Genomic DNA, 123,104 nt, shown 5'->3' on the forward strand with positions numbered 1-123,104 from the left:
GCTAAATGAAGTCACTTTGGAATGAGCTCCATGTCTGCACTACCTCACCTGCTCAAAACCACTGAAACTTGCTTCTGCCAGTGTCCAACCAAGTACAGGGACAAACGATAAGGATAAAGCAGCATGGTTCTGGCTGCAGGGCTGACATGCAACGAAGCATGGCAGGGGCATGTGCTCAGCTCCTTCCGTTTAGGTCCACAAAGGCTCCAGCCCAAAGCTAAAGCTGTGCTCCGTACACAGGGCAGTATTTGACTTAAAAGCATGGTGTTTCCCAGACTTGCATGGAGATAGCTCGACATCTAGTTGGGGTTGGCTCTTGCAGAACCCTTGGAGCATCCTTTCAGCCTTCATCTTCTCTGGGTGATGGGCAGATGTGAAAGGGCACCAAACTGCAGCTCAAACACGACCGTGGTACGGTGGGCTTGGTGCACAACATGCTCACTCATGGAAATGTCACGCACACTGCCAGGGATGGGCAAGAGGAGCACTGAGGGGGGCCTGGTTTGTGCCTCCAATTTACAGCAATGCACAACGGTGTATTTTAACTCTGGGTTGGACAGCCAGGCCGTTGCCGTATCCCCCCATGTTTGCTCTTATTGTAGCGGAGGTACAGTGATCTAAGCTGCCACGCCATTTTTAAACACTTCTCAAATATGTTTTGGCCTGACCGTGGCGGGTGTGGGACCCAAGACAAACACACAGTCACGCACAGACACACACTCGCACACTCAGACACCCTTTGCAGCCTCATGGGTTTTGCTGGCTTATGAACAAGGGAGCAAGGAGGGAATGCAACTTCACACCAGAGCCCGGCGGAGCACAAAATCCCACCCAGCGCCAAGGACTCGTGATTTACGCTTTTGTTACTGCAACAACAGGCAGAGGCAGGGGGAAAATAATAAAATAAAAAAATAAAAGGATCTTTGCTGGATTTTCCATCCCCTGCTGAGAAGTGGATGCCTGATGCCAAATGGCAGCCAGGAATCACAGCAACACCCACGGGTAAGCACCCGTGCCGCTGCCAGCTCCTGCAAGGTTATCACAAGCCTTCCAGCATTCACTTGCCTTTCTGAAAGCCCCAGCTCCTGGAGTCGCAGGATGAAGCTGGAATCTCAGCTTTTGAATTTAATAGCGGTTTTATCCCTCGCTGTTGAGGAGAAAGGATTTGCAAGTGGGGCAGGTTCAACACCTACAAAGAAAGTAAAGCAGTATATCTACCACTAAATGTTAAACTTATTTATTTATTTATTTATTTATTGAGAAAGGGTTTTAAACATTTGAGAAAGCAGAATGTGTTAGCAGTTGACGGAGGTACCATTACAAAGAGCTAAGTCTCAGCTGAGAGGATGCTGCGGGAGGAAAATAGACTTCTAGGTGGACTGGATTTTCCTTGCTTTTTCCCATCAGAAAGACCAGCAAAGGGAGAACATCTGGGTTCAGTAGCTGAGGCAAAGTGTTTTTTCTGTCAAGAGTAAACATTAGAATTCAAAATATGAAGACTGAGACTCCTTAGAAAAAGAATTAAGCTCAGTGAGTAACTCTGCCTCTGTCCTGGGGTTAGACCCTGTGGACAGTCCCGATTTATCAGTGTTTTGGAAGAAAGAGGTGGGGGATCTGCACATAAAGGAGCGTCTTCCATTTCGCAGTGCTTGCTCTAAGAAGCTTGGCTTTGGGAGCCAAGCAGCCAAAAGGACAGACTGACATCCCCACAGCCCCGGCCCCCTGGGCATGCCCTGCTCTGCCTCTCCTGTTCTGGCTGCAGCTGACTTGGATCTGGAGCAGTTTCAGTTTCTGTCCTATACGGTGCTAAAATCAATTTCAGTGCAAAGCGACTAATTAAGAGCAATAATTATGCAGATGACTTCAGAGCAGGGCCGTCCCCTGCCTTGCTGCAATTTTTCAACATTTAAAGTCGAAAAAGCTTGTATGATCCTTGCACCCATGTACAGCTTGAAAGTACAAAACGGGATGCTTTAAAAGACCGTGGTGATAAATTGCTCCCATAAATGATGAGAAATGTTTAAATCAATAAAACGTTTGTTTAGATGTCCATATGGAGGAAAGATACAGTCTGTTGCTCTTCGTATTGGATTGATCCCACTGTGTTAAATTACAGCTGGCTACAGCCCTGCGTCGTTTACTGCACAGCTTGACAAGCATGTAAAATATTCACACTGAGCACAAAAATTTTGAGTGTCTGATCTCTGCATTGTCCTTGTCACTTCCTCCCAGCCAGGGCCAAATTAAAGGCTGCTTAATACTGGGGGAAGCTTGCCACAGGTCTCCCACAAGCCTTTAGCCACATTACCCGATATCCTCTCGGATGGCCCGGGGGAGCGAGCAGCTGGGGAGCAGATGTAGGCGGTCTTCCGCACGTGACCGCGCGCCTGCCTATAGCGCTAGCCGCTTTGGGGATTTATCAGCTGCTGTGGGCTGGTGGTCATAAATACATAAATACAGCAGGAACGTGGGCAGGGTCTTAAAGGAGTCGCTGCTGTTGGAAGGCGCCCGCTCTGTGCTCCTGGGAGGGTGGTAGCAGTGGTGGTGGGTGGCACGGGGAGCAGCAAGGGCACCCAAGTGGGAGAAGGGAGCCCTGGGTGATGCTCCCAGCCTTCTGCTGCTTTTTCTAGGTGACCCGTGCCTTTCCTCACAATGCAGAGCAGCGTGGGATATAACCAGGGATCCCATGGAGAGGTCAGGGAAGAGGCTGAGCCTGTTAATGGGGTTCCTGTGTTGTCGGTGCTGCAAAGTCTCGGGCTGCTCAGTCCCAGTGGGTTCACTTCAGTGGGTTCACTTCAGGTAACTGTTACTCGGGAACTTGGGCCAAGTTTCATCACACCCCTCTAAACACACCTTTTGGACACGTCAAAATAGCCCTGTTTGCTTAGGGATGCTGCCAGGTGCCCTTATGCTTCCTGCAGACACGCATCCTCTACAGCTCTTGCTTTTCCCTAGGGAAAAGGAGCCCTGAGCCCCGCAAAGCCTGGGCATTGCTGCATCAGGGAGAGAAGCAGCAAAAAGAACAAAACTGATGTCCTTATGAGGGCCAGTAGAGGCCACTGCTGTATGCTTTAAAAATAACTCCAGGCCTGAGGTCCCTGGCGTGGTCTTCAATTGCAAGCACTCTCCTTGTTCCCGCGCGTGTTTTCCTCTCTCCTCTGTGATATGTCTTGGCTGCAGCTTCCCCAGGCGTGTTGCAGGCAGTGTTGGGTCAGAGCAGCCCTTTCTGCTCTCTGCAGAGGCTGATGTCAGTGGCTGCATGCCTCCTTTCCTCGCCGCCAAGCTCCAAACCCACCAGCTGCCACCAGGCAAACTGTCAGCAACTGGTGCTAGCCAAGGCAGAACCCCCCAGGGGGCTAGGGCTGGCCCAGGTGTCTTTAAGGCATTGTAGTATAAAGAGTTTTTTATAAAAGAGCAAGCAAAATGTAAGCCAGACTCTCTCAGACATGAGAACATGAGAAACGTGGCACCTTTCACAGGGGCACGGTCTGCTCCCCTGGCCCTAGCGCTTTGCCTTCGTCCCCTCTGCAGCCCTGTGGTACCTGTGCTGGAGGTGGTTTGGGCTGACCCTTGTCAAAGCCTTTAACCTTTGGTGAGAGTAAAGATTATGCATGTGTGTGTGTGTGTATATATATAAATATATAAACATGGACTGCACGTTGACATCTATAAAAATATTGCTGCAGGTCTGTTTGTACGTACCTGGCGATGAAGCAAGATGTGAAGTGCCTTTGATGTTTTAAATGGCTTGGATCTGTGAAAGTGAAGCTGAACTCCGCTTTGACTTTAATGAAACAAACAGAGAGGTGACTATGAATGCCAATTGCTACTTTTAAAAAAGGTACCAGTGTGGAAAAATAAGCAGGGCACCAGCAGTAATGTCAACAGTTCTTTTAAAAATAACTTAATTTCTTTAAATAACTTTAAACGTATTTCAGAATAGCTTAAAATGTTATTTTAAGAGACAGAGGGCCTTTTTCATTAGATGATGAAAGAGGGCGTTAATTTTTCAGAAATCTGGCATTTTGTCAACATCTGCCTTTGAAATTTATGAGGACAAACTTGCTCCCTGTGCCTGTGTTTTCTCATCTCATGCTCCCAGTACCAGGGGGAGCAGAGTGCTCTCGCCGCGTGCTCTGACGGAGATGTGCCTCAGTCCGCCTCAGCGATGCAGAACTGTGGCTGAGCGTATTGAGCTGATGTTACACCTCTTTTTGCTCTCCGGGTAGAAATCCAGACACCAGAGGGTGTGTATTTGTGTGGGAGACGGCTTCCACCGGGCTGCTGGGACGCAGACTCTGACTTGAGGCATTACCTCATGGAGAAGATGTTAGGTGTGGGTGCAGCCTGCAGTGCTCGGCTTCACCATCAGCCTTGTGCCCCAATAAAGGCCGGAACCTAAATGAACCCTAAATGAGCCTAAAGTAAAGGTTTACTATTTTCTGCCTCAGTTTACCCACCTGGTCAGTGATTCTGGCTTCTTTGATTAGTATTAGAATAATACTTCCGATGACGAGCGTGGCACTGCTCGTTTCCCACCTGTATCCATACATAATCACATTCCCAGCTCCGCAGCTGAAAGCAGGACTCCACAACCCGCTGCCAAAGCTCAGAAAACGTCGGGCTCCTCATGACGGGAGGAGCGGAAGAGAGCAGCAGCTGCAAGGCCTGCTCCGAAAACGCGAGGAACCAGTGCGTTAGGAGGCAGCACGTCCCCCGGGGGCTAATAATGCTTCCCGCTTCCCTATTTTTTAATTCGGTTTGCTTGTTTCAAGCGTTCAGCAGTTACTTGATGCTGAGTTACGGGGGAAGTTGCTCAGGGAAGGCACGTGGTGTGCACGTGCGGGGAGGTAATGGCTTTACCACGAGCGGCCCGGTGGGGCTCGGAGCCAAGCGAGAGCCTCGTGGTGGCTGCAAGGAGGCTGAAGGGCTGCTCCTCACATACAGAGGGCTGCATGGCTTTCAGGGGAAAATGGTTCATGCAGGAGAGCCAGACACAGCTCTGTGAGGTGTTAGATCACAGAAATCTCTGAGGGGGAAAAAAAAAGAAAAAAGATGGCTATCTCTGATAAAACACTACAGATAGGTTCCAGGGAAACAGCTATACCAGCAGAAGTAGCGTGAGGGTGTTGGGAAGCCTGATACATGATCTAATAGATGTTAACTCCTGTGATTCTACAAAGCCATAGTAACGGGACACATCATGTGCATCTTCCCTGCCAAGTACAACCAGCTCCCTGCTTCGCTCAGCCTTTCAGCACACTCTTGAGGCTGCCATATTACACAAGCCATACACCCAGCAAAGCGTTAAAGCCTACCAACACCCTTTATAGGCGAGGGAAGGTGATTAGTCTATGTCTTCAATCTCACTCTTTGAATAATTATCAAAGAGGCATATTACACAAACATCTAAACACTCCATGGCCTGCTAAGTTTCTGTCTCTTGCCCTCTCAGTTAGACTCGTGATAAATTATGTCCCGCAGCAATATCAGAGTGCATAGAGGGGGCTGCCACGACTCATCGGAAGGTAATGGGACATGGTAAAAATTGTTGCAATTCAGACTGTAGATATCAGTTGAGGTCTAGCTATTAAGAAGTGTTTGCACTTCCACCAGCAGAAGTCTGCACAATTAAATTCTGCATATGAATAAACAGTTCAATATCTAAACAATCATCCGCAGAAGCAATTATCAGATGGTGTATATAGGCACAGCAATTGAGCAGGCAAGTTCTGCTTGTGGCTTCTTAGTTACAAACCTGTTTTTAAAATACAGATTATTTCAAAATAGCCTTCCATATGCCCAACAAGAAGTCTTGATTGTTTTGCATGTTCTTTACATGCACAGCTGTAACCTCTTGGCCTGAAACTTTTGTCTTTAACCAGGGGTTTCAGCACCAACTACAGTGTCTGCTTTATTCTTCTGGCTGCCACAAAACCTGAGAGAATAACTCAGTTCCTCTTTTCATTTTAAAGACAGTTGAAAAAGGAATCTCTTGTGATTACAGGAGCAACCTGATGTGACCATGTGTTGGCACAGGGAGATGAGCGTCCTGGTTTCACTTTCAGAATCAGATAGTTGGTGTGGCAGGAGTGTCTGTGGTTTTAACAATTATGCAGATGTAAAGGAATTACAAATAGTTTTATTGATATTTGGATCTGTGTGCAAATCAGCCAAACAATAGAGGAAGAGACCTGTTTGTCTACGTACATTAAGGCTTTCAACAGCTCTTCGTAAGCCAATCAAATAAACAGTGTTCCCAATTTGTAAAAAGTGTAATTTCACTATCTTCAATGAGAAACGGTGATGTTAATGCCACACCGAGATACCTAATGCTTTTCAGGACAAAGTTGGCTATACGCACCTCTACTCCCATCGTGGCAGAACAGACAGTTTCAAGGATGTTCACTTGATTCTCTCCCCGTGTAACACTAAACCCTCAGATGTGGTTTGGGGTTGAATACATACGTGCATCAGTGCTCTTGGTGTGTGACAAACATGAGAAAATGAGTGCCAACATTTGGAAATAGACTATAAAGGAGAGAGAGAAAGGCTCAAAATCAAAGCAAAGGACTTTGAAGGGTAGAGTTATGCAAGAGAAACATCCTAAGTGCTATGTCTTTCTGTGCAGCATCAACTGTTTTATGTATTTGAGACTTTTACGATACTAGGCATTTAATCTCCTGTTCTGCCAAGCGATCTTCCTCCATGAGGAGGCTCTCAACTTTCTGATCTCTTGCTGTAAGCACATGAGTTACTTTCTGCTACCCCAGGCAGACAGTGGGGGAATGGAGAAGTTAATAAAAAAGGGAAACATGCCTTTTGGTGAAGGTTTCAGATGGCAGGGTCATTTATTCAGCCACAAACGAATTCCCAGGGCTGGTAGCTTACCCAGGAGAGCTGCTGCCATGGCCCCTGCCCACCTTGCTCCCAAAGGCAGGTACGTCCTCTGGCACCATGAGAAAAGCAAAGGGAGGAGGGAAATGGGGAGATAGCAAAGGGTGGGAAGCATCGGAAGGGAGGGAAATGTGGTGTAGGACTTGTTTGTGCTAGGTTGAGGCCCTTGGCTAGGTGCTTATGGTTAGGCATTGATATGAATATTCTGGTCTGGGCACCATTTCTCCAAATTGGGAAGGCACAAGGCTACAAAGAAGGAGGAAATGGTAATATACAGAATCAGTTTCACTAATAGTGAAGCTCAAATAAGTTTAATGCCTTGTATTGGCCAAAAAGAAAAAAAATAAATCATCACCACCACCAAGAAAAACACATAATAATAATAATTGTGAAGACAAAGACCTCATTAGTTGGAGAAGTCTGCAGACTGTAATGACATCCAGGACACCTGTCAATGCAGGGACAGAGGAGGCTGTTTGATCCTAATCTATTTCTTGCCAGCGTGGCTCAGTTCTGTCTCTGTTTGATCTAGCAGAGGTTTAGATGGCCGGCGCTGTGGCCCGCTCTGCAGCCTGCAAGGCTGGAGTTAAGTCTTCAGAAATACCCAGCTGACCTTGGAATGAGCTTTGCTTGGATTTGCTTACAGGTGGCGATCAAAAATACCGTGTGACGGCTGCTTAGTGTGAAATAGATCCCTTCCACACAAAAGCACATCAGTGTGTGGTGCAAAACACAACTTGCCCAGCCTGGGATGCCAGAGATGCCGTATCCCATTCTTGACACCGCCAGTGTGATGGGCTCCTTAGCCCAGGCTGCTGAGAAATGGTTGAGAAGAGGTCTAGCGTTACAGGAGCACGGGGAGCCGCTGAGGAGCCAGCACGCCGGCCCTGCAATGTGTCTGCCCCGCAGCAAGCCCCACGCTTGCTGCAGCCTGCAGCCAGCCAAGCCCAGGCTGCCCCAGCAGCCAGAGCTACAGCAACTGAACAAGGAGGGGAAAGGAGAAATGGTGCTCTCGTGGTGGCTGTCCCAGGCTGGAACCTGGTTTCTCCTTAACAAGTTCCTTTGGCAATGGGGACAAACTCCCAGACAAAGCCATAGCCTATTCACATATGTTCAGCGTTAATTCTTCAGAGGAAGGGCAGAGGGAATGTTGTGGCATTATGCTGAGTTGCTGCATGCAAGCACAGCCCTCAGTGAATGCCCAAGTCCCCACTGTCCCTCCTGTCATTAGGATTTGTCACAAAGCATCTTTAATTTTCTAGGATCCACGTGACATTCATTTACATTGCATGGTGAAGCAGCTTTCTTTTCCTCTCCTGATAACCGAAGTTATTTTAACCCGCTGTCACAAGAGATCTGCACTTGATGACAGGCCAACTGTTCGTGCTGCTGAACAGAGTGATGTTCCATGGCCTTTTGTACTTCCCTGTGATTTGGAAGCGTGTTAAGCTGAGGAAAAGCACGGTGGATTTTTGCTGACCCCTGTGCACATCAGCATTTCTGGTACAGAAGTGCTGGGACCATCTGGCGGGTGTATGTCATCTTGCAGAGCTGGGCTGACTGGCGACGGGTGCAGAGCTTGTGTGTGAGAAAATGGGGCTTGGCGACGCGGGGAGAGGAACTTGCTGGCTTTCTAGCACTGGAAATTGCAGTAAAGGGAGTCTACTTTGTTCTCGATGTACGAAGCCAACTACCACAAACTGCTACAGGTACGTGTTGTAACACACTGGTGTTGGCAAAACAGCTGGTGGGTGGATGATGATGGAGACTCACCAAGCAGTTTTTTAAGCAGCTCATGTTCAGCCTGTGGGTTTTGTTAATGTGCCTGAAGTCGTCGATCAGAGCCGTGGGTTCCCTGGCTGCGTTTGAGTCTCTGATGAAACACATGCTCTCTGCCTTCTCTTTTGTTGCTTCTTTTTCATTATGCAGTGGCAAGTTCATGAATATCAACAGGAAAAGTTTGGGAAAAAGCTTAATGCAAGGATAGGAAGGGGAGATGGTGTTAACACGTTTGGATAAGCTGGAAATTTTTGCCACCACCAATGGGGTATTGGTTCCCAATGCCTGAAGGACTCTCCTCTCGCTCCATCTTTGACTTGGGAAGCCTTACCCAGCCCACATAGATCCAGAAAGAAAACCTGGGCACTGTGGCTCAGAGATGGAGCACTCATGTCCTAGACAGAGAAAAATATACCATTGCATACCATGTTATAGATACAATTTTGGCCTGCTGCACCCTTCATAATAATTGCAAGGTTCAAGCAACTATCTCCAAATGCCCTAGCCATTGATGGTTTCTCTTAGTGGCCCCCACAAAAAACAAATAGACCCATCAGCTTTGGCATCGGTTCAAGAAAAGCCAGGGATGCCATATGCGTTCACATCCTGGCCACACGTGGTGATGGTAATGAATAATTGGTTGCAAATGCATGTGTTGCTTTCTTGATTAGTTGCTTTACTGTGGGATCTGCTGTATTGATTAACTTTAATCTACTTTGTATGTTATTCAGATCTGAAATTGAGTAGAGTGCAGGGGATGAGGAAACTGCTCTAATTTTTAGGGAGTATACTGCATTTGATTAATTTTATAGCCTGCATTGACTAAAAGCTTTTATGCTGGTCTGCTATCAATTTAACTCTCTGTGTTTGTCATTTTTTACTCCTGGGGTCCCACATAATTCAGTTTTGTAAATTGATTTGATTGATGGTTTCTGATACTTCAATAAAGCCTTTTGGCATAGACTTGTCTATCCCTTGCTTTGCACGTAACTGGACAACAACCACTGCTAAAGACAGAAATAGAATAGTATTAAATTAAAACATATACTGAAAAGAACAAGATGGCCAGGGCAGATGCCTGTTAACGGTGTCCTTTGAAAAAGCACGAAGCGTAAAGCTGAAGTGCAAAAGAGCCTGTGTGTGGAGAGAAGAAAAAAATCCCCTGGGAGACAGAGGTAACAGTTTGCAGCCTGCAGGTCTCTTTTCCTCCCTCCTTTTCTGCTCCATCTCGCACCTATCCCACGGGGCTGCATGGAGGGCGAGCCTCAGGCATGGCTTGAGCCTCTGCTGGGACATGTTAACTCTCTCAGATCTCCAAAGATCTGGCAGTGAGGCAGTAAGAGGCTGTACAAGTTATTGTTGGTACAGTTGCTGTTATTTCTGAGCACAGAGAGGAGGAGGGCAAAGGGGAGGAATTGTCACCTCTCTGCAACACTGCCGCACACACCTTGTCCCTGCGTGATGGCAAAGCAGATTGTGAAGCTCTTCTTGCCCAGCAGTTGCTTTTATTTCTCATTTTTGTGTTAACAGGTTGGGACTTGCATGTACAGACCAAGCAAGGCAGCATGTAGAGGTATAACACAGAGCTCACGAGATGATTTCTTTGGTCTTGAGAATACTTAAAACAAATACAATGTAAAACAAAATTATCTGTTCCAGCCACAGATGCATGTGGGTGTACTTTTTTGGCCAGAAGAGAAAGGTAATGCTTATATCAGGGCTTTCAATAATACACCTAAGGGGGAGTTTTAAGGGCTTGGTGTTAGCACAGCTTATCAGCACACAGAGGGGCCCCGTGGGCCTGCTAGGGGTGCCCCCCAAGTGAGCGACTAACGAAAAGGACATCTGCGTGACCGGCTGATAAGCACTGCCTTCCAGCACTGAGAAATAGTCAGAGAGGGCAGTGACGAGCAGCTGGAGACCGCAGCGGGTGACAGCGAGGTGCAGACCGCCACCTTCTCCTCCCACAAAGCCCCCCAGCCTTCCCACAGAGGGGCAGAAGAACCACGGGGAACTTCCTCTGATTTCATGAATTACGCGTGGTGGGTCAAGAGTGCTTGCATTATGGCTTGGGTGTTTTTAATCACTGTCACCCATTCCAGGCTATCTCCTGTTCTAAGGGCGAACTCCAATGTCTGACGACTGTGACTTACTCAGGACTTTTGCATGTTGACTGCGATACATCCTTCCCAAGAAAGGGGAAGCTTCAGCTGAAGGCTGCTCTCAATCACAGGCAATAATTTTGCAGAAAAGATTACTCAGCTCACAGGACTTTACAGATGATATTGGTAGAGGGTGAAGAAGTAAAATGATATTCAAATCTCTTCAGGTGTGGCTGCTGTTATCTCAACTACCACTGCCTCATTTTACAGGCACCGGCTTCAAAGAGAAACACAAAGAAAGCCCGGCACACGATTGTCAGCCACATTCATGCTATGTGTCTCAGTTTTGTAGCTGCTTAAACATGATGAAAACAAATCTTTAATAGTTGCTGCTTCCATCATTACATTGAACTCTGTTTTCTATTCAGTTGCAAGGACAGCTAATTTCCAGCAAATGGGAACAATGCGCTCATATTGCTAATTCATGCCACTACACACAAATGTTCAGATTATGTTGTGCAGATCCAAATTCCATTCTCATTCGCGAGTGCAACTAGTACTTAAATCTAGTTCCCGAGCAAGAATTAAGGAGCCCTGAAGCAACGTTTGTGACAAATTAGACCCTGAAAGAAGCAATGAAAGAACATCTGATTATTTTTTTACATATATATTTTATTTTTGATTTTTATTTACTGGACTTATGGCGTGGGGGAACCAGTGTCAAAGACAATTTGAAAGGCAAATGATTTGTCAGAAGGCTAGCATCCGCAAAGCTGCCACACAAATTTCCCTTCGTCTACTGTCTCTCTTTTTTGGTTTGTGGTTATACGTGGGTGCAGGCAGGATATTTTGAGATAAAGGATTTGGGGGTGGAAACAATTGAAAGACATAAGTAGAGCACAGACTACATCCTGGTGAAGGCAGAGGCACAGAGATGTGCTGATGAGAACATGGCCAGGCACCTGAAGTGGCTGGCAGTGGAGATTTTCCTTGCTCTGGTCCTGGGCAGAGGCCTTATGAACCCTTCTGTAGGGTAGGGGAGCCTGGGCTGCGACGGGGCCTGAGCCTCTGCCTGGCACCTCGGGGAGCTCTGTACTCGCCCCATGTCCCTTCCCGCCTTTGTAATTCCCCTCATAAGTCATGGCCAACGCCTGGCGCTCTGGAGAAGCTCAGTCTCACAGAAATATTTGTAATTACACCCTCTCCGCCCCCTTTTTGACTCCTGGAGCGAAAGGGTCAGAACTCCTGTGAAGGACGGGGCCCACCGGTCGGTCCCGCCGCCTTGCTGAGCGGTCTGAGCTCAGGCGGCCTCCCGCTAGGCATCGGTGCAGGAGCTGTGCTACCCCACCTCGCTGAGCAGAGGGCAAGGAGAACTGTGCTTGGAAGCACCCTGACTCGGCAATCTGCCCGTAACTTCAGCCACCACACAAAATCCCCCCAAATTCCCCCATTTGCCAGCGGGGAGTCATCGCCCTGAAACTCCTGCCTGTCAGAAGTAAATTTAAAACTATTTCCCTTCACAGATGCCTTGATATTTCTGTTTTCTAAGCTCATTTCCTTGCCTCATGGAATATTACGACTCTGGTAAACACTTCTGGACAGCCTTGCTTGCAGATTACCATTGTATCCTCCTGTGCAAAGCCTTTCTGAACTATTTGAGGCCCTTTGCCTGTCTTCTGATCGCCACGACATGGCTAGGGCCTTTGGCAGGACTGGGGCCATGCCAGCCCCAGGGAGGCAGCCACAGACAGAGGTTGGCTTGCCAGGCGGGGGCCGCCAAGCAGAGAAGAAACGTTCCCTTGATGGACGGCCAGGAGGGTAAAGCTCCAGATCTCAGAGCGTGTGTTATGGAAAATTTTAGGCACCTGTTATCTGTCACCACGCTACCTCCTCCTGATTGCCTCATGTTATGAGGTAGGTTGGGCTGGGCTGGGCTGGGTTAGTCATTGTTTGGTTGGAGACTCGGAGGGGACAGAGTTTCTGCAGGAAGTGGCTTTTCACTAGATGGTGCTCTTTCCTGAGCCATCCTGAGCCGTCCCCTCTTCTGGAGTCTGGGAACTTCCGAGTGTTCCTCTCATACGCCCTTCTTACAGGGATGGGAGGAAGGCAAATGAGACTGTATTTCCAGTATCCCTGCTCTCAGGTGCCTCACCCTGCTGGAGCCATGCATGAAAAATTATTGCTTTACATCCTGGTTTAAAAGGGCGTATGGTGTCGGTATGTTCCAGCCTCCAAATGATCAAGTTGCACAAGGGTTGAAAACATTTTTATTATTTCAGTTGATTTAAACAGGATCAGCACTGCATGCCTTGGAAGACGATGCCACGCTCATGCAGAACATTTTCAGCAGGAAATCTCCACTGTACACAGGTCAGTGTTATTATTTTTATTCTACAGAGAGAGCACACTAGGTACAGAAATTACCCACAGCCTTTGTGCATCGCTCTGGCCAGCAGCAAAGTCTCTGTGGGAAGTATACCAAGCGTTTTTGGGGTCGGTTGCAGTGAGGTGAGGCTGCCCAGCTTTAGTGCGACAGGAGTCACACAAGTAACTCAGCGTGGCCACAGTCTTTGTGGCCGCGATCGCCTGGCCACCACCAGGGCTAGCGGGATGCATCCGTGTGCAGTAGGTTAAGCTGAGGGGAAACGCTGGGCCGCCACATGAACGCATTTCCAAAGAGCCTCCATCATAAACGCTAACTGAAGGCAGGTCGCCGCCACAACAGACCGTGCATCTTCTCTCCAGAGGCCTCCTCAAACCTAGCCACACGCGGACCACAGGCCACACGAATACGTCTGCTAATGGTGGGTTGCCATTTCCACCATCTTCCGGGGCAAGGCATGGGAACAGCGAGGGAGATCTTCCTTGATCAAACTCCACACCTCATGCAACAGAGCAGCGGGCCCTGCGGAAAGGCGCTGTGGAGGAGGATGGGGCTGCGGGCTGTCCCTGTGGGGCACGAGTGGAGCTGCTCGATTTTGTGCTAGGAACTGATGTGTGGTGTTTGCGTACAGCAGACCGCATTCACGGCTGGACAGCTTGTGCTGGAAGAGGCCTTTCCATTGCAGGAGGTGGGCACGCCAGCAACGTGCCACCATGCAAAACAAGCCATTAAAGCTCACGTCCAGCGCGTGGGAAGGAAGTATCCCCTCTAAATAAAAACGAACCCGCAGCACATTAAAAAAATATAACAAAAAAGTTCCCTGCGTCCTTTCAGCACTCAGAAACACCCAAACCGCAACAAGGCAAACGAACGGGGCCAGCCAGCCAGGTGGCCCGGGGGGGTGACACTCCCCGACAGACCCACTTTATCCCGGGGCCGGTGGCTGAAACTCAGCCGAGACCGAGCCCCCGTCCGGGCACGGCTGCACCCCCCCCGCCCGCTGCCCCCTGCCCGGGGGGGCCCGGCCCGTCGCAGCCCGGCTCGGCCCGGCGGGGCGGCGCATGCGGGCTGGCGGCTCGGGGGCGGGCACGGCGGCGGCTCTCGGCTCGCAGCCCGCAGCCCCCGGCCCTCCTTCCTGCCCGCCTCCCCGGGCGGAGAGCACCCGGCCCGGCCGCTTTCCTACCCCCCTCCTTTCCCATCTCCTTTCCCCCCCCCCCTCCCTTTCCCTTCTCCCCGTCCCCTTCCCTCTCCCTTCCCTCCCGGCCCCGCTGCTGCCAGGGGCGAAGCCGCCCGCCGCGGTGAGTGTCTGTGCCCCGGAGGAGTTTGGCGGAGGATGGGGGGGGGGGGGGGGGGGGTTAGGGGGAAAGGGGGGGGTCTTTGGAGGGGGGTGGAGGAGTGGGGGCGCTGCGGGACCCCCCCTGCCCCTCCGCGGTCCCTCGGCCGCTTCCCCGCCCTTCCTCCTCCTCCTCTTCCTCGGGGCTTTTCTCCGCGCAACTTCGTGCGGAGCCGCTCAGCCTCTCCCTCGCGTGTCCTTTTTCTCGTGTTTTTTTTTTCCCGATTCTCACTTTTTTCCTTTACTTTCCGCTTCTTTCCTGGCGCGGCGCGCCTCGCCTGCTCCCGCCCCTATTGTCTGCGGGCTGCCCGGGGTGTGGGGGGGGGCGACCCCCGGCCGTGTGCCCGGGCTGCTGCGGGGGGGCGAGCACACGAACACACCCGTACACACACACACACACACATAGGCACGTAAATGCACACGTATGTACACAAACACACGCATATGTACACGCGAACACACCCCCCGGCTGGCCCCCAGCCTCCCTCCTCTTCCTCGCTACTCAAACCATTGATGTGCTGGGGGGGGGGGAGAGAAAAACAGAATCTCGGGCTTCGCCGATGCAACTTCGTGTCTTAGTTTGTTTGGTTTTTAGCTGAGAAAGTAAGCCGGGCTTTCAGTCGGTCTCCTCTGCTCTTGTTTTTTCCCACCTCTGGGGCTCAGTGGGTTGTCGGGCAGGGGGTCGCGGCTGGGGGGCTGTTGTGCAGGGTCGCTCTGCTGCTGGAAAACGTGCTCGAGGGGAGCCGCGCTTCTGCTAGAGCCAACGCGACGGCTCCTGGGCGAGGACTGTGAAAGCGTGCTCGTTTCTTAACCTGCAAATTGTCCGAGCTGGTTAATCCGCCGGCCGTGGCTGCGTTATCCCCACGAGTCATGGAAAGGAGCTGGGATTAGTGGAGCCGAGTTTTGCTGACCTCTGTAATGGGTTCTGCCCCGTGTCCTTCGCAGGGCTGCGCGTTAGCTGGAGCTCGGGGGGGAAAAAGCTCTTTTAAAAGTTTTTAAGGGTGTTCTGTGCTGATCGTGGACGACCAGACGGGGTCTTGATAAAGGGATTATGAATGCTGTGCTCGTGCAGGACAGTTGGTAGCTGTGGTGTTCCCTGCAAGCCGCGTCAGCCATAAAACTGTAGGTGCTCATGGAGATATGCGGTGCAGTAGAAATATGTAAAGCATGTAGCTTCAGCGCGGAGTTTAGACAGTTGCTCTGAGATCTGTGAGTGCCTCGTGTGCTGGCAGTTTCAGCTCACGTAATCGCAGTGGTTTTAAAAGGCCAAACTACATTATTTCCCTCGGTGGTGACTCTCTTCAGCTGAAAATCCGTCCGTTGCCTGGCGTGCTTTTGGTGCTGTGCACACCCTTGCCGAGTTGTAGGGGAACTGCGGAGGTGAACCAAGTTCCGCACAGTCCCGCGAAGGTAAGGCAGGAGTGATTCAGTTAGCGCCGTGTTAGAGGAGGTGTATTTTATTCAGAGATATCCTAACAGTGGGTGTAGATTGACATTAATCTCACAACATCTGTGTCTGTGGGCAGAAGCTGTCTGTCGTAGAGGAGCACTCCTTCATGCAGAAGGCTCTTGCTATACCACTGTGGTTCCAGGCTGTCACCTTTCGTGGTTGGATATCTTGCTTGGACCCTATTTTTTTTTCTTTAATTTTTTTTTTTGATTTCCAGGCCTCGTAGCAGGGTATGGGTGCGTTAAGCAAGGCGAGGATAGCCCGGGCATGTGTTGTCCCTTGGCGTGAGTTCAAACGTGTACCTATCTCCTGCGTTTATGGCGTGAGCCCAGCGCGTCTCCCGTCTGTCCTCTCGGCGCTGCCCGGCGCTGGGCAGACAGGCTGGCCTGGGGCTGTTGCTGGAAGGGCACGGATGTGGAGTTGGGCAAGGCAGACGGGTTCTGCAGGCAGCCTGAATTACAAGCCTCCCCGCAGGTAGCGCGGCATCGTGTCGGCCCCGTGCTCCAGCCCGTGTCTGGCAACCAGGTCCGGGGGGCCAAGGGATGGTCAGCACGCTCCAAAAGGTGAGGACATGGCAATGCGTGGAGGAACGGGGGATAGCCGTGGCCAGATAGCCAGGCAGGAGCTTGGTGTTCCTGATTTACAGCCCCACAGCAGCGGAGGAGGAAAAACGCAGTTGAAAAGTCCCAGCTTTTCATACAAATAGAGCCCTGCCAGGTAAATGGAGGGTTTTAAACATGGGCTGTGTGGGGAAGCTGTGAGACGCAGGCTCATGCAGAACTTGCTGCTAATCTCTCAGCAGGATACGCTCCTGACTAAGCCGTGTTCTGGTCCAGGGTACGCTCCTGTACTGAGAGGGGGATTAAGTGCTGTTAAAGGAATCTGGTTATTCTATCCAAAGCATGAGGTAGGGCAGCGGTCTATAAATTATACCAGAGGAGAAAAACGCTGGTAGGCTTACAGGCAGTGTTACAAGGGCGGGGGGGCTTTCGTAGAGCCTTCTGCTGGCATAAGAAGTTATAACAGATAGCTGCTTCACACAAAAACGGTCAGTGGAAGTTGTTGTGCATGTGGTACCTAGTTCTTTTCCGCCCCGTATCCAGGACACGAACAGATCAGTTTTCTCTGCCCGGTGTTTGGTGATGTTCCACTTGCCTATAAAACAGTCCTTGAAACAGCCTGGAAGCCTTCCTACTTAGTGCTCTAGCTCGTTATCTGCAATCTACGCGAGTGCTATTAAATATTATTTCTGTAGGGGTTCCCCACACAGGCAACAGGTAGCCTGCAGTCAATTGAACCACGTAGCTGATAAGTACGGAGAATCTTTGGGTTTGGTTTTGCCAGCGGTGGGAGGCAGCGTGCAGAAGTTAACAACTCGGGTGAGAGGCTGGGTGGTGCAGGAGGCTGCAAGGGTGCCATTTGCTCTCCCTGAGCGATCGTGGCCCCGTGTTTTACCAGGTTGATGGGCAGTGGTTTGGCAGTACTGGCCTGCTTTCCAGGCAGAGGGGAAGATCGGCAGCATCCTGTCTGCCGGCACACAAAAGGCCGAATGGCCGCGCAGCTCAGGTGGGAAGCACCTCGCAGCCTGCAGCTTGGGATTGCCGGGTGCCAAGTGCTCATTTGTTGCTTGCTTGCAATGATCACCCATGGGATAAAGGTAATAAGGGACTTTGTGGAGCAGCTGGTAGCTCTGGATGCAAATACAGTTTGGCTGTGGCTCACCACGGGGGATACAGCCTGCCTGGGAGCCAGGCATGCACCACCTGCACGGTCATTTCCAGAAGGCACCACGCTTCCCTAAACCAGAACTTTTTGTTAGGGTGTTAGACACCATCAGATTTTTACGAAAAAACTTAGTTGCCTTTCACCTTTTCTTTTTTTTTTTTTTTTTTCCCCCCTTGAAAACTGCTGACAACAACTAGATGTGGGGAGGGAATCAGCCGCTCCTAGTACTTACCGAATACTCAGACACTTGAATCGTGGTGCCGCAGCCTGGCATCGCAGTTCTTCGCTGCTTTTCAAAACAAAGCCACGGATACGGCACACCGTCCTCTTGCCTTTTTATTTATTTATTTATTTTAAACCTGCCTTTCTCCCTTGCAAATGACTTTTATGTAGATCTGGCAGGTAAAGCACATCACTTGGAGTTAGCTGGTTAGTTACTTTGGTTAGCGATAAGAAAATATGATGGCAGCTCTCCAGGGAAAGCAGCTAGGCTGGGAACTTGTTGCTGCATTCAAGCTGTACGGATCTTTGTGAAAAACATCTATCTTTATATATTTATGGCCCATTCCCTTTGCCACGCCAGCAGGGTGACTTCTCGGTTGCTGTCTACGTGACAAATACGCCGTGACGCCACGAAGCCAGTAAACAGCTTCGTTCCTTTCCAGAGCTTGTGGGGAAGCAGGCAATAGGTAAAGCTTTGTCAGGGTTACCCTAACCTCGGACTGCAATTTCGTGAGCTCTTTTGTGTGCCGTAGCTGTAAGCAGCCTGTTCCTGCTCCCCAGCCGGGCCACGCAGGTATTTGCGGGTCTATTAAACGAACCAGACTGCGACGCTGATTCCAGTCGAGAATAACTTGGTATTACTGTTATTTCTGTACGGTTCTTACTTCGGATCAGTTCCCTGGTGGAGAAAAGCTCAGTCAAATGCTTCCTTCTGCCTGCAGCGCGTCGCCCTGTGCCTGCCGGGGCAGCGGCAGGAGATGCGCCCTTGCTCCGGTGCTTCCTTCAGGGAAGTTCTCCTGGAGCTGCACCCTTGGAAGCGCTTTTCCGATTGCAAAGAAGGCATTTGACTGCAGTGCCCATCCCTGTTTTACAGCATGTGAAGATGACTAAGGAGATAGATGTTTCTGAGATAAGCCAGTGAGTTAGAAGTTAAATTGTTTCCTTTTAAAGTTCCCGAAGACTGCCATTACTTCTGGGCAGGCTGAGGAGAGATGCCCCCTGCAAAAGTGAACCCTGACATTTTTATCATCTTTTTTCCCTTTATAACCATTTTAGGTACACTTACAAGTTGCTGAGGAAGAGGGTGTAATCACAAATATTTTTAAGTAGTCAACGGTCTTTAAAAAGTTTGCAGAGTGATAACTTGCAGAAAATAAACTTTAATTCTGTTGTAGCTGTACTTGATCCCATGTTATGATGTGGTCATGCAGTCTAACAAGATTTTCATATCTATATATATATATGTAAAAAAAAAACATGAAAATTGGATGCGGAAGAGTTTCTTGGGTGGTTTTCACAACAGAAAAAACTAAAATTCTTTCTGGAGTAACAATGGAGTTCTTGCAGTCCAAGCATGGAGCTGTTTTGGGAGCCTCTCAAATGTTGTGCATGGGCTTGGAGTAAGTCTAAGTAAAAAATACCCCTCAAACTACTGTCTGCACCTCCTACAGATGTAGTGTTGAGGGCTTGAAACAAAATATATTCTAAGCATGTTGTGTGAGGGTATGGTATGGCACCTCCTGCCTCTTCTGTCTTCATAAAGACACAGAATTCACCTTTTTTCCTGTGGTTCCATAACCTGCCCTGTTCATAATAAATTCTTTTCCCATCTAGGCGCTCTTGTCTTTCAGAAGTGGTGTGTTTTTTGTTTTTTTTTTTTTAATCAGCAAATGTGACAAATAAACTGTCACAGTTTTCTTGCATGGTTAATCCTTGCATCAGTTTTCCAGTAGATTCCCTGGGGCTGGTGGGATGGTGATGGCTTGCTCCTGTCCGTGAGGTGGATCCTGTGTAGTTGCACTTCTGAGATGCTGTTTAAAATGTATGAGCACGGGTACTTGCAACTGATCCCCTACATCTTAATTTCAAGCGGTTGTGAGACTTTCTTATAGTCTGTATGAAGTGTTAGCCTTTGCTAGAGCAGCTGCAAAAAAATCTATCTTTTTTTAACTTCGTTCCGGTGTCTGCTCCACCTTTCACAAATGCTACTAGCTTTTAGTCTTTTTGTTGAACTGCTTTTAATTTTCCCATTTGCAAAAAACGTGATGAGAGATTTCCCCAAATTGTTGTTTAAAGTGAAAAGGGAAAGGTAAAGGGAAGGATTTAAGGATTTCCTTCTGTAGCAGTGACTTCAGGTGTGTTTCTTTCTCCTCTGAGTGGGAGGGAAAATAAAATAGGTGATGAATTACTTCATTTAAATAAAGATAATGAACGTTGGTGAGACTTACTCTTGTTGTGTGATTTACAGTGACCGTCTTGGAGCAGGGCAGAAGGGTATGTGGCACTGGATGGCGATGTTCAGAACTTGGTGGTGAGAGGCTACCTGACGTGTGGTGTTTCAGTCCCACATGTGGCTCCGTGCTTTTTATCACCCATGACTAATGCAGATTGGAGCAGTAAGTTATGTTAAAACCTGTGACGGGGCTTTGTAGCTTCATCTAAATTGTATCTGAGGTTTCTGGCAAAGTTACTTTGGAAAGTAAATCTCTTTCCCAACGTGTCTCTGCCCCCAGTGGTGTAACTGCCAGGTAAGCCCGAGCGCTGCAGTTAACACAACCATTACAAACAAGTATTTTGGCACGGAACAGCTGTTTTAAACGCGGCTGCCTCCAGACTCGAACCTACTGACTCACCCTTTCTGTTTTCCATGGGCGAAGGCGCCTGGCCTGCGTGACGCGCGGACGCTGCTTCCCGCAGGTATTGCGGCCGGCGGGCGGAGGGGCTGCGAGCATCCTGCAGGGCTGAGCTCCCTCCTCGCATGCAGACGCAGCAGGGCTGGGTACCAGGACGGGTGGCACGCTCGGCTTCCTGGCACGTGCGTCTCGGCGCCTGGACGAGCCTTGGAGGCAATAGTAAGGAAGGGGAAAAATAGGGAATGCCGAGGTCTGGGCTTACTGCAGTGAATGGGGAGGTCTTGTATGGAGACTGCTTGTTTTATAGACTGGTTTTCCTCCCAAGTTTCCTCTGGGATGCTGGAGCCTTCGGTCCCATAATAGCGTTTGGACAATGAATGCTTGGGTGGAGGAAGCAGGTGTTAAAGAACGGGGGAAGTGACTTTTTTGGGGGGAGGGAAGGGGTGACGGGATATCAAGATGTGGTGGGTATACAAGGCAATTTCTCTTGATGCCTGAGTGCATACAGTGCTGAACCCACGGGTAGGATCACAGCAGAACCGGGGCTTGCCCCTTTCTCGGTTAGCATCACTCGGTGAGTCAGCTGAGGAGCGAGGCTTATGCCGCCGCGTACCTAAGGTCTTACGTGATGGGTTCTGTTGGGTTTGTTCCGTGCTCTCGTAAATCTTGCGGTGTAGCAACAAGGCTGCCTCGCTGATGGCACTGGACGTCTTAAACTCTGCACTTTGAGCTTGAGGAGCGCTGTGTTTTAAACAAACCGGGGATGGATGAGTTTGTGTGACCTAGATTAAAACAGTTCCTGCAGCCTGATCTGAAGCTCTTTAAGTCAGTGCAGATATTGATCCTGGAGATGAAAGTGAAATATGCCGGTTCACATGCTACGTAGCAGATGTTTTTGCATCCGTAGCTGAAAGACTTCCCACACTGGGAGTAACGACAGCGCTTTGCATGTCTCCGTGGGGTTTGCAGCCTGGGCAGGAGCTTCCCTTGACAAGGGAGTCAGATTTTCCATCGCTGAGTGGTTTGCGGCCGCTCCACCCATTTTATGATGAGTGATCACCGTCTGTGAGCGCGGCGTTACACGAGGTGGTGAGCAAACCTTTCGTTGCATTAAATGTAAATGTTTACACTTTCTCTTCTCCTAGCAGCTGCAAAGAGGGTAGCTTGTCTTAGCCGAGGGCTGGCTAGAGAAATGAAGGCTCAAACCCCCTTTCCCTCTACTGCTGCGAAGGGAAGGCTTGTTTAACAAGCATTCATTTCACAAGGTCCAGGTGACTCTTCGTGCTTTTGTGTGATGCAAGGCGAAATGTTGCCGCAAACGTTGGGTAGCTGCGGGTTTTCCTGTATTAAGCAGCGCAGTCACCACCAGGAACGTAAATCGTGCCTCGTCTGCAGGTCTGCTGGGGGTGTTCGCTGGGGGTTTCGGTGCAAGAACTGACCTGTGCCCAGCCACTTGTGCAACGTGGGCTGAGCTCAGAGCCGCTTCTCTGCACTGGCCACGGCCGCTAATGAATTTCTGAATGAGTCTTCTGCTTGTCGTCGCCTGAAGGAGGGTGCGTGCAGCACGGGGGGTGAGGGTTCGAGCGCTTTTAAGGAGGTTACCAGTGCCTGTTTGTGTCTCGAGTGGGCGTCTCGCTCGTCGCCTCCAGAAAATGCTGGGGGGAACGGGGTGATGGGAGCGCGTGGCTCACAGTTAAGGCAGAGCCTCGGTGCCAGTTGTACTGAGCCCTGTTTTAAGCTAGAAAAAGAACCAGCTCATTGCTTAAAGAGCTTGCAAGCTACGACTGTGGGTAATAAATATGTTTGCATGGACGTTAAGAGGATTAATTGTTTGCAGAGTGCATCGGATGTAGGAAAATCCAAGTAGGGCTGGGGAGGTAACCAGTTGCCTGTCACGTACGTGTCGTTAATTTGTTTCTCCCTCCTCCATTCGGATTACAAGCGACGTCTGCCCATCTGTGAAATTCATGTGTCTGAGTCCCACGTCTTCCTGGATTCTGGGTATTTTACTCTCTTTACTCTTACGGCTTCCTCACGGGCAGTAGCTTGAGGGTGGTAAATGGTCGTCCCTTCAGGTGCAGTGTCTGCTGAAGAGGTGTGCTGCAAAACGCGGTGTGCTTCCTTCTGCAGCTGGAATTAGCTCTGTTTAAACTACGGGGGGAAAAGAGTGCTTAAGACCTCCCTGGTTTTGGCTTTATCAGATTAACTAGGATTTTGGCAGGACTTTGTGCTGCTTTTTCTTAGCCAGTCGACTTGCATGTGAGTGTTCAGTAACTTTCTTGCTTTATAATCTCAAAGTTCAGAAGTCATCAGGCTGCCTGAGAATAATCAGAGATCCTGTCCCAGCAGCAGCGAGCGTACAAAATGCTGATGCTTCAGAACGCTGACGGCAAGCCCTGAAATGAAAACTCAGAGCTACCTGAGGAGCACGGAGGAGTTGTGGCAAAGAAAGGGCTTGAAAATGCGTATATCTCCCTGAAACTGCAAAACGTGTGCTTTCCCAGCCTTCCCTTGCTTAGGTGCTTGCGTGACCCATTCCCTCTGTTGTGTCAGTCAGTGCTTTGAGATGCCATTGAGATAAATGGCAATCACCCAGTTATTGTACACTGCATTATACAAAACGAGTGAGTGTTTGAAGTGTCTGAAAATGATAAAGGGTATTCAGGGAGTGTAAATTTAGAAAGTCTTTTATGCTCTGCTTGGAAGATATATATTTTTTTTTCCTCCCTCTAGAAATTAATTTGTGATCTTTGCCAACTTTTACTAAAAATCCTGTCTCATTGCTGCTTCTGATATTAATAAAAAAATACCAATACTGTTTGCATAAATACCTGTGTGTATTTATGCCTGGGGCTTATGATATTCCAGTGCCGGGAGAAAACTCGGGCCATTTGGAGGAAGCGTGCTTTAACTCTTGTTAAGTTTTGTCTTCAGGAATGCTGCATCACTTGATGTTTGCTTTGAGGGAGCTAAACTGTTTTCTTTTTAAGGATTTTTTTTTTTTGGCTGTCTTAGCTAATGCTGGATCAGAGCCACTGGATAACTTGAGAACGAAGGACGGGGTTTGCTTCAGTGCTTGATGGAAGTCGGAATGAAGAGCAGGGAGCTGTTGCACCGTGGTAGTGATGCTCAGCAGAGCAACGTTTTGCTCTCTCTCATAATGCTTTCCTGTGACCAGGGATGCTGCTACACAGGTGTCTAGCAGCAACAGGGATTTTGGGAATATGCCTGAGCTGGAAAATGCACGGATGTGTGCCTTCAAGCCAGGGGGAGTTGCGGAGTGGCAGTGGCGTGGACCACACTGGGAATTAATTGTCACCTCTGCTTCAGCGTTAGCAAGCCGTTCCTCATTCAGGAGCAGATTTCTGGATGTGTTCTGGGTGCTGTGAAGCACGAGTGGCTGTTTTTGCTAACTTCTCCTTGAAGCAAGGCTGCAATTCGCTGCTGGGTGCAGGAGGCTCACGCCCGGTGCGTACCGTGTTGGGTCCTGGGTGTAGTTGCCTTGCGCGGTGGTTGGTGCCCGTGCCTGCCAAGGAGCCCGGGCAGGATCAGGCCAGATGCTGATTTTGTTTTCCCCCTTTAAACTTTCTGTGTCAACTCTCCGATCTCTGTTATCCAGAGAATAAAACTGATATGGCCAGCCCGGAGAAATTCTGATGCATCCAGCAGCCAAGAAATCAAATAAGTCCCGGTCTATTCTTAATTTCTCGTGTTTCCTGTGGTTTCATTGTTTGTGTTACCAGCCCTAATATTTACATACTTTTGAATGAGCTTTTCTTTTTTTGGAAGATACTGCTTTGTTCATATGCCTTGCAGAACAGGTTCTTCCATATTTTTTTTTTTTCTAATAACCAAACAACTTCGTTTCTCAAAGGAGTAGGAGGGGAAAAAAAAAAGGGAAGATTACAGGAAACACCGAAGGGAGATATCTAAGAATAGAATTGTTTTTTGCTGATGATATGCTAAGACTCATTCTAAACTTGCATCTACCCTTGCAAATGTCCTTGGGCTCTTTGAGAGCTTTGTAAAACTTCTTGCATATCAAATTACCTGTTCGGGGGTGCTTTCTGTGAACAGCACATGCATTTACAGTTGGCATTTTAAATGCAAAGGTGCTTCTATGAAAATGATTGTAGAACAAAGTTGTCCTTCCCAATAAAACCCTGAAGTGTGAGTCAGCGGGCTCTGCGGTGTTAATATTTAAAAGCAGTGCTGGTGGGTATTGTCCTGCTGTATGGCTCTGGAAGCTCGGATGTAGTGTTTTTCAGTGAGGCAGGGGAGATCTCACAGTTACGCTCCCTGCCTTTCTTCGGGGTGCAGGGGAGTGACAACCTCTGGCTGTGTTTTCCTTGGGTACTTGGTTTCCCTTAATAATCCTTTAGGAAATTTTATTTTATTTATTTATTTTGAAATGCATTTATTTTTTTAAATATTGTAATCCCCAAAGAAGTTGTGATCAGCCTTTATTTGCAGGTCTCGTTCTTCTCTGTTGACTATTGCGCTACTCTTCCAGCGCATGCCTTCTTAAAAGAAATAAGGCAGAACTTGAGGGCTTCTTTCCCCTTAGATTTCCCCGCCGTGGAGTGAAACCTCTTTGCGCATTGATGAATAGTGGCTGGGAAGCCTGTCTAGTTCTGCAATGGGATCCATAAATAGCATTAGTGTCTGGTTTGCTTCGGCGAGGGGAGCGTGCCGTGGTGGCAGGAGGGCAGCCCCGCGCCCTGCAGGAGAGGATCCCTGTCTGGGCAGCGTTCGCCAGCACGACGCTTTAAAAGAAACATGATACAGAGCGTGCAGCTTGAAAATTGAAGCGCAGAACCCCTTAAAAGCCTGTGCAAATACTGATTTAATAAAAGTGGGCTCTGACTTTTTTTTTTTTGTCCCCTCCTCTGCTGTGGGCTCAGAAAGGACGCAGTGGATAATAAAGCTGTTGTGAAAAAATGCTTTTCCCCCGTCGCCCTTTCTCTCCCGATCTCTTGCTGTTGGGGCCACCTCGGGACAGGCTGAGAACGTCGTCAAAACGTGCTCTGTGCATAAAGCTGCAGTGTTTTCGGGTGGACCGGGCAGCGCGTGGCGGAGCTGTTCCAGCTGCCAGACTGGATCTGGCAGCCGATTCGCAAACCTGCTGGGTCTCAGGATTGAGGTTTGGATGAATGCCACCGAAGTGCACCCTCCCAGCAGTCCCTAAGGTGGTTTTTTTTTTTTTTTTTTTTTTTTTTTTAGCCAAGAGTGTGCCAGGTTTGGTCTCAGGAACGTTTGGTTTGCAGCACACTTACTGGAGGAGAAACTGGGCAAGAAATCAGTTTGTTCTGGAAGCCAGAAGGAGAAGGTGACACGAGCCACGTTCAGGCTGCTCTGCAAAGCGCCTGGTGGCTCGCCGGGCAAAATGACACAAGGCAAAGTTGACGAATGGGAATAAAAACGGCTTTTGGCTTCCCCCCTCGGCGAAGGCTGGGGTGAAACGCTCCCCTGCTGCTCCGCGTTTTCCTTTTTCAACTGCTCGTGGCATGGTTATTGCTAGATGTTGAGAAATGTAAATAACACCAAGGTAGTGAACCCGGCATTCCCGGCTCCTTGGCAGCATCCTTGACTGGAAACATCTGCCTGCGAGCCCTCCGCGGCGCGCCTCGCTCGCGCAGCTGCACGCCTGGAGCCTGGGTCTGTGCAGAGCCCTACGTGCTGTCGAGTCCTAGCAGCTCGCCTTCGCCTTTGCCTGTGTAAACCAGACAAAATGGAGGAAAACCTAGAGGTTAAAGCATGCAATTAATGTGTTGTTTTGTTTTTTTTTTTTCCCCCTTCTTTGTCAGGATTTTAGTGCAAGTCAATAAAAGAGAGGCGGTGGTGTGGAGCCAGCCTGAAGCGAGGTGGGAACGCGGACGGAGCGAGGGACCCGCCCTGGGGACCCCCGAGAGCAGATCTGCTGCTCCGGGCAGGATCTGGCCCTGCTCCCAGCCCCTGCTTCCCCGCTCGGGTTTCACGCTCAAATCACAACCCCTCACGTGGCCCCGATGCGGCAAATGTGGAAATGCTGCCTGGCTCTCCTAGTCCTATTATCTGAACGGGCTTCGCTTGAAAGGACGCCTTCATTTGCAGGCTTGTAGCCCGGTGGTAACTGAGCTGCTCGTGCATGAAACCGTGTCCTGAGCAGGGCTGGGGGAGAGAAGGAAATTACATGAAACCGTAGCAGCGAGCACAGAAAGGAGAGTAGGAAACCACCCTGTCAGTGCTCTTGGTCCTTTTTCTCGAGTTTGAGTGGGAGATGTCGGTAGCTTTTTACTAAGTGGGCATTAAAAAAAAAAAAGTCCAAGAAATGATGCAAATAATGCAGGAAACACGTAACGAATGTTTTGTGATTAGGAGAGATAGTAACCTGGTGCTCAGAGCCTCGGGTCCGCTGCAGGATGTCAGTGCTGCTGGTGCCGAAACGGGTGAGTTTTGTGTACCGGTAGCGTTGGCAACTTTGACTCTAATGCAGACTTTGTGCTGTGCTCGCTGCAGGCTTCCTGTAAACTGTAGGCAGCGCTTTCAAAGCTCGTTAAGATTTTAAAAAAGATCAAAAATCTTTCTGTTGCATCGCTTCTGTCTAAAGCAGGACTGCATGGCTAGATTTCCTTGGGCTTGGGGCGTAGTAGTTAAAACAACTGGATGTGATGCGTTTATGAAAATGTTTTTGCATGTTTTTTAAAACTTTAGTGTTTTTTTTTGTTTTCTGTCAATATGTGAAATACTGTTCCTCTAAGGGAGACCTTAACTGTGCTAGCCAGAGAATAAGTCTACATGCAATATATCCAGTTCTGAAAAAAAAAAAAAAAAAAAGTGGGTTATTCATAACATAAATTACATGCCCAGAATTAACTAGGATTAAAATTACAGTGAAGACAGGCTAATAAGGGCTGTACTCTGCCTAGGAATTTGACTTAAAGCCTGCGTTGGAGCCTGTAGTTGAATTAGAGCTGCCAGTTCAGCAGAAGTGTAAAATGCCTCCCTGTATCAATTGGAGTAAGCTAATCCAGAGTTTGAAGTGAATTAGTTTTTCTTCTTTTCATTGGACAGATTTACAAAGAATTATTCTGATTTTTGTTTTCCCCTCTGAGTCATTTCAAAGCTAACGCAGTCATTGCATAACGCAGGGGGGTTGCTGCTGCTGCCTCTCTAGTGTCTCTTCAGGATTTCCAGCACTGTAAATAATCGCTCAAGGCAAAGGTACGCTAATATCATTTGATGAACAGGAAGTCTACAAATAGCCGTGGTGTTGTGCCATAATTACATTTGCAGTGATGCAGGTGCTTGGTCTTAGCCTAGTCAGGAAAACCAGTGCTTCAGATAGCCAGATCTGTACGAACAGGCCAGTGAGGAGGTGGGTGGGTGTTCGAAGGAAAGTACGGGAGCAGAACTGAACACAAGGGTTTAAGAAGAAGAAAAAAAAAAAAAAAAGGCACCCCAAATTACCCTGCCAAAAACCAAAACAACAACAAAAAGGCTTCAGGAGGCGTGTTGCTGGTGGCACTGTTCCTGGCTTGGCTTTGCGATAGCAAAACCAAACCATCCGGACACCCATTTCTTCTGAAACAGCAGGATGCCTCCCTTGAGATTTTTTGGGGCTAATTCTGGTGGTGTTGGTTTGACGTGCTGCTGGTTCTGCTCAGGTGAGTCTCCTGCTGCTGTCCCCAGGCTGGGTGGTATTTGTCGAGGTGGTATTTTCAGCTCGTGCTTCTCCCCCCAGACTTGCCCTTCGATTGCGTGCTGCAGAAGCCCTTCTGCCAGTGGTCCCGGAGGAGCACAGGAGCGGTGTGTTCGTCCTCAAGAGGCTGGTTAGGTGACACCCACCTCTCCTCCAGACAGACAGAGTGTGAAAGCACTTCATTAATTCTTAACTGGAGCACTTAGTGAAAGGGCTGGAGGGAAGGAAATACCGCCACTTAAGTAACGCCGTCAGAAATGTGGGATACTGGCTCGTCCTGCCTGCTCTGGACACAGCAGGGGGACACCCTGGCTTTTGTAGCTTTGTGGCCTTGTGTCACTGGCCCGTGAGTTTATTTGGGATCAGACTGATGTCGGAGAGGGGATGATAGGCATATAGGGGATGATAAGCAAATGGGACTGTTTCTCTAGGTGATGTTCCTTGCTGAAGTTGTCTTGGAGTGGTTATTTTGAGAGGAAATCTTGGCTCGCGTTCGTTGAGCTGAGCTGTCGAGAGCAGCCTGTGATGTGGAAGAAAAAGGAATGGAAGAAAGGAAGCAAGTTGGGAAAGGCCGTGTGGACGAGATAAGTGGAGCACCACTTGCCTTAGCTCTTCCAAGTCCCCAGCTTTCCCTCTCTATAGAAATGGTCAGTACTGCGAGGGGGCTTGGAGGCTTGGAAAAAATCAGTTTGTGTGCAGGGAGCTCACGGACAGAGAGTTGCAGAGCCGTGTGTAACCTTACCGTGGAAGTTCATCACTGGGAGATGAACTGATGTCTTCAGCTGCCTTGGCCCCAGAGCTCTGGGGACGTAACAGAATGGTTGAGAAAGGGAGAAGTCTAAGTTCTCCAGGTGTCTGTTCCATCCCGCGGGGCGCTGTGTGCTTACCTCTGCAATTACGAATGGCTCTCCCCGAGAGGCACCGTGATCGCTTCACTGCCGCCCTCCTGTTACAAATACAGCTTCTTCTGTGCTGTTGTTCAAAGGCTCCTCTGGAAGCCTGATTTAATCGTGGAGCTGAGTGAATAATTCAAAAACTTTTTATCAAGCACTTGTTTAAATTCTTAAATGAGCTCACCATAACCTTTTTATGCACCCCTCCTGCATGTGTCATACAAGTATTAGAATAATTGAGTTTTACTAGCGCAAATGTTTCTGTGAAGCGAATTTTTAGAGCTTGATGTATGACTGTTTATGGAAAGGGGGAATGTTAAAATCTCGCACACCAGTGTCTTTGCCAGAAACTCTCGCTCGCTTACTTAGGAGAAGGGGAGGGGGCGCGGGACCCTCGGCTTCGTCCGAGCAATCCCAGCTAAGCCCATTTGTCAGGCTGACTGGTATGCAGCTTAAAAACCGAGCACGTGTTTAAGGGAACTTCAGCTGTATCTATTTTCCAGGCCTTTCTACAAACAGTAGCAGTACTTTTTAAAATATTTGCTTTTTTCTGATAAGTACTATTTCTGACTTTTTTTTTTTTTCCTCGTCTCCCCTCCTTACATGAGAGGAAGCAGCATGTTCAAGATGCATCTGCTTAGCATCACGGGGTAGCTTAGCGCTGGGATGCCGAGCAGAGAAAGTCCCCAGTCGTGTTTCGGGTCAGGTCCGCTCCTGGCATGCAGACCCCGATCAGATTTGGGGGGAGCCTTGCTGAGGGCCCTTCGGGTACGTTTAGTGGGGCTGCTCACCTGTGCTGGTGTTTGGTGCCGGTACAGCTCCCTGCTGCTAATCCACTGCCCAGCAGTGACTGCCTTTGCAGCACCTTTATTTGCCTTTTCAGCCAGGATGTCTGGTGAATCAGCTTCATTCATCTTTCGCTTCTGAAGCGAAGTGGAAGACTTAGGAATTGAAAGCCAGCTCGAGGAGGGGCTGAGGATTAGGTAAGCAGCCAGGAGATGCTGTATTCTCTGTGGAGAATAGTTGGTAATTGGTTACAGGAGTTTAGCAGAGGCTGTTTATTCTGTGTGCACACAAACCTTCTGTGCATGCCTTGGCGGCCCTCTCACCCTCCTGGCAGCAGCGAGCGTGTGCTACAGCTCCTCTCGGCAGGCGAGAGGGACAGTCCTTACTTTCAGAGCATCAGAAGTTTGGGAAGCCGCAGCTGAATCTGCTGGGTTTGCTTTCTGATTTTGGGGTTTCTTTGACTTGTCTCTGAGCTTTGCTTACAGACTCCTTTAGCAGACTGAACGCGCGTCGGGAAATGCAGGTGGTCGTGCTGAGCACGGCTGCTGCTAAGCGTCCGTGTTCACAACATATCAAGAGCGTTGGAATTGCAGGCTTGTGTGGTGGAGCAGATCCTTGGAGCGACAAAGAAGCTGCTGTTGAAATCTTCTGCTTCCTTCAGCCACAGCTATTCCAAGTATAACTGTTAACGGTACAGAGGCTAGAAATTAGACAGCTGTGCATCCATATCCAGGCCTGTAAAGGAGGAAAAAACCCATAGCTTGGTCTCTAGAACTAAGAGCATTTGTTTGGGTTCTCCAGAAAAACCCCAAAGCACATGACAACAACCAATCTTGGATTTGCAGAAGACCAGCAGGTCACACATCAGAGCCCAGCAAAGCTGTTCGGCTTTGGGTTTCCTGAAACTGTCACATGCGTGAAGTCATATTTTAACTGAGGGCAGATTAGCTGCGTCCAGATAAGTGACAGCGTGCACTGGTCTTATTGTGACTTTTTTTTCCTGTTGTGACCAGGGAGCCATCTAGTCTGTGCCTTTTCATTTCCTTGTAACGCGATGAGTATCAGTGGTTCATCAGCTCCAAATTGCCTGTGAGTTGGACTCCTTGGACTTGAAAACTAGTGGAAAGGTTTGGGTGCACTTTCTTCTCTTGTTTTTAATTAAATATTGGTGCAACAAGGGTTGTTTTGTGACAGGAAAGGCCCAACAATCTTACAAAACGTGCAGAACGAGCAGGCTGTGTCTTGTCATCCTATTACGACATTCCCACCATAGGCAACACCCTTTGTGTTTTGATAAACTCACCCTTATTAATGGTGTTAAACTGCAAATTAAGTAATAAGAACAACTGCTTTTGTGCATTGTATGTTTATAACAGCGTATTAGCTCCTCGGACGTTGTGATGCAGAGAGCGCCTGCAGATGGGTAAGCGGTGTTACTCCCACTTGCTGTGGGGGGGGATCTGAGATTTGGCAGCTTTTTGTGAAATCCCCGCTAAATCTGAGCGTTTGGCAACTAGCTCGCGACTGAAGTTGGTGATTGCAGCAGGCGATATCTGTGCCTCGGCCCGGCACGAAGAGGGTGAGCCCCAGCTGAGGTTTGACGAGCGGCCTGCCGGTGGCTGGGCTGGAAGCCGCTGTTGTCGCCTGGCTCCTTGGTCCTTGCTCTGTCACGGAGAAATTACCTGAGCGCGGAGCAGGCTCCAGGGGCTGTATGCTTTGTGCTGAAGTCATGCAGGAGGTTAGTAATAGCTGCAAGGAGAAAACGGATCGAGACGGGCTCTGGGTTTTGTTGTGTCTCTGTTTTTTCGCTTGCGGTGGGGATGGGAGCGAGGGGTGCTGGTGGAAGTGGTCTTTGCTGGGACTGGGAGAGATGTCCCGAAGGAGACAACAGGAACCTCCACGGCATTTTGAGCCCACTACTGTCGTGCAGTCTGCTTCGGTGTGCAAGAGGAGATTTGGCAGCCTTGTCCCTTTTTATGTATATGCCTACCGTACCCTCCCCGTGGGGACCCGTGGACCATCTCTGCTGGGTTTCTGTCACGCCAGCTGTGCTTATTCCTTCTTGCTGCCTTTTGGAGGTTCGTACTACCCTCCCTCCCTGTCTGAGTCAAATTGGTGCCTGTTTTAAAAACAAACAAACAAAAGGCATCGCCTTGTGTTTTACATCTTCCTGCCCATATAAAAGTGTAGTAAAACATTTCATTATTTTTGCTTGCGTTAATTTCATTTAATGTTTTAAGAGGTTAACAACTTGATGTCCATTTGGAATGAATGAAGTAATGAAGGACAGCCGAGTTGGTTTCTTCTGAAGCTGCATGCTATTTTCTGCTGTGGGTGTTTTGATTCTTGTTTATTTTGCAAGCTATTTTGGAGAAGAATAGTCTGGGAGAGGGGAAGGAAGAGGCAGGCTTTGCCCCTGCAACCATCATTGTTAGCCCTGACTTTTGGTAGAGGTTTGCTTCTTTAGCTTGACCGCTCAAAACTTGAGAAATGTGTTTTTTGTTTGCTTTTCCATCTTTTTACGTTTTAAAACAATTGTAACTGTACCGGATTGTTTGAACATTAATAGGGGGAATGTTTTTCAGCATCTTGATAGGGTTTCCAGGCAGCTTTTCATCAGCCAAGTACTATACCAGGCTCTCAGTGGTGGGGTTTGTTTGGTTAGCTCTGGGAATCTGCAAAGCAACTGTTTAAAATTGCTGACACATGTTAAGTAATGTGGAAATCACCATCCTGCTCCACTGAAGTCTGAGCGCTCATGTCTGCAAAGAGAACAGGACCTGACCCTGAAAATTGCTCATGAACTGTCTTAATCTGGAGAGCATTTCCTAGACAGTGTCTTCCCTCTGACTCTGGCTACTTTATCCTATTGGTCTTGGGAATTGTTTGAATTTTTTAATTTATTTTTTTATTTGCTCAATCTCTTAAAAATATCCTGTTCTCTCTTGTCCGTTTATTTATTTTTGATTTATTCAACTACGTGCATGCTTGGTGATGCGAACTTTAAACAAAATAAAATCCTGATCCTGTAGTTGAATATCAGGAGAGGTAATGGCGAACTCTAACAACAATGCTCTTGGCGTAATGCTTATTAATAAGAAATCCATCGTCTTCTACCTCTCTCCTGCAAACCTCCACTTTTCTTGCTTTGGAACAGCTGTAATCAGCCCGTACAGCTTCCCTTCCTCCTCCCCTGAATAAATCCAACTACCTTATCTTCTGCATCGGAAAGTCTTCCCTGGCTTTAACAGCCTCTCTAGGAGCACATATAAAAGGGGCTTTCACTGGCTAACAGGAAGCGAAATGAATAGAGGAACTCTTGATAATGGCCTGTCTGTCTGAGCACAGGATCAGCCCGACGAAATTGTACCAGATTGGTGAATGATGGTGCTTCAGCCGGGGCCAGAATTATAAGTTTTTAATCTTGGAACAAGCAAAGACTTCTTCCTCTTAAATAGTCATCAACTCCCTCTTTGATTTGGAGGCCTGTAGTCATCCATATTCAGCTAGGCTTTTTTTTTTTTTGCTTTGTTTTTTAAGTCTGAGTTCATGAGTCTGAACAAGCCTTGAGTGGATTTTCGTGCAGCAGTGATTGCGAGGGGACCTGGTAGTGCCCACATGCTCCCACTGCCCTCCGCTTCCGAGCCGTCTGATTTCTATGCCTGGGGTACATTCTTGCACATCGCAGCTTTCTTCATATTGGTCTGTGCCGTGCTGCTCCAGGCTTTTGCAATTAAGCCCTGGCATTGTTGGGATATTTTTAAAGAGCCACGCTTTTGGTTCCTGCCACCTTCAGCCCTACGAGGGTGGGAGATGCCTCCTGGCTTCCCACCCCACAGCCTGGGCATCCAGCAACACACAGCAAACAGAGGAACAAATGACCGAAAATCTAAATGGGGCGGCTTGGCTAATTGCCTTAGGCCCGACTTGTCTGCCAGATAACACCAGTTTTAACGCAGTCTGACATGACTGACATCTGAGGAGCTGCATTGGTGTAATACTGGCAGCACCGGTGGAAAATCTGTCCTGTTGTTTCTGATACATTTGCTCCCTGATTAGCAGCTTTTGCTTACAAATTACTGTCTGAAATGCAGTGTGATGTAGCGAATGTACTCCTTTTTCTTTAGATCACTGACTTCGTGTCCCAAGGACAAAAAAGTAAATGAGAGCTTACTAAAATCTTGCATTTTCTTTTTTTTTCTTTACTAAAATTTTACACTTTTCTGTGTTGTTTCAGACCCATTTTCTTGGATTTTAGTACTGGAAGACTCTCAAATGACAACTTTGCTTAGGTAAGTGAAGCAAGACTTTTTTTTTGTGGGTCTTTTTTAGAATCACTTCCCCTATCTAACTACTTCTGCATGTTGTGTTGTAATTGTAAGCTGCCAGCCAGCTGCACTGCATGTGCTGTGGTTAGGGCTAGAAAGATGTAGTAAACAAAAGTAGGGTAATGCCTGTAGTATGACATAAGGACCTCATTTATTAATTTAATCAAATGAAGTGGACATGGTGCAGAATAATGAAATACAGCTTTCATCTGCATATTACTGCATCATCTTATCAATTTATAAAAGTTTGTGTTTTTTTTTAAAGTTTCTCTTTTTTTTGGAAGCCAACCTGTTTTATTGGTATTTCTTAACGTCATTTTGTTAGGAAACTGAAGTCTTAGTATTTCCAGATCTGCAGTCACTTCTCCTCCATCTCTTTCTGTTCACTTGTTCCCTCAATAGTTCTAGGCAGCAGTTTTTGACGGTGAGGACAAATCACAGAAAGCTTGAGATGTGTTTTTCTGAATACCCTCACAAATCTTGCTCCTGTGCTGTTAAATAGCCCAGTAGTGGTCTGTGTGATGGCCAACAGTGTGCTGCTGTGCCAAAATGTCCTGTTTTTTCCTTTCTTTGTGATGGAGAGATTTGGTGGATCCCTGACATAAGGCAACAAGCTCACCTACAGATACACAGCTTCTCCGATGTCTTAGCTGGAGTTGCTCGTAATCCTGGATGAGGCCAAATGGTGACAGCAGCACTGAGACGGGAATAGAGCATCCTAGCATCTATGCTAACAAGTACAGAAGTGCCTGTGAAAGGCTTTTCCTGTCTCCCTGTTCTGTGCCGCCGGGTCCCTGGCTGTACCCACCCGCTCTCCCTTTTCATCTGCTTCCAGTGGCTGCTCAGCCCGTAAGCTGCTGGCCTCGGCCCCTCGAGATCACGGACCTCAATGAAGTGAAGTTAATCCGGTCCTAAACCAGGAGTTTGCTTCAGTCTGCTTCTCCCTGGTGTGCGTTGCTCTAAAAAACTTGGTTAGCAAAAGGGAAAACTCGAGCGAGGCTCTTGGATTCCCCTTGGTTTTCCATTTAGCTAAGTTCCCCGAATGGATCTGTTTGCCGTTCCTGTGCCAGGAACTCCTGGTGTCTCACGTGGCGTGGCTTTCGCCTTCTCCAGAGACGCACAGACCCTGGCCGGTGGCCTCCCAGCTGCGGGGTCTGCACTAAGGTGGGCCCTGCAGTCCTGCTGGGTGCTCTGCCAGGCGGCTGGTAAGCCGCAGGCAGGAATGGGCCGTACGACCTGGCTGGTGCTGGCCATGCCGGCATCCTCCGCGTTTCTTCAGTTCACAGAAAATACCTCAGCAGAGCCGTGCACGTCTGAAAGAGCTCGGCTCCTCACGTGCTCTTTGCGCCTTTGAGTTGGTCTTGCTGGAAGGCAAAGGGTGAGGTGAAACTCTTTGAAAAGCCCACCAGCAGGAGGGGTGGGCTCTTACTTCAGAGCTGTGTTCTGTGCTCAGGGCTGGCCCCGCTCCTCCGGGTGCAGGAGCAGCAGCTCCTGACCTTCGTGCCATGGCCCTGCCTCTCTCATTGCTGTCAGAACAAGGAGGGTGCAGTGAGCCCGGTGTTCCTCCTGCGTGGGGAAGGCGTTCATGTAGGAAAACTCCTGGTTTCTGACTTCTTCCATCAGCACCACTGCTTGCTTGGGGCTGGGAGGGCGTGCATGGGATCTAGCGAATCCTCACTCCTAGGACGTGGACATGTGTGCTTGTTGCAGCGTGTTTGCGGTTCCCCTGCGTCTCCTCCACCTGCCTGTGGCCTCTGCCAGGCAGCCCGGGGGTGACCCGGCTGCAGCCCGGGGCCGCGTTGACGCTGCCGCTCCGGGGAGCAGGCTGCGCCAAGCAGGCGAGCGTTTGGGCAGCGGTTCTAAAGCCAGCCGAGGAGCAGAGCCTTTTAACTTTGTATATTAGACACATCTATGAATATATGCAGAGCTGGCTAATAAATAACCCGGGGAATGGTAGTTAAGAGGAAAGGACGTAATTAATTCTGTCGTGTACTCTGCTTTAAAGTTGGGTCCAGAGCAGTAATGCTTTATGCTGGAAAGGTAAACACTGTCATTATTCAGCAACGAAATGCGCACGAGGCTGACACTGTTTTCCTCCTTTTGATTTAATAATATTTTTTTTTTTGCAGCAGTTCTAATATCTCAGATGGTCTTTGTTTGGTACAGTGGAAGCCTGGTGAAGCCCTACGCTTTCCGAAGGATCATCGCTCCTTTATTTTAATTGAGTTTTGCATGAGCGCTGCTCTGCTGACACGGACTGTGTGCTGTTCGAGAAGGCTCTAACTGTGCGTGCTGCGGTCGGGGTGCTCGGCTGTGATTCCTGCAGTGCAGTTCGGAGGGAGAGTGTTATGGTTTCATCAGGTGATCCCTTTTCAGCTCCCTGCCCTGCTGCGTTGACCTAGGTCAAATGCATGTGCCGTACAGAAGAGAAAATCTTTGTGGAGATGCTATTAAAATGTTGATGTTTCTGTTAACTTGTACTTTTTTTCCCCCCCTCTATATCATAGCACAGAGAAAAAGCCTGATTTACAGCAAATGTAACTTTACGTTTGCTTCAAGTTTAATATTTGTTTATTTAGATGGGGGAGAAAGGTATGGGCGAATCCTCGATTTTTGTCTTAAAACATGTAAAGTTGCTATCAGAATGACACCTTTGCTAACAAGTGTAGCTGTCATGGTAAGAAGTTATTTAAAGCAAGATGGTTAGTTAACTTTTTGGCTTGTGATGATAACTGATAATAGTAAAAAAAAAATAAAAAATGATAAACTTCACTTTGAAGTGCCCACCCTTACACATAAGCCCGTCACAGTTCTAATCTTAGCAGATCTCTGGAGGTATGAACACACAGCTGAGCAAGGAATTCATATCCCTGTTCTTGTTTTGTCCGTGCTCCAGACAAGCCAGCCTGAGTATCTGAAAATCACTGGAGTTTGCGTAAGTGAAGACGTGTATCCAGAATTTGCTGGTGCCTCTTCTGGGGAGTTTTCTTGCCAGTTTTCCAGCTCTGGCTCTCCCAGCAGCAGTCATGGTTAAAATGCACTCATGGAGACACCAGTGCAATCCCTGATGTAGGTCACAGCCACCTCCTGTATAAGTGGAGGAAGGATGCCTGTTACTCTCAGAGGTTTTCTCTGGAAAACCAGCATCTCCTCAGTGTGCCCTTGGCTCTCTCTGTCTCCCCACCAAATTATACCACTAAAAACTCTTTCTTCTTCCACTGTTTGCAGCACTGTCAGTTCAAAAGTGGCTGGTAAAAAAGCAACGTGGTAAATTATATTTCTGTGCTCCTTCAGGGTTCTTCTGACTCCAGAAAGCTTGCAAAACTCTGAGGAATGCGGAGAGGAAGGGAGTCCTTCCTTGGTACAGAGCCAAAAGAAGTTGCATGTTGTCGGCTTGCACAAGCACTCTTTCTTCGAAGTATGAAACATCTTTTTTTTGGGGGGGACAGATCTGATAGAAAATTGTTTGCCCTTGGTGGGTGGCATGAAACACATTGACTAGAGGGGCTATTGTGTGGTTAATGTGCTGTTTATTTTGCATCCAGTGGTCTTTTTATTTTGCTGAGGCAGATGGAGGGTTTCCCAGCCCCACAAGCACAACCATGGGAGAGATTAGTTGGTTTTAGGTTTCACCACTTGAATTATGAGGTTAGCCTGAGACAGAGATGCATCCCTGGGTATGGAAATGGTCTTGGCCCAGATCTTGTCTAGCGATGTAAAGCCTGAGAAAGGACCAAGAGGTCAGCTTGAGCTTCTTAAGGAATGCAATGTATGTTCTTTCTGTGGCATGTGTGGACTGTTGCTTTTATTTCTTTTTTTAATTTCAAAGGGGAAAAAAAATGGCTATAAGCTTGTGTTAATTTTTAAAAATGCTTTAATTGTAGCTTACTTTACAGCCACATAAATATTTATATCAACGATACTGAAGCATTCATGATAATTCTAAGAGAATTTTTGCCTCTTTCACAAAGGAAAGAGCATTTCACACAGCCTCTGCCTCTTAGCACGTCTCCCCCACTTTACCTGTCTTCCAACCGCCCAGCTGGGCAATGTTCTCAATCTGCAGACACTGGGATTTTTTTTGCACAGATAGCAATAATTAAGAAACTACTGTGCAGTTCTCCCAGTATTTGTTACAGAAGTGAGCTTTTTCTATTCGTGTCAGTTAAATGATTGCCTTTTTTGACGGTCCGTAGAAAACTGAACCTCTGGAACAAGCTAAAATGAACAGAAGCTTGTTTCCTCTTTGCTCACATAGGCACTTATTCACTTCCCCATCTGCTTTGACTTTGAAAATCTCTGAGATTCTTCCTCTGTCTGACCCGCTTGGCATAAGCTAGAGAAGATTATCTTTCTTCAATAGCCAAGTTTATAGGGCTCCAGCTTATTCGTAAATAATCCTTGGAGTTTTGAGTGCTGCCTTTCTCCTCCTTCCCCCTTCAAAAACTGACGTGCTGTCGTTCATCTACAAACCGGGGAAATGCTTCTGCAGTTTACAGGTAGAGAGGAGAGTTGGCTCAGTCACTAGGCAAGAGGGTGTATAAAATGTGTGGAGGAAATTTCTCTAAGTACCCACGATTTTAAGTATTTCTCTCGTGCAATTTCTGCTTGTGGTCCTAGCACAGAGGAGCATCAGCTATAGGGAGAGCTTTGCTCTGCTTGTTTTTGCACAGAGTGTAAGAGCAGTCCTGATCCAGAGTACAAAATCAGTATGAGGCAAAATACAGGGCCTGGATACACAGAAATGCCTTTATAGAAACATATATTTAATGTGCTTCAAAAGAAGGGCAGAGAGCGCGGGACGTTTTGAAGGCCAATGCTCTGTCTTTGCTTCCTTCTTGAGCGCCTACATCGGTAACTGGTTTGTGCATGAGAGATTATTTCAACATAGCATTAAAACTCATTTTCAGCTTTATTGAACACCCTTTTCTTTATTCTAAGATTAAAAGTTGTGATATTGCTGTGTTGTGGCTGTTGAGGTAAGCTGCGGTACCCACGCAACTCAGGCACCTTTGGGTCTGGCTGCATACTGCAAGTGACCTCTCCTCCTGCTCATGTACGTAAGGATGTGCTGTGCCCTGACAGGTTTTGCCGAGTAGCTGTTGGTGGGAGCAGTTATTGATAATAGATACAGGGTTTTGTTATCTATCCACATCTTAAAATTTACTTTACGATTATCTGTCTAACATGCAAAAATCCCCAAATTTTCCTGCTAGTTTTTGCAGGTCCCACTCAGCTGAGTCTACCAGAAATCAACATGCATCTAGGCACTGGGCTCTCTACAGTTAACTAAACCTTTGATTTCTACGTGTTTGTAGATGTAAAGGAATAATAAGAATAGCAGAATAAATATCCTTGTTTTGGACTTTGCTTAATAAGGGAGTGGTGAATAACAAATAGTATATGGAAAGACTTGCGGTGGTCGTCTTGCTGTCTTTAAACTCTTATTTCAGCATTTCTCATTGCACCAACTGAGCTTGATTGCCTGCTGTAGTCCTTTGCTTTAGCCCTGAATGAAACAAGGCGTGACTTCACATCTGCTTGTTCCTCGTAGCCTGGTATTAACCAGGAGCGTATGTATTTCTGGGTTCTGGCTAGCTTTCCTCCTTTTTCCTTCCTTAATTCTCCCACGTTTGTAGCCATTACACCCCTGCCAAAGCGTGGGGTGTTTTTGGTTTTGTTTTGCTTTTTCTCTGCAGGCTTCAGCATGGATGTGACTTTTTCGGTGGACTCCGTAGTTCTGCAAAGCAGCTTCTCTCAACTTGCGTTTCCAAGCCTTGTGACCTGCATGTGGCCCTTCTGGCCCCTGGGTAGCCAGAGACAGCAGCCCTCTGCAGCAAGAGACGCTGTGCTTTTTGTCCTGCTTTGAACATGTGGGATTCTAAGTATTTCCTATTAGATGTACCAGTAGTATAAACAAACAGTTTTGTTTAGTATAAGCTTTTTATCCTGATAGGATTGGAGACATCTTATAAGGCAATGAATATAAATTTAAAACTAATATTTGTCATTATTTAAATAAACATAAACAAGGTTGGTATACAAAAGAACTGATGTTCCCAGCCCAGGGACCTGAGAGACAGATCTACTTGGATGTAGGCTGTTCACTTTTTGCCCCCTTTATTGAAGTTAAGGTGTTGTACACCAAGTTCATACCTCTTAAAATTTGTGTCAATGATAGGATGGATATATGTAATGGATATATATATATATAGTGCAGCAGAACTTTGCCACCCCAGTTGGCTTGATACAGCTTGAGTCCAAATCAAAACCTTTAAACTGGAAAGGGTAAAGTAGCAGATAGCATGCTGCAAAACGTCTTGTAGAGGGCTAGAGGGTGGGAGTAGTTCCAAGATCCTAACACTGTAGAGAAGTTTCCATGCTAGTCTGTTGTATTTAATTGGTGTGCTAGAAAGGAAAACAAGAAGCCCCTTTGTCTTTATAAAGTTTTTCAACTCGGTTTAAGTTCAAACTATCCCATTAGATGCAACAACAAAATGATCAAGCACTTGTCTGGATGCCAGCACTTCCAAGCTCACTGTATTTCTGTGAATCAGTGTTAACTTTATGAAAAATTAAGCTTAGGGCTTGGAAGAGGCAGATGCTGATGAGCATGGGGAGGGAGGAGAAAGAGAATGTAGTGTTCTGGGTAATAAGGTGACCTCTGACTTTGTTTACCAAGTAGCTAGTGTTTTTCATTATAGAAAATGTAAAATTTTACCTCCAAGGAACTTTGGTTTGGTGGGTGGAGGAGTTCATAGTGCTTTCAAGGCTTGACTTCAGTTCATAATTCATGTATCTTCACAGGCTGAGAGTGTTTTGAGCTTTAGCTCATCAGGCTTTTCAAAAAATTACAAATTTGCAGATGTGAGAGGGGCTGAGGGAAAGCCCTCGCCTCAAAGTGGTGGTAAAATGTAAAACTCATATGGGTATGGCTCTGATCGACATCCATTTCAACGTTCCCATGAAAAGCTTATGAGCTGGCAAGGATTCAAGGACTGAAAAAATGCTCTGTATACAACATGTTTTATTAATGTTGAAAGAGTAATGTTGCTCTATTTCAGTGTCTGCCACTGCACAGAATAAGCTCAATTTGGCTCTTGTAGACTTTGGCTTTTACCCTGTATTAAACAAGGTGTGACTTCACATGTGCGTTTTCCTAGTAGCCTTGTATTAATCAGGGGTATACATATTTCCAAGTTTTGGCTAGGTTTCCTCCTTTTCCTTCCTTGATTCTCCTGTGTTATGGAGTGAATTCATGATTCTTGGCCCTCAGCTGGTATTGTAAAGTGTACTCAGAGTAAGCCTTGATGTTAAGCATCACATCTCACTTACTTGCAGTGATGACTTTTTGCCTCCTTTTATATGTAAAGGTGAATTTGAAATTAGGCAGCTGAGAAAGTGGAGTAGCTTGTTGAAACTTGGCAATTCTAGTTGATCTAATAAGTGATTTAAATATATAGATAGATATTTTTAAGGGAAATTCATGTTGTAAAACATGAGCTTGAAGATGAAGTTGCTGAATTTGTGCAACCATAATGCTATGGGTGGCATATAGACAATTCAAGCACAAAATTCCAATTTACAACCATAAAAAGTTGGTGTTACTTTGGTAAGATGACCTCTGCATCAGGGCTGGCTGGTGAACAAGGCATGGCTGATAGAGACAGCTGAAGTGGGAACGCCTGCAGCGCGCGAGGCATCAGGTCACACGCTGAAAAAGGAGCCCGAATTCAAATCCTGAACACTGGCTTCTTTCACTGCCATGCAGTCTGGCTGCAGGATTGTGCCAGGGTTCTTTGGGACTGGAAAAGACGTGTAGATATCTGACTACTTAAGAGTACCTTTTGCTTCCCGAGTTATCATAGTTAAACATTAAGTGAGATTGCTGTATCTCCTCCTTATACTTCTGATTCGTGGGTACTGCTGCTTCATTAATATATATGAAGCACTTCGAGCGCTTTAAAAGTGCTGTAAGATTATAAAATATTATTGCATTTGCGTGTGCATGCTCTTAAGCGTTGAAGTTTCCAGCTCCTGCTGTGCAGCCGCCTGGCTGAGTCACGCAGGTTCTCCCTGCCCCAGTTCTTCCCTGATCTGCTCACTCCTCCCACTTGACCAAAGCCACCGATTTATTTATTTTTTTCCTCACCCTCCTTCCTGCCACAGGTTTGTCAGTCTGTCCTTTGCAAATCTAGTAGTTCTTTTCCCTGCTTTTCCACCTCACCTCCGTAGCAGCCCTTTTGAAGCTAATTGTGGCTGTTTCCTCCCCTTGCCCTGTTGGCATGTTTCACTGGTGCCCATGGACATTGTGACCTCCTTGCCCATGAGGTTGGCCGTTGATTCCTGACAAAAACAAAGCCTTTCCCCCACCGTCCACCCTCTCCTCTCCCAGCTAGATGGAGGTCTGGCAGTTGCCCTTGAAGGAAACTATTTGGATTTCCATTTGCTTCCCTGGGGAAGGGTTGGGTGAGCGTCAACTGCTCCTCTCCCCAGGGTGTGCGGATGGAGATCCCTGGAGCCGGAGAAGATTTTGAGGTGGCAGCCAGAACCGAGGCCAGAGATGGGTGTGCGTGTGGGCACACGCTACAAGACAAGTGTTTTGGTGCTGCCTGTGTGGCAGGGGACAGAGCCAGAACACACTTGTCCAGAAGTCTGGTGAAGGTTCACCCTCATGGGTGTGGAGGCCTGGCCAGACGTGGTGCTCCCCCTGCAGCAGCCATCTTGTAACGGCAGCCGCTGCCCTTGTGAGGAGCTTGCATTGCCTATCTGACCTGTACGTGTTTTGGAACTTATTTATCACCACTAGGCAACCGAAAAATCATGCTGAGCATGGTTTTATTTTCAGTTCTTATTTGGTTTTATTTTTTGGAGAACTTCCCATTTGTCAGATCAGAATAGGCTGGACTTTTCAATATGTTTAATATACCATGTCTAACTAGAGATGCGTAAATATCACCTGCGTCACCAAAAACTCAAATCCCCTCTGTTTGTAACCAAACCGAAGCTCGCTGGGTCTGTCTGTGCTACCTGTGGCCCTGGCACCAGTGCTTACGGCTGACGTCCTCTGGAAGAAAAGCTCATGTAACTCGGTCTGCTTTCCCCTTGCGGAGCCGAGGCCTTAATTCAAGCGTGGATAAAGCAAGGAATTTGATCAGGCCTCCTAATGTCGGTCACACTTTGAATGAAGTGAAATGGAGTAGGGATGAGTTACAGAAGACAGACTTTTTCTTGTGAAATTTGAAGTATTTGGCATGCCACTGAAAATATGATGGAATTGTCCCTACCTATTTTGCGTGTTCCAGTTCAGCTCCTTGCCTCTACCCTTGTGTTACAAGCAGATAATGTGGAAGAATTCTTTTATTTTCTGCAGCATTGCGTGTGGCACAGCTCAGATTGTGAAGTCCTGCTAGCCGAGTCCACCAGCTTGGCTTGATTTTGGATATTGCTGGATTAAGACACATAGTGAGTTGCTTTTAATCCTAAATTCGATCTGTGTTCAGTCTAGTGAAGCCGAGAACGTTTTGCCATGCTGAGACCCTTCTGTGGGGTTGTATGGGTTTTCTTAAAATAAAACTGAGAGGAAGAGAAAGGAGAAGAGATCAGGTGGTTAAGTTGCTATTACTGTTTGCTTACTGCAGCAGTAACTTTTATTTTGTGGCTTTTCCCAGGGCTGGGAGAGGAAGGGAAGGAAGGATGAAGTTAGTTGTACAATTTTTGTTAAATTGGGTTATCTCCTGCTAAACTGGTGCCTGTTGCAAAACGAAGTTGTTCTGCTTTGTTGCATCAAGCATCCCTAGGCGTCTTTGAGCCGCAGAAATAGTGCGTCTCTTGGAGGATCTCGACTCGACTCACTGTCGTCTTTGTGGGGCAAGAGCAAGCTGAATGCGGCAGGGCCTGGAGAGTTTGCATGCTCTGCTGATTTTTGGTGTTCCTCAAATCCTGACAATGCCATGAGCTGGCATGAACGTTGTCAAACTTTGCTCTGGATGCCCTTTGTGCTTGCTTCTGTGCTCCTTCCCATCTTCCTTCCAGTCACGTGTTACCAAATTCTTGTTTTTTTCCCCTCATAGATCTAGTGAGGAATGATGCACGGCAAGCAAACCGAACCTCGTGCAGGCTGGTAGACTGAGGGCTGACCCTGCCGCGAGCTGGGTTGTGGATGGGGAGGTGAGCTCGGCGAGGGCGTCTTTCAGTCTCCTGTCCTGCACCTGCCTCGGCCCACGCGTTGTGCTCATCTTGCTGGCCTGGGGCTGGCCCTTTGCCATCGGTGCTTGTTTAAGAAGTTAATCCTTCTAAAAGACGCTGAGCCGCTTGGCCGTAGTGTGGTTGCTGGAGCTACGGGTGCATGAGACAGCAACACTGGGGGAAACGGAGGGGGAAAACACTTGCTGCTTTTTATTTGCATGTGGAGTTACAAGAGCCTGGGGTACGTGTGATGGCGTGGAGTAATTTTTATTTGAACACTGGCTCAGCCATGACCTCCGCACATTTACATACTGAAACAAGGTATTCAAGTCGTTGCAACGTGATAGGAAAAATCTGTTAAGATTGCAGTTTATTTTTATCAGCTGACCTTGTTCCAACTAACAAACCAATTTTGCTTAATCTGTTTTTTAGTTAAGCATGTTATACTTAAAGGTAAAGGAATAGATTACTAGTATTATTCAAAGCATCCCTGAATCCTGTCTGTTGCTCTCCATGCTGCACAGGTTGATATTTAAAATTAAGTGCATGGAAGTAAGGGGAAAAGGGAGTGAATGGTGTATATAAGAACTGTAGGGTTCACTTGCTGTTAATCCTTTGAGCTGGTTGCACTTACAGTTTCTCCTAAACTTATGTTTGTATTGCACTGTGGGGTGGGTGAAGTGCCACACACCCAGGGGTTTCAGAGCAGAAGTTATCAATTTGGCAAAGCCCATGCACGCTGTAACCTAAGTTAAATCTCGGGTGTGTTTGGCCTTCCATCCAGCTGGTGTTTTTGTAGAGCTGAACTGGACTTTACAGAGGGGGAGGAGGTGGCTGGGGGTGGCAGGCCTGCCTTGCAGAAACGCTGCCGTGCTCACGTGTGCAGCCTCTGTTGCTTGCCGTTTCTCCAAGCTTCTTCCCAAGCCCTGGGGAAGAGGAAGACAAAGTGTTTGGCACCTCAAAGCCAGACTGCGTTGGGAGGTTGCTGGTGTCATTCCGTGACTTTTTAGTTCTAGTGTACAGTGTTGGGGCTATTTGAGCAATTTTGGAATTTAGGTTCTAGATAGAGGAGACAGATGGGAGCAAATAAGATGATGCTTCATGCCTTTGTCTCCTTTAATATGATAATTTATGCCAAGAGAGGAGACCCCTTGAATGATATAAGTTGTTTTTTTGGCACTAATGATTATGCAGAATGATGCTTGCCTGCTCTTAAAAGTAATACTAGAAAAATCTTCCCTGTCCTTTCTTTCCTGTTGTCAGCCTTTATGGTTAGCTTCTGTGCTGCGGTGACCCTCTAAGATGTGTGGTCTGTACGCTACCAAAAGCATATGACAGATAAGCTTGTCCAGGTGGGAACATGGCCTTGATGCACAGTTGCTACCTGGAGCCCTAGACTTGGAAGAAGTATTAGTGTTGGAGATGGTGGTAAAGAGTAATCTTCCAGGTCTATATATTTAGTGCTTTTAACATTTTAGCTATGCTCCCGGACTATATTTTTTTTTAATTGCAAGGGGCATAAATATTGTTACATTAGAGGGGAACACAAAAAACTTCTTTCAATTCACACTACATTCCTCATGTTAAAAAAAAAAAAAAAAAAAACAGTGATGCCGAAAAGCTTACACCTTTTGAAGCTGTGTGGAGATGAATATTCAACATATGAGCCAGGAGCAAGCTGCAGCAGGGATTATGTGAGAGCTTTGTGTGGGAGGAATTTAATTCATCCATGGTTTACATAATATAAAAGAGAAGACCCCTCTTTCTCTGACTTACGGCAGTGGCCCCACTAAAGTCAGAGCTGCTATTCACATGAAGGAGGATTTGCAGATTGTAGCCTAATTTAGATGTATTTATTTGTGTAAGACCAGCTCAGCAATACAGATAATGCACAATTTATTATGTCTGTTAAGCTTTCAGACTTCCATCCAGTTTAGGAAGAATTCACTGGACTTTATCCTTCTGGAAAATGAGCCTGTCAGTTCCTGAAGAATAATAAGGAGCATTGGCAGAGCTTGTGATGTCTTTCAAAATCCAGAAGTGTTTCTCTGTAGTGCTTGCAGGCTGCCTAGCCCAGAGCACCCAAAAGGACAGTTTGGGGTATGCTTGTCTTACAATATTTAACCAACTAGAAGCACGGCTGGTTGAACATTGCCTGCAAATTCTGACTTGGTACGTGCCTTACAATGCCCGGCAGTAACGAAGCACTGGTACACAAATACCGGGAAGTGGTAGAAGTGGAAAGAAAGAGCTTGCGCCTCCGTTTCTGGGAATTGCCTTTTCATGGAGGAGTCTGTTCCTACTCCCGAAAGAGACCTCCTGGTGGCCCTTTCGGACCCAAGGACCCAGCATCTGCCTTCACAGCTTTCCTTTGCATTACTGGAGGGTGATGAGATGGAAGTGGGCAACCTGTTCACATAAAACAAAACTGAGAGGCTCTTATTGGCAGCTCAACAGAGCTGGGTGCTCAAAGGGAACAGAGTTACAAGATGGCAGCTTTGTAAATTCTATGAATTTTTTTGAGGTACGATTTCATTGAGCTTCCATGATCATATCTGCTTTGGGGCATACCTGCATTTTTGTATTTGAACATCCTCTTTGAATATGTTGAGCACCTTTCTCAGTGCTGTCCCCCAGATTGCTCACCCCTTCCATTTGAGCCATGATGCCTCTGGTGACGTTTGTCTGAGAAAGTTTCCTCTTGTTGCTCTTGTTCCTCTTGTTGCCCTGAGAATGCTCGGGGTTATATTCAGCATTCTTCCCTCCTGCTGCTCTGGCTTAGAAGGGGCTGGAAAATCCTCTGTCAGAAATTGGTAGGTGTTTCCTGTCCGCCTGAGGGTGCTTTGCTTCCAGTCCACGGCACCGCTGCCTGCACCTCTGCTTTGTGTTGCCTTGTACCAGCAGCACATCCCAGGGAACACGGCGTACCTGAGAGGAAAGGCATGAGCCTGTCGCAGAAGTTAATTGTCATGGTTGCTGATGTGGAGGAAGTTCACGTGGCCAGCATGATCAAAGCTAGTTTTTAAGGGGAGAGAAGTTGGATGTGAGAGATGGCTCGCTGATGGGAGCCTTCCAAAAGGGAGGAAACACAAGGTGATGGCTTTTCAGCTTTATTTTAGGGGAGAAGAAAGGACTAAGGGATCTCTTTCCCCAGGTGAGTTATACTGATGCAGCAGACGGACAGAGCAGAGCAAGTGCTTTGGCAGGTGCCCCGCTATCAGTTGTGTGATGCTTCATGTGCCTACTTCTGTTTTAGCTCCTCTCATGCTCCATCCAGTACCAAACATCCCCTGAGGATGGAAATGAAGCTGGGCTCATGCTGCCCGTCGGCACTGAAGGGCAATGCTTGATGCCCCGTTTTCCCCTTCCAATGCCCTCCTCCAGCCTTTTGCTGCCGAGCTGGCTCGGTGCCGGGCTGCTCGCAGGCGGGCAGCGCGACGTGCTGTGGGGACAGCTGCTCGCCTCCAGTGTCCCTGAGCTACCCGTAACAAGGAGTCCTGGGACATTTTCTTCAGAGCACAGCCCAAATTGCTCTCTCACTCCCTTCTGCCCATTGCTTGCCATCCCAGTTGTAAGCAGGGTAAGAAGGAGGAGTGTTTAGTTTGGCTTCATTTAAACCAGAGGTTGAAACGTTTGATCAGTTTTGAGAGGTAAGAGCAACAAATAGGGCGCAATGACATATTTTAATGGAGAAATTCGAGGCACAAGGATTGTTGCACTGCAGACTTCACTGCTAGTGCCAGATGGCATGGCCGGAGAGCTCAGCCTCCTCACCCCAGGTGAGGGTGTCCAGGCTTTTAGGGAGGAATCCTGTGAACTAAAAGACGTTACCCCAAGTCTTGTAGTGACATGTAGCTCAGAGGCATGGCTCAGGTGCTCTGTGGTCTGAGGGCGTCTGCCCCGTATGTATGTGACCTGGGTCATTGGGGTGGATAGAGCCTGAGTTACCCGACAGATGGGACTTCTCCCTTCTCATAACTCTAAAGGACTTCTGTTTGGGGGAACTGTCCTTTTTCCTCCCCGTTTTGCTGTGCCTAAGTGCATCGGGACTGTGCAGTAAAGCCACACATGCTTACAATAAAAAGAAGAATGAATCTGCATTCTTCCCCGTTGCTTTTATGTGGGCCTTTTGGCTCACGCCTCACAGGCTTGTTAGAGGCTTCCAAGCCAAAAATGCAGCTGCATTTTTCAGTGTCACATGCTGCCTTGCCAGGTCCAGTAATAGCAACCATTGGACAAGAGAGTAACACAACCTGCCTTACCGCAAGTGTGCGCGGAATCAGACTCGTGGGAAGCTCGAGATGACTTTCATAGCAAGGGAAAAATTTTTATCGCACTTCCTCCTTCTCCTCATCCCTGCGCATATGCTGCTTGTTAGCACCCTGGATGCTTGTGGAAATAGTAGTAATAGTAAAGTACGTCTCTGATTTGGCGATGGAAGATCTATCTGCAGGGACTGGATTGGGGGATCTTTCTGGGAAAATAAGTCTAGCAGTAAAAGAGAGGATTTGAATTACGGTTGGCAAGCGTCGAGAAATGCATAGTTTTGGCAAATGGTACATTCAGCTGAGAAAGGAAATGCAAAGCAGGGACCCGGCTGGATTCTCCAAGTGGCTTGCATTCCCTGCGTAATGCAGATGTTTCCCAGAGCAGTTTACCAGCACGTCTTCCACATCTTCAGTCCCCCGAATGGTAGTCTTGTCTCTTAAGCTTTCAGCTTCTCGGGGTTTTAGTTTTAAAGTGCCGTGAGAAGATTTGTTGTTTTAAAAGACAGAAATGGAGCAATGTTTGGAATTGTATTTTTAAGTCATTTGGTGGGCTGGTAGTTTGGCACTTCTTTAAAACGTTCCGGAGAAGCCCCATGGTAGCAATCAGCTGCTTCTGGTCAGAAGACAAGCTTGTAGGCTTTGAGAAAGGACACGACTGCTTAACTGGAAAAAATGTGCAGTGTTGGATCCTTCCCCTGGGACAGTGAGGATAAAAGATGCTTTTAGTGTTTCCTGAATTCATAAGAGCTCTTGATATGTAGCCCATCCTCTCCCTCTTGTGCAATATATACACGTTCTCCATGTACAGGTTTTGAAGTGCCTTTCTGTACAGTTTTATGAAACTTCTTTAATCCATAAATGCAGCAAATACAGACTTATGACTGTAAATAGTATATACTATCACTGAAGAAAATTCATCATCTTGGAGGCTATTTTAAACATTGCTTTTTGTTTTAATTAGGGAAAATGCCAGTTTACCGGTGCTGCTGCTTTTTCACACTTCAGGTTGTAATCTTTTTTTTCACGGGAAGATAAATATCACTCCCTCTTTATTCTTCTGTGTGTAAGATAGTGGGACGTGAGGCTTGTCCTGCTGTAGGAGCCTTAACAGGAATTAAAAAACAGACAAGCTTGTAATGAGAGTTTGGGTGATGAAAAAGACTGAAGATCGCTTTCATAAATCTTTTCAGGGTGCTGCAGTTTTCTACTCTTACTGCTTTTAAGTTGTCTGTTGATTTCTAACCTGTAGCTGTCATGAGGACCAGTGTCTTTCACTGCCTGGTGGATATTTATGTGACAGGATTTAAAATGTTGAGTAAATAACAGCCAACATAGGTATAGTTTATATGGTCTTGCTCAAGAGCCTGTGACTGCATTATGTCATTGAATGTTTGTAAGATACCCTGCAAAACAAACAAACAAAAAACCCCAGTTCTTCCTCCAGTTATTTCCAGTAGTGTCAGTGTCTGTGAAAATAATAGCCTTCAAGACAGTATTTTTTTTCTGCATATCCTTTTGCATTACACATTTGTTTAGTGTATTTTAATAACATTTTGATTTATGAAACTTCTGATCTTTCATCCGTGTGAACTGCAACTGTTTGGATTTCTTACGTTTAGTAAATATGTTCAATAAAACTTTGGCTTTCTTATCAAAGTTGATCCTAAACTCTTTAAGGAAGCACTGACATGTAGTTGAATCTGCTCTAAGGCAACATAAGCACACTTGTGTGTGCACACAGGTACCTTCTATTCAAACAAAAAGAAAAAAAACAGGTTTTCCATAGGTGTTAAAGGAGCAGATTGTGTTACTCTTGGACTCTTCTTTCTCCTTTTCTTGAGATAATCTTGCAGGGGGCTGAGCACTGGCCCTTCTAATCCAGCAGCGAGCTCCATCCCCTGTTTAATACCAGCGGGACGGTATTGCCACCGACCTCGGTGACCTGCTTATTTTGAAAGCAGTGCACGCTTTGCTGAGCAATGGGGAAGGCATCGAGGCCTTGGCTCTCCAGCGGCCTCGGGTGCTTACTTCTTAGCAACTGATTAGCGATTACTGTGGGACGAGGAGATTCAGCTCCTTTGATGTCAGCCAGCTAAGAACCCAGGCGAACGCTATCCAAGCTCTCCAGAGCCTCCCCTCAAGCAGTGAGGGAACAGGCCCCCCCATGCATGCTTCCCCTGCCCTAAAATCTCCCCGACTGGGCTGTAGGCCCAGCTTAGCCTGTGCCCAGTTTTTTAGAGGGGTAAAACTGGGTGATGATGGGAATCCTCCCTGCCCCGGTGCCCTCAGTCTCTAGGAAAATGCCATTTGGCAGTGGGTGGGCTTCGCTTGAGGCCTTCCTGTGGAGGTTGGGATGGGAATGGGCCCCCCACTTTGGTGGTGGTGAGCGGGGCCGGGACAGTGGGGTTGGATGAGTCCCTTTACTCTGACCTTTTGGGGATAAGACCGTCTATATCAGAAGTTGTTAAATATGGCTGGCTTTGTGAAGTTCCAAACCAGTTAAACTTCTCAGGATTTTACGTCAAGGCCTAATGTCCGAATTTCTGCTGTGCATAGGCCCTGCCGTGGTGGCAGGAGAGAGGAGGAATTTGGGAACAGAGCAGCAGCTGAACACAGCAAGGTGAATCAAGGGCAGAACAGGAGGCTTAACTCGCAATTTCCTTGTCTTTGTTGGTTCAACTCTGACCCTCCCTGTTGTTCAATGTTTTGTATTTAATTTCCTCGGTTGCTTAAGGAATGGTTGGGGCCAGCAGAGGAGCTTCAGAGGTGGAGCATGCAAGCTACAAATCACGAACCTGTGTTTTACTCCCAGCAGAGAGTTAGGTTTTTCAAAAATCAGGTCAGAGAAAGTAGATTCAAGTTTCAAAGGTGTGGAGGAAGCTTTTAGTCCTGGGTGGCTCACAACTTTGTTCTGTAGCCTTGAGGATGAAAAAGGAAAGTCCAACCCTAATTTTCTGGTGATGCTTGGAAGGCGCTAGATGAGTGCATTCACGAGCAGCCGTTTTCTGGCAGCAAAATGAGATTTGATCTCTTGCCGTATCTCCGTGTTGAGCTTTTGTTTCCAGCCATAGCACTTTGCTCCTTTCCTCTCCCGATGCTCTGGCAGCTGGAAGGTGGAACTTGCAGAGGAAAACAGCTGGACTCCAAGCTCTTGCTTGGCAAAGTTGCTGAACACAAGTTCTTCGGGGTTACTGGGCTTGGCCTCCAACTTTGAATCTCTCCTGTGAGCCTTTACAGACAGGGCTAATCCTGAAGTTATGGCTTGAGTGGAAAATATGGGTGAAATTTGTCAGCCTGTGACAGAAGCAATTGAACTTAAATGATCCTAATAATTTCTTCTGACCCTAACATTGTCTCAGAAGAGGCCCAAAACAGAAACAGCCTCTCAGCCTAACATACCAAAGGAAAAGCGTAGTCAGTAGGTAGATGTTAATCTTGTAGAAACTCTGGGAAACAACTTGTTTTTTCTCTTTCCCTGTCTGCCACCACCCTTTTCATTCTTTCTTAATCACATGCATACCTGCTAGCCCTTTGCCACTCAGGACATTTGCACGAAGAGATCTCTGTTGCTTGGGAGCTAATCGGCTTCTGCTGCTTGTCCTTCCTCCACCTGAAGTTCTCAGGAGATCTCTTACTTTTGCGTCACCAGCAAGACCTTGGATGTAAATGAAAAGCCCTTCCCTGCTGCCCATGGGGAGAGCCCTCGGGTCCTTCAGCCCACCAGGCTTTCCTTAGGCACCACTAAGCGTTAAGCCTTTCATGGGCACTCTAAGAGCTGTAAGATTTATTTGCCTTCTAAAGCAGGCATTTTAAAAGCTTGTGTGAGGGTATAATTCTTCATGAAGCAGACTGTCTTTACCTGTGACACTAACACTTACTATGATGTGATCAGTTATCTGTGATCTCTAGCAACCTCTAGTGCTAACTGCTTATTCTGTGTACCCCTTGCATTTTTCTCTTTGTGGGGAAACAGCATGATGAGCATTTACTAACATTAAGAAGTGGGTTAGATGGATCAAGAAGACGTGGCGATTGTCAGAATGCTTACTTAAAATCTAAACTCATTTTTTGTTTAGATTTCTGGACAGGCATTAAGTTCTAGTACCTTTGTTTTCTGTTGTTTGCAGAAGTACCAGTACTTTGCTATATATCTGAAGCATATTATTACTTATTGTTTGTGTGCAGGGCACACAAAAGGTGGGTTGACATCTGTGTGTCGCAGTTCTCCATGCCGTGAATCTACCTTCCTAGTCCTAACTGTGCTATGGAAAAAGCGCATGTGCCCTTAGACATCACGGTGAGCATTTTAATTGAGCATATCTTGGAGCGCTTCGTAAGTATAGATCAGAAAAGTGGTGTTTAGCAATAGATGTTATCTGCGGAGTAATACCTACTTTTAAGTCTGCTGTTGTTCAGGGCAGGGCACCTGGAGGGGAAAAAAGAAACAAAAGTGAAGTCATTATCTTGGAAAAGATAACTCAAGCATCAACAAATGAAAAACACGGAGAGTAAAGGTATTTGACCCAAGGTAAGAAAAATATTAAATACCATGGCATGGTCCCTGCCTTAAAACATTTTCCTTCAGAAAAAAATAACAAGGTACCAAGCAAAGTGGTGTCCTAAAAATAGATGAGTGGTTTAGACACTGACTGGCTGCCTGTTTGTCTGGTTATGGTTAGGGACAGGTACCCTTCCCAAGAAATGGCAGTTTATTGCGTACTACTTTTGCTGCTAAGCTCACCAATTCCTTTCTGGTTCTGAATAGGGGGTGTATGCTCTTGGAGCAGCAGGCAGAGGCTAATTAAATCTGTGGCCCTAAAGCTTTCTGGTAAGTCACGCTGCCGAGCATCCGTGCGTGCCCCGTGCAAGGAGCACGCGTGTGCCCGGCAGCCGCGGTGCTTTCCGCACGCCGTGGCCTTGCTGCGGCACCATCGCTGTGTGCGTGGTGGTGTGTGTGTGGGGGGTAATTCCTGCGTGTGCAGGACTGCCCCAGGGTGGGTCTGGGATGACTCCTGCAGCCTGTTTACGAGGACAGCCTGTGCCTGTGATATGGGCTGTTGGCCAGATGGACTTTAGAACTGTATTCGGCTCCCTGTAGCCATTATCTCCGTGTGCTGCTTTGTCCCTTTTTCCCTATTCCTAGCAAAAAAACAAGTCCTGGGTCAGATGGTAATCAAATGTGCTGCCACAAGCTGGCTATGGTCAGCTGAAACAGCACAAGGAGCAGTATCTTTCCTGGTCCTGATAAGTGTGCTCTACTGAAGAGGCAGTGCATACCATTGACAAGTCCCTCTCAGCTCAGGAAGGCCAGTTAAATATCGTTGGTGGTTTTTTTTTGTTTGGCTTTGTTCAAGGTAACCCTGTTTACTGTTGTGCAGGATCATGACAAGTCCCGGGGAAGGCAGGCAACGTGCGAACAGATTAGCATCAATTGCAGGAATATGGGAAAGGGGAGATCCAAATGATTCGGGGCTGCGCTTGCAGCGGGTGAATCACCACAGACACAGGTGCAGATGGGCAGATACACGTCGGAAACCCCGTGAGCACGTGGAAATGTGGGCAGTGCCTTTGCTGCGTTCCTGTGTTCGTGCTCGGGTAGTGTCTGCTGGTGCTGTTGACGCCCAGGCTGTTGCACAAGCAGGCAGGTACAGGTGCAGTGGCCAAAGGGTGTGTATCGGCAATTACAGTCAGCTGTAACTCTTTGTTTTTCCTGCACTGCGCTGATCGGTGAGATACTTCGCCGTCCTTCAAGGGGCAGGGGGAGCAGTCTGTTGAGCAAAACCTGCCGTCATTGCTTTAACCAAAGATGCCTTGCTGCAGGGGATGGTTAGGAGGAGAGATGAGCAAGTCTGCCAAGGAAGGTATGGGGAGATGTCAGCAGAGCTGCGTAACTGCCCGTGTGCCCGCAGCAGGGTTTGGCAACTGCCCGCAGCCTTACCGTCATTTATTTTTGTGTTTGTTTTTTTCAGGATGCCGGTGAAGTCATGGTGGTGCCAGTGTTGTAACTGGTTGCAACTCACCATTGATAAAGGGGAGGAGTGTGTTCTGCAGGGAAATAAGGAGCAGGTCACGCTCTGGCTGCTCCATCCCCCGTGGGAAACCCAGGGGAGTTGTGTGCAGGCACAGCCAGCATCCAATCTCGCGGCATGAGTGCGGGCAGTGGCAGGTTTGGGGCAACATTTGATGTCAGTGTTCTGGACACAGGTTATATGGATGCTTGCAGGCTTGTTTTGGAAATCTTTTTGCGGGTTGCAAAAGCTTGGACTTCCTCCCCATGAATTACTGAAGCACTGGGCTGTTTGGTTGTCAGGCAAATTCTCTGTGATGTGCTCATGCAATTTATTAACGGCCCTTGCTTTTCTGCTTGGAAAAACACAGCTTTTCTGTGCCGTGTTACCGTGACCTGGCTCTTTAAAGATATTGTTGCAAGGCTCTGCATCCTGAGAGGGAGGAAAAAAACAAAAGCAACCGAATGAAAATGGTCTTTTTGTTGGAGAAGGGGGAAAAAAAAAGTTGAGCTACATGAAAGCAAATCAGACAGCCCCCTGAAAAGGCACTCCATGGCAGCACACTGTTAGTTTTCAGCCACCCGATGATGTGAAGTGCCTGATCTGCTGCTGTTGAAAAAGGCTTGTAGCAGTGCCCTGCGATAAGTTATGCTGTTGGAGAAACGGTCCTGTACATAAAGAAGCAGAGTACAAATGCCGTGTAATTCTCCCAGCTTTGCTGCTTCATACTTGGTGATATTTGTGCAGCGCCCGCTTGCCCGGGCTGCTTCCCCGGGGCTTGGCTGGCCAGGAGCACAGCGTGTGCCAGCGCACCCAGAAACAAGCTGCGGGCCCTTTGGCATGGGGTGAGCCCAGAGGCTTCATTCAGAGCCCTCAGTGATCTCTGAAGCGAGGCATGCGGGCCCTGCCTGCTGTCGCACAGAGCCCCATTCATCGCCAGCCCCGCGGCTGGCAGCCACGGAGCCCGCAGCGGCCGCCGAGTGCCCTCCTGACAGCAGGGAGCGGAGGAGGGATGGTGGGCGAGAGGTGGAAGTGAGTTCTGGAGTCCCTCAGTATTCAATACCTGCATTGACCACGGCACTTAACCGCATTTGAAAGCCCAAATAATGCCTCTCAGCCCTGATACTGGTACAGGGTTTTTCACCTGACCACTTTACAGAAAGAACAAAAATTATGCCGCCGAACTGCGGTTCAGTACCGTGTTTATTGACATAAAAGCTCACTATAGCAGAGAAGAAAACTTCAAGCCAAATGATTTCTCGGTTACGCCGTACCAATGCTACGAACAGAGATCAATATTATCTGGAAGTATTTGAACCTATTCACAAAAAGGAAAAAAAAAAAAAGACAACGCTTGGAAATCTCAGGGTACGTGCATTCTCTTCCACATAAAGTGCTCGTGCTGTGAGTGCTCATCACAGGGCTAAATTGCCGCATTCATTGTCGCAGTTTTTGGGCGATCTCCCTCTGTAGACCCGGTGCTGATGATGCTTTCTGAAAGGGGGCTGCAGCTGGGACCAGAAGTCACCATGGTTGTAGAAGCAGCAGGCGCTGCCGGGGGTATGCTGGAAGCGGCGCCCGCTCCGTAACGTGACCTGGCGCTGGACGGGGCGAGCGCTGCTCTTGGACAGGCTTTGGATGTTTCTATCGAGTTTGAATGTGAATTTGGCAAAGGGGAATGGGGAAAAGGGATGGCTGTTTGCTTTGGAGCATCTCTTGTGCTCTGCTGCGGATGGCACTGCTGCTAAACGGAGTGCTCCCTGTTCACCCCTTCCTCACTGATGCGGGGATGTGGGTGCGTCTCACATGGCCGGAGCCAGGTGGTGTCTCCGGGAAAACGTGATCCCCGATACGAGTCCGAGGAGCTGCCTCACTGCGTAATTGCTCGAGCTGTTGTGCAACCCGCCTGTAATCTGAGCGCCGGGTTGCAGATTTTTGTTGCATCACTGGACCTTCTCTTTCATTATTGGTTTAGGAACATTATACAGATCTCATTTATATAATTAGGTGCTACGCAGCTCCGGTGACATGTTGTTTTGAGCAGTGAAACAGCGTAATCCTGTGATGCCTGGCAGACCCGGGCAGCCTGGCACCTCAAGGAGCTCCTCTGCAGGCAGGGGACGAGCCACCTGCATGGGGACATGGATGCTGGGTGGCGTTACGTGCGGGCACGTGGGTGGAGAGGTGACACCTGGGTGGTTTGCTTCATTTTCTGAATCTCGGTGCCCCCTCCCGGCATTTACCTGTGGGGTCTGCAGACAGCCTGGCGAAGGGATGCTGCTGCCTTGGGGGCTCTGTGCTGGGACCTTGCTCTTGGCCAGGGCCGCGACAGCAGGCAGAGACCGGTGCTTGCACTTGGTGTCTTGCACCGCCAGCAGGAGCAGAACGGCTGTACTGATGTGTCAGTGGCCGCTAGGTACCGGTATGTGCCTGCAATATGTATGTTCCCACCCTTATCATTAGGTTCAAGGAAGTGCTTTCGAAGGAGTTTAAGGCTAAAACTCAGTGTATATGAAAGAAAATAAAACATATCTATATGTCACGCCACTGCATGCAGTGCACAGCAAACAGTAACATCGAGCCATTAACTAGAATCCATTAATTCCAAGAGGTGGGAAAGAAAACTTGTCTTACTTTAAAATTCTGAGCTTTTCTTCATGCAGCGTGCCATGTCGGATACTCCCCTCTAAGCAAAACATATCCACTGTTTAATTTTGGAGGAACCTGGGGTGTGGGTGGTAAATGTGATGAGCAGCGTTCTGCCCTCTGTGCTGGTAGAAATTTAGTGTGAGGCAGTGGTTAGCGGATCCGCATTGCCTTTACATCTGTAAAGCAGATTTTAGGCAAAGGAATTCTTATTTTCCCATTTATGTTGCCAATATGTGTCCATAGCCATGGCGAATTGCTACGTCCCACCGAGTTGTGCTGCTCTTCTCCGGCTTCGGTGGGACCCGCCTGGCTTTCCCTTGCCATAGAGCAAGAGAAGAAGCTGCTGCTCCCAAGGTGGCTCCATAGCATGTGACTGTGGGAAATGTCCAGCCTCCCTTCCCTAAATAATTAGGAAGCCTGGTTCAGAGCATGGGATAAACTTCCAAAAAGGTCTTGTGAGTCAGTTTTTCCTGGGAGGCTCAGCAGAGGCAGGAAGAGGACGTCCTGCAATGAGAACATCACGATGGGTAAGTATAGGCTGTGTATTAAAAGCAGCAAGACAGCAGCAGCATGCAGATGTGCATCCAGCAGCCGGGAGCTGAGGAGGGGAAGCAGGGCTTTCCTTGACATCAGTTGATACGAAATTGCGAGGAGGTTTTGTAACACGCAACAGCCAAAACTCGGAAATACTCCAGAGGTTTGTTTGGGTGTCTTAGCTGCAGGATTGGCCGTGTTTGGGTGTCTTGGCTATCCAAAGGTTCCAGCTGTATCAAATAATCCAAAATAATGAGCAGTTCATCTCCTAGGCCATTAGTGCCCTGTTCTTGGTGCTGTTTTTTGGGTTTGTTGAAAGCTTCATTATTGCAATTACAAACAGATGGTGAGATAACTCGTTCTACGTGTCAAAACTATCAGTGTGCAGAGAAGAAAACAAGTAATGCTTCTCAGAATGAGAAAATAGATTTGTGTTCAGGGAAAAAAGAAAAAAAAACAAGCTGGGAAGTGGTTTCCTCTGTGACGGCTGTGTTTTGGCAGGGAGGGCGTTCTCTGCTCGCTTGGCTGGGCTCTGCAGAGAACCAGCTGTGAGCAACTGCCCCCGAGGTCTGGATGCTTTGGTTCCTGCCGAGCACCTGCCTTCACGAGGGCCTTGCTGGCTGCTGCTGCCCACCTTTGCTCTGCCCTTTTCCGCCCTCTCCCTTCCCAGCTGATTGCTCCGAAGTGTGATTTAAACACAGGCTAACTCCGGCCCTCACTGTTTGCAGTCGTGATCGTTCGGTTCATTTAGAAATGTGCAGAGAGCTTCTGCTGATGCTTGACTCCTCTGCCTGTAAGGACGCACATCACCTCTAAGCTAACAGACTCTTTTTTGGGGAAAAGAGCGTTTTTATTGAAAAAAAAATTACATATGTAATTGCCCATTTCCACAGGAGTTACCTTTTCTTTTTAAAAGCGTGCTTACACATGCTGGAGTTATCCCATAGCATTTCCGTGGGGAGGAGAAACCTTTAAGGAATGAATTATTTGATTTGGACAGCTTTACTGATTATACAGTTTACATACGCAACTGAAAGTGTATCATGAGACTTCTCAATATTCTTTGCTTCTCTCTGTACTAATCTAAAAAATCCTCCAGAATAAAAGCAAACAAACAACAACCACCTGTAAGAATTTTACGGTCGGTGTTGCTGCTTTTTTATTGGGAAACCAGCTGATTTTCTCCACTTGCGAATACTTTCCAAGTCACAAACATCTCAGTGAGTTTTGCATGTGCGTCTCCGTATACACACCCTCATTCCTTAATGGATATGATGAAAAGCCCGCAGTGATTCACAGCAGACTCACTGTGTACTTTACCAGCATTATCTATGCCCGTGTTGCTTGCCAGCTCACAGGAGTAGCAATAAACCCTCCTTTCTCTGCCTGAGTGCTGTATGGTATCGAAAGCCAAGCTGTTGGTCTCCCAAACGAGTGAAACCACTGTGTTGTTGTAGTGTGTGCCTTGGAGAGAGGTGTTGATCACCAACCTCTCAGATCAACATGGGCTCCCTAGCAGGAGCCTTGGGTTAATGTTGCTTACTTAACGTAGTTAATCATTGCTTTATCAAACCGTAACCGTGCTTTAACATGCGGTCCTGCAAGTAACACTGCAAGAATGCTGGAGGGAAGTTCCAGGCTGTTGGCTTGTGACTCTGAGGGTGTTTTTTACAGGTTAATGAATCCAAAGAAGGTTTGCTTCCCGTGCCTGGGATTGAAGAGTTCAGGTAGTTCTTGCTGTTGCAGTAGATTGCCACTGAAATATAATTTAGAAATGTGTGACACCAGAATTAAGAAATTGTTGCACAGTCACAGGCTCCTTTTTCTTTCTTTTCCTCGATGCTTTAAGAGGAACAAGAGGGTACACTTTGTTCTTTTTCCAATTTGAAATGCTCTGTGCTGAAGTGTATATTTGTGGTAAAACGCCTTTTATGCAGGCAGTGCCCTGCAGCGCCTCACCAAATGCTCTCCCCGTTCCCCAGCAGGAGCCTGCCAGCAGAAGACATAAAAGTTTCAGTACCAGCTCTCAAAGCACAGGTGTCCAACGACACTGCAGCGTTCAGGTTATACCGTGCTTGCGATGGATGAATGAACGAGGCTTGTTTTGCAATGCATCATCTCCCAGTGTTGTACCTTCCCCAGCCAATTCACTGAACACAATTGATTCCCCAGCCAGTAACTAGCTCTGCCATTGTTCCTGATGTGCTTGTAATTGCGCTTTGAACTCGGCAGGTTGGATCAGGCTGCGAGATTCCCTGATTACAGATGCTTTCCCAACCGGGCAGCGCCGGGGCAGCGTCTCCTCCGTCTGGTCGAACAGGAGCAGGCGGTGCGTCGCGCTTGCGTTGGGGTGATGGGTGCCTATCCGCAAACCTTCCCGGTGTGGTAACCAAACGATGGCCTGAGGTGCCCCGATGGCTTTGATTTAGATAATGCAATCTCCCACACAGTGTTTAATAAACAAAATCACAACCTGTGCTTTTGCTCCTCTTGCCGTTCAATCCACTCTGACTGCTCTTTCCAGGTGTGCTCCGTAGACCTGGCTCAGCCCTGGGGCTGGAGCAAGGGGAAGGCTTTGCCTCAAGCAGGAAATCTGCCTGTGGAAAAGTGTAGGCAGCCCGTAAGGGTTTGGCAGAGGCTTGTTGCTTGATTTTGGGCTTCATCTGCCATTTGTCTGCCAGCCATCGCCTGCATTTGGTGCTTTTGCCTGTTCTAAAATGCCTTGTGATAAAGGGGGTTCACAAATAGTTTGAAGTTTGCCCTGGAGGGGTTAAGATGGGTGTAGGAGGGCTAAGGCATCCACACTGGGGTTTAATTTATCAGAGTGGTGGGCCATTGGCCACCATGCTATGAGCCCTCAGAAGTCTGGGGCCAGGTCACTGCGTGGGGCTGCTGTTGGAAGACCGTGCCTCCTGTGTTATGGGTGCCTCCTGTATTAGGGCCACAAGGCAGAGATCGGCAGGTTCTGGATAAGGTTCAACAAGGCCAAGAGCTGGATCCTGCACTCAGGGCACGACAACCCCATGCAGCGCTACAGGCTGGGGGCAGAGTGACTGGAAAGCTGCCCGGAGGGAAGGGCCCTCGGGGGAACTGGTCAACAGCCGGCTGAACATGGGCCAGCCGTGTGCCCGGAGGGCCAAGAAGGCCGACAGCATCCTGGCTTGTATCAGGAATAGTGTGGCCAGCAGGACCAGGGAGGTGATTGTCCCTCTGTACTCAGCTCTGGTTAGGCCGCACCTCGAGTACTGTGTTCAGTTTGGGGTCCCTCACTACGAGAAGGACATCGAGGTGCTGGAAGGTGCCCAGAGCAGGGCAACGAGGCTGTTGAAGGGCCTGGAGAACAAGTCTTACGAGGAGCAGCTGAGGGAGCTGGGGTTGTTTAACCTGGAGAGAAGGAGGCTCGGGGGAGGCCTTATCGCACTCTACCACTGCCTCAGAGGAGGTTGTATCAGGGTGGGGATCGGGCTCTTCTCCCAAGCAACAAGTGATAGGACGAGGAAATGGCCTCAAGTTGCACCAGGGGAGGTTTAGGTTGGATATTAGGAAAAATTTCTTGGCTGAAAGGGTTGTGAGGCACTGGAACAGGGAAGTGGTTGAATCACCATCCCTGGAGGTATTCAAAAGGTGCCTGGATGTGGTGCTTAGGGACATGGTTTAGTGGTAGACTTGGCAGTGCTAGGTTAACGGTCAGACTTGATGACAGAGGTCTTTTCCAACCCAAATGATTCTGTGGCTTCCATCCCCATCAGCCTAGGTGTTACATGGCTGGCGTGGGTGCTCAAACCAGGCTCCCCAGCAGCCTCACTGCTCCCCGCACCTTGCCAGACCCCACTGACTCCTTCTTCCTCTTTTGCAGGAGCTGAACCTCGTGTCCTGCCTTGTGCTCGCTGGGGGAAGGCCCTGAAGGACATCTTGGAGTGACGGTACTGCTTCATGCAGTTCAAGTAAGGACAAATGTTTTGGCAGCTCTCTCGGGTATGAGTGAGCATTGAGGCGAGGTGTTTCGGAGAATGGGTTTGCCTAGCTTACCTGCTTGATAGCACTCTATGCTCGACAAATTATTTTGCCATAAAATAATTTTTTTTTCAGAAGAAGCAAAAAAAACACCAAAACCACAACCTAGAAAATAAATAAATATAAAAGAATGGTATGAATAGTACTAAAGGCATTCCTGAAGAATTATGCTCTCACAAGTGAACTTGCAGCGGTCTCGCCCGTTCCGTCAAGCCTACGCCGTGGTATAAAATCGCACTTACTGCTTAGGGCACCAGCTGCTCTTCCCTGTTATTTCAAGGCACTGAGTGCATGTCCTGAGGGCGGACAGGCGGTTACAGCATTCACAGCCCAAGGATTTCCCAGGGAGCTGGTCCGGATGGGAGCTCAGCTCCACAGGGCTGGCTTCCTCGGGAGGATGGCTCCTTGCTGGTGCTGTGCCCCCTGCCCTGCACTCTCTCCTGCGGCGCTCTGGGTGCCCAGGGCTTGTTTTTCAGTTCCGAGCACTTCTCGGTGCGGTGAACCAGATCAGGGCATGGATCTGATCTAAAAGCTAGCGCACGGTTACTGCAGGACTGTTAGGAGCTGCTCTGACTCATGCAGTTACACCCATGCTCTCCAAAAAGCCTTGAATTGGCAAAAGCTGCTAGCCTGAAGCAAAGAAACTGCCAGAGTCTTCTTTGGAAATGGGTGCTTGGGCTCTGCTGAGGGAGGAAAGGAGGGAGGAAAAGCACTGCATGCGAGTTTTCTCCTCTGCGTTGTCTCCTGCTGGGTCTAACCTGTTTACCTTCTGCAGCATCTCACGTTTTCCATGGTAGAGCCCGAGAAGACTGGGGCTTTGAAAGCAGCGTGTTTAGCAGAGCTGGGTTCGAGTCATTTGGCGTTGCTGAGCTCTTGAAGCAGCTGGGTGGATTAACCATAAACTGCCATTACCCTAGGGGGACAAGTTTTTTTTTTTTGTGATTATTTTGGTTTGCTTTTTTCAGTGGGTTCGGCAGGGGAGTCAAACCTATTTTCAGATCTCGAGAAGATAAAAAAATAAGTCTTTGGCAAAGTTATGAATGAAACGTACTTTGCTCGGAAATAATTCCTTTGAGGACGTGGCCGGCGGAGGCCTGGTCCCTGAGTCCATCATCAGCTCAGCTGCTCGCTAGCTGAAAGTGCTGGGGTGGCATGGTTAGAGGAGGAATACACTACGCCGGTTGCTGCACACGAGAAGCAACTTGTGGCTTGATTTGCCATTAGTCTCTTAGCTCATTGTTCATTTCTGGAGCACAGGAGCTTGGGATGAGCAGCGCTTGCTGCAGGGGAAGGTTCCAGGTCCATCCCAGGGCTGATTTCTGCCGTGCCCAGCAGCGGCGGTCCCTGGGTGCAGGCAGCGGGCGCTGCTCACCTGGCCTCCTGGGAACAGCCTCTGCATCTCGGCTGCTTTTGGGTGTGCCTCCTCCGAAGGACCTGGAAAAAGCCGTGCTTGAGTTTAGGAGTGGCTTTCCTTATTCCTCGTAGCCTTTCCTTTTTTTTTTTTTTCTTTTTAATTTGCCTGCTGGTCAAGTATTTCCATAATTGTGCTTGTAATGATCGTCTCTTCATTTCATTCATACAGTGGTTAGTGCTTAATGAACTTCTCATTAATGAACTCTGTAATATTTAAAATAGGCATAACTTGAAGAGGGGGGGAAAAAACAACAAACAACAAGAACCAAAAGCCAAAAAGCAAACCGGCAATAAAGGGATGTATTTCCACTCCCCGAATTTAATCCTGCCTTATAACATAATTGCGTGGAGCTGCCTGGCTGGCGAACAGCTGCACAGCGTGGGCTCTCGGTTCTGCATAGCTGCTTGTCCCTGAGCTGGGGTAATAAATGATTTACTGGTGCGGCTGGGACCTGTGGGCGCTTAACCCGTTCGGCTCCTCAGGGGCCAGCCTGAAAGACTGCTTTGTAAAGGCTGCCGGAAGAAATGGTTTCAGGTGCGAAGCTGGACAGTTTGCAAAGCTTGCTTTATTGCTTGTGGGCTAGTTGCAGAAGTGCTCGAACCCAGGTGAGGTGGTGAAATTGGGTAGAATCTGTTTTTGAGTGGGTAGCACTTGCTAGGAGTTGATGGATGATGTGCATTTTTCGTGACATTCATGCCTCAGATTGGATGCTCCAGAAAAACATCTGTATTCTGCAGCTACCTAAATAAAGTATTCGTTAGAGGAGGATGTTCTTATAATTGCATTAGCTGAAAGAAAAAGAGCACTTAAGAAGAAACGGTTCTTAATCTGGCAGGGGCAGACATTTTTGTGCTGTATAGCATGGAAGGGGGTGATCACAGGGGCTCAAGTAGGAAACCTGGAGTTTCTGGTGAGGCTTCTTTTGGTAAAAAGGACCAAGCACACATATCCTGAGTACATCTGCGATGTAGAGAGCTGGAGCATTTGAAAAGGGAGCCTAGATGGAAAAGCGAGTCATGTATTCCTCAGAAAGGTAAAATGCAGCAAAACATTGGGTACTGAAACTCTGACCAAAACGAGAGTAGAGGCATCTCTTGGATCTTGCTCTTGATGCCAGTTTTTCCAACTCTACCTGTGGCTTTGGCATTTAAGGTTATTAAATATGTACTGGCTAATGATCTGCTTTGCACATGCTAGGAAATGCTTCTTATTTGTCATCATAAAACTGTGCATGCTGCTCTGGGTCTTGTGAATTGTTTCCCACTCCAGGCCTGCGTTTTTGGGAGCGCAGTACCAGTGCCGTGCCTTGCAGAGCACAGAGGAGGAGGTCTTATCACTCATCTCTAGCACTCGTTTTTTGTTTTTCCTTGCTACAAACCATACAGGGTAATATAGAAATGATCATTGCTCAGTGCAGTTCTTAAAATAGCACAGCACTGAGAGTCTGGAGGACAATAAGGTGGCGAAAGTTAGCGTAAGGCCACATCCTATAGTCAGGAGTTTGGGGATCGATGGCTAAAGGCTCTCCCGCTGCAGGCATTTCGGTGCTAGTGACAGCTGTCCATCAGGCTCATCCATTTTATGCCCTTGCGTAAAATCCTCCCCAAATCCTGCTCTTCCCTTCCCATCGCTTTTTGCCTGGCACTGTGCAGCTGGAGGCACTGTAGGTGCTGTAAAGCACGTCTCCATTTCCAGAGGTAACCACCTGCAGTCTGTCTTCTCTGTTTCGGCTGCCCAGCTTGGCACGCCTGGGGCTGGACCCCATTTCTGCAGACAATACTGGATTTACTTTTCCTTTGAAAACTGGGGCTTTTCAAGGAGCTAAACCCAAAGTCAGTAATAGCTCTTACAAACGGGGTTTATCTTTGAGGACTTCCTTAGAATTTACTCCCAAAACGTGTATTCAAGCCACGGAGTGTATTAAAAGGTATCAACTGGGTTTTACTCATTTGAAGAGGCATCGAAAAGGTCTGCTGAGGATTTCTGGCGGTTAATATTTGAGCCTGAGCTAAATGTTTCATGCCTACGTGAAACAGCTGCCCCAGAACCTGTTGTAGGACTTAATTTGAGTATAAACATACGTGTGCTTTTGCGTACATGCTGCACTTTAATTCAAGTCAACTGTTAGGTCTTAACTTTATTAGGATGTAGCTACTTGAGCTGAAGATGGGGCCTGTGTTTTTTTATTTTATTACAGCAATACGGTAGCTACTTTTTAAATGCTGCTTGGATTTTAGGAATCGGTATCTTAATTATTGTTTGCCTTTAGTAGTATTTTAAAGTAAAAATTGACAGGTGAAGACAGGGTTGTATCTTATTACAAGTGAATTGTTTGACAGCATGTGTGTATTGTAAAATGTGAAATTAATCGCCCTGAGCTGATGACCCTTGTACGTTTACAAAAGGCTGGTCTTTATGGTGCACAAATAGATTCCGGACACAGGAAAGAGGCTTATGACAAGAGGATGAGATCAGTTTGTATAATTAGAGCTAGCTAATAATCCTTTTACTCTATTGTTTCAGCTTCTACAGTATCTTCATTTATTTGAAATTGAGCATATGGATTGTAGGGTGATAACCACAGTGATTTGAGTTTTGTGGGGGTTTTCTGTCTAGTGATGGCAGTGAAGAATCCAGATGTGCATCTGGGAGAGATTGCTGCCTTCCTCTGCTGGGCACGGGGGATGCTGCTGCTTTGTTATACCCCACGCTCCTTGATCTGCTTCCAGGGTTTGGGTAGGAATTCGGTAACCCACTCAATGATTTTTGACAATTGTGAGATATCAGTGGTGCAAAAGAAGACATGTAGTCCTGAAACCCCAATTTTTTGGCCAGGTGTTCATCCCTGGAGCAAGAAAGGGTTGACTGAAGGGAGTGGGAATAGCATTGAAAAAGCTTGAGCTGATTGATACATATATATGTGTGTGTGTGTGTGTGGACATCTAATTATGTCTGTACAGCCTCCTTAGCTTTGTATGGAGCTTCATTATTTGGAGGTGGATAACTGGAAAAACTGGGGAGCAGGAAATCACGTTGCTGGGAGGTGGGTGACCCGAAACCACAGCCCCATGGTCCAGACCAGGCTTCAGCCCATTAACAGCACGGGTCCGTTCCTGCCACCAGGAAGCCGAGCTACATTAAGCAAAGCGAGTTAATCTATATCCAGAGCGTTTTATTAAATCATCAGTCAATTAAATCAGTGACGCTCTGTTAGCTTTCGTTCCAGCGAGCTCTGCACGCAGTTATTAAGCTGTTGCTGTAGCAACTCTTGGGCTTCTGTTTGTTGGGCTGGTGCATGCGAAGGCCACAGTGCTGAGCTCTCCAACAGCATTCAAAACTTAAAAAAAAATAATAATAATAATTAAAAATGGGCTGATTTTGTAGTTCTTTTTCAATCTTTTGCTGGGGAGGAGGTCATCAGGAAGTTTCATTTCTTTTTTGTGCTGTTAAAGGCAACTGCATCCACCTGGTTTTCCAGAGGGTGACTTGCAGGGCTGCCTCTGGTCCTTCGGAGGTGAGGGACAGCAGAGCTAGGCTGACACAAAATGCGTTTAAACCTCCTTTCCATCGCTCGCAGCCAAGAGAAACTCCTCCGTATTTGTAATTGAGTGGCAGCATATGGTTTTGTTTGCAGACAGGATGCAGCTGGGAAGCAGCATCACCTGTGGAAGTGCTGCGCGAGGGATTTATTTTTAATAAGCAATCAATTTAGTGACAAAACATAATCTTCAGCAAGTTACATGAATTCAAATGATTGTACACAAATATCTGGGGTATTTTTTTAAGCTCACCGCTTTCCTACTCAGCTGCGGTAGTACTGACTGCCGTGCGCTGGGAACTTCCGTACTGCCACACCTTTGAGGAGAGGTTTCTCATTTCCTCACCTCTTCTCCTTTCCGCAGTCAATGGCTTTTGCTGGTGGTTTCACTTACCTCTGTGCTCGCAAAGGAACCTTTGGATGGGTTACTTGCCTAATTCCTCCACCCTCCTATTTTTGACCAGATACGTAAAATTATGCATCGGTATATCTACGGGGAATGTCGTTCTGCTTTTGGTAATATAATGCCCGGAAGTGTATACATTCATCTCCTGTCTTAAGGTTTATTTTAGTCACTGCAGTTGCAGCTGCTCTATTTATACAAATTTCTCCCCGTGCACAGTTGAAGAACTGGGTTATTGGTTTATTTCTCCTGCCTAAACCGAATGTAGGTTTTGCCCTCTTTTTTTTTTTTTGTTGTCAGCTTGCACGTTAGAGGGCATTAATACATCAGTTAGAAATGTTGGTCATTTTATGGATAGTGATTTCTGGTATCCCTTCAGTGTGAATGAAGCTAACGGGACTAAGTGTGCAAACAACCCAGGGTTTCACCCAACACCACCAGGTGAGAGTGGGTTATTGCAGATCTGAACTTTGCAGGAAGATACCCAGCAAAAATACTAGACAAGACAATGTTAAGTAAAATTAACGTTGTTTCTTCCCATTTTCAGACTTTTTTACTACAGATTTAAAAAAAAAGAAAGAAAGAACCCCCAAACCCAAACAAGAAAGTCCTTCTTTCAAATTGTAATTATCTTGTAACAAAAAAGTGGAGACTGATGGGTAGCACAGCATGGTAATGTCACATACCACTCGTAAGAAAAGGAGATTTCACTGGTTTAGTGATTTCCTTGACACCAGGGGAGAACAATAAACCTGTAAAATATGTTGGTGTTTTAGTTCTTTGCATGAAATTCAGGGCTCCAGCAGGAATTCATCTGCACGTGGCCAGCTTGTCTTTCCGCCTGCCCCGCACTTGCTGTTTCCTCCTGCCTCTGTTTATCTCGTGTAGTTTACACCAGGAGCACTCAGGGGCCCGAAACCCAATCCTCCTGATATTTCTAAGCACTTCATAAATTAACATTTTGTAAAACCGTAGCGTGTGGGAGTGCCCGTGAGGACGCGGTGCCTTGCTGACTGAGGTTACGGTTTTGGAAGCTTGCTTTTATTTTTGTGTTGTGGCCCCATAGGAGAGGTCAGGGCCCCGAGGTGCAGCGCTCCTCGATCCTCACTCATCCCATTCACGTCAGTGGCAGGACTGCCCGTGGTGCCAGCAAGCACCGATCACATCCAAATGGGTCCAGCTGAATGGTTAGTGTAATCCGTGGGTTTCCTTAAACTCTTTTGCAGCTTATGGGTTGTTTGTCTGAAGAGGGAGGATCTGAGGAGTGCTTGTAAGACGTTTTAATGTAGGTTACCCCACCATGTGTATGTCTGTCGATGGCATTGCAGTGCCAAAGTCCGCTGGTGGCTGGCTTTCTTCCAGCTGATCTGCACACCTAGGGCTGCTCAAATATCTGGGGGATATATGTGCTTTGGGGTACCCAGGGCAGCGTTCCTCTAGACCCCTGAAATCACAAAGTTTAGTCCTTACAAGGACTGGCATCCCTACGCTGCGGTGTTACAGAGCTGTTTTTGCGTGATGCAAATTCTGTTACGGTTTGAAAAAAAAACCTCCTCCTCTGACTCCGAGCCTGGCCAACGCTGTGATGCAGTGCCCGTTACAACTGGAAAGTCATCCTGCTTTCTCTGCATTTCTGCTTATCTGTTCAAATGCCTTCCATGAGATCTGTAACTTCATCAGATTCTCCGTGTGTTTTTTGGCTGTCCTCTCCTACCCGCAACCACAGGCTCTTTATGGCTGGGGCTGTTTTTGTACAGCTGGGAGCGTGTGGTTGAAGCTTTGCAAATACAGATCATTGTTTCTAAAATCAAACGCTAAAATAAGAATTTAAAAAAAAAAAAAGTATTGAGATTAAGGTAAGATTTAGCAAAACTTAGACTCGAACTGTATCTAAAACTGAAGTTTGCCTTAAAAATAAGCTTAAAACAGGACTTGAAAAGCTTGAAAAACTCAGATGCTTAAAACTGAAGAGTATTTAGTCATATGCATGGTGTGTAAAGGAGAGGAGAGCGGAGAGGTGGGATCCCACAGGGATACCGAATGGTTTCAGTGCCTCTTGTCACCCGCTGTCAGATGTTACCATATCCAGAGAAATCAAGCACAGCAGTTCATCCTCTTCCATTTTATTTTGTGCAAAATAACACGGTATTCCTCTACAAGAGGCTTCGAGAGCACTCACTGTATTTGTTCTTTAACGCTTAACAGAGCAGAAAGGTATCCTTCCTGTTTTGAGAAGGCTTCAATACCTTTCGGTTTTACTGACCTGTGCAGTTCTTTGTAATGCCTAAAACCACTACGGCTTTTATGAGCTTGAACCTGGACTTTTATTTCACGTCCTACTTCAAAATTTGCAAACACAGGGGATTTCACTGTGGTATCCTGAGGGGAAAAAAGGAATAGAATTCCAGAACCCCTGCAAGATAAATGTCTGCATGGCCCTAAAGCCTGTCAGAAACCTTGTGGACATTGAAATCCCAAAGGTTCAGCTGTTTGTGAGGAGGCGCATGCATATAAAGGCAACTGCTACTGGAAAAAAAAGAACTCAACATCTGGGGACATCTGAATGTGCCCATAGATAATTAATCATACAGGCAGGAAAAAAGGGTGAGTTTGTCAGATGGATTCCTTTTGTTCACTTTCTGTAAATGTTTCAGTAAGTGGATTTATGGGAAGGCTGCCTTTCCTTTCGTTAACATCGAGGATGTCCACGTAGTCCCGTGGGATGACGCAGTAAGCCTGGGTGCTGGGCGGCCGTGGGGGCTGTGGGACGCGTCAGTGCCAGAGGCTGTGTTGTAAAATCCATCTTTGTGATGAGTATGTGATGGAAATACTTCTCTCCAGTTACATTTTCATAAGCCAGTTACGTGATACTTAGCTGAGAAGATGCTCTCCGGGTGCAACGAGATGTATTTGGGCGGGTGCTCGCTGTGTTCTGGGCACTGCGACCGCGTCGTCTGCTGGAGATTTGGCAGGATCAGACCAGTCCCGATGGTTTTATTCCCCCGCAGGTGACAGCCTGCTCACACAACAGCGCTGCTGGCTGCCACGAGGGTACCCAGAGCAGGGCTTGTGCTGGGTGGGAGCTGCGCAAAGGATGCTCGGAGCTTTCCCCCCCACCGTGGGGAGCCTGACGCCGAAATGCCCATTGCTCACGTGAAATGGCTTGGCTCTTCGTGCGGCCGCAGCTTTGGAGGCTTTCTCAAGAGACAGCATTTAGAGTAATCGCATTGTCTGCCTGCTCCAGCACCGTAACAAATCGTGTTTGGGGAGGAAGCTGAGCCCTTCCAAGCTGGCCGTGACTGGCATTGTCATTTTCTTTCTGCCTTGGTAAATAGCCTTTTAGGTTGAGTACATGCAACAATTGTTTCTGGTAGAATACGTCTGCGTGTTCGCTCTGCAGGCTGCGTGTGCCCTGCCTGCAGAAAATGAGCTTGTCTTGGTGATGGAAAAGGCAGGATGGATGCGATTTTTCTCTTTCTTTACAACACAAACCATTGCAGGCTGAAGACCTTTAAAACAAGGGTGGAGGTGGGGTTCACGTTTGCCTTTTCTTGCTAGCTTGGCTTGCAGACCAGTTGCTGTACAGCCCAAATCCCTATCTTGCAGCAGGGCCAGGTATTCTCTTTGCAGGCAACGTTATCTGATAAAGCAAGCGTGCTACCAGGCCAAAAAGATAGGAATTGCTTTCTGGGGCACAGGGTGGGCATCAACTCAAAGGATGTGTTCCTCTAATTAATGTAGAAGAAAACATATTTTATAACTTTTCAGCTTTTAACACCAAAGAGCCTTGCATTTTTTTTAAAAAAATAATTCTATTTTATACGTAAAGTACTCCAACTTATTCATTGATTAGATTAGGGTCCTTATGAATCTTGGTTTAATAACTCTGTCTGGTCCTTTTTTTTGTTCTAATTTTCCGTGTCATATTAAGCTTTTTCAGAGACTGCCTGCCTTCCCACTGGCTGGGGAAGTTCACTTGTCCAGAAAGCTCAATGTAGCCCTTTGGTGACACAAAGTAGTCTTTCAGACTTACCTCTCACTCAGTTTTTCTCATATGATTTTGCCAAAGCACTTCCTAACACGATGAAATATCTTCCAAACCTGCTTGTCTCCTTGCAAACTAAGTTTGCATCCTTTGAAAAATGGGACTGACATATATGTTATGAAGTACTAAATCGTTTTATTAAAGCTACTGATGTGAAGGCCAACTAGTATTGCAGAATTTTAATCTTCTTGTTTGACAAGACCACTGCTGCTGCTATGAAATTCTCTTACCAACAAAAAAAAAAAAAAAGGAAAGAAAAACCAAAAAACTGGTCATGAGTTTGAAGTCCTGGGTTTCCCCTTTTTTCCTGATGAGCGGTGTCAGTATTCTCACTTCCTTAGGCATCGACTCTTCACTTCTTTTGGACTCCGTGACTTGTTACGCTTTCATTTCAACCAAAACCATCTCTCCCACAAAATAAGGTTACCCAGGGGGAGTCTGGGACGCCGGCTCATCCTCTCCTCTCGGGCACCTGCCCGTGCCCTTCTCCCCTTTCCCGTTTCTGTCTCTACTCAGCTGCAGCCAGGCATTTTCCAGGAAGGTGACGGAGCGGTACAACGTGCCTTTCTGTCGGGTGGCAGAGATTGGAGGATGCAGCTCACTTCGTTACTTGAAGCACAGAAACCAAATTCACTGTCGATGGGATACCCTTCTTCTGCTCTACGCATCTTTGGTGCCTTTGATTCAGTCTGCTTGAGCTAAAATTCTTTTACTGGTTTTCACCGATGATCTTAAAAGGAAGATTCTTATTAATGCTCATGTTGTCTGCTCTGTAAGAGTGATCTGATGGAAAAACGTCATCAAAGGAGGCTGGGCAGAGTTTGCACGTCGGGAATTTCAGCTAAAATGGCTTGAATGTATCAGGCATGATGTGCAGTGCATCAGCAGCCCACCTTGGATAAGCCTGGCAGAGCAGACCTCGGGATGGAGCACATGAGCTACACTTCCTCCTGTGTGTGAAGGCGTGAAGAGCGTCCGCGGTAGGTGCTGGAGTGGCACCTCGTACAAAAGCCGTGAGGGCAGGGTGGGGGCTTGCTGCCGGTCGATCCTATGGCACTGCATCCCCAGCGTCAAGCCAGAAGCATCAGTGCGGGTGTACCGCAGGTCCGTGCTTGGCCTTGCTGAAAAAGGGCAGGCTAAAGCACCTGCGAAGCAGCCAGCGAGAAAGGAGAAGAGAAGTCTAGCTCAGCTACCTGATTCCTCCTGTCAACAGCTCTCCTGCTTCTCAAACCTGCGTCAGGGAGGGGACGAGCAGTGGGAGCGCTGAACGCTGCTTTCAGCAGGCGTGTTGGGCTTCGGTGCGTGCCCCAGGCTTGCACTTAGAGCCCTCCTGCCTGTTTCCTGAGGCTGCGGGTTGGACTTCTTTGAGAGCCTTGATTCGATGAGTGGGCAGAGCAAACACACGGGGCGGGACGGATGGGGTGGCGGTGGGACTCCTGTGCAGGGTGTGGGAAGTTGGCGCGTTCCCCATGGGTTTGTCTCAGCAAGGCAAGCAGCTGTAGCCGAAAGCAAGGTGTGACCTCGCTGAGAGCGTTAATTTGGGGGTTTGAGCGAGTGTGGATGTAACTTGCAAGGCAACGAAGGTGTTTTGTGTCGTGACAATAACATGCCTGTGACCTTGATGGGGAAGAGGTAACGCTGTTAGCTAACGAAGGGAGGAGGAATGTATTTGAGTACATTAGAATAACTTCCTTTCCTCTGAGCAAACTTCTGAGAAACTAAAATGGCTGATGAAAATGTAGTAAAACTAATTATTGGGAATGGAGAGGAACTTGAGGAGGAGAATATGCAACTTGCCTGTGGTGTCCTGGGCAAATACAGGCCTGTCGTGTTCTGTTTTCCTGAATTTTTTCATGCGACATCCTGTAACTTGCATCTTATCTCTATTGAAGGCCAGTTGTAATATTGCTAGCGTAGAGTTATGGCTGAATTTCAGGGATAAAGAGTAATCCTAAAAGTTGTTATAAATGCAAAAATTTAGATTTGTTGACTTTGAAGATATATCACGCTGTATCTTTTATCAGCAAAAAGAAGAGTTGTTCGTGTACTTGTCAAGACTTGAAAAGAAATGGTGAGAAAATGATGCTTTATAATAACTCCCTTTAAACATTCTCAGACCAGACAGAACTGTTTTGCTTCTCTGCAGCAATGTATTTTTTAAAATCATATCCAAGTACTACCAGATTGCTGAGCTGGATTGCAGGGCTTGATTTTGCTTCGTGAGGGGAATTGCTCTGTTGCAATGAGACTTTGTAAAAAATCCAACCATGAGTTGGGCTTAAAAAGGAGTTTTTCCAAGTCTATTTTAAGCTCTGTAAGACACAATAAAAGCCCTCAGCAGATAATACTGTGAACCCGGTCATCTTGAACAGGGGAACCCGAATAGGAGAGGGGGGTTCAGTTCAGGTAGGTCATGAGGCAGATAAACAGGACTTGTGTGATTTACTTTACTTTATTTTTTTTTATTTATTTAGGTGAGAGCTCAGTAGCACTGGAATAGCAGGAGCACGTTGTAAGGCAGACAGAAGCTGCTTTTGGAGCTCACCTGCCCAAATGCTATCAGTCCCCTGTTTTCACAAGCAAGTAATTCTTTGTAAAGGCAGGGAAAACCATCAAGCGTAACCATTTAAAGACATTTTTGCTGTTGGAAAAGGACTTCTGAGGTTGAAAATAAGTATGAATCCAATAGATTTAGAAACTTGCACAATGTTTATCTGTGTGCTGGCGGTGGTGTAGGACCTCTGCAGAGGCGTGGGGTTTCCGTGAGCAGGCTTGCCAGGTAGCTTGGATGCTTCGGAATAACCAGTGCAAAAATGCTTCTTTGCAAAATAAGGAGAGCGTGTGAGGGAGCGAGAACGGCTGGAATCAGCTAAGAAAACTTCTTCTGTGGTTTGATTTCTGTCTCACTAAAGGCAAACTGCGGGATTTGGACGGGAGTAAAGTATGAACAAGATCCTGTGTTTTTGTGTGGAAAAGCAGAGTGGTATTTTGTCTCCTCTTGGAAGGGGGGTGAAGTACTTGCAGAGCAGTACTAGCACTGCAGACGAGCAGCAACAAAAAAATCCATTTTTAATCATTTTGCATTCTTTCATCTTAAGATCCAGACTGCTTAATGCACGCATTAAATGAAAACTTTCATTTAGGGAAAATATTTGCTGCTAGACTGGAGAAACTAACGGAAGTGAAAGGCTGGTTGAGCTGATTCAGAGCTCAATACAGGGAACTCGCCCTGGGTTACGTTGAAATTCCAGGGGCAGACCTGGAAGAGGAAAGTTTCTGGACTAAAATCACCTTGGTAGGATGAGTGACAGTAGTTCTTGACTGTGAAAAATTCTGTTGCAAAATCATGAGCGTTGTTTATTTTGGACGTTTTCCCTCAATTTTTAAGGAGTGTTTTTGATGGTTTGATTTTTACGTTGTTTTGAGATATTTCTTAAACACAGTCCGGTTAGGAAGGGAGGAAAAAAGGGCACCAAATGAATTTGGGGAAAGTTGGACTTCTCCACAGCTGGGAGAACTGAAAAATCCCTACAGACATTCTTGGGTGGGAAATGGGGGGATGTATGGACAGATGCGCAATTAAAGACTGATAATTGTCATCAAAAGCAGCGTTGCTTGGAGGAGGGGTGAACGGAGAAGGCTGCGAAGGGGAAGGCAGTGTGACTCGGAGTATCTCCAGTGCCATCAAGGCCAGTGGTTCAGATGAGGAGCGCTTTTCCCTGCAAATCATTTTAAAATCGTCTTTGTTTGATGTCAGCATAAATGAAAAAAAAAGTGTAACAGAACCTCGATGGTCTGAAAGAGAGAAAACAGCAAATTGCCATGTAAAAGTGCCTATTAGTAATGTGTGGGCACTAATACTGCTTTGGAAGTTTAACATTCTGCAGCTTATGGAGAAGTACTTAAAATTTTACAAAGAAAAGCCTTAAATTTGTCTTTTCTTTTTTTGTTTCAGTGTTCTGAGGTCATGAAACTTAATCCACAGCAAGCTCCATTATACGTGAGTACAAAGTTTCAACGTTTTTTCCCCTTTCCTCCTGTTCCCATAAAATGCTTCCCCGGGCCATTGCTGGCGATTCTGCTCATTTACGCTTTGCTCCCTGAAGACCTTGCTTGTGTTTGTTCAGTTGTACTGCAAATGCCCGGTGATAACCCCCAGGTAAGTTACAGAGCCCCTCTGTCTTTCAAGGAGCCAATTTTCAGGAAGCTTTCTGACACGTTGTAGTGCTGTCACGTAGCCTGCGTAGTGCAGGAATCCCCCTGCTTTTTTTTTTTTACTTGTTTTCTTCCCTAAAGATGACTGGAGCGAATGGCTTGATGCGTTAAGAGGCCGTAAGAGGAAACTGCCTGAGTGGAAAATAGGACGTCCCAGTGTGCAGCACTCGCCCACTGTGCTGATATTTTTCTGCTCGGAGTTTTAAACGTGGCAGGGAGCAACTGGAAGCAGCGAAGAGCTGGGCTGCGCTGCGGCTCCTGCAGCAGGGCATGGCTTACGTCAGCCTCCTGCAAGCTCGTAACCTCGATGGCTGAGTTAATAGGGAACAAGCTTCCTCTCGCTCCTGAATAGCAGCTTTGTTGCAGAATATGGGGACTGTCAAATGAGACCTGAATTTGTGGGGGTGTATGCATGTATGTGAAACTTGTGCCAAAGCTGCCAGCCGGGGCTGTAACCGTTTACTTTCTGCAGTGCCTTGCCTCACGGAGCAGGGTTTGCCGGTGAAGCTGTGCGGGGTTTGTGGTCCTGCCCACAGACCTTGCTGATACGGGTAGAGCTGGGTGTGAGGTGGAAAATTTGGAGGAAAAATTGCTTGCAAATAGAGCTTTGAGGGGTTGGAATGGGAGACTGTGAGGTCAGGTAATTGAGGTGAGTCTTGGAAAGTGTCATTTGTTGTAAACAGTAGATTATATTGACCTTTAATTTCATGAAAGCTTTCAAATTTTGCCTAATTACCAGCTGAAAGTTTGTACTACATCGTATTAGTGTGTATTTTCTACCTACTGTACTAGGTCTTGTGCTTGCAGCAAGATTAACGTTATGTGGATTGATCTGACTTTGGCAAAATGGCCTTCCTGGAGTAGGCCACCATATTCTGTGTTATTGTGAAACTCAATTCAGCCTGAAATGTGTTAAATTACAAACATACTGAATGCAGGGTGACTTTGAAGAAACTTCATTTAAACTTGGGGCCTATTAAAAAAGATGAAACTTAAATGCAACTGCATGCTGTAGATGCCATAGCAGAAACGTGTGAATGGCAGAAAGCAGGATAAAATCATTCTTACGTCTTTCGAGCAGTGCATGACTTACCTAATCTGGAGGCTTTGTTTTCCCAGTCTTATCTTCTGACTTAGTTTATTTTCCCACCGGTTTGTGTGGTTTTGCATTCGGTGTGTAATACTTCAGTGGCAGATTTAAAAGTCCTCTTCCCCACGTGACGGTGAGGAGGACTTGGCTAAGGTCAAAGTGGAAAATAATGATTGTATGGCACTCGGGTTTCTGTTCCTTTGCTATGGGAATAAGTTCATGACAACTTTATTACTACATGGACTCCCTTTTCTCTTCTCCCTTTCCTCCAGTGACCGGGTGTATATGCAGATCAGATCCCTTTCAAAACAAACAAGTTCTGGTAGCTTAAGGAAGAGGAAAAAGAAAAACATAAAAAAAAAAACTGAAGGACCTTGGAAAACAAATGTTTAGTCTTCCTGTTTGCTTTCAGTGTAGATGTTATGTACGTTTTAAAATCAGCTTCCGTTTTCCTGGGGGTACTAACTGGCAGCACAGCTCATCTGAGAGAGTTGTTAGATGTGAGCAGAACATAAAGGAAAAAATATATCTTCCTGGTATGTTCCTGTTTCAGAAGGCAGACACAACAGTCCTGTGGGCTGGCTGTTGGTAGGTGGATAGCAGACCCTCACCACGTTCCTTGTTCAAAGCGGTGATAACTCTGCTTTCCTTGTACAGGCTCCTCCTTCAGCTTGCTTTCAAACAGCTGAGAATAGTGTCCCATGAATTCCCCCATGATGAATTTCATCTCTGTGAAATAAATGACGGGAAATAGCAAGCCATACAAACGTGTCAGGGGGTCTCCCTACATTTGTCTGCTTTTAGGAAATGCGCTTCCCCTGTTTTACCCTTTTGTGTCCAGGGCTATTGCAGTGCATCCTTTATCCTCTTCCACTTTTAAACCAATAGCTTAGATTCAAGATTACTTGATTTTATTGATTTCTTTCCTAAATCTTGAGTGAATTTCATCCTGAAAGCTCTCTGTAAAGCGCAGACTTTGACCAGCGAGCAGAAATAATACAAGAATCTGTCTTACAGAAACTTTGCTTCATTTGGTAACAGCAGCATTACTTTTGGGAGGAGAAAGTGGAAAAATACTGTCTCCGGGTCAGTTCCAGGAAGCCTATCAGATAGAGCACATTTCATCCTATCTGACGATCATCAAATTGCCCAGATTCGTGCCTTCCAATTCTGAACGATGTTCTGGGAACCCAAGATGCCCAATATACTTGGAACCGAAACGTTGCGGGTGAAGGAGAAGAGGGTGCTTCCACATCTGAAACGGCACAGGGGTTGGGCTCGGTGCTGTGCCTGCCGTGCCGGCAGCACAGTCACGAGGCGGAGCAGCTCGTGCCAGGAGAGATAGGGCAGCGAGGCGTTCCTCGATATAGCACGGCGCAAGTTCACCGCGGCACAAGATGCTTAACGCCAGGGTCAAGCAGCCGTCTGAGCCTTGTGGCTGTCAACACGCAGTTGTTTTTATAAAGGACAACGCCGGTGGCCTAATGTCGTGGTGTGGATCTGAAATGGAGATGCCCGAACCCACTTCCTCCTTCCTGAAGCGCCTTGATGGGCTCTAATCTTAGCTGCTGCCGTCAGTGGGGTTCTGAAGAATCGGGGTAGCAGAGCTGGGAAGTCCTCAGAAAGGTGTGCTGCATGTCACGTAGCCGTGATGAAGGGTTGAATTCACCCTGTTAAAGCAGTGGTCCTAAGCTTTGTGATACAAGCTTGAGTTTAATCCAGAGGTGGTCTCCAGTCCATAATCAGCATAGCACAGGGCTGTAACAGGGCCAAGCTTTATCTCCTGGCTCTTTCAGTGGCACGGGTCAAGGTTATGACAAGTAACTGTCACTTGGCTGGGGTGAGTGTCTCTGCTTTCTGTGCTAGGGCTCTCCTGGATGTTTCTTTCTCCCAGCGTGTAATTGTATGGATCGTATTTTACATACTCTGGGGTGCAACTGTGGATATTCTGTAGAAAAAGGGCTCTCTGAAAATCTTCCGCATACATTGATTTCTTCAAGTGCATTTTACTGCAGGATGTGCAAAAGAAAAAAAAAAAAAAGTCCATGTGGCTGGGCAGTCCTTGGGCTGTCTTCCTGGGGCAGCATTTAGGAACATCCCTATTGATGTTAGGTACTAGTTTATGTCTGAAGGTGGCTTTACCTACACCCCTCTTGTGCTTCAGTGCCATCCTATTGATACGGGAACCCTACTGAGCACAACGTAATGGGTGATGGACAATGTTTCAAAGCTTGCCTTTGGTCTGTCTGGGGTTTCGTGCGCTCGGGAAGTCCCGAGTCTCAAAGCTGAAGGGCTGAGCATGCCCTGGCAGGGCTCAGGCTGGAATGGGAAGGTTGCAGAAGTCTTGTGTTAATGGCAGGCAGGAAGCTGGGAGGTGAGTTTTGTTTGTTTGGGTTAAATACATGCAATGGCCTCTCTGGTCTTCACCCTGTTATGGAAGTTGTATGTCTACCAACACAAGTCAAAATTTCAGCCCGAGTATTGCACAGTGCTTCCTAGCTGTTGTCAGTGCGTTGTTGGAATATTCAGGTCATCAAGGAGTACGTGGGTAGGAAAAAAGGGATCAGCATTGCTCTGAGTAATAGAGCCTCATTTTTAAGTGGCCTTTTTACTGTTGTGATTTGTAAATGAAGTTCTCTGTTCATAAATTAAATAATTTATATCGATCATTCAGCTTAAATACTACTGTTGCTAAAATCCAGGCAAGAGAAAGAAAATGGGAATGAGTTTTGTAAAATGTTGATCTTTCTATAAATGTTAGCATTAATTGAGAAGCCAGCAGAGTATTCAGCAGATTTAATTACAGAAGGATCAAGGATCACAAGCTGCGTCCTTATTTCTAACGAAACATCAGTAAATACAGAGCGCACATGAGTAAATGACCAAGGTCAGTTCAGTTGCATACAATATCCTGGTAGTCTTACTTCAGAAGTACTCAGCAGCCTCACCGCCTGCTAGCTGTAGGGTTATTGTAGTGTTTTTGATCGTTCTTTTAACCCATTCACGTCTTCTGCCACTCTGAAATCAACATTGGTTTTTTAGTAGTATAACCTGAGAGCAGCACTGGGTATGGGAGTGCTGGAACAGGACTGAGGTGACATGTAGGGGCGAGCTGTGAAGCATTAAGTGGCATCTTCTCTTGATTACTACCAAGACTGCAACCTTAGATCTGTCTTTAAGACAGGAGTGTTTTTTCTCCGTGATAATGATCAGTGGGTGTGAAATGGAAAAGATTAGCAGCTGGAGAAGGGTGATGCATCACTGCAATTTTTTTTTTCCTTTTCCTTTTTGATTAAAAGGAACAAACGCTCTAAATCACAGCACTCCTCCTCTGCACGGTTTGTCTAAGGTGTGTCCGCATTATTCGGAGTGACAAAGCCGAATGTGTCATACCCAGAGATTGTATGGGAGGGCGAACATTTAATTGATAAAAGTGCTCCCATTGACTTTGGTCTTTAATCAGGTCTGCGGACTGAGTCTCTTGTATAAACTGCCACTTGGGAGCCGTGCAACCTGCAGAGTTGCTCAGGGAAGGTTTTGATAGAGATGAGAGCTCTCACTTCCACGCCAAAATGCCGTGCAACTTAATGAAGTATGAACTTCAAAAGCTTCGGCAAGAATGCACTGACCCTCTCTTAATGTAACCTGGGTTTTGGGTACAGTAGTTCCTCTCGTCTGTTAATGAATGAATTGCTGTAGGTTTCCCGGTGTGTCAGCTTTAATCTAGAACAGGAAGAAAAGAGTAATGCTTATAATTGGAATAAATTTCTTCAACTTGCGTATCTCACACAGAATGAAATGCCCTTTACATGTGTATTCCTCAGGAGGAGTAATTGTGATAACCTCTGATGTTTGTGTTTTAAGAAAAACCCTCTCATGAATAAATATTAAAGGGTTAAAGAAAATAAGCACGACACAGCTTTGAGGCTTGTGACAAGGGCGTCTGTCAGGTTGTTATCATGTCTGGGACAGTCCCAAGTATGGCTTGTGCAGTGTTATGTGCTGGTTAATTACTGTTCAGAAATCTCTACCAAGGGCGCAAAAGAAGAAAATAAAATACCTTTATAGTCCTAATAGAGTAAAACATTGCTATTAGGTTGGCAGCTATGTTTTAGTTCATTTACTAATGCTGAATTTGTTTTCTTAGTGGCATCTACGGTCACAAAAGCCACTGCAATGCCTGAATATCTGAGATCAGCCCAGCAGAAAAGGTGGAATATACCTAGCGTGCTTTTAATGTGAAACCTTTTTTTCTCATGAAAAGCACTATACAGAAGCCCTGTCTGACTTTCTTTTGAGGTCCTTAGGCAGGAGGAGAATGAGCCTTGATGTTCAGCTCGGTGCTGCGGTGAGAGGATCTGATAAGCCTCTTGTCTTTTATTTGTTGGTACTTGAGTTCTTCTTAATGACAAAGTAGTTTGCTGCCCCACCTTCAAAGTGTCTTTGAATTACGAGTGGAAGGCCTCTGAGCACCCTTTACAAATAAAATATTTGCTTGTGTTCCTTGTGGAAGAACCTGCTTCTTGGTTGGTTTTAAGAAAGTTGGTTGGGGCTCCCGATCAGACGGACTTTGGAGAGGAGCACGTTGCGTCTTCCCTGGTTCTGTTTTCATTCTGCAGGCAAAATCATATCCTCCCTAAACTGCTCGTCCTCATTTGTTGATTTTGTATTACTTAAGTCCTTGATCCAAATTATTTTTGTTCTCCTCTTCCCAAACTGTGGTCCACGTCATGCAACAGAAGTCCCCCCTTCTGCTGAAATGGGATCAGCAGCTGCCTCCTGAGCTGGGCATCACTGTGTGGCAAGCTGCTGCTTCTTGGCTCTCGGGTACCCCAAAAAAGACTGTGTGGCTCAGATGGGTTATCACATGGCTGTGGGCTTGTTCCTCTTAGACGAGGCATCCTCTAGCTCACAAGATCCGTTCAATGTTAGCGTAGGACTTCTTTTGAGTGGTCACCTCTATGGATTTACTGCAGACGGTTTTAGCTGGAGAATTGAGAAGAGGCTGCCTGACCATCAGCATTGCCTTCCTTCAAGGTGAGCCATGGATTAAATTGTAGCTCAGAGGTCTCTTCTCTGCACTTCTTCGCTATTACCCAAAATAAAAATGCTGGTGATTTGGGTTCCAAGCCCTCCTCCCATAATTGTCCATTCGATCTTTGCTTCTGTGATCTTGTTTAGTGTGTACGAATGTGCTGGTGCGCAGTAAGTGGCCTAGCTTGGAGTCTACAGAGCTCTCTGTCTGAAGTTCTGCCCTTCAGTCACCATTACTCGGCAGCATTACGTGTGATCTTCAAATAATATGACTTGCACAAGGAAGATGCTAGAGCTGGTACAGGGGAAGGGTGGGAAAGTAGAGAAGACAATAATCCCCTCTTTGGCAGCGCTATTAGGTTGGTTCAGCCTGTTTTCTGAAAGTGTGCCCCAGTGCAAACATGCAAAAAGGATCCTTATATTGTCACCCTAACAGTGTTAATAATAATAAAAAAACAAACAAACAAACAAAAAAGCTGGATTATACCTCTTAGACTCTGAATTTAGGGTTCTTTATGTCTTGCAGTAGCTGATGAGCTTATTAATATCTGGAAAGATGCTGAGAGATTGCATCCCAAGCTCAGTGCTGGCTGATTGTGGTGCCTTCCCTCCTGATCAGTGGAGATCAGCACTTGGTGTTTAAGAGGATGAAAATGCTCTTAAGCTCCCCTTCCTCAATGGAATGTATTTATATAGCTTATAAATATTCTTACATTACCTTTAGGACAACCAACCAAATATCTTATCTGTCAAGATGCAGGTCCCTGCTTTATTTTCTGTAACAAAATGCAGACATTCATTTTGGGAACTGTTAGGTTCGAGCCAATTTTGTCAGCAAACCTAACACGAGGGTGTTTTTGAAGATGTTGAATTGATGAAGGTGTGACGCTTTCAATTAAGCTCTCAAATCTCCTGTGAAAAGCCCATCTGCTCCTGGTCTCCTTTGCTCTACCTGCAGTGCCCTGGTTCACAAAGTTGTGCCGCATGCGGCGCGCTTGCAAGCACTCATCCCCTGCAATCCCATATTGTGCATAAGTGGGAAATAAAATAAACTGTGATTAATTGCTCTCTGCTAAGATCGGTGCTATGCACTGCCATCAAGTGGCAGCTATGCAGCAGGACATGTTTTCGGTGCTGCTTTCTGCAGGGCTGCCTGCATTTCTGTTTCAAAGCGCTTCTTCTCAGTGTTGCAAAAGTTTCCTCTGCATAGCAGTTGTGGTTGGGGGGTACTTTTCAATAAGATAATGGTTGTAATGGTCTCTGTTCTCTAATGGAAAAAGAAAAAAAAAAAGGAATGTCACTTTTTAAAAAGTCTTAGGCATCACGGTAGCTCCAAGTACTGTAGCTGTGAGATATTTAAAGGCTGGAGCAGATATTTCACAGCTGGCAGGAAAATCAGCACTCTAAAACGCACTCTGAGCTGTGTCTCTTTGAGGGGCTTACTGTACTGTAGAGGATGCTGAAGTACAAGGAAAATACTGTCCTTCTATCTTATGCCTTCAAATGTTAGTGTTCAAATCTGACTATTTTTTTTCCATCAAGACTATTTGTGAAAATACTGCTGCGATAGGAGATTGTTTCAAATAATGTGTCATCATATGTACTTTATCTTCCAGGATGATATGTACTTTATCTTCCAGGAATTGTGACTCTCTTCAACTCTCTGATGCCAAGAGAATAGCTGGATTTCTGTTTCTTAGTCACTGAATGCATTCAGACTGTCTGCTATTTCTTCCAAGCTCTACGATTTTTGTTGTTATTGCTATGTGAGCAATTAGCAGGATCAATCACTCAAGCTGCTGTTAATAAAACGTGTGGTTCAGTTTGCTTACAGCGTAGTGAAGAACAGAAGAGGCTGTAGAAAGAGGACAGAACAAGACATTCCTATCAATTTGGGTGTGTTTTTATAGGAAATAATTGTAGTAGTTTCCACGGTTTCCGAGAAAAACTCTTTAAGATCAGCACTTGCTGTGGAAACTGGATGGTACCAGAGGGGATATTCTGCTATGGAGACTTGCTTAGAGGAGAGGTAGACCTCCAATGTGTTCTGCTTGTGCTCCTCCCTGCATGCCCCTTCTCTGGACCAGAGCTCTGTGGGGCTTGCTGTGGCTGGAGTTTGGGGTTGCTGTCGATAGTTGCTTGTTCCAGCAGTCCAGGCCATGACAGCAAGCACACAGGGTTTTAAATGAATGACCTGGCCAGTATTAAACTGCTCAAATAAATGAAGATAAATCAGTGTTTTCTTCACTATACTGCCAATCCCAGCCACACAATAAAAGCTGTGTTCCCAGCTATTCTTCGTGTAGCTAGCTATTCTTCCCTAGATTTTCTTCCCTAGTATATAACAAACTTTTGAATGACACTTTTCTCATCCTGCCTATTTTTCAACTTAACTTTGATTTTTGCCATTCTGTTGTTAATGTTATTGTTAATTTTTATCACGTCCTCCTGTGAGCTAAAAACCATTACAAGTGCCCTTGGCTGGTTAGTTTAGTGAAGGCTGTCTGCCTGGCACAGCGCCTCGCAGAGGCCCTCAGGATGCCCTGAACAAGGGCTGGTGATGGAAGTGCTCCAGAGGTTGTGGAGCCCAGTGCTGAAGCAATAATACACCTTGTTTGGCTGTGTAACACCCATCCTAGTAACTTCCCCGGCTCTGTGCGCCTAAGCGATGTGTCATAAAGATACATCCATAAAGATAAATTGTGTGTCGTCTTCAGCGCTAACGAGATCCTGTTACTTTGATGGATTTTCTGCTGGCAGTCTGTAGAGATCCCCTGTATTAATGCGTGTGTAATACCCGTAATAGTCTCTTGACACTCAATAAAGATTCATCACCGAGCTGATTGATTTGGAGATGTAGACACGCTCTGTCAAAGGACGTGGGCTGCTAATAATGGACTTCTTTAAGTGTATCCAATTCTGTTGGAGTTTGTGTTGCTCACAGTGGTTCGGAGTAGGAAATCCATTCCCTGGTCTCCCTGCACCACTTCTCTCTTTGCAAACAAACCCCGCTGCAGATTTGGACACCTGAAGTGGCGTGGGACATGGCGCAGCTGTGAGGTCGCTCTGATAAATCAGCCGTAACGCTGTGGGCTCTGCAGACAGTCGAGGTGAGCAGCACAAGCTGCGCTCAGGATGGATCTGCACGAGCCAGCTTGGGCCTGGAGGCAGCAGTTCCTGTGATATCTGTAAGTATTGGTCCATTGCAGCTGCCTCTGTTCCCTTAGCACCAGGTCGGGGACTATTTATTGGTGCTGCATTTACTGTAGGTGTCTGTGTCTTCCCATGTGTTCCTCGTACCCAAAGAGTCTTAGCTAAAGGGTCTTCTGACCTTGTATCCATTCTTTGTCTCCTGTGTCAATCTTTTATCCATCACTGTGCTGAGCTAAACTTAGTTTTGGGCCCTATTCTTCCTCACCTTCAGGGGGAGAAAATGTTGGAGATGAGAAGGTTATTTTGCATGTGCAAGTCAGTGCTTTGGTCGTGGCTTTGTGGCTGACGCTGGAAGAGGAGCTGGGCTGGCTCGGTGCAGCCTTAATGAAATGTGGAAGGTGTCGCCTCGAGTTGCTCTGGGGGCTGGCAGAACAACCTGCAGCATCGCTCTGCTCTTTTGGTGGCCTGTGGGCGAGCAGTTACAGTCTACGGTTGTGTTTTCCTAAGGGCAGGAGACTGCATTGCAAAATCTGTCTCTCTCATCAAAGAGGGGCTCAGCCTCCATGACGCTAACCTGAAACCTTGCTCAGGCACAACTAATAGCGCTGCTGTTCATTTAAGGGGAAAATAAAGTTAGCTTTGGAGGCTATGATTTTTTTTGATTTTTTTTTTTAACCACTGAAGTCATTCTTTGTTGTCTTCCTTTGTGATTTGTTTTCTTAAAAAAAATAAAATAAAATAAAAGCTCAGCCTCATGCTCCTTTAAGGTCAAGGAGTCTGCAGCCATTGGCCACGAGGAAGGACCCAACCCTACCCCAAACCTGGCTCTTTGCGATTCTGGTTATTTCTGGAGTCTTTCCCTGGAGGTCTTATCTGCAGGAGAGGTTGCAGCACTCCGGCAGAGCGACATCCATCTTCCTTTACGCTGCTGACCGGGGTCACTGCCGTTACTGGGGGATATCTCCACGTGAGGATCGATTTCTAGAGCTGCTCGTGTTCGGGCAGATGACACAGCACTGCCTTTTGTTTCTGGAGCCTGCAGCTCTGCAAAATGAACTGTGTTTGACACAAATTTTCACACAAGTGCTCCTCCAAGTCGATGAATACTGGTGAAATAGAGGACGTCTGTAATGACTGATCTTATCTCCCTGTAACATATCTCCGACCTCTTCCCTGCTCCATTCCTTTTACATATACAAGTGCTGGGGGGTTGTGGGATAAATGGCCGTATCTGCAAAAGGGGCTGGGTGTTTCAAAATGCACCTGGGCCTGAAGTACCAACCCTAACAGCATTCCCAGGGAGGAAAATGCACTTGAGATGAAGCGAGATGCACACACAACATCCCCCACGTGCAGGCAGAGAGGAAAGGTGGATGTTTCGAAGGAGGACCTGTCCCCAGTTCCACCTGTCCCCCTCCCAGCTGGGAGCCCGTGCATCTGTGCCTGTTTTTGTTTTCTGTAGAGGTATTCATGTGTTTGTGTGCTGTGGCATCCCCTCCAGATGTTGTTCTCGGGGGGGCTCAGCACGTTTGCACCACACCGAGGTAACCTCAGCTGGGAGGGATGCGCCGGGTTACTCAGCCCAGAGGGGGGGCACTTTGAAGGCAAAGGTTTGCCAGGAGCAGGAGTTGAAGCCATTGATATAGTTTACTGGCAGAGATGAATGAAAATAGATCATAGAAGATCCAAACGGTTGTATTTTATTGCTTTGCTTGTGGGATGATTTCTGCTGCGTTTTCTAAAGGGGCTTTGTTGTTGCGTTTTCTGTCCCCCACTGGTTTCAGAGCATCCTACAGCTCTGGGTTTAGGTGGAATTGTCTCGCCCTTCCCTTTGATTTTGTTTAACTTATTCGTTCCCGGTCCTGAGCGCTTCCCAAAGAAAGTGGGATATAATTGAAGAGTCACCTTTTCTTTTAAAAGCCATTTGCATGAAAAACACACGGCGAGTTTCACCCAGTATTCCCATTTCATTGGTGGGGAAGCTCAAAGCCCAGGGATGTGAAGGGACTTGCCTCCTGCTGCAGTTACGGCCTGATTCTGTGGCAAGCTGTAGCTGGTGTAAGAACGGGACCACCTCCACCTGAGAATTAAAAAAACGAAGGTGCCGATGAGCCTGAATTCCCTGAAGGAGGAAGAAGAAGCCACAGCTGTCATTTTGGGTCTGTCGTCCTGGTACAGGGCAACTCTGTTAGGAGCTGCTTGGAGCTTTCCAAAGGGGAAGGAAAAAAAGGTCTGTTTCAAAAGCGTGTTTCTCCTTTTGTGTCCTAACGTAATGCAATAAGCAATGACCCTACAAGAATTTGATTCATGTTATGAACAGTGGAAACAAAACAAAACTTGTTACAGTGGCAGGTTGCGCTTACTCATCTAATCCAGAGCCTAATCCAGCCTCTTTAATAGAGCATCACATCGCTGACTTCTACAGCGTCTCTGCAGGAGGAAATATATTGCAGAGAGGTTTCTTTACTTGCATGTGAATCTCTAAGCCATCCAATACATCGATTTTCTGTCCAATGTGACTGCGCTGCTTAGGTTTTACCTGCATGAAAAAGCAGCCAGAGATGGCAGTGGTAATCAGCGGTTAATTTGGCTTTTTTTTTGTGCGGAACAAATGCGGCATTGCTAGTTGTTAGTGTTTTCTCACTGAAAGCAGAAAGCTAAAGCAACGCTGGAGTGCTTCAGCTTTGCTATCTAACACATGCTTGATTTCCATAAGTATTTTTAGACTTCGTGTGGGGGGAGGTCAGAGTGGGTGGTTAATGGGTTAGATAATGCACTTCACAATTCCCAGTATGAACGAGGAGAGGAAAAAGTTTAGAAATCACATGCTTCACATACAAAAATAGAGCGTGCTTTTTTTTTTTATTATTATTTGGTAGAAACTTTAAAATCTGTTCGCCAGCGAGCTAAGAATATTGCCCCGTCGCAGGCTGGAGAAATGTACCTGCAGCCGGGAGAGCTGGTGTCCCCTGGGGAAATCTGCCCCTTGCCAGCTAAAGTCCCGTTTTTCATCTGGGGTCTGAGTGCTTGCATTTGCAAGGGCTGTCCCTCTGGTCCTGCTGTACAGGACCCTCTGTGAGCGCTTCCCCCAAACCCGATTTCCAGAGCCTGAAGTGGCAAAGAAAGGTTAAAGCAATTGTTAGAAGGTGGATATTATTTCTGAGCTAACAACGCAAGTGATGCTAATTCTTCTCAGCTTAAAGCTTGTCAGCTTCATTGCCACTTGCAAATATTGCTAATGTCATCTGTAAGGACTCCTTTGGAGATGAATCGCTCACCTTTACAGATGCAGAAACCGACCCTCAGAGAGAAGAAAGGATTACTTCGAGTTTCCCCTACTTTGCCTGCACACAACCTGTGTGCCTTTATAGTTGTGGCTCTTGAAAATAAATACCTGAAACGGTGCAGTTGTCCCAGTGCCGACAAGCAGGTGCCTTGCTGCTTTCTGCTTTTGTTTTTCAGACCCAGTAGCTGGATTTGGGCCTTTTTACAGGCAGACGCGTTTATGCTGCCTTAAGGAAGCCGCCAGTTCTGAGACGGGCTGCGCCGACATCCCTTTGAGGTGTGTCGTGGTGGTTTAAAGCCCAGGACCAGGCCTGGTTTTCCCAAGACATCAGTCGTCTGACGAGGCGGACCATAGGCCTCCCCGCTTCGGTTTGAGAAAGGGAATGTTTTTTTCGAGTAAAGAGCGGCATCCATGCTCTTTGCATCACGTTACAGCTACCCAAAATGCTTTTTCAGAGACTTTCAGATCAAAATGAAGGCAAGGGTGACCTCTTTCATGAATGGACAAAAATGGAATGTTTTCATTTCCAATGGGATTTAAGCCAAGTAAATATTAGTCGATCCAAACTAGTTTTGAAATTAAATTATTCTTATTTGTTGGAGCATTCCAGGGAACGGCTTTGATCTGGCTGTACTTTCACCAAAGGGATATTGGCAGACTGACCTTCCAGTTCCAGCCGTTCAGGATGAAAGAAGGGTTATAATAACCACCTTGTGTGGCAGTGATACTGAACAGATGACTTTTTGGATAATATTAAATGAATAAAGGTAAACATACTTCAATTAAAATGTTTTTGGAGGCTGAATGCAATAGTGCTGTTGGAAACTCTTCTGTGTGGGTCGAAGGAATTTTGGCTGCGTTTGCAGCCGATTTTCTTGAACTCCAAAAATGTTTGAAAGGGAGAGGCTTGCTCTGTGCACTATTTCCTTTTCGAATAAATACGTTGTCTCAAAGTGACGTTTTAAAATTAAATGAAAACTGGCAGCGAACGGCGAAGTTGTTAATAGCTGGGAAGAGAAACGTGTGTCGAGGGAGGACTGCGTTCGTGCTTTGTTCCTCCTGGTCCCCGGTCACGTCGCGCACAGCGAGCTGAGCCAGGAGGTAGCTCCGAAGACACCCGGGAATAAACAAGCACGCTGCCATTAGGTGGCACCTTATCCGTCTTGCTGACGATATTTGGAGGCAATATAACGTTCTGATTAAAAAATAATACTAGCGCTCAGCTGTCGTAACAAGGATATTGGGGTTTTCCCATTGATCTTGGGCTGGGTCCTCCAGAAGGGCAGGAGGAGGGAGCAGGGTGGTGGTGACCATCCCTCCGTAAAGTGCTGGGGAGACACAGCCGAAAAGCTGCCTGCTGCCAGCTGGTGGGGCTTCGTGTCCTCTTGGCTGGAAAGGACATGGGCTGTCCTCCTGCCCCGAAGCAGGGCCACCTTCACAGTGAGGTCCGACTGCTCGGCACCTTCAGGTATCTGTATGATTGAGGAGTTCGTCTGTCTTGTTAAGCCTCAGCTTAAACAGATTTCGGGTTTCTTACCTGTGTTGACACAGGCACCGTGTTGTATTAACCTTTTTATTCTGCATCCTTCATTGGTAACAAAGCATAAAAGTTATCTTTCGCAGTAATGCTGCAAATTAAAAGGAAATCGAGTGTAGTACTAGCAAGTGCCTGGTTCACACGTATAGGCCGTTGTCTTCTCACACGTGTGCTCTGCGGGTTTGCTTTTATGTCACAGGGTTTGGACTGGCTGCTCTTGGATTCCGAGTTAAATAAAAGAAAAATTCCCCTTAAGAGACCCTGCTTTAAACAATCAGCCCTGTTGATGAGTATCCTTAAATGTCACCTGCATTTTTAAGTCCATTCAAGTACTTTGTATGTTCATGCCTTAAGGGAGGAACAGTTCGAATAAGGACGGATATAAAAGTCAAAGCACAAAGGCTTTGCAGGTTAAACCTTCAGCTTTTTTTTTTGAACATCCGCACAGAACTGGATCCATTCCCTTGCAATGGGATATTTAGTTTTCAGCTCAGCATGTGAACTGGTCATGCTTGAGTGTAAAGCTTGATTCATTTCTATTTGCACCTGTTTTTATTTTAGCACTGAATATATACAACGCTGTATATATGCAGACAGTGGAAGTCTGGTCTGGTGTTACGATGTGGCACCTTCCTAAAACCTCCGTTTCTGACTCTGCAGCCGTGGAAATGCAAACTAGGCTCCCTGCTCCATTTATCTTTTGGAAGTCATGGTTTTATTCCTTTTAAGACTGACCCGTATCTTTATTTAAGACCGGAGGCTGGTTGCACTTGCCCTGACAAACCTCGTTTCTATCAAAAGCAGCATTCTGTGCGAAGCTGCCCCTGGCGAGAGGTACCAGGTGGGAGGAGGAGAACCGGGCACGAACCTGGAGAGGGAAACTGCTGGGGCATGCAAGGAGCTGAAGGGAGGGAGACGATGGACGAGGCTTGAAACAGAGCGTGAGAAGCAATGCTGCCGCAGCATGGGTGCACGGGGGGGGCTTGGAAGCCTTGGGTTTTTCTTCAGTAATTGTGTTTGACAAAGAAGGGATGAACTGAGTGATCTCAAGGAGAAGGTTTGAAACGAAGCGGCATGCGTGTTCTGTTGGCTATGCAAATTAGGATTACATAAGCTGCAAAAATAATACCAACAAAAATCCTTTCCAGATTTGCGGCCGTAACCGTATGCTGAACGGCGTGGCAGCCGAGAGCTGGCTGACGCAGCTGGGGTGTAAAACTGGGGCATCCAACTTGTTTTGATCTTTGAGGGAAATGGGGCAGAAGGTCACTTCCCAGTCTGTTGCTGACGGTGTCTTGTAGTTTATATAACTCTTCTTCAGGCAGATAGAAGCTGGGTTGTCAGATCAAGTGAGCACGCTTCACTTAGTGGTGGAGGAACTGCAAGCCACCCTCCTTCCCTGCTTTCCCTTCCCCAGGGAAAGCTTTAGTTTGTTGGATATTGCTCCTTGGCTGTCCGCACAGGTGTAGGAATTGCAGGTGGATTTGTTGTATCCTGTGCTAGGTTAGCAGTGATGACCGTCCGTGCCCTCTGTGTACACCATTTTTGCTCCCAGCAGCTCTTAGATGCTGAAATAACTCTCCGCGAAGTTAAGCAGGAGTATTTATCTCATGTGCAGGCCTAATAAAGTAATAATAAAAAATAATAAAGCAAATAAATAATGCAGTAATGCTACAGCAATGTTGCCCTTGCCAATTTGCAGAGGTGGGCCAGCCACCGCTGGGTGTAGCTTCATTGCCTGGCTGTGACAGTCTGCTGGAGTCCTTGCATCCACGTTGCTTCTCGTGGGAGGTGGAGAAACCTCAGCAGACGCAAACCCTTTATACCGTTGTGTTTATTGATGGAGGATGAGATGCGTTTGGGGTTGAGCTGGTCACACTGGAGCTGTCAGCACAGTCGCTAGCTTGGCGGGGGAAACTAATGACGGAATTAATTTGTTCAAATTATGTGAAGATTGGCAATTTTAGGCCGCTAGCCCTGTTTTGTTGTCTTAGCTAAGTATTTGTGGGGGGGATGTGTATATACATATATTTGTGAGTGTGTATCCGTCCATGTCTGTGCTTGTAAAAGACTGAGCGCGGGGTGTGTGTCTGTGAGACTTCAGTGAAACGGCATGATTTCCCCATGTTAAGTTGCTATTTTGAACATACCCCGGAGATTTCTGCGTATCTCTTCCCAGAGCTGTGCTCAACATATTTGCTGGCTGGTTGGCTGGCTGTAATGCTTGATAGTCTGGCTAAGAGGCGTGCTAAGGCTGACTTGCATATCTGAAAATTAGGGTGGGCCCCAAGTCATGTGAAAGGAGTGCAGGAACAGAAAGCAGCAGCCTTGGGGGTGGAGAAGTTTTATTTCATGCAGTTCTTGCGAATGTAAACCTGACGTATATTTTTGTTCTTTTTCCTAGGGTGACTCTGTTATTACCGTGCAGCTGACTGAGGAAGATAAAGTTGAAGATGATGTAGTTTTCTACTTGGTCTTCACTGGGTCAACTGTCCAACACTGCACAAGCACAAGAAAGATTAATCCTGGGAGCCTGGAGACAATTTCTCCTGGTAAACAATTGCCTTATTTTGCGTACCAGGGTATCCACCCACGATACCTGGTTAATTCAAGTGGATTTAAATGTAATTCTGTTTTGGTCATCTTCTTCCTCATTTGCACGTCCATTGAGAGTAGGATGTGTGCTTTGGATTACTGCTATTGCCTTTTAAAGATCTCTTGCTTGACTTCACTAGAATTACATGACTCTGAGGTGGCAGTTATTGAACGTGTAACTATGGAGTTCTATTGTAGAAAATACAAAGTTATATTTACGCACAGTAAAAAATATCAGGTTTTAAATGTGAGCAAGATACTGGAGGACTCATTTACAAGGTTAGAGATGCTATTGTCCAAGTGGTGTGCAGCTCGTTAAGATCTGTCTGTGCTTAGGATCTGCTTAATTAATGTGGTGATGTTCATTACTATAGGCCTGGTGAAACACGGCCCTTCTCCCTGAAACGCTGCCACGCAGTTTATTCGAACACAGCACTTCTGAAACTCTCTTGCAGGGGCAATCAAACGCACGGTGCTTGGTGCCATCCCTCCAGCGCCGGGAGCTCAGACAGAGTGGTTTCTCACATTAAAGCCCACCACTCTTTTTAAGCCCTCGTGCAGTTAAAGCAAAACAAAGCAAATCAGCGCGGCGTTTCCCTTCGGTGACTTCAGGACCGTGGGAATGGGCATGTTCCAGGCTGCGGTCCCTGCCATTAACCTTTCCTTCTGACTTGTTGCTATGCAGCACATTGATCCGAGTGTGAGAAAAGCGTCTGACATTTTCACTGCATGCAGTATAGCTGATGGGACTGAGTGTATCGCTTGGTTTTGTGATTTATTTGTTTTTAAATCTATCTAGTGACTTGTTTTAAGAGATGTGCATGCAGCACAATTTGGGCGCAGGGCTTTGCTAATGAAATACGACGTTTCCTCCTGGCGATTAGCGGCTAAGAGTTGGCTACCCCGATTGCTCATTTCCGTCCCCTTTCTGTGCTATCGGGGTCGTTATTATTGCTTGGGAAGAGAAGCCTTTTTACGGTTCTGGTTCCTGGAAGCCGGTGCAGTGGGTTAGCTCACCGCCTGTTTTCTCCCAGCGACTCGCAGCCCGTGTGTGCGCGGGGCGCGCTGGGGCTGTGGCAGCGCTGCTGGCGGTGACCTCATCTCCCCGCGGGGACCCGAGCGGCCGAATTGCCAAGAAAGGAACTGAAAAGATGCTGTGTTCGTCCTCAGCCGCCGAAGGAACCAGAATACTTCATGGGATTTCCGGGCAGCAGTAATGCTTTCCTACAGCATTTGCCCGGGCATCCTCTGTGCCATGGCTTGGCGGGTGGCCGTGCCTCATCCCCTGCCGCTGCTTCTTCCCGTGTCCTGCTGGCCCCAAACCTAAGGGAGCTGCTAGGGCGGGCTCTCGGGGCTCTTTTTGTCACCGTTAGTCGGAATAGGTGGGAAATCTGACTCCGCGTCTGATTCAGAGGGAAGGGAGGGAATTGCTCTCAATTGTTCCTTGTTTTATAGCGGGTTTTTCTTTTTTTTTTCCCCTAGTTTCAGTGGAGTTGTGATTTTGTTGTGTGGGATGCTCCATAAGGATGGTTGCTGTCCCAAAATGCAGTTTAGATCAGGCAAATATTGAGCAGGGACCTCAAGGAAAGGCAGTTGTGTGCCTGCCAGCCGGAGCGAGGGAAGACGTGACGTCCTAGATGTAAAGCTACCGTTGACATAACACCTTTTTCTGTGCTCATACCTCATTTTGGAGAAACTACCTGAGTTTAAAAGAATAAAAAAGCCTGCAGTGGTGAAGAAGACGCTGAGGAGAAGCAAACTGGGAGGAGAGAATCATTTTATCACGCTGACACAGATGTGTTTGTCCAGCGTTACTTCAGCCCCGACTATTCTGATTTTAATACAGGCATGACTTATTTCAGCCCAGCTCTTCCTCCTTCTCCTTCCTGCACCCTGCAGCGGGTCTGTAATCGCGTGTTTACATCGTAAATTCAGCCAGTTGCCTTGGCGATGGTTGTGGTGACTCACGGCTGGCGTTATTTGACCTCGCTGCAGGATTAGCCATCAGCAAGAGGCGGTGTGTGGGAGCCCAGCCCTTGTTTAACACCCGAGCCCGGGCGGTCAGCAAGTGCTGTGCCAGTAAACTCTGCAGGCAGCTTTTAACCAAAACCTCGTCCTTTTCCCGGCCGGGAGCAGCTTGCCTTTACCTCCGTGCAGCAAGAGGAGTCGCGCATCCCTGGGATGCTGCAGCTGCTGGAGGGGTGAGCGGGGCTCCGGAGGATGAAAGGAGGGCTGAGTTGTAAGAATTGAGCCAAGCCCCTCCACCAGCCAGCCTCAAACCTCCTCTGCATCCCCTCTGGCCTCGTGGTTCTTCTCTCATCCTCTTCCCAAGGCCTCACAGTTACATACAGTCCCCGAGGGGATTTGGACGCAGTCCCTCGGGGAGCTGGGGTTACAGGGGAGCTGGCGTTCTGCTAAAGCTAATGTAAAGACAAAAGACTGATTTTTTTTTTTCTGTTTCTGACTTTACCAGTAGTTTTGGTGAAGTATGGGGGTGTAAGAAGCAGAAAGGGAAATGATTTGATTACATCTGGTGCCAAAATTAAGTAGAATGTTTTAGCAAAGCTTTCAAAGGGAAATCACATTTAAAAAAGAAATCTCAACAACTCAAGGTGGTTTTAGATGAGAAATTAAGGAAAATGAAATGGAAATATAAACTGTGAGAATACATCCTAGATTTTTGCATGTGAAAATTCTTGATTTCCTGAAAGGCTTACCTAAAGAAAAGCAGACAACTGCAGTCAAATGACTGCAGCCTTTTATATAATTAGTGGAGCAGCCTGCCTCTGCCTTATCCTGTCTTTATCATCAGCTTTAAACTTCAGATGGATAAAGTTAACAGTGCTGTTCAAGTATAAGCTTTTTATTTCATAATAAAAGAAAGGATATCAGATTGTAAATTTATGGGAGCAACTTCTCCTCAGAGAAAATGTTCAATTAAGACATTAGATTTGGCACTCTGTTTGGTAATTAGCTTGTATCCTCTGTCGGCGTGTGGCTCCCTGGCTGATGGTGTGCCCCTGGCAGTGCTGCTCGTGGGATGGTGCCGTGGAGCCTCCCACGATCAGTGCCTTAACAATTAATGAGTTGCGCAAATTTATAAGGAGAGGGAACGGGCTTTCATTTTCCCATGGCTCATGTCAAGAATTTCTGGGGTGGCTGTGCCCCCTCTCTGCTGCGCTCGCCAGAGCATCTCTCGAACATCGCGTGCGGTTTTGGGTGCCTTTCCCCGCGCAGGGAAAATGATTAAAAACCGTGCTGTTATTTTACAGGAATGTAAGTTTACCACATGCAGCTGTCAATCCGCAAGTATCGAGCTTGAAGCGAAGGCACCTTGAATTCTGATAGCCAGGTGCACGTGTGTAGGAGAGTCTTTTGGACAGGAAAAGACTATAAAAGTGACATAAAAGTAAGGAAAAAATGCTCACTACGGATGCAGTAAGATTGTGAGTCATACTATAGGAAAAAGGGAGGCAAGGATCGGACCCAAGAGGCTTCAGGGATGTAGGATGTGTCCTGGTTTGCTGCCTCGTTTGTATCACCAACAGAATTTAGCAGCTCCCAGTAGGGACGTTGAGAGGAGCCCAGCATAGTCGTTAATCCTTTATAGGTAATGAGGTGCGTATCATTTCAGCTTCAGTGCCTTGAGAAAGGTACGTGAATATGTCACTAGATGTAGATTCAGAAGTCACTCAAGGGATGGAGTAATACCCGTGGTTTTGTACTCGCTCTGACGGATGGGCTGGGTGGTTACAGGTGGTTATCCTGCCCCACTATTGGCTGTGTCGGGAATTTAGGGGAATAGCTTCCCCTTGTAAGAAACAGGTTCTCAGCTGATCTGATCGTTCATAACTAAAACATCAAAACAAACTACTGAGTCGCAAGAACTGGGCAGTGAATCTTTTGTGTGCTTCCAATTGCTCTTTTGCCAAACTAAGAACAAATCAGGTTGTATGCTATAACTGAGCTTCTGTTTGCCTGGTGAAAAGGTACCAAAACCTGGTTTTGCTATTGCTTTACTGTGACTATTAAGATGCTTCAATGTCCAAATGATCTGGTTCAAATTTTCCATAATTTAAGAAGATTTCCTCTCTACCAGAGGTACTTAGTAGTTGTGCAGAACTATTTCAAGCACTCTCATCGGGCACTTCCCCTGCTAAGGTCCATCTGCGCGGCAGGCAGAGATGCGGTGGCGCTGAACGTTTCTCTGGTTTGGATATCATTACTTACCAAAGCATGGACACTGCGTTTTGTGAATTAAGAAAATACAAAGTGTAAGCAGGGAGGGATACAGAGAAGCGATAGCACCTCGGCTGCTGTGGCTAAACTGTTGTTGCTGCTGAAATGATGCAGTCCTTGTTACTGTAGTGACTGAGCCTGTCTTAATCTCTAATACAGTTTTCTTCCCAGCATCTCTGCAGGGTAGGGAGGGTAGTGGAGACGTTGAATGGCCAAGCAAATGGCACATGGTCGTACAGAAAGTCTGTCAAAGCAAGGAAGTGAAACTTGATTGCAAGGCAGCAGCCTCATCTCCTGCCTCTGCTTCTGGAGCAGTTTTTCCCCCACAGAAAACAAAAATAAATGAAGCCTCAAAGCATGGTCCGGCAAACAAAACAACAAAAAAAGAACGACCTCATCCTCGTTCGCACGAGTCCAAAGCCCCAAGCTCAGTGTGCAGCGGGGGCAGCTCAGGACCAGCAAGCTGTCGGGTGGATTTGGGGAGAACTTCCCCAGCCGCACTTGGAGGAGCTCGCAGAAAAAAGCTCATGGTGCTGTGAGCTGGCGTGCTGCAACTGTGGCTGCATCATCTGGCACGGGTTTGGCTTTGTGCTACAAGTGTGGTAGCTGGGAAGCACCGGGGAGCCCCGTGGAGCAAAATAGGGAGAGACAGGTACTGTAGGTGCTGTAAATGCAATGCTGCAGCAGCTCGTAATCAGACCGGGGAAGGGAAGGAACTAGCACGTCTGTAAGCTAAGTCACCGAAACAATAGCTAAGGTGATTCTGCGAGGTGTGATGCTGTTGTGATGCATTATATGGCCATGAGCCCTCTCGGTGTAAGACCTACACCGCTTTTCCCCATCGGTTGACCTCAAAAGGTAGGGGATCCTTGCCTGGATTTCAAAGGGGAGGAGGAGAAGCATCAGAGGCACGAGGTGTCCTGCAAGAGTGCCCAGCTGCCAGCCATTTCCCCAGAGCCAAAACCCTCCTGTGAGCTCCAGTTGGCCCAGTCCCAGGCAGCTTTCTGTCCAGGGTGCAGCTCGGGTGGAGAAGCAGGTTCTGAATCTTTTTATTTTTATTTATTTATTTATATATTGTGGTTCTGAATTCGTATAGCTCTTTGTTTTTTCCTTCCTTCCTTTCTGCTAGTTGAAAGGGTAAACTGAAATTAATTTCAATTAGTTTGGAAATAGTTTCATTTCAAACTTCTATTTTACTGTGAAATCCTTTACATATGTTCATGCTTTATTCTCTCCTACCACAGATTCTGTTTTCCCCTAGGAAACGACTTTTCATAGAAAAAGCTATATTTCATGAATTACAATCTTTGTACTGGTAGACCAAAAGGGTAAACAACTTGCATAACAAATGACCACTTGGCAGTACCAGTTGTGGATGTTAGAATACTCTTAATTATGAAACAAAAAAACCCCTAAAATAGAATAAAACAGTGTAGCCAAGAAGACTTTTTTGCAGTCCGTCCTCTTTGGTGTACTTAATTGCTCTAGGCAGTGCAATTAAAAGGAAATGATGCCAGTTTGAGATGACATCAGTCACAGGAAAAAGTGATTGAATCTGCATTGAAATTATTTATGAGGTAATGTGTGGGGTCTTACACTTCTTCAGATTTTTAGGAACCTCTGCAGCATAAAGGACCTTAAATCTTTCTACACTTTCCATATGAGTAGCACAGGGCTTAAAATGGAAAAAAAAAAAAAGGCTCCCGTCCGTCAGTGATACAGCGCCTGTGTATTTCATAAGGTCTCTTGTGATGCAAGGGGGAAGACAATATCTGTAAATCCCCTACGCACTTCAAATACGGGCTCTAGTTTTCAGAACCAGAATTTGCGATTTCTAAAGGAGAAAAGAGCTCTTTTTCAGATGGTCATGGGAGAGAGATCCCTTGACTTGCCTGTCTACGAGCCACCAGATGGCAACATCTGGTGGATGCGAACGCAAACTATTCCAGGGGATTGCTGTCTGTCTTCCCTGTCCTGCTTTTAAACCTCTTTATGAGATGTCTTCAGGCTCAGCCCCACCGTGGTAACTCCGAGGATGCAATTAGCACAGTGGTCCTTAGTCACCTACCAGGCAAACCTAAACACGTGCTTCCAGCAGGGCTTTAAATAGCCGCCCAGGCTGGGGGCCCATTGTCTGCTATCTCAAATGTGAATTCTGAAAATAGGAGGTTTGGACAGGATTTCCACTTTGAGAGCAGTGGGAAATGAAATCATGTTTTAGTAAGAGCTCTGTTTAGCAGCGACAGTGTTTTGTCTCCATGTGTGCCTTGTTTAGTGATGAGAAGCCTGCTGAGGGTCCCGCCGCCACCCTTTCAACCACAGCCCAGGTCAATGACACGGGTGTCCCTTGGCCGGCCAGGTCTGTGACCATACATTAACCTGTCTGCCAAGCCCTTACAGCTCCGAACCTCTGCCTTTTATCCTCCTCGTTGTTTTGCAACGTTATTGCGTAGAGGAGGCAGCGCTATCGGACCGATGCATCTCATCTGAGCAGGGATGAGCGCAGAGAGGCCAGAACCCCGCGTTCCTCGCTTTCTGTTGTTGTGCATTGCCCAAAGCAAGTTTCACCGAGTGGCCCGAGAAGGAATTCCGTAATTGAAGAGCTGTTGTCTTGCTTTAAACAATTTTTAAAGTATGGGTTTATGTGAAGATGAGGAATTCACTTTATCATGACAGAAGCAACCGCTGCGCCCATTGCTGCATAGACTGGAAAGTTTTAAAATTTCTGTATTTTTCCTGCAGTTTGTTGGCGTGGCCAAGTAGTACCGAGTAGTCGAGTGCTTCTAAATTTGGAGCAACAAACTGAGGAGGAGAAGGAGAAATGGGGTAAAATGCAATAGAGGAAGAATTAGGGGGTGGGTGATTTGACTTTTGTCACGGTTAGGCTAGCGCAGAAATGATGTAACATTGTACTGTGGCAAAAACTGTACGAAGAAGAGAACAGCATGTAGCCTGAGACATCAGCGTGGTAAAAACACTGCCATGTTTGTTGGAGGAGTTAAAATTCAGGTTGGAGTATTGCTGGATGATAACAGTGTGGCCGTGTTCAGGATTTAACCATTTGCTTTCGCTGTTTTGGCCAGGGGTCCAGGTTTGTGGAGGCGACGGAAGGCAGTCAGCGTTGTGCAGCATTGCAAACCCAGTCGCGCTCGAAAGCTCCGAGATGTCTCTTGCAATTTGTGGGTGCACCCACGTGCGTGATTTATTCAGCCCCCTGCGTTTTTCAGCCTTCTAAAAGGCAAACCTTTGCAGACAGCCTATAAATAGGCTCGTCGTTCTCCCTGACGCACCCGGGTTTTTCACCTCTGCGGTGAGTCAGAAGGGTTTTGTTCCGCTCCTGGAGGGGAGCGCAGCGGCGGGTAGCCGGCACCCTGGTGCTTGTGGCACCCCGTGCTAGGAGAAAACCTCACTGTCTGCCTGCTGGAGCAGCAAGGAGACAATTCAGAGCAATAGCCTCCGTTCCGGCACTGCCCTGAGCTCTTTCTGATCTTGGGCAAGTTACTTAACCTCGTAAAAACAGCTTTGGGCTTGTTCCGCAGATGATAACCACTTATCTCCTGAGAGTGCCAGAAAGCTGAGCTCACTTTTCCTAACGCTGCTCGACGTGCTCTGGGAAAAGGGGCTGTTGAAGTTCAGCTGCTGGTCCAGGCGCAGGAAGCAGGGCTTTGATGTGGACAAAGCCCGGCCCCACCAGCGGGTCATGCAGAAGGTCGTGTGCGCGCGCTCGGCTCTTCGGGCCCTTTGCTTACGATGTCCCTGTAGCTGTTTCAAAGCAGGGGGCAGAGACCTCTTGAGCAATCATATTTATTGCTCCTCATTCGTTTGAACTGTTTGCCAAAGTCAGAACCTGTCCCAGACTCTTCCCCCCGAGCCTGACATCTCTTCGGATGTGGGGAAGGAGAACATCAAAGCCTCACGAGGGGTTGCCCTTCAGAAGAGCATTCCCCAGGGTTTAGCGGGATGCTCGTTTGATCCCATCAGATGGACACGGGTTGTCGGCTCTGTCACCTCGCTTTCAGGGCTGCGTTAGGTGCTGGTGGGAGTTAGGAGAGGTTGTCACCTCTGCTTGTGTCACGTTGAATGCTCCTGCATTCATTTTGCAGGAGCCTAAATTGCATTTCCTTAAATTTCCTGCAAGCCTGGCGTTTCACCCGTGCCCGTTTAAGGAGACCACGTTTCTTGACTGAGGTTTCTCCAGTTGTTGTCATGACTGAGCTCTTGCTGCCCCACGGAAGGGTTGTTTGGCTTCATCACAAGGAAGGGACTGTCCTGATGTGTTTCTCCATGACTGCTAGGTGGCCGTGTTTGCCTCCAGCTCCAGTCCTGAAGGACAACCAGCTTTCTGGCAGAGTGGCTGTGTTCTAGGGTGTTTAGCAGATGGGATTCTTAGGGGAATAGAGAAAAATAGTTTTAAAAAAATAAAAATCAAAATCAAAGGTTTAGCTTTTCTCATGCTATTAGGCAATCTTTTATTAGGATTTTTTTTTTAACTTCGCATTCTAGCGAACTTGCACTGCTTTGCATGACGGAGAGCCAAGTTCACAGCCCTTGAGTCAGCTTTCGTAGGATAGCGCGGTGCTCTTCAGGCTGCGTACAGCTCGGGGTTTTGTGGAGGCTTTAAACAACGCCAGTAAGTCTCACTAGCTCCTTATTCTGATATTCAAAGGAAGATGGGCAAAGCAAGAAGGTATAGGGGGAGGGATATATAGTTCCGAACTGCATTAAAGGGTAGTTCCCCCCAAATTGCACCTTCTGCCTTGAATATTCAAGGTTTCTGCTGTGTTCATGCATAGAGTTCCTGCATGGGCTTCCTCTGGGCCACCGAGGTCTCTGCCACTGCCTGTCCTGACAGCTGGTGACGGACTGAACTCTGAACACGTGTCCAATATTTCCAAGTCCTCGCTGCTTTAGGGTGCGAGGACTCACCGCATCCCGTGCTTTTCTCCAAGTGAGGTTTAGCCACAGCTTCCAAAGAACAGCAAAAAAAGGACTTCTCACCCTTACTCTTAGTTGTAACATCACTGCTAGTTTGTCTATTCCTTCAGCTTTCACATCATTTGTCTTTGATACAGTTCCAGCTGCACTTGCTCTCCTTAGGAAGCCGCACAGCCTCGTCTCGGACAATTTTGGTGCTGCCCGCAGTGTCCTAATAGCAATTTTGACCTTTCAATTAACTTCAGGATCGCCTCTTTCAGCAGACAAACCTGTACGGGTGCCAAGAGCCTCAACAGATTTGGAAGGTCGGCTGAATGGCTGCAGAGATTAGGGACATATTTTCCTTTTGTCAGTGAAATCAACGGCAAAGGGCCCTGACACAAGAAGGAAACTTTCCCACTGACCACAAATAGGGGCTTAAATAGAATTTTCAAGCCTTTAAAAATAAATCGTCATTTTGTATTGAATTAAGTCGGGTTTCATGAATGTAGTAGGATGCTGAGGTCATGGGCAAAAAGAAGCTGTTCCAGTAATTAGTGATGGGTCCGTGCTGTTCTGGCAAAAACAGCGCTGACGTCAGGCTGACACTGGAACAAGGAGCTGTGCCGCACGGTGGGCTTGCAACACGAGCCTTATTATTGAAGGGGCACGTCTGACAGTTGCCAGTGCTGGCCGTGTTGGGCACATAGTATATTTTTCCTTTTTAAATCGCCGAAAGATTTTTTTTCCCCTCTAAACTTTATTTTTCAAGCTTCTGGGTCAGTAAAACTGTTGCCACGCCAAGACATCCTTTCTTTTGCTTCCCCTGCCCTAATTAAATAAAGGTACCGAGCTTCCACCCGCCTCGTTTGGCAAATATGGCAAGTGGCCATTTCCAGGTTTTTATTTAGCAGAAGCAGCTTAGTTTTACTTCTGTCTTTCAGGCTGTGCTCTCCTAGTGACTGCTGCTTTGTAGGTCTGTGCGTTAGGTGACGTCGTGGTGGTTGTCGTCCGAGCCAAGTGCTGGGACAGCTTTTGGAGTAGGCAATTTCACAGCACCTGGGTTCTAGTTTCTGGTGAGTTCCCGAGTCCGGTGGAGCTGGAAAAGAAAAGCTTGTCTGACCGTGTAATCTAGCTGGTCGGACCATAACTTCCATTGGTGTATTGGCAAAATCTTTCATTGAATTTACTTGTAGCTGATCAAAAATAGTCTGGTCAGATCAGAGCTGCTTAGGTATTTATGGATTTATATTGCAACAAATAAAAAGAGAGGAATTACACATCTTTTCCTTTTAAGCTCTACAAGAAATACTTGTCTCTGCAAATATATGTAAACTCCCAAGAAAGCATTTAATATAGAGTTGTGACCCTCAATAACTCATGCTTATCTGATTTAATATAAAGAACATGTGTAATTCTCTCTCCTGTACCATTTCCCTTGGTTTTATTTTGCAGGCCATGACTGCTGTGAGACGGTGAAGGTGGTACTTTGTGCCTCCAAAGAAGGCCATCCCATTCTGGTCGTGGCAGAAGAGAGTTTCCAGTTCATCCAGGATGAAGCCTACGACGCAGCCCAGTTTCTGGCCACCTGCGCGGGGAACCAGCAGGCACTCATCTTCACCCGCTTCTTGGACCGGTCAAGACCACCCGCTGCCGACGTGGACTTTTTGGATGAGAAAGTGGCTTTGGCATTTCGACACCTGAAGCTGCCGGCAGAATGGAACGTGCTGGGAGCAGACCAGTCCCTGAACGGTGAGGAGCATGGGGGCACGCGGGAGATGGGGCTGGGAAGAGGGGGAAAAAGTCGTCTGCTTTGGGAGCCATCCACGTGACTTTCAAAATATGCGTTGGTCTTCGTACAGAGAGGTGGGACATGATGTACCCCGTGTCCTACCGCATCTTCTGCGTCCTGTGCTTTGCACTTCAGACACCCTGCAATGCAGAAGGCACCGATGTTTCCTCTGTGTCTTCTGCTATAAAATAGGGCATGCTGTGGTGAGAGGTCAGTGTTGTAACACACACCCCGGTGGGGGTTTTGTGTCTTTGCAGTGCTCTGCACGCGTCAGCATCGTGCTTCTCAGATTTCCTGAAAGAAATGGGTCTGTGCAGGAACCTTAATGTCCTGGGGAATATTAGCCTTGTGACACAGCCTCGGCACTTTGATGGATGTTGGTTTTACAGCACAGGTGCAAAGGGATGCGATGTGTGCAAAACACATCTAATGTCTCGTGGAGGAGCTGGCTGGCTGCCTGCGGGCAGCACAGTTGGTGTGCAAGCACCCCGAGGCTTTGTGCAGCGTCCTGGCTGTACGGCCGTCTGAGCGAACACAGATGTTCCCCAAAGTGAGCCTGGATAATTTTGCGAATAAAAGAGAGTGGAAGTGGGAAAGCCTGACCGATATTAGCCCTCAACCACAGCAGTGAGGGCTACTGAGCTTATAAATAAAGGTCAGCGCTGGCCCAAAGTCTGTGATAACTGCAGAGCAGAAGAGTGGGAGCATTTGATATGCTCCCATAGCATGTCCATAGCCTTGGAGATCTGCTGGTTTTGGCATGGGAGAGCTTTAAGGAAGCATACTGGGGCACTGCGGGGCTAGTTCCGGTGCGTACAAATTGTTGCTGTAAATTTTGGGGGTACTTTGGCAAATAGTTGCACATAAGGAACATGGCTGTGGGGCACCCGCTATCTTTTATGGGATACGGCAGCACAAGCACTGGAAGAGGAATGGGACGTGGTTTGTTCAGCACAGAGGCTGCAGTTCTGCTTGCACTGATGGGGGTTTTCTGCAGGATTTTTTTTTCTGCTTTCTTTTCCTCTGACTGTTTTTGTAAACATGAATGCATGGGCAGGCAGCTGAAGCAGTGTTAGGAGACATTCAAAGATGGGATCATATTTAGTGGTTTCTGGATAGAAATTCCGACGCTGTTGTCTGTTTACCAGGAGATAAACACTTGGTAGTTTTTTTCCTGATGTTTCTTTTTGCATTTTAAAAAGTTGTGATAACGCAGGCATTTCTATTTTAAGTGATGAAAACACAGTCAAAGACTGGCAAAGCGCTGTTAATTAATGAACATTTCCATTGAAGCTCTTAAGTGTTGCTGACTTCGCAGGAAGGCCGAGATCTAGTTTTTCTTTTTGACTTCAGTTACTCTTAGGAAAATCAGTACTTAGGGAAATCAGGCCGTAGGGTTTCCACCGATTTGCTCAGCATACGCTTATGTGCCTGAAAGTCCCGATGGCGTGGGGCTGTGAATGCTAATGGACCCGAGGAGCATCTGTTGCATCTTACAGTGAGGAGGGGGAGCTGAGCGTTTTGGCACCGCGTGCGAGGTTTCTGCAGGCATGCGTTCGTGTGAGGGAACAGACACCATGGCAAGAAATGCAGCTTCCATCTGAGAGTGCTGGTGCTCTGAAATGTTCGTTGCAGTGAGTCCTTTCACAAGTAACCGTGTAAGGGCAGCTTGTTCATGACTTGGTCTGGTTTTCATCCCCTGACCAGCTTTTTGTCCACAGGCAGATTTATCTGGTGGTCCGTTTTCAGTGAGCTAATTATGCATGGGGAACTTGGGGGAATTCTTGTGATTGTGACAGGAAGGATTTGTATGTATAATCATCCTTTTGGTCACGTAACCCTAATTTGGGGGAACGAGGTGGAAGAGATGTCTCTGGTTCATGACGGAGAGCTGCATTAGGAAAAGCTGCTCTGTGGTGAAACACAACGCCCCTCTCTGGTGGTGCTTGTGGGTTAATTTGGGGTTTGGAGAGTAAAAAGCGTAGCACAGATTGAAATTGTGGGAGCACGAGAACAATTCTGCATGCTCTGGCCTGTGCCCCTGCAGTGGGCCAGCCCCTCCTGCATTGCCTCACTACCTACAACAGTTCCCCTGATTCATATTTCCCATTTTGCTAAATGTCACTGCCAGATACTTCAAGTAACCTTCTCGAAGGAGAAAATGCTGTAGAAATGAGAACAAAAGAGAATGTCAGATCCCTTCGTGAAAGATTTTCGCGCCGCCTCTCAGCTGGCATGTCTCTATGGGCTCTTGTGGGCTGCAAACAAAACACTGCTGTTCAGCAAAAGCTCTGAAAGCAGGAGCGAGCGGCGAGCCTCAGCCAGCTCTCCGGGCACAGCAACGTGGTGGGGAAGCGCCGTTCGGAGGTGGCCGCTGCTATAAAACATGTTTAAAGGGCCATGTTTTGAAGGGCTGGAGTCTAGAGAGAGGTAGAAGGTTGTGGCCTTTCTGCAGGACGAACTGGGGTACGCGCTCCGGGGTTGAGCACGGTTCGGTGCTGGTTTTTGGGGAGGGGATGGCTCCGGGCAGGGGCTTCCTTCACCCACTCCGAAGTCTTCCAGTAGAGGACGGCGAGTTCAGTGCTGTCACACCCCAAAGGGCAGAGAGGTTGCTAGAAGTAACACTTAATAAGGAAAAGTGCAGGATAGCTCTGCACCAGAGCTATGCAAGAATCGTGTGCTTGCTTATGTTTTGGTTGCCAGACCAAGGCCTTCATTCTTTAAGGGTTTGCCATTGCTCAAGATTAAAGGCATGGTGCGTTCTTATAGCCAAATTGCTAAGAACACATTGTTTCAGCTGCGGGTTAAAAATACCTCCAAAATTATTTAAAACTGCTAGAGGACATTTGCAAACATTCCAGTGGAACACCTTTCTTTTTTTTTTTTTTTTTGTCCGTAACCTACTTAAATTAGCTGTTGCCATTCAACAAGAATGAAGTTTGTTCGGTCTCCGTAATCCCAGTAGTCTTTCACACTAGATATTCTTTACATTTATTTCTTGTCATCTCTTTAAACATCATTTTCATTGAAATAAATTGAAAATAAAATCAGCGTTTCTTCCTGTGCTGTCATCAGAGCATTGTCAAAAACCCAATATGTTTGTTCGCAGTATTCTCATTGGTTTTATTTTCACTGGTCTGGAAGAGCAAAAGTTTTTGTTGCTTAAAAGGAAACTGCCCCCAAATCACATGCATTGAGCAGTATTGATTAATCTATACGGTAATTTTATTGTATTTGATTAACATTGCTCAAAACCAGTATTTATTAATTTATATTGCTCTGGTACAATGTAAAAGACTAAAATAATCTGTTAGCACATTCCCTTGTTCATCACCTAAAATTCATTGAAAAAAGTGGATTCATTTGGACCTCAGTAAGCTCTGAATGAAGCCTTTGTGCCACATTTAGCCCCAGACTGTTTTTGTAGGACTTGGACTTTGATGACAAGCTTTTTGTTCAGCAGTCGGAGCGTGGAGTGCGATACCCAGCCTGGTCTTACCAGCGACCGACAGCGACGCTCGTGTGGTGGGGGGCAGTGGTTGGACCTCGTGAATCCCTGATGGAAAAGCGAGTTCAGAAAACAGGATCCTTTTGCTGAAACTGTTTGTCAGTGGTCTCACCTTACAGCTTTCCTTGTTTGCTTTTCTCTGGGAAGATGATACTCTTACCCAAATTTCTTGTTTCTAATTCTTTACCCTTCTGATTTGGTCACGCATTGACTTGCATAAGGTTTCCAACTAACAATTTCTTTATGGAGAAGTTTCCTCATTAAAATACATGGCTATGCATAAAGCCTATTCTCAAGCTTTCCTCGTGTCAGCTGCTCTCACCGGCTGTAGCTGGATTTCGGGGCATTACGATCAACGCTCTGGTCCAGTGTGGAAGGAGCTGACTGGAAAGCAGAGAAGGGAGCTGTGGTGTTTTGGTCCTTTTCCAGTAGCAGCATTTGTTGGCCATGTTTTTGCTGTTTGGTTTGGTCTTAGGATGTTGTACATCTGACTTCTAAATTGCCTTCCCAATCACCACTTCTTACTTTCCTCATTCTCCACAACTCCACCCGCAGTGTGGGATACTTGGGGTGCAGCCTCCCACCTGCTACTTGCAGAAGACCTCAGAGAAGCCTTCAGTCCTTAGTTCAGAGGAAAAGACCCCAGAAAGACTTGCAGTAACTCTGCATTAAGTATCTGTTTATCCACAGATACAAAACATTTTGCAGGGAATGCTGAGCTGTTGTTGTGCCAATAATGGGACGTTGGGAGAGGAACGTACAGGTCCCGTACTGAACCAGGGGTGGGAGCACCTGAGTGCCCTGATGCCATCAGGGAGCAGACAGAAGATTCACGACCATTTGGTTAGGTGATCTGAGCAGTGAAAGAAAGCCTGGTACGTGCCAAGACTGCAGGAGATGGAGGAAATCGCAGAATCACCTAGGCTGAAAAAGACCTTCAAGATCATCGAGTCCAACCAAGCCGGTGCCGTGTCACTGGGGCGGCAGCGTGTCCTTGCCTTGCAGGGACCAGGCCGGGCTTTTGCTTGGGCAGGTGAAGGCTTTGCATTCCAAATCCAGAGAGCATCTGAACCCCATGGGCACGGGTATCCTGCCTCCTCCCTGCTTGCTGCTGCTGCCCCGGGGCCGCGGTGTCATCAGCGCTCTGCTCTTCCCCCAGCCCTGCACCGTCCCTTCCTGGGCTTTGCTCTTAATTCTCTGTCAACCTGCGGGAACTCAAATGGCATCCAAAAATGTATCTCAGACTATCCGTAATTAGGGATTGCTTTTGTTACCATGGTGTTCCAAACACAGCATTACTTTCAGGTGCTGTATAATCATGTCAGCCTTAATTACTGCAAGTGCACTGCAACTTTCTAAAGAACGTGGTCATTACTGTTGTTGAGGGTAGGGTTATTTACTGTTCCCAGTGACATTTGGAAGGCTGTTGTTAAAACCAAACAGATGGTTACACTTTATATCTAGAAATCAAAATTTAATATGTATTCCGAGGGTATGTGCAGTATAAATACAGGACTGTAATTTTCTATTTTAAATTATTAAACAGAAAATAAACTAACTGGAAAATGAAAACAGTATTTGGAGATAGAAGTAATGATTATGGCTTGTTTGTGTTGCAGTAAGGAAAAAAGGCAGGAAAAAAATTAGGGAGGATCTAAGGCTCAGGTATGAAAAGCTTACAGAGCTTAATCCTTGAGTTAGCTATCAGCAGTAAACAGACCGCTTTCAAAATGTCTTTTAGGAAACACTGTCCCGTCAATTTAGTCATCAAAATAAGTGGTGAAATCCAGACCCGTGGTTACGATTCTGGCGGTGTGGGCTTTTCAAGACGGTGCTTTCGGAGCGCTGTGACGATCGGCCGGGACAGCGAGCCCTTCCCCTGGGAGCGCGGGGAGAAGCCAGCCCTTTGATGAGCTGCGAGATAGCCGCAGATGCGGGCGGATAACCAGGAGGCCATCTTACTAGATAAAACCCGTAGCATCTCCCTGACTTTAGGAATGCAGCTGCTGACGTCTTCAATGCGTACGGCTTCAGGAGCGCTGAATAATAAACATCCCTGTGCAATACGCGCTCCTTAAGAAATAAAGCTCCGCGAGCTCGCCAGGTAGGAGGTCGGTGGAGAAGAAGTTGCTTTGCCCCAGTTTGGAACAGTCTGGGTTGCGTTGCAGGTTTGATAACTTCGCATCAAAACCAGTAGGACTGTAGTGTGCAATGCAGCGGGCCACCAGGATGAGAGATCAGAAGGATCCCAACAGAATACAGAAAGAGAGAATGTCTGAAGAGAGAAAGTAACAAAAAAAGCCTCATTAAAAAGAGAAAAACAAGAAGCCTAAAAAAGGCTTTTCAAAGCTTTCCAGAAATAACTAAAATGAAATTTGGTTGTTAGGAGCTAACGTTTTTTTCCATTGGAGCATGTTACGGAGATGTGGCTGATGATGTTTCTCTGACATGAAGCTTTAATCTGCTCATCTCCTGCACTCCTCTTATAGTTTCCTCTTGAATGCTTTCGGGGTAATAGTTACTAGCATTCTTTTCTTTGGGTTTTGTATTCTTTCCAGTCTGCTTCCCACCTCTCTCTCTGCCCTCTGATAAAGGACTGTATATTAGAAATCGGCACGACCTTTTCTGAGCCTACCGCACAAAGTGCTCTGTTCAGCTACAGCACTTGATAAGATGAAAAAAAAATCTTTTCCATACCTAAATTTAATGCCCTCTGCAGTGGAAAATGTGAAGCAGAAAATGCTTGTTCTTGCTCAGCCAGTGTCTGAAATGTACCGCTCAGTCTGTGGCTGAGAAATCGTTGGCAGGAGAGCGTTTCTGTTCCCTTAGATATTAGTGGGAATGAGGACACGAAGATCCTTTGGTGTGCTTTGAAAAATTTGTTGTTTATAAGACTAAAAAAGAATTACCCACACATCGTTTTATTAACTGAACTCGAAACTCCAAACACAGTGTCTTCGCCTTGACCTTCCTTTGGTACTCGTCTCTCAAGCCTTCGTGCAGGACCTCGGCATAAAGTGACGGCTTGTTTCTGCTCTCTGCTCCCTGTGCTTCTCGAGGGTTGAGCTGAGCACTGAGAGCATTTCCAGCCAGAAACAAAGAGAACAAAGTTCTGAGGCCAGATTTGATGGTGGATTTCAGAATTGCCAAGAATACGTGATTTCATCTGAGAAACAAGTGAAGGTCACCATCCCAGGAAGATGAGTGTGAGATTCTCGGAGCTGTTCCCGTCCATGGCTTTCTCTTCCTCAATGAGTTGTCTCAGGCTTTGGAGGACAAAGTGAGCAGTTTGGTGTGCCTAACTCTAAATAAACAGCAGGTTTCAAAAAGGAATAGTTTGTTATTATTATTACTGTTCTTTAACCAGGATTAAAATGAAAGTTTTTACTTAAGGAACAGTTTGTGTTCTCAGATGTGTCATACCCAAACTGCTTTTTTTTCCCTCTTCAATGCTTTTTTGTTTAGTGATAATAGCACCTTAAACTTTAATCCTTTACAGTTAGCAAAGTACATTTGATGTTCTTCTACAGATTTTTTTTTCCTTAGTTACCCAGATAAACCGTCTGTTCATGTGTCACAGCTGCAAAGAAAAATACATAAAAATAATACATCTAAAGTCTTCTGTTTTGCCAGGTGGATTAGAGTGCCCTGCCATTATGGGACAATAATCATATGTTTCAACTCTTGCCTATTACTAGGAAACGAGAAAGGAACAAAAACAATCTTGGCCTTTCCAGTATCGTGTGTCTTGTATTTCCACAGTTTCCTAATTGCAAGAACCTTTTTGTTGACATTCAAAGAACAGCCATTTTAAGATGAGAAGCTCATGCTTGACGTGTGGTAGGAGAAAAAGCTCAGGCTATTGCTTGTCAAAGCTTTTGTTGTTCTCCGTAGCTGGAGAAGGCATTTTACACCATGCCAGGACACTATAATCATTGGCTGAATTTCCAGCGTCCTGTGGTACGCGCTTCATCCCTTCAGAGGTAGGGCAGCTGTAGGGATGCTGCCTGGCTCCCTCCCTTCTCCATCCTGCAGCGCTCCCATGCTCAATGCAGACCCGCTCTTGGCTTGTTCTGAGCAATGCCGTGCGCAGGCGGATGTATTTTTCATTGTATGTTAGTAGTTAATCCAGTCCCCAGATGGCACGTGCCTTTTCACTGTAGCTGTGCAAGTTTTGCACACTCCAAAACCTTCTAAAGCCATTGCCCAGGGCCCCGCAGTTGCTGGATGCGCCATACTTCGTCTCTGTGCTGCCATCATCCATGCCCATCTGTCAGGATGGCCTCGGGCCAGTTTATATGTCAGGCAGATCCTTTCAGCTGGGCCTGGAGAGTGAATTTGTGTGTTTAGTACGCTCGGGATGGCAACACGCCACGTCTTGTACACGTCTTCTGTGCACGCCGTTGTTGCTCAGAGGCATTGGGGCAGTGCCACGACCGTTCAGTCGCGTTGGTAGGCACCTCCAGCCACCTGCATCCACTAGCCTGACAATAGTGAAGATTGTTTCAAAAGAATGGGGAAAAGGGTGGGATGTTCAAAAAGTGCAGTCAAATGAGCAGCTTAACTCCCGTGAAGGTTCGGGACATCGGGAGGGGCATTTCCTCTCTGGAAATAGGAGGTAGGGAGGGGCACCCAGCTGGAGCCGGGGTGGGATGAGCAGCTGCCAGCACCTTTCAAGGCCCGCAGCTGGTGTGTGATTTGCTGGCGAACTGTCAGTTGGGGTGTAAAAGTTGCTGCTGCCTAACCATGCAGCTCTCAGCTGAAGGAGGAGGAAGGATTTTGACCTGGGAGTCCGTGCTTGTGCCTTTCAGGTCTGCCCTGCTCAGTTTTGGTGCGAGGGTATCCGTTTCAGCGAGGAAGATGATGTCCCCTTCCAACAAAGCAGCTAGAGCAGGAGCTCCCTTGCTGGAACAGATGCGGTCAGACCAGTGCAACGCGTTCTTTATTTGGACACCAGTCATTTGCTCCAACATAAGTGCTTTTGTGCTTCCTACATCCGCAGCAGGAAGAGTTGTGTTGCTTTAATTATGCTAGCTGACTGCCAGTTTATTCCTACAACTAATGCAGGAATTTTGTGCAAGTTCCCTGAGTGAAACCTTGGGCATCTGCTTTCACTCCACTTAAGTACAACCTGTATCCACACTTCCTCCTTTTTTCAACCTCATCAGTAGTTTTTCCCTTATGTCTTATCTGTAGGGTGTGTTATTTTTCATTATTCGTTAAGGCCAAGACTGGCAGCTGTTGATTAACTACTTTGTTGGTTGTTTATTTCTAAAGCACTGCACTCTATAGCACTTGACACCAAAATCCTTGTCATTACTCTCCCACGGGCTGAGAATTTGTCTCTTAGTGAGCTCAGCTATTCCCTTTTCCTCTGATCAGCTGGAACCTCCGTTCAGACGTACTCGTGTATTCAGGACGGCGTGGTTTTGCTTTATGGTAATCAAGAGGAGGTTAGGGAGGAAGGCTTGGTTTGTAGCCCAGAAACCCAATTTGGAGTCATATGGAAGAGAGATGGTGCCAGAAAGCTTTGGTTCTTGAATACAGATTAGTTCTTCGGGAACTGATCCAAAAAGTGGGGAAAAACTGTGTGTCGGGCAGGGCAGAACTCCCCCCTTCTCACTTCGTTCTTCACTAAAGGTCTTAATGATGTCCCTTAAGAAAGTGAGCAAGAAAAACAACAGCCCGCTGAAGAGATGATTTCTCTTGAGGCATGCTTCTTGGAGAAAAAATACTTAATTAAATCTTAGATGCATTGTACACTTGCATTTTTAAACCTACTGTATAGGTTTGGCTGGCGACCAAATTAATACCCAAATAAATCATCGCTATGATACTGAAGGTATTATACCAAGCGTGCTCATTGGCGCCGTTTACGCAGACCCAGCTGGTGCTTTTCTGTTGTTGTTGCTGCCAGTCAATACTGAAATCCTTTGTTAATTAAAAGAACAAATTTGTATTTCTTGCAGTTTTTTTAACCCAAATGCTTTTGCCCTCCCTACAGAAGTACCACGCTTTGATCTGCAAGTGCTGTATTTCAGCAGTGCATCTGGAGCCCATTTCTGGTTGAAGCTTTTCAGAGCAGAGTTGTAGGGCTGCAGCTTTTGGAGGAGGGGGACACTTTTCCGAGATGAAAGCTTTAGGCTCAAGAGTGACTTTTACCAAATTAGAAGGTCACGGTTATTAAACATAAAAAGCAGCAGAGGAGATTACTAGTTTATAAATGCTGCTGCTCAGAATTACAGAGCTACTGTGGAAAGCTGAGAAAAGCTGGTCTAAGGCACAGTGAAACCAGGAAATCAAAACCCTCAGTTTTTTATGTCTATATGAGAGGCTAAACTGTTCTGTTTTATAACCGCTCTGCGTATGTGCTTCACTTGCAGTTCATTTTCTTCATGCCTTGGGACAAATCAGTGTCCCGTTAAATAACAGAACTCGTCCGTTCCTAAAACCTGGTCCTGGGCATGGGGGAAAAAAAGGGGTTGGATGTATAAAAAAACCCACCCGAACATGCCGGGCTCTATAGGGCAGCTTTGTGGTAGTCGTGGCTGTCCATGAAGCCGTTCTTTTCACGTTGGCTTCTGTGGTCTTTCAGTCTTACCCCGAGAGGTCCTGCGCGCGTTCAGTCCCACCATAGCTAGTCCCTTGCTTTCAGGCGCTGGTCTCTCCTGGATTTCACAGCCAGCTTGTGCTGAGCGTGTTTTTCCAGGTGCTGCAGTGTTTAGGTTCCTTGGCTTTTTGGCTGTCAGCACCTCCAGTTTCGTGCCAGCCATTGTGCAGTCCTCGGCGTGTGCATGGCTTGTCTCCAGTAGCAAGGATGTGGGGAAATGGCATTCACCTCGACTGCAGCCTGCAAATTCCTATTTCTTTTTCCTTCTTTATTCCCAGAGAACATCCCTCGGGAGACACTGATGCACTTCGCGGTGAGGCTGGGTCTGCTGCGGCTGACATGGTTTCTGCTCCAGCAGCCAGGAGGAAGAGGAGCGCTCAGCATCCACAACAACGAAGGCGCTACGCCCGTGAGCCTGGCCTTGGAGAGGGGCTACCAGAAGTTACATCAACTTTTGACGGAGTAAGGATGATTTTAATATTTACTCCGCTCATTTTCCTTTCTCTGTGTCATGCTTCCGTTTGCTTTATCCTTTGGGAGTGTGTAAGAGCTATACTCCACCCTTAAAGACATTTTTTTCTATAATTTTGCTTTTACCTTTATTGCTAGAAGCAATGGGGGCGTGTCCTTAGGATTTATGGTAAGTGCAGTAACACTGTTGGGTTCTCCTTTTCTACTGCACATTGTTCTCTTTCCAGCAGTCCCTTAAAGCCCAACATGAGTCACTGTAATATCGCCTAATTAAGACAAACCTTATGCAAACACAAGAGGAAGAGGTTTGCTTCGAACAAGTACAGCTGTCCAAAAGAGCGTAGCTGGCAGGCTTTGTGGTGATGGTTGGGACTGTCACATTCTTATTTCATAGATTTGGAGGTTTTTGGTTAAACAAGGCCACAACAATTTTATTGAAATAAGGCAGCGTCTTGTAGAGAACAAATATCTACCAGGAGAGGTAAGAATGTAGGTAAAAATTAATGCCAGTATTTACAAGAGAAACTGTGAGGCAGCTAGGTCTTGCCAACTCATAGCCAGTGACTTGCGTGAGCATTTACTGCAGCGTTTTACAAGGAACCCTTCAGAAAATGGAAAGCTGTTTTTGAACAGCAAGTGTTTGCAGTACCAGCTTTAAAAGCTGCAGATAATAAAGACAAAGAGCTGAAATAAGTCTGGGGGGTGGGGATTTGTAAAAGAGGAAAGATTTGGTCTGCACGTCTGTTATTCTGATGCCTAGTTCTCTTAAGCTGTGTTATTAACTTTGTTTTTCTGATTTGAATCTGCAGATGCTTAGGGTTTATGTTGAGTGACCCAGTGTCATGTTTAGGAGTCTTCTGTGTTGTCTACATTCTCACGCAACATTTCTTTATGCTACAAATTGTAAGTTATTCTTCCCTCTATAGTTGTTGGACAGGATGTTAGAGGCAGAACAAATGAGATCTGCTGCTGGCCTGACTGCATTTAAGTTTCATCTGTAGTAATTCAGCCATCCACAAACCAAGTGGGGATGCAGAAGAAGGTGCAGGGTGTGACAGGAGCTGTACTCTAACCATTTTTTTGCCACTGTTGAACCAATAGAGTGGTGGTGGCAGTGTTGCTTTTTTTTTTCCATGTGAGTTCAACAACAGTCAAGCTGTGAAAATACTCAATGCTCTTGTGGGTTACTTTGTAAAACGGGAATATGCCAAGTTGTCCTGCAACTGTGGCAAAGTTCTGTTAACACCATTAGTCTTACCTTGGAGAATTTGCATACTCTCAAGAAGTTTAAAATAGCCAAAACTTGATTATAGAGCTCACAGCAAAGAGAGCAATCTGAATAGTAGTAGAGCTGTTAATTTAAAAAGAAATGGGAAGTAAACAGAGCTGTTACAACAACTATTACAGTGTATTTGGTAGTGGATTTCACAACCAGTTCCAATACTGGGATGGCAGTTCTCGCTTGGTGGAAGAAAGAAACGAGCACGTGGGTTACACGGCATTGCCCTCTGCCAATCGTTCATGGAGCACTGCTGCTGTGATCCAGGGGATCTCTCTGGTGACCTTTGCAGCTCATCTTCGAACACAAGGCACTGTAGCAACCTCAGTACCGTTAAGGTGCTGCCTCTCCTTCTTTTTAATATATCCTTAAACTGCTTATGTGGGTTAAGCAGAATTATGGTCAGTTTTTGTCTTGGACGTCTGGTTGGAAATACGATGCAGAAATATTTGATGGCCGTGGCTCCGAGAGCCGTGCTACCTGCGTGCAGTGCTGCAAGCAGGCTGCCCCGAGCCGTGGGTGCTGGAAGTCACAGGGCCCCTTCTTGATGCCCAGGACAAGGCAAGGTGCCATGCTGTGAGCTCGGGGCTGCCCGGAGTGGTGGCAGTGCTGTGTGATGTGGGGACTGCCACGGCCCTTCGCACGTGGGGATGGTGGCTGCAAAACGAAGGTGTCCTGTTTGCACAGCAGACATTTCCTGATGCTCGGTGCTTTCTGCGGTTGCATGGGATCAGGGCTTGAAAATCCCTGCTGGGAGGAGAACTAGTGAGTTTCAGAATAGAGAAAAGCAGCCAAGTTCCACAACAGGAGTATATATCATTTATGTGCTGTCAAAACACAATGGATGCTGTACAACCGCTTTTCTGCGCTCTGCTTCTGCACAGGCTGTATAATCCACGCACACAAATTTGGCACACAACTTGTACCACTCAGCAAAATACGGAGCAGCAACGCATGTTAGCGAGAGCCCATACAAAGGAGTCATTATTTTTACAAGTAATTAAACTGCACTTCACAAAATAAATGAATGTAGTGTGTTTTGTGATGCATTATCCTTGGGGGGATTTTATTGTTCACTTGCTTGCTAATTTGCAGGACCCCGCGCTTCACAATGATCCTCCTTGCCAGCATGGGGAAGGGGTGAAGTTTGGCTGTAATTAGGGTACAGGCTCAAAACCTTCTCCGCTGATGCAGTTTTGTCTGGGTTCAGCTGCAGAGCAGTCTGATTCAGCCACAGCGTAAATATTTTTCTCAAAAACTTAATTACGCCGGTGACATTTTGGATTTCTGTTTATCAGCCGAGCTTTCCCTTTTCAGCTGCCGGTGTTCGTTTGCAAAAATGAAAGATGACTTCAAGCGAAATGGTGCAAGCCTGGGAGTCGCCTTTGCTGTAGGCTCCAGCTTGTGAAGTGGCTCCTGCATCCTGTGGCAGGGCCGATGTGTGCACTGCTGCTTTTGAGGCTGAAGCGAGGAGCTGCAGAGGAGCCCGCGTGGGCTGCCTGAGCTGGAGAGCGAGATGCTGATATGCCGATAGCAGTGCTCTTCAGTTGTGTGGCATCCCTGAGGGTGCTCATTTCATCTTCTAGATTAAAGCAAAAGTCTCACAGTACAAATGGAATAGGATGGTGCAGAAGGGTGGGACTTTATTTTTAGGGACAAAAAGCACGGAAGGGTTTTCTCCAGGAATATTCTTCTTTGCTTTCTAGCAGCTTGGCGAGCGGTTTCTTAAATACACCTGATCTTGTATGAAAAAGCTTCGGACACCAGGCAGGTTGCACAGCTCTCTGAGCTTCAACAGTTTCTGAGTGCGGTAGGAGTGAGTTCAGAAACGGAGGCTCTTTCCTTGAAGCCTGCTACTTCCTTATGTTTAAATTGGGCAATGCTAGCTCCAGGGCGTTGGCAGCCCTCGTCTGCTGTGCTCCGTGGAGAAGAGAGGGCTCGGGAGAGGCAGCGGGGTTGTTAACCAGGGGGAGCACGCGCCGTGCGAGTAACTTGGCCTCTGCAACAGGACAGCTGCATTTTGCACTAGTTGGTGTTTTCAAATCCAGCTCAGCGTAGTAATATAATCTGCCTGCCAGCTCCATGTTCTTCAGTGCTTTGCAAGTCAGGCAAGTAAAATGGCTCCAAGAAAGAGCTCGCGTTCACAGTGTCAGAGGAGTCGGAGTGCCATCCTGCGAAACACACACTGATTGGTAATCCGATTTCACTGCTGCAGAACAAAGTTCTGTCCAGCAACCCAAACCTATCAGTCATTTGTGTTTTTTTTTTTCTATGAAGCCAAATGCTTGTCGTTCCTTCCCAGCTGTGAGTGATTTATGCCCCCTGAAAGGGGAGTCAGAGAAAAGTGAAGTCCGTAAGAAAGCATTTTTCCAGTCCCTGCAGAGGGAAGGATTTGGGACTTTAACAGTCTCTTGAGCTTTTTACTCTAACCTTAGTTTTGCTTTTGCTGCTTTCCCTGCTTGCTTCTTATTGCTGTGGAGCGCTTCTGTGTGGCTCTGTGTGTAAAACCTCCTGGTAACAGCCGGGAGGCCCAGCGTGTGAAACCATCAGTCACTATCAGCGTGTATTTCCAAAATTAAACCGACCCAGATTTAGTTAACACGTACGAGAAATAGCTCCCTGGTAGCAGGAGTGTTTGGTGACCATTTTGCAATACTGGATTATCACTTGCTATTGTTCTGATTTTATGTAAGTAATTGATGGAGTCTGTGCTGTAAGCTCCGTGGTGCCTCTCAGATGAGGAAGCTTTTGCAGTAACTTTACTTTGGTAATTGAATACACTTCCCTGGTTTTCTAGGCCAGAGCTGCAAGAGGATTTGTCTGGCATCTCGTTTCTTTGCTCACCAATTCAGCACGTCCTTTCAGCATGTGTTTTATGTCAGAAGTGTCCAGTTCGTCTTCAGCAGGTGGTTTAAGTGTGGTCTTAAAATTAGGCATTTCTTACAGCGCGCTGCCAAATGGGGACAACAGTTAAAGCCAGACACTTTTAATCTAACATTGCTGCTAGGTTGTTCCATTAACTTCAGTCTTTGAGCAGGACAAGAGCCATCTGTGGCACAGGTGCTTTCCGAAATCACAAATTTCCTGGGGCTGGAAGGTGACTTCAGGGCCGGGTTGTGGCAGTGCACGTAACGGCGTGCTCAGACCCTGTTCCCTCTGTGCCCTTGCCTTATTTGTGAGCTGGGAACTGGCTGTAAAAGCTCCCAGTCTCCCCTCGGTTACTTCTTTCTGCCGTTATTATTATCGAGCACGAGTGGGATGCAGCAGGGGACATGCAGGTGCCCCAGAGGTTGCCACCGCAATAGATAATTTTATTTTTGGCTAACCAGACTCAGCAGCGAAAGAGTTTACTGAAGTAACACTATCGTCTAGCGTTTTTCCTTCCCTTCTCCCACCCCAAACCAAGCGACAAACCCTTTTGATTGCTATTGGGGGTGCAGGGCAGTAGGTTTTAGGGCACGGCTTGCTCTCATTGTGCAGTCTGTTAGGAGAGGAGAGCAGCTGCCTTTGTCTCTGTAAGTGCTGGCTCAAGATTAACATTTAAAGGAGCATTCGAAGTCATTAAAAGGGTAATGAGAGAGGAACTGATGAGAGATCCATGTGTTCAGAGGACGCTGTTTGGCTACAGAAGCATGGGAGTAGGAGCGATCCAACAGGATCCGGTCTTGTGGCTGCGTGTTACTGAACTTTGAGATGACTTTTTGCGACGTGATTGTTTCATTGATATTTCTTCCTGCTTGGAAAGATGCTGAGGTGCCGTGGGTTTCCACGGGCCTCAAGAGCACAGCAGAGGAGCAGATGGGAGTGGGAGCAGTCAGGTCTGAACGTGATGGAGCAGGAAGAGTTTGTGCTTCCCTCTTTCCACCTACTCACCCACTGCACGCTCCAGCTTTTCCTCTTTTCCTAGTGTCTTCCAGCATCCCTATTAAGACTTGTATTTTCATTCACTGGCTCCCTCCTCCTCTTTGTTTTGTATGTATCCACCTCTGCATACAGAAGAGAGAGGAGAGGCTTCGTCCCTGTGGTAGGAACAGCATTTTACTGTCTCTGATATCCTGCTTGGCAATCAGAGGTCCTAGGAGGTGACGTTCATGCAAACAGGCCCGTGAGGAGGAGAAAGAGGAGATTTAGAAGAGATTTGAGAAGATTTGGTAAGATATGAGAAGAAATGCCCCCCAAGCAAGGCATCTTTCATGTTAGGTAAGGCTATGAAAATAAAACAAGCTCAAAATGCATTTAACAACAGACAGCTATTCCATCCTATGGAATGTGTATCATCCTGTTTGGCAAATACATTTGCTGTCAGTCTGTAGTTTTATTTTTTAATATATAATCAGCTTCAAGGCCTGAGAAGTGCATTGGTTTAAGAGTGCAGCCCCTTTGTGGTAGGAAATAGGTTCTGTTTGCTCAGATAACCGGCCGTGCTCACTTAGGATATGGTAGTCTGCAAACAGCTGTTGAAGAGCAAGCCAGCTTTCCTCTCTTGTATGATTTCCCATTGTATGGTGTGTTGATCATGGGACCGAGAAGTTAGCATTAAGTATTTTGAAGCCAGTCGTTAAATATTTAATCTGATATTGAAGGATAGGTTGTGCAATCCTGAATTCAGTGCGGTGTCCAAACCCACTGCAGCTCATGTCTGTGTGGAGTGCTGTAAGGGGTTGGTCATCACCGCTGCAGCTGATGAGCTTTAACTCTGTCCTCCAACATCAAAGCAGTGAGTGTCTTGTGAAATTGTCTTATGTAAGAAACTTTTTTTTTTCTGCTTTTCTGTGGCTTTCAGTACATTTGGAAACACCTGAAGTATGAATACTGTGTTTAAATCACTTTCCAGCGCATGCATTTGCTTTAACCCAGTCTAGCACGTACTAGTTGCATGTTTTCTCAGTCTCCTGTCTGGTATGTGCTGTTGATTACAAAAGCAGGGAGGACCAAGAGAATGTTTGTGTGCACTAGTATTTTGTATGTCATTAAAGACTGTGAAGCTGTTGATGCAAAACCGATCGTACCCCTACAAAGCCTGTAGTACCCCAACACTTCTGCAACAGCTGTAAGTTCTGTCTTGTCAGATTTCTAAGAAACTGTTTCCATTTACCTTCCAAAAAGAAGGAGTAATAATAATGTTAGAAGGACACTAAGGGAAGGCAAAGTGAAAATGGACGCATTGGGTCCTCTTAGGAGTAACAGTACTGCCACTAAATATTAATTGCCATCAGTAATGAGCAGTTGCTGCCATTATCCGTAGCTGTTTGTTGCTGGCAGCCTGCAATTTCCCTTGAAGAATAAAGAGATCCGTCAGAGTCCCGTACCCGGTTCCGTGATGGGTTTAGGAAATTGGCTTTCTGTGTTACGGGTTTCTGGAGGCTTGGTCGGAGACTCTGGTGCCTGGTAAATCTGGGTGCAGATTTTCATCGGAGGGACTGTTTGTTGGCTTGACGTCTGTAAATTGTCAGTGGCAGGGACGTGTGGTGCAGCAGCCACCACGGGCAGCTTCCTGTCCCAGTAGGCACCGTTCCTTGTCTATCCCAGACCACAGACACTCCATCTCCTCTTTTCAGTGTGATAATATACCAGCAAGAAATCGGAATTTGACTAGGAATGTGAGATTAAAGTTCAGTTTAGGTTTTATTTGCCCTACAGATAAGAGCATCTAAATTTTAGCATTTCCTAGTTTTTGGCTGTAACCATAACACTGGTTGTTGTGGTGGCGGTTTTGTGTTTTTTTTGGTGTTTTTTTTTTTGGTTTTGTTTCAAGATATTTTATTTTCTCTATCACACTAATGTGGGAGCTGGTGCTTTCAGAGTCGCCCAGCAGCTGTGGCCAGGCTCGCAGTAAGATCCCCAGAGCTGGCAGCGCTGTGGCGTTTGTTTGTTCGGCTCAGAAATGCGGAGGGGATATCCCCAGGAAATAACACCTTGAGTTCCCACACCGCCTTCCTCTCCCGGCCGGGGAACTGTGGGATTCTTCACGGGGTTCTGCCTAATGCACTGAGGCCATTTTGATCCTCTTCTGATCTCTTTCCCACTCTTCCTCTCCCCTGCGGTTAAAACCTGTTATCTGGGTACTGGAAAACCCTTCCCAGCACAGCCAGATTTCAAACCTCTCTCACCGACGGCTGCCTCTGAAACTTTTGAAGGCGGGCAGAGCTTTTCCTCCAGTCAGAGCTCAGTTTTTTTTTGTTCCCCCCTTCTCGCTTATCTTCCCTCTTTATAAAAATATCTTGCCGGTATCTGCAGGAAGCTGGGAGCCGCTCTGTGTCACTGCAGGCTTTCCTCTACCTCTTTCCGCCTCTCCTTGGCCCGGGGCCATCCTATGTGCCCCGCCACCAGACCAGAATAGGTTCAGCACACAAACGCGGCACGGCTCCTCCTTCGCCGGGGACGGCTCTGCTTGGGCACTCGGTGGAGGTTTGAAAAATAGCATCGCTTGTGGTCTTCCTCGTGTCAGTAGGCGATGCTGTGGTTTGAGCAGAAGAATTAGCTCCCAGGTCAAGCAGCTCATGGCCCGAGAGCATTTTGGAGGTGGTGAGGGTTTGGGTTTGCTCCTCCTTTTGCAGTGTTTGGGGTCAGCATCCTTCCTCGAGCTCCGTTTCCGCGGACGAAGGGCCGGCTGGTAAGTCCCTCCTTTGTCCTGCAAGCGCTGTTCTTTCTTGAAGCCAGCGATTTCCCTTCTGGGAAACCTCTGTGCAACAGAAAGCTGGGTCAGAAGCAGCAGGGAGCGGAGCTGGAGGATGTCTTCCAGGTCTCCTCCAGGACTCCTTCCAGGTCTCCTCCACGTGGCTGTGCCCAAGGTGGAGGCACCCCAGTGATCCTGGGGACCTCGTTGGTCGGTCCTTGCCTTTTGAACCAAGTGAGATATTCTCTTCTGGAAAAGTCTGGCTCAGAGGTGGTACAAAGGAAACTTTCTGTTCAAGTATCTTTCAAGTATTTCTGTAGGAAGCTGTTGAAAGAGGAAGGTGAGAAGGAATTGCCCCAGGCTGGTTGGATGCTATAATAAGACAGATTTCCCCTGTAGCTTAGGCTTCTGTGCTGAATGGAAGCAGATTTTCAGACTACTCGAATGCAGGAGTTTCTATAGACATTTCTTAGTAAATCTTTAGTAAATATTTGCATATTTGTTTTTATCTCCTAGTAGCGCAGCTTCGGTATGCACTTGTACATAATTACAGCTACTACAGAAATTGCTAATCTATGCAAAATGAGCACCTTTCCTGGCGTGGGAGCACTAAGTGTGCAGCCTGTAAAGCATAATTTCTGGCAGGATGTGTGTTTTTGTTACCTCAATAGAACCCAGGGCTTGCAGTGAGACAGGCAGGGGACACACAAATGGTTAAGTTCAACGTACGGGGACAAGTGAGCGGGAGCGTGTTCTCACGTGATCTACGCGCTCTTGAAAGCAACCGAACAGCAGAAATAGCAGCGAGCCAACAAGTTAACGCTCACTTGTCCTCTGGATGCATCGGTGTGCGAGAGGGATGACTCGGAGGAGGCGGTGGATTGAGACATCGCTGCCAGAAGGTGGAGGTGGCAGGTCGATGGGGTGGTGGTGGGGACACCACCGTGTTGGAGGGGGCAGCGCACGCCTGTGATTCCCCTCGGGGTTTTGAGGTTTTGAAGCCACCGAGGGCCCTGCAGATCCACAGGCTGCTTTGTGGGTGCCTGTTTGAAGATGCCTGTAAGCGCACTTGAAGCTGGTGAGACAGCGGAGGCTGTTGTGTCCTTTAAGCCTGCTGATGTTGGCCTCACGAGTGGGTGAACCTGGTTTTTGGGCTGACTGCTTCGTTGTGCTCCGAGTGGCCCGGCGAGCAGTGATTTCTCACACATGACAGCTGAAAAGGAAAATGCGCCAGACAGAAATGGCTGTGTTTCCTTGATAAAGGAAAGTCATTTATTTAGCCACTTCGCACTTGTAATGGCTCAGATGACTTCAGTGCCTTGATGACCGGATTTATACAAATCACCACAAAAAACGACGCGTCCTTCTGTTCCTCTACAGCAATATTGATTCTGTTTAAATCAAGAATAATTCCATAGAAGTCAGTTGAGTTGCATCGTGGCAAAGGGCGGAAGGCATAGATTCACTTTGTCTGAATTTGCTTTGTGTCGTG

At 47.0% G+C, this 123,104-nt stretch overlaps 1 protein-coding gene and 1 long non-coding RNA gene across 3 annotated transcripts; both read left to right on the plus strand.

Annotated features, from left to right (window-relative positions):
* Positions 1 to 12,701: 12,701 nt before the first annotated feature.
* On the plus strand, positions 12,702 to 13,964 carry LOC136791697 (uncharacterized). The gene is made up of 2 exons (XR_010834237.1): positions 12,702 to 13,148; positions 13,524 to 13,964. It is a non-coding gene; the product is annotated as an uncharacterized lncRNA (long non-coding RNA).
* A 359-nt stretch (positions 13,965 to 14,323) lies between these two features.
* On the plus strand, positions 14,324 to 113,712 carry LOC106036455 (A-kinase anchor protein 13-like). Of its 2 annotated transcripts, none has more exons than XM_067003853.1 (7): positions 14,324 to 14,459; positions 34,122 to 34,176; positions 61,716 to 61,803; positions 75,229 to 75,273; positions 91,993 to 92,140; positions 102,792 to 103,088; positions 109,589 to 109,969. In XM_067003853.1, the coding sequence occupies exons 4-7, from the start codon at positions 75,241 to 75,243 to the stop codon at positions 109,600 to 109,602; spliced, it is 492 nt and encodes a 163-aa protein (XP_066859954.1). In that variant the 5' UTR covers positions 14,324 to 14,459; positions 34,122 to 34,176; positions 61,716 to 61,803; positions 75,229 to 75,240; the 3' UTR covers positions 109,603 to 109,969. The 2 variants fall into 2 exon arrangements, with proteins under 2 accessions (XP_066859954.1, XP_066859953.1); XM_067003852.1 differs by lacking the exon at positions 109,589 to 109,969 and adding an exon at positions 113,525 to 113,712 and having other exon boundaries at positions 14,326 to 14,459.
* The last annotated feature ends 9,392 nt before the right edge of the window (positions 113,713 to 123,104 follow it).

Source organism: Anser cygnoides, chromosome 11, assembly GCF_040182565.1.
Source record: "Anser cygnoides isolate HZ-2024a breed goose chromosome 11, Taihu_goose_T2T_genome, whole genome shotgun sequence".
Taxonomy (NCBI): domain Eukaryota; kingdom Metazoa; phylum Chordata; class Aves; order Anseriformes; family Anatidae; genus Anser; species Anser cygnoides.

What these genes read in the sequence shown, in the direction of transcription:
- LOC106036455 (XM_067003852.1), top strand. Translation starts at nt 75,241, where the DNA reads ATGAAACTTAATCCACAGCAAGCTCCATTATAC. An exon ending in CACAGCAAGCTCCATTATAC is followed by an intron (nt 75,274 to 91,992) that starts GTGAGTACAAAG and finishes TCTTTTTCCTAG; the next exon opens with GGTGACTCTGTTATTACCGT. An exon ending in AGCAGACCAGTCCCTGAACG is followed by an intron (nt 103,089 to 113,524) that starts GTGAGGAGCATG and finishes CTTTATTCCCAG; the next exon opens with AGAACATCCCTCGGGAGACA.